At 33.2% G+C, this 133,279-nt stretch overlaps 6 protein-coding genes and 1 pseudogene across 7 annotated transcripts; 5 read left to right on the forward strand and 2 right to left on the reverse strand.

The window, feature by feature from the left end:
• Positions 1-2,821: 2,821 nt before the first annotated feature.
• LOC129949249 (phospholipid-transporting ATPase VD) lies at positions 2,822-33,604 on the reverse strand. 2 transcript variants are annotated; one of them, XM_056060584.1, is made up of 17 exons: positions 32,937-33,604; positions 19,026-20,233; positions 18,755-18,935; positions 13,814-13,993; positions 13,623-13,747; positions 12,534-13,559; positions 12,092-12,420; positions 11,754-12,029; positions 11,598-11,694; positions 11,378-11,536; positions 8,478-8,646; positions 8,190-8,360; positions 7,947-8,132; positions 7,682-7,882; positions 7,415-7,602; positions 7,279-7,364; positions 2,822-6,259 (listed from the first exon to the last, which is right to left on the reverse strand). In XM_056060584.1, the coding sequence occupies exons 2-17, from the start codon at positions 20,057-20,059 to the stop codon at positions 6,225-6,227; spliced, it is 4,443 nt and encodes a 1,480-aa protein (XP_055916559.1). In that variant the 5' UTR covers positions 20,060-20,233; positions 32,937-33,604; the 3' UTR covers positions 2,822-6,224. The 2 variants fall into 2 exon arrangements, with proteins under 2 accessions (XP_055916559.1, XP_055916558.1); XM_056060583.1 differs by having other exon boundaries at positions 7,224-7,364.
• Positions 33,605-38,475: 4,871 nt separating this feature from the next.
• On the forward strand, positions 38,476-62,154 carry LOC129949021 (rab GDP dissociation inhibitor beta). The gene is made up of 3 exons (XM_056060210.1): positions 38,476-39,101; positions 60,419-60,894; positions 60,959-62,154. Exons 1-3 carry the CDS (start codon positions 38,705-38,707, stop codon positions 61,418-61,420), a joined length of 1,335 nt encoding a protein of 444 aa, XP_055916185.1. The 5' UTR covers positions 38,476-38,704; the 3' UTR covers positions 61,421-62,154.
• Positions 62,155-69,745: 7,591 nt separating this feature from the next.
• Positions 69,746-71,068, reverse strand: LOC129950213 (STING ER exit protein). Its single transcript, XM_056062066.1, has 4 exons — positions 70,671-71,068; positions 70,451-70,602; positions 70,047-70,304; positions 69,746-69,966 (listed from the first exon to the last, which is right to left on the reverse strand). The coding sequence occupies exons 1-4, from the start codon at positions 70,789-70,791 to the stop codon at positions 69,814-69,816; spliced, it is 684 nt and encodes a 227-aa protein (XP_055918041.1). The 5' UTR covers positions 70,792-71,068; the 3' UTR covers positions 69,746-69,813.
• A 4,269-nt stretch (positions 71,069-75,337) lies between these two features.
• LOC129951865 (DNA excision repair protein ERCC-5 homolog) lies at positions 75,338-85,588 on the forward strand. The gene is made up of 6 exons (XM_056064214.1): positions 75,338-75,547; positions 75,607-75,782; positions 75,844-76,862; positions 81,976-83,483; positions 84,630-84,865; positions 84,934-85,588. The coding sequence occupies exons 1-6, from the start codon at positions 75,460-75,462 to the stop codon at positions 85,483-85,485; spliced, it is 3,579 nt and encodes a 1,192-aa protein (XP_055920189.1). The 5' UTR covers positions 75,338-75,459; the 3' UTR covers positions 85,486-85,588.
• Positions 85,589-91,717: 6,129 nt separating this feature from the next.
• LOC129951362 (protein neuralized) lies at positions 91,718-94,564 on the forward strand. Its single transcript, XM_056063471.1, has one exon. It carries the CDS (start codon positions 92,305-92,307, stop codon positions 94,162-94,164), a length of 1,860 nt encoding a protein of 619 aa, XP_055919446.1. The 5' UTR covers positions 91,718-92,304; the 3' UTR covers positions 94,165-94,564.
• An 8,720-nt stretch (positions 94,565-103,284) lies between these two features.
• On the forward strand, positions 103,285-111,812 carry LOC129949923 (protein RCC2-like; annotated as a pseudogene).
• Positions 111,813-115,172: 3,360 nt separating this feature from the next.
• On the forward strand, positions 115,173-127,538 carry LOC129949922 (protein RCC2-like). Its single transcript, XM_056061652.1, has 6 exons — positions 115,173-115,438; positions 115,785-116,124; positions 125,566-126,144; positions 126,216-126,310; positions 126,463-126,626; positions 126,696-127,538. Exons 2-6 carry the CDS (start codon positions 115,792-115,794, stop codon positions 126,971-126,973), a joined length of 1,449 nt encoding a protein of 482 aa, XP_055917627.1. The 5' UTR covers positions 115,173-115,438; positions 115,785-115,791; the 3' UTR covers positions 126,974-127,538.
• Positions 127,539-133,279: the final 5,741 nt, after the last annotated feature.

Here is a 133,279-nt window from a genome sequence, read left to right on the forward strand (position 1 = left end):
CCCAAACAGGGACTTTACATACCTAGCTGTAAGTAAGCCGTGCTTTCAATTAAAAAAAAAACTTGTTTTAGGCTTACAAAATTAAATACAAAAAAAGTAGGGTTAAGTCCCAAAAAGAAAATATTTTTTTATGACTTAAAGGTGTTTCTTCACCTTAATATTTAAAACATGTTCTTTTCAGACCCCTACTTAACTTTAAAAAAATCAGAAGTAAATTCGTGCTGCGGTAAAGGAAAGTCACCCCAAAAGATTTTATATCCTCTTGTATCAAATGCAAAAGAAAATTTGCATATACTCGACATTGAACTTACCCAAATCCTAGTATGTCCTTCCCAAGCAGGGCAGCATGTCCCCATTACATAACTCTCTTCTAGTGTGCTCTTCTAGTGTGCTATGCTATCAGTGTACAGTGACTCAAAAAAATAGGGTTTGATCTGAGAATGAATTAACCGTGTTTCCTCGACTTAGTACTTTAAACCTGACATTTTCTATCGAGATCTCATCTAGCTTAAAAAAAAGTCACCAGAATACCTGTGCTACGGCAATAGAAAGCCGCCCAAAAAATATTTAATGTCTTCTTTTAAAAATTACAACTGGTTCTCTCGGGGTAATTTCCCATCACCCCAGAACGGGTATATTCTGGAGTTTTATAGCTCTCCAAATGTTTTTTAAATAATATTTATAAACTAAATTATAATGTCTAAAATAGCACAGTTCCTAATGCATCAATTTCGCTTTGTAAACAAATATTTCGAAGTGCAAAATCAGGCTGCAGATAATGTTCCCTGTTGTATGTATGTTAGTTATAAATTATAATCTGTAAATAAACCTAACAATGTAACCGATCGTTGAGGAATGTTCTCCTATTTGCCCGAAATTGGTATCACCGTAACCTTTCGCATACACAAATTGAAGAAACTTCCGAAAAAAATTTGAATGCACGTTGAAAATGACAAATCCAAGTTTTGTTAGTTTTCTTTTTAAATCACTTGTTATTTTATGCCTTTAATTGAGATTTCTTTTTAAGAAAAAACAAATCCAAGACAAGTCCAAGGATATTTTTTTTTTAATTGTTTTCAAATTATGAAATGTCAAACTGAAGCGTTTGTATATAGAATAAGTCAATCTTTATCCTCCGAATCGAATAGCAGTAAAAAAAATAAAGTTCCGATCGGTATTCTTTGCCCTAAAGCGTCCTTAGCTATGTAGGTCTCCGAGATCTCTTGCTCGCTTTGAATTTTATACTGTCTTCCCTTGTCCGCCATTCCTAAAGAATTTTTAATTTAATTTATTTTACAAAATCTTTACCTCACGTATGTACCTACAGTAAGTGTCATTTAATTTTGCAATCTCTTAACTGCATTAAGATATACGATAAACAATACAAAAAGGATACATGTAAGCGCTTCATTAATATTCGCTTTTTTGTTTTCTTTGCTGAGTTTGACATTTGCTCCGATTAACAGTTTGTCTATTCAAGAGTACCGTTAGAATAAAATATTGACTAGACGTTTGCATACAATTTCAAAACGATTTAGGGTAAGATCGTTTGGTTTTATTTAAAAAGTTAATCATAGGGCGCAAAGGAAAAAATGCAAGCCTTAAAAAAAGAAACCTTTCTATTTTTCACCATAATAAAGGTGAAACATACAAAAAAAAATTGCTGATATTACAGACATGAAGCCAAACACTGTCGGTGATATTGTGTGGAGGTATAAAAGAGAAGGAGGGATCGAGCAAAGAAGCAGATGGGTCGACCAAAAAAGTTAACAATGAAAGAAGAACGGCTAAGAATTGTTAATTGAATGCAAAAAGAAAATATCTGCATCAACGGTACAACGAACTATAAAGACAATGGTCGTGTTGCCCGAAAAAAGCCATTTATCAATATTCGCAATAGGCAAATTCGGATCAAATTTGCGAGGTAACAAAAATAAGGATGCTACTTGGTGGGATGATGTAATATTTGCTGACGAGAGTAAGCGCAACCTCTTGGATCGGATGGAAGTTATGGTGTGGCGCAAGCCAAATGAAGAGCTTAAAAGCAGGAACAAGCAAAAGCAAATAGTGAAGCATGGAGGGGGCACAACATGGTTTTGGGGTTTCATTTCGGCAAGAGGCATGGCAAATTTAGTATTCAACGACAGTATATTGAATAAAGAATACTATTTGAGGATCCTAAAAGAAAATTTAAGGCAAAGTGCTGAGAAAATGGGCATTTTAAGGAATTTGAAATTTTACCTGAAGCACAAGCGCATGTTGTAAGGGAATGGCTTCTGTATAACTGTCCAAAAGTTATCCAAACACCTCCACAGTTTCTAGACCTTGACCCAATAGAGAAATTGCGGGATGAATTAGACCATCGAGTTCGCGAAACCTCTGTTTCTTCAATAGTTGCACTAATGCAATGGCTTCAAAAAGAATGGAGCAAAATAGGCATTGAATACCTTTAAACAATTATAAAAAATATGCCCAAGCGACTGGACGGTGTTTTATCCAATCAAGGGTATCAAACAAAATCTTAAAATCAATGGTAGGAAAGATTAATTAAAAAGTTAATTGAAATTCTATTATATACAAAATATTTTAAAGAAAAACTGGTTTTTAACTTTTTTAAAGTTTAAAGTGAAAAGTAAAGTGTTTTTATGGAAAGAAACAAAAAAATGTATATACATAAATGGCACTCACTGTATGTACTTAAGAACCAATAGTTCAAATAATGTTCGTTAAAATAAATTAAACTTTCGAAATATACTAGTTTTTCAATGTCCTCTTACTAAAGGTTAAGAATAAACTCATTCCATGCAATTGAAACAAACGATCTTGCTATATTAGGAAAATAAATTTATTTTCATTAGTTTAACAATATAATATTTTGATTTACAGCTTAATTACTCAATGCAGTTAATCATCAAATGACAATTAGTTCATAGCTCTTCTTAAAGTACTTAAAAAGCATTCTTATCAAATATGTATTTGAAATATTCTAAGTTTTAGAACAAACATAAATAATGTAAATTCAAGAACTACCATAAATAAATTGTTTTGACAACCATCACAGCCATATTTTCTTAATGTTATATTGGATTTTTATAGATATATTATAATAGATATAATTATAAATTTAAATAGTAAGTTTTCTCTTAAATTGTGTCCAGAATGCATACAAACGTACATAAGTAGTGCTTCATTTTTTATTATTTTAAGGTTTTGATTCTTAAATACTTGTGAAAATATACAATACCAATTTAATACCGAATTTCTTTCTTAATTTGTTTTTGTTTTTTATATTTTAATATTTTAATAGCACTATGCATTTTTGAGTTACTAGTTTAATTTGTTATTAATGAAAGCGAAAGTTAACAATTAATTTGAAACAAATACGTTTTAACAACAAAGTTTATACTTAATATATTCAATATTTCGCTCATTCATTTTTATCTAAAAGTATTCAACATAGGAAGAAGCACTTCATCTTTTTTTTGTAATGGCCTTAAATTTGTTTTTTAAATATTACAACCCAAAGTTTTGATCAGTAGGAAACTAAAACCACAAAAATAAAAGATTCATGTGTACATATCTAAACTAAGAAATGGTTTTCAAGGCGGTACTATATTTGTTATATAAAATAAATTATTTTATTGTTAATTAGATTTTGTAGCAAATTGTACTTTATTGTTCTTCAAAAATAAAATTTGGAGAAGGGCGAAGGATAGAACGCCTCAAACTTTATTATTCTACTTCATAATATGAAACAAAGACTTCTTCTTGTTATAATGTAATGTGAAATTTCGCAGTGATATATTTATTAACATATTTATTTTTTTATGGAACATAGTAAAAACAATAATAAGGCCGCCGTGGGTATAATAAAACAAAACAAGTTAAAAATCTTTTGTTTGAAAAGAAACACATGCATTATTTTAACCTCATACTTTTTAATTGCGTTTTTATTCCAGTATTGACATTACCCCAAGTCCCTTGATTTTCTTACACACATATATGTATATCCCTTCCATTTTTAGTTTTGTATTTTTTATCTTTTCCTATTGGTCGAAGGCAGTTGAATTATTTCTTGATTAAGGAATGATTAGCCAAATAAAAAAGGGATGAGTTTGAATTTCTTATCAAAGTCGTGTTTATTTCAATTATATTCAAATATTTTAAAAATACAATAAAAATAAAACTTCTCCTTAAAAAAATATAGTCAATTATTAACAACCATGTAAACCATACTTTATTGTATACCTGATTATATTGAACAGTACTTTACGCGAAAATGTACTCTTGTATACCTTGTGAGCCCAATTACCAAAACGATATTTTAATGCTTAAGTTCAATAGAAGAAGTCATGAGACGTTTTATGCTGAAGAAAAAGTAAATATTGCGCATTTATGTCGAACTTAATGATTATGTTTTTTAATTAGCAATTGGTTACCATTTTACAAGAAGAAAGGGAACTGATCCGAGATTCTTTCGCTTTTTTTTCTCAAAGGACTGTTTACATTGGTAAACGGGGATGCAAAGAATTCAACGTTAGTTAAATAATCAACAAGGCTGATATTTTAAACTCAGCTCTATCTCCCTTGGACATTAATAGTTTCTCGATATTCACAAAAAAAAAGGTGGAAAAGGTAAAATCGTTCATATTTCATAGGAATAGAATATTTACAAAATCCAACCGTAAAAGACTTTGGAAGGTAAAATTCTCAATTAATATGACTTCAAGACACTGAAAATTACAGGTTCCTGGAGATTCATTTTATATTTTTTTAAAAATATTTTTCAAATTTTATAATGAAGGAATGTAAAAACTCTTTTTTATGAAAATTTTGCTTAGTATCCTTTTATAGTGACTGAAAGTTCAAGTTTTTTGAGAGATTCTTATCAAAGAGTAGAAAAAAGTAGCAGTAGAGGAAATTGAGAAGTTAGTAGTAGAGATCTAAAGCATTTTATTCAGCGGCAAATCGAAATGCTCTCGTCAGCTAATTGAGTTACATTAAAACGTGTTTGGTCCTACAAAAAGATTGTGTTTTTGAACTGTCCCACAGTCATAACTTTATTACGCATTCAAAATATGTGCTAAGACCAATTCAAGTACTGAGTTAAGGATTTGAATTTAAGGAGATTTTAAAAAATTCGGAATTTTAAATTAAAAAATAATCATTCTAACGTATTTTAAAGAGAAACACAACAATAAGGAAATAATTTTAATAGAAAATATTTTTTAAAAGTTGGAGGCTGTCTAAAACTACTCATTTGAAATTTAACAAATATTATTTGAAACAAGTTGTTATTTCTGCAACATTATTTGATTAAAAAATTGTCTATTTATTAATTGGTCTATTTAAGAATTTGCTCTAGTATTTTTTTCTATTAAGGCCACTGATATAACAATCTAATTTACTTACATTTAAAATAAACTTAGACTTAAAAAAAATAAATTATTATACATTATAAATTAGATAAATAATTTACAATTTCTTAGAAGTTACGAATAAGGTATGTAAACTATTATTATTGGTCTTGGTAAAAAGAATGTTGTTTCATGTAGTAGCATTATAACAAATCAAATTTACATACTTAGTAATACCTTCACATCTTTTTCGCGGTCAGTTATTGAAAAAGACTTTTTCCTATAAAGACAGTGCTGTAGTTAGTTTCCGATATGTTGGTGGAGTCAACTTGTCCCTATTTAAACCGTCCCCATTCTATTCCTTACATTCGAAAGTACTTGATTTCCAGATCAATGTGTACGTTCTGAATTAATGTCAAGACCTTTTCATACTACACCGCCTTTCGTAGGCAAAGTCTCCTCCGAACTGCACCATTCAACCTGAGTTTTTTTTTGTTTTTTTTTTTTTCGTTTTGATTTTTAAGCAATGTGTTGTTATCTTTTCGTGAATTCTATTTACATATTTAAATACATTTTTAATTTTCAACTGCATTATCTTACTTGTAACTCAATCAAAATTTTGCTTGCTAGAAGTGGGTATAATTTTTTCCTAGGACGCAGTTAAATCCAACATTTATGTGGTGAGATTACGAAACGTCTTACGTCTTAATTGTGCAGTTGTGCAGTGTCCATACTTTTTGTCCATAAAACTTTTTGCTCATTCGCCAAGTGTGAGTGTTAAAGTCGTCTCATTATGGGATTTAATAGAAGTGAAAATACGTTGCTATGATTAGCTTTTCTTTGCTTTTGATGTTCACGTAATTGATGTTATAATCTGATTCTTAGTCCCAATATTGGGGATTCTGTATGAGAAGAAAAAAATATAAATTCAATTTTTGTTGTTACAATTTAAAGGTATAAAATAAATAACACGAAGCACCACTGCAAGATCATCAAAGAACTTCTAAATTTCAGAAGAATTTATCACTTTAGGGGAAAACACATTACAAATAAATTCAAACTGAAACTTCAAAGCTAACTGCAGTGTAACTTCGTGTTTTTTCAACTTTTATTTCATTTTTATTTAATTTGCATTCAAGAATAAAATAGGTACTACAAAAAAACTTAATTTTCTATAGAAAAAGTTAAATAATAGAAATAATACAAAGAAAATCTATTTGTAAGCTTCGAGTGGATGCGTTTTAATATTTTGTACAAAAAACAATATAACCTCAGAATTAAGAATGTAATAAAATCAATGGATATTTTATGAATTAATATGACCGTCGTGCACAAACTCTAAATGTTATGCAGTCACTTGATCAACCTCTAAAAAATGACACAGTTTTAGAATATTTTGATCCAGAGAGTAGATTCTGTATTTAATAAAAAAGGAGCACTGGAATTAAAACAAATTCAAACATCACTTTTTTCAAAAGTTCTCCAAATTATTATCCGCTTGTTAGCAAATGATTCAAAGTTAAGCATCTTAGTTAGAAAATGATTCAGATTTGTGAATCTAAAGTAGCAAGGGGGTTATCACTTGAGAACTTCATAAATTTAATTGATCAAAATATATGTTTTTATCTATTTCTAGAAAGAAATTGACAGTAACAGCTACAGAAAGCAATCTTATCTTTTGTTTTGGAAATAAATTGTCATTTATTATAGACATTTGTCATAAAGCATTTTTATGTTGCAACTAAAAATTGTGCAAAAAATTAACTTCTACAATGCTTTAAAACTTCAAAAGACTACGTTTTGGTGTTTCCAAAAAATCAAACAAAAGAATACGTGCATTAACTTGTAAACTGGTTGTGTCTTTACCTATATATCGATGAAGCAGATGTCGATCTTGACCAAGTAACTAACAATTCCTCACCTCTTCTTTGAGCTTTTTTACTTTGCATTAATACATTTGTTCCAACGTCCGGGCATAGTGATGTCTTCATTGTAATAAAAAACAATCTAAAAAGAAGGCCATTAGTATTTTTTATCAAACATAAACTATAGCTTACCTTGGCAGTATGCTTACTACAGATGATAACAATATAACCAGCCAGTGAATCGAAGTACTCATACAACGGAATATTACCCAATAACTCGATGGCAAGCCAAAACAGTTGACACATAATGAATTGTACACAAAAGAGAAAATATAAAATGATCCTAAACTCATTACCATGGATAACACATGAAGAATTGTCTGCAAATAAAAGTTTCACAAAAACATTTTTATTATTTGTATAACTCTTTACATAAAATAAAACAAGCTTTAAACTTACCCACGATCGTATTTCAATAGCTCCATGTATTAAGTTTGTGAAAAGGCAAGATGCTGTAATGGTTGTGCCAAATTCCCAAATGCCTACATCACTGTCCCAATAAGCGCTTTGAGCCGTAAAAAATATAACTAAGCTTTGATATAAAGCATCTAGAAGCACAATCCAAAAATCATGTGGCCTATATGCATTTCCCAAACGTCCCTAAAATAGTTTTCATAAAACAATTATCATGAATCAGTTTTTAAAGAAGAAAAAAGAATCATACATGTTTGTAAAGATATGGATGACTGATAAGCAATTCCTCAGGAACTCTTTTATCGTACACTCCAATGGCCAAGGGAGGTAAGGACGTAAATATCAAATTATATAACATCAAATACATTTGATCGATCATCACGGAGCCAGAAAACCCGCAGAAAAGTTGAAACCAGAACAGGAGAAATACGAACGCCTAGTTATAATTATATTTATATGTTTTCCCAATGTTTTACAAATGTGTAGAACTTACTGCATTTTTGTAAAAGAAATATAAAATCATCCTTGCTAAACGATCGTAACACCAATATCCATGGGTAAGCAACAGACTTTCTAAGTATTTAAATCTTGCCAAAGTAAAATCTGCAGCCATAACAGCTTGCATGCCTTCTTGGCCGGATATACCGATGCCAACATCTGCCATCTAAAAAATGTAAAATTGATTTAATTGTGCTAAAAGAACATATTATTGAAATTGATGCTGAAAACTATGATAGCTAATTTATGGATCGAAAGATGAAGATTGAAATATATTTCTTACCTGAATCATTGATACATCATTTGCTCCATCTCCAATTGCCAAAGTAGAGATATGTAATTCATCTTTAACAACTTTAACCAAAAACGCTTTTTGCAGCGGCGTTGATCTGCAGCACAGCACCGAAGTACAGTTTTTGGCAAGCTTCAAAAACGATCTTGTCAAATTCGCCCTATTAATAAAAACATAATAAATAATTAGTTATATCTTTAACATAACGTATTAATGTTTAAGTATCAAATGCCGACTTTTTTAAGAAATAAAAATGAAGAATAAGAAGAATACAATAAAGCGAGGAATTGAAAATGTTTTGGAATTATGTTTAAATATTAATTCATAAATAGTGAATTTAGTCACGCAATAGCTCATAAAAAATAAGGGCCAAGTGACTAAGCTTAGGTGAGGTACATCCATTGCGACACCCTGAAGTATTGAACTTAGCTAAAAGAGTGATTAAACATATATCATTGCGGGTTGTCTTGTTCTAGCCAATAAGAAGCTTTGGTGAAGCCCAAAACGCTGCTTCTAGGAATATTTTCAAGCTCGAAGAAGTGCCTAACAATTGGTTTCTGATGTAGCATAGTGCTAGGCAGTGGCATAAGAAGTTCAAGTATCTTCTTTTTCTTCCCCATCACTGCTTCCTCTGCACATGTCATCGGAAGCCAGGTGCATTTTCTTTGTATGCTTTGTATGGTAAGCCAGCCGGTTCTGACCTGGTGTTGTCCTCATTGGTATTTTTATATCTATACATATAATTCTCTGTACCCTTGTAAGGGCTTTTAGGTTTTAGGCTTTCTCTAATGCAATTCACTATACCATGCGGAGACTTACAACTTTTAATTAAAAATAAATAAATTAGGTAGCGCAACAGTCCGTTGCGAACTAGGGCTAAGTGACATACAACTCTCAACCATTCACGTGTACGAGTAATGTTGTCAGGAATGGAGGGGACCTACAGTTTTAACGGTTAATTTGAAAAAGCACTTTTCATGACAAGAAATACCCGTGAAAAAAACTTTAGATGGCACAGGTACACATTTGAGCAACACTTTTGCATGATAAGTTCCTCATGGAGAATTGGTCAATTTCTCGTAAGAGGCGTACTCTCCTGCAAAATATATTCAGCTAGCTTTAGGTGATTCAAGAAATTTTCCTTAGGCTCAATGATATCTTATAGTAAAGCAAAATACCATAGAGAAAGCGAGCAGTATATGGACCAATTACTGGTCTGAGTAAGTTAGTACGTAAATGTTTCAAACAGACACCTATCGCCTATTTAGAGCTCTCTTTTGAATCCTTTTCTGACTCAAGAGGGCTATTCATGCACATTGGTCTTAAAGTTTTGAATGTCAAAATGATAGGGAAAAACAGAGCTGGGTAAAGCACTCCACATTTTCGATGTGCAGTTAAAATCTCTACACTTGACAGTACGCCCGAAATTGAGCTCAAGGTTAAACTGATGAGCATTCCTAGAAGTACGAGTATTACGGCTGAATTGTTTGAAGGGGTGAATGCAACTGGTTTATTCGACAGATCTCTGTTTATAAAAATATCGGTAAAACAACGAAAGGCATGAAACATAAAATTTAAATTTTTCGGTTATAGTTCTTTCGCCTATCATTTTCAAAGTTTTTTTTGGATCCTGTCCAAAATACTTAAACTTCTTTTAGGGGCACCTGACCAAATATGCGAGGTATATTCAAGTTTTGGACGAATGAGATTGTAAATTACAGCCAGATCAGAAGGGGTGAAACATTTCTTGCACCATCAGAGAAATCCTAAGCACCTAGCAGCATTTTTGGCAATATCGAATATGTGATCATTCCATAAGAGGTGATCTGTGATATACATACCGAGTACTGAAAGTTGATTAGTTTCCTGGATGGGGGGTGTACTGTCATCCGCGAAACAATTTAGTGGGTTAAAAGTTTCAGACAAAAGATTATTTATAAAAATAAGGAAGAGCGTTGGAGACAAAACGGAGCCCTGGGGCACACCAGCGTTCATTTTATGATTATCAGATTTGAACCAATACTACTTGTATTGAACATTCCGAAAGGTAATTTTCAACCCATCGAAGAAGGGATTCATCAATACCAAATGCACGCATTTTCGATAAGAGAGCTTGATGACAAACTCTATCAAATGCCTTTGAAATATCAAGTGCAATAATCTTACTTTCTCCAAAACGATGTACAGATTTGTTCCACTGCTCGGTGAGATAAACCATCAGATCACCAGCGGACCTATTGCTACGAAAGCCATACTGCCGGTCATTAAGAAGCTTCCGTTCTTCAAGATAGTTCTTAAGCTGATAATTAATCAGCGTTTCCATGACCTTGGAAAGAAGGGACATGAGTGCTATTGGATGATAGTTAGAGGGGAGGATGATTCTCCTTTTTTAGGGACAGGCTGTACAAATGCTGTTTTCCATCCTCTCGGAAAGAGACCTATAGAGTAGGAAAGATGGAAAAGCTTACGCAGTGGTTTTGCCAGCGATGAAGAACTTCTCTTCAGAACAATATGGGGAACAATAATCCAAAGGATTAAATTTGTAACCATATCATCGCTGGAATCTACTACTATCGAGGAAGCATAGTGACCAGTTAAAATTCCTGAAGAACTCGTTGAGACCGTCCCAGTTGGCTTTCTTATATTGCCAAACGGTTCTCATGGGAGTTGGTTCTTTAACTGGGGTTTTTACACATGAGAAATTTGCATATACGATACAATGGTTTGATGTGCCTAGAGGCGGTAGTACACTGATTGTGTATTTATAGGTGACTACTTAATGAAAAAGATTGAAGATAGACAAAAAAAGTATTTGTTTGCGTTATTGTAAAAAGGATAACAAATTTGACAAAACATGTAATATAATGTTTTAACGATATTATTTATCATACCTTAAATCCAAAATAAACGTCAGTGTTTTGCCATCTACTACAAGAGCTCTTGGTTTAAGGCGTGTATTCATTTCATAGTTATTCGCTCTCGTTGTCTCTATCTCAGAAAGATAAAACATAATTGCAGATTCTGCGGCATCCCTCGATCGAGCATTCAGTCTAAAATATGAAATGGTTATTTTTACTTTCTAATAAATAAATAAAAGAAACCAGTTTCTACCTAATTATTTCCATTTGTGAACTAAAAAGCTTAGCTGAGTATGCGACATTTATGGCCGTTTCTGGTTTATCACCAGTAAGTACCCACACAGCAATTCCTGAAAAAAAAACGTTTTCATTAAAATGAAAATAATATTTTGTAAGTTTTAAAATTTACCTGCCGATAGAAGAGCCGATATAGTTTCAGGGACACCATCTTGCAAACGATCTTCTATTCCAGTTGCCCCTAGCAGAGTTAAATTAGTTTCTAACTTTGCAAACGATTCTCGAAGTCTGCGTTCGCGATTTTCAAGAGACATTTCTATTTCTTGGTGTCTCGCCCACCAATCGGTGTACTCGGCAGCATTTAGATTCCTCTTTGCCATTACAAGTATTCTCAGACCTTGGCGAGCATACGTATCAAGCTGTTGTTGTGTTTTCTCTTTGACGATAGCTAAAATAGAGTAATTTTAAAGATTACTATATATAACTTGTATACTCAATTTTTGTTTTTACATTCAACAGAGTGTGGAGCGCATGCCGATAAAACGGGAAAAATCGTACTGTCAGCACCCTTGCAGTAAAGGACGATCTCTTGTGCACCTGTTCGTCGTACAACGATTGACATACACTTTCTGCTTGAGTCGAATGGAAGAACTTTTAGGACTTCATATTCTATGACTCCTGATCCAGGTACACTAACTAATATGTGGTTAGGACTTCGGTTAATTAAACAACAATCGTAGCTGTATGCTGCGTTAACCAAGGCCAACTCATCGGGGCTTTCAGCCTCATACATGGGTCGCGTATTTTCCAAGCGCAATTCTGTTTGAGCCTTAGGTTGTCTATAAATGGCAAACAAAAATATTTAATACATATTTCATTTCATAATCTATAAGAGTACAAGGGAAGTAAAGCGGAATATAATTAGTTTAATTTAAATATTTTTAAAACTTACTTTAATTTATTTGCAAGGCGTTTAACTGGGGTTTTTGTATTTAGGAATGAAGTAAACGTTTTGAATTTGTTGTTGATAACTTCTTTGGCCCGACCAGTTGGTGAAAGACAGTTCGGGTTATATTTCATTTTCATTGGTGGGCTATCAGATGTTGGTGTTGATTCTGCAGAGCTACTTATAGGCGAAAGTGAAGGAATGTGATTTTGAGTTGGTAATGTAAATGATAAGCTTGGCGGTGGGGACGGTGTAATGGAACGTGACTCTTGGAGTCTAGTATAGCGATCTGCAGAAATTGCCATAGGTGGTCCTTTTGGCAGAATTGGGCTTTTTATAGAATTATTCGAACTTGATAAAATTTTTGGCGTTGATGTAGATTCCTCAGTTTGCTGGTGCACTTCGATAACTCCACTAGCATTCATCATATCCCGATGTGGTCTTGCGCTTACAACAACAGTATTACATATGGCCAACACCAGAAGAAACTCATGAATACGTTGAGCATTTGATGAGAAATACTGACCGGTGATTAAATGTTCCATGTCTTCTAAAAGATTAGTATTCGGCGTTAGCGGTGGAACCGGAGAATCGGGTTTTGTACAACGTTTCTCAGATTCGGATGCTGGATGATTATAATCATTACCGTTAATGGTGCATCGGCGAAATATCATTTTATTTTCTGTCAAAGTTCCGGTTTTATCCGAAAATATATGTTGAACCTGTCCGAGTTCTTCGGTTATGTTCATGGCGCGGCATTCAGTCTTTTTGTTAGTGTCATGATCAAAAAGATCAATATTATTATGGATATGATAAACCTGAAGTATTTTGCACACTTCAATAGTAACGTATAATGAAAGTGGGATCATAACTTGTAATATAATAATGTAAGTCCAAAATGTAAGTAGGCCTTCGTAGTCTGGATCAACTTCAAATGGCAAATAAGGCACTGGGAACTTTTTAAAACAGCTAAGCCACATTTTACATCCTACAGCACCAATAACACACAGAATTAATAAAATAATGACACACCTGTGAAAATATATAAAAATCATGTGATTAGAAAGAAAAACACACCCCACTTTCAATACCTACCATATAACATCTATGTTCATTTGCTGCTCTACTTGAGATCTCTTATACCTAGGGCCGCTATTGTTAAGCATAGATTTGGTTTCGTGACCAGCGTAAACAACGAAACCCTCAATGTAATCCGTATTCTGGTGAAAAAAATGTTAAGATCTTTCTTTCTGTTTGTGTATAACAATAAGAATATGATTTATTACCTTTAATCTACTCTCACGAAGCAAAAGATTCTCCGTAGATATTGGAATCCTTTCGCCAGACGGATGAATTAGCGCACCATGGAATCGATACAATTTTGTTGTTGGAGCATCTGCTTCCACACGACTTACAAATTTACTGGGTGAAAATAATAGTTGTTTATCTGTAAATCCTCGCACAACCTATACAAAATATAAATAATCATAGAAGTAGTTCAATTTTAGCTTTCAGTATTTTAGAGAAGCGCTTGTAGGAAAATATTCTATATAAGTAAATAATTCTTTTTTTGATTCGTTGTTTTGATACATGTTAACAATTTAAGGAACTATCTTTTTTTATAAAATAATAAAAAAATATAACTATACAAATTCTGAAGCATTAACTTATTATTCTTAGTTTTCTTAGCATGATGGTTAGTGCGTTGGACTGCCATGCCAGAGGTCTTGGGATCGATCCCTGCCTACCGGCATACAAACTATAAGTCCCCTCCATCTCTGACAACAGTACTCGCACGTAGGAATAGTTATCAACGGACTATTGCGCCACCTAATTTATTTTTATCTCGAGACTAAGTAGGGGAGGGAGCGTTTTATTCACTTCTGTTCGAAAGCTTTACTGTTTCCTCCATTTCAATAGTTTTTTTTTCTGAAATATGAAAATCGATGTGAAGCAAAATTGTGACATATGCTTATAAACATGTTCATGTACGATATTCCGTTAAGTCATTTAAGTTTACATCTTGGTTATAAAATTAATGATATTTCCATGTAACTAAGGGAGTATGGGAGTTATTTGATTCTTTTTAACAAATATTAAGCTTCGAGTACAGTATTTTACTTAAAAATTTTTTGCCGATGGTCTTAAATCAATCACATCACATACAGAGTTTTCATGTTTCGTAATTATTTGACAAAGCTGTTTCGCCATCCACTAATCCTTGTTCCTTATTTCGTAAAAAGTAATTTTTTAGACAACCTTTCATCTGGGTGACGAAAAGCTTTCAAAATATAATCCTCCTGTATCTCTCAATACCATACCATCAACTTCTACAGACAATTTGTTCAGTTTCGATTGTGTGAACGCCTTAGACATAGTTGAAAGTTGCATAAGTATAAAGTCCAATACCACTGTTGCGTATGATTTGAATCCAATTTAATTTTCATTAAAGATATTCTTGTATTGCTTCCACCTTACGTTACACACGTAGTAAATACAATCCTTACCACTGGCATTTTCGCGCATCAATGGAAAAAAATAATTCCTATCCCCAAAAACTCGCTTTGTAATGAATTAAGACCGATTTCAATACATCCTTTTCTATCTAAAGTCTATGAAAGGATAATTCAAAAACAATTAAGCATCATCATCAGTCGCAACAACGTTTTAGTCGATGTTTAATCGGGTATTCGTTCACACCATTGCTGTATAACGCCACTAACTAAAATAATAGAAGACATAAGGACTGAACTCGATATTGATAAAGTAACTTTTTTAGTCATGCTAGACTTTTCAAAAGCATCCGACATGGTGAATCGCACGATACTTCTGAATAAACTGCGTCACAGATTCAAGATATCTTTGAATGATAAAAAGCAAGCGGTTTTCTCAAATGAAAATCTCTCCGATTATCTTCCGATTCAACAAGGAGTTCTCCAAGGATCAATTCTAACCCCCTTCTATTTTCTTTATATTTGAATGAAATCGGTTTCATCATAAATGAAGTATAAAAACATTTTTATGCCGATGACATTCAAATTTAAAAAAGCTGTCCTTTGGGTTTAATTGAAGACTGCGTTTTCATTCTGAAGCAAGAACTAGAAAAAAATCCTACTGGGCGTCTTGCAATGGGTTGATTCTGCAAGCAAATGGAAATACCTGGTTATATCAAGACGAGAATTAGAATTAACATACTTTCCTTCCATAATTCTAAACGAGAATCCATTAGAATTCGTAAATTTCATTAAAAATCTTAGGCAAATATAACATTGACCTGTAATGATCACAATAACCAATTGATAGGTAAAACTTATGGAACGCTTAGAACCCTGTGGACCGCCCAAAACATCACTCAATTTAAAACCACACTTATGCTAGAAAGGACCCTAGTTATACCTGTTTTCATGAACAAATTTTTACAACTGCTTCTATCATTAAAAATAAACTAAACATAGCCTTTAATAGTATTATTCGATACATCTTTGGGTTTAGAAGGTACGATCATGTTTCACATTTGCAAGAAATTGTACTTAATATGCCTTTAAATGACTTTATCAAGCTTCGAACATTGATACTGGCTCGAAAACTCGCCAACCTGCTTATTTCTTTGAAAAAATCAGAATATCAACATGGAACAGATCAACATCGGAAATTTTGCCACGCTTTTCGTGTTTGACCTCGGAAAGGCAATTTTTCATCGCTGCATGTCGCCTGTGTAAGCTTTATAAATAAATAAACTAAAACTCCTAAGTCGCTAAGTTGCCAATGGAAATTCCTGTTTCGATGCATATTGCATACCTTGAGGTTTTTAAGGGCAAGTTAAACCCGCTTCATACATGTCTATATCACCATTCTTGAAAAGCATAGAAAAGTGTCGTCTTTAAAAAAGTGTCGTAAATCTTGTGTTTTGCAGATTTTGTAATCCATTTGTTTGAGATCACATCACTTTACGTCAAATTTACCATACTTCTAAGAAAGTGTATTCGCTAACGGTTTATAAAGCTATACACTTAAAGAGCCAATTATAGCGAATCTAGTTGCCGGCCGATCTTGAAAATATCATGTATCCGGATTTGTTGGTGTTATGCTCCGAAAGACGGCCAATCTTCGGTTGAAGAATTTCGGGTAATTCTGCAGGTACCACAAGGTTATGGTTTTACATTAATAAATTGACTCACACATCCGAATGTCTCCACGAAAAAAAGCTAACGGAGTTTTCAAAAAAAAGTACGGACCAATTACACCGTCGCACAGTGGTCCATTTAGTATAACGCTAGCTAGATTTTGTTTGTCTTTTAATGTCAACAAAAAGCCGTTAATCATTAAACCTATTGCTCATATAGCAAGGAACGGTATTTTTCAGTGAAAGGTTCTATGTGTTGAAACCTTTGAGAAAAAAAGGAAAGTGGAGTTAAATCTCAAAATGTTTGTCTTTTATAGATACCAATCCTCCCTTTTTAGGGCGACCTTTGCCTTGGTAACGTGAAGACATTTTTTTCATTTATATTGAATGAAAATTTGTTGAAGATATTAGTTATAGAGTGTGCAAGTGCTGTTTAACTATACGTAATGTCAAGAATGTCCATTTCTGACCTTGAAGAAGAGGATCGCATTATATGTCTTGCATACAGCAAGGCATTCGTAAGCCAACTCTTTAAAAAAATTTAAGTTAAAAAAAATTATCGAGAACAATTTTGAAATTTGAAGAATCATGCCTTAAGAAAGTGTTTGAGATTCCTTTCCATCGTATTTTAGTTGGAATCGTGGCGATTCCTTGGTGTGTTCCTGGAAATGGGGATCAGATGGAAGTGGAGGGCAACTGCGATATGAGAAAAAATTTGTATTAAATCCAGAAGTGAGCGCTACCGATATAGTGCAAACGTGCATAGTTCCCTTAGAATTAAAAAACAAAAAGAACTAGGAACGATCATATATGGACTAACTCGGGAGCATCGTCTCCCAGATGCTGCCGCCCAGTTTGTTTCGAGTGTTAAAAAGAAAATATTGAAACGATAAAAAGAGAGTTCAACCGAGTGGAAGATGAAATTAACAAAATTAACCTTGAAACTTCAAACATAATTTTAAAAAATGAAACGGTTTTTGTACACCATCCTTGATGGACAACAGGGCTAGCTCAGTGCGGATCGCTACTGTCACATGATTGAGACCTTCCTCCAACCAAACTTAAAACAGTTTACTAGGAACCACAAAAAGGTCTGGTTCCAATTTAAAAAAATTCAATAAAATTTACTTTTTGCCGGACCCTGTACATATGCAAAGCTTCGCCTAAAAATATGAATAATCTTGATCTTATTCGTTTGGATTGCAAACCCTTTACGTGGATATACGATTTATGGAAGCTCTTTTACATATATTGTACAAAATTGGAAACAACACCTGGCAGGCCAGAGAAAGTGAGGAAAAATTGTCGGTTAAACAAAAGAAAGAACTTTTTCAGGACGCATTAAGAACTGAGCTTGGAATTTTGTGATTTTCCAAAACAAGGTAGAAGAAACACCTATGACGGCAGCACAGGACGAACATCTAGTAAAAACTGCTCGAATAATAAACTTTGATACAAGATTGTGTTGAACGTTTTTCGATTGTTTCTAAATCAAAATATATCTGGAATTATAACCCAAAAGGATTAAAAAAATTTTGTTGCACGAAGCTGACATAATAGACGGTTTGTCAATGGCTATGGAACAGCTTTCGGAAGATGTCTTAAAATATCTAAATAATAAATTAATACCCCGGATAATAAATAAATGAATTTTGTCAACATCCAATCCGAATTCCTACGATACTACCACCTGAAGTAATGAAAATGACTTTTAATTAAATTGTAAATATTTCGTATATACAAAATAATATAAAAACACCAAATCAGAATTAAGTCCAGCTAATGAACATGAATGGACCACTGTGCGTCGGCCTAAATTCCACACCAAATGGTAACTTTTTGAGGATGTATTATCACCTGGAGAACCTCGCGTGGGTCGGTGAGTGTTGGGGGACTGTGTTGATTTAAAATCAACAAAAAATGCAAAATCCTTGTTATTTCTATATTGAAAAGCTTTGACAATTGATAATGTGGTAAATGATTGAATAGATTTTTCAAATTAATAAAATGGATGATTAACACAAATAAATTGATTCATCTATTAGATTATTGTGATCCACCTAACCTAGTTCATATTAAATACTTAAATAAAAGTTAAATTTACCTCACGCCTTTTTAAATTAGTTTCACCATCCAGATCACAGGTGTCAATGTAACAAACTCCATGTGGATTACTTGTTCTTAGAAGTAAAATGTCTGCAGGGACTGTTTCATTGTTGGATAAATGAACAATATCACCAACGGTAACGTCTTGCCACTTGATTTTTTTGTACCTTTCAGATTCTCTAGAAGATATAAAACAAAAGCATATATTGCAATGCATTCATACTCATATATTAAACTATCGATTTCGATAACCAATATTTGAAACTTACCCATCATAAACTCTGCAAGTAGTATTATTTATTCTCTTATCAGAGTGTCTTCTTCTTCTATCTTCAAATAAATCTTTAATCGCAGTCACTCCAAGTACAAAAAGTACTGGTATCATTGCAACTTCTTTGCCAAACGCATTTATTGACGGAAACCAATTAAGTAAAACAATGAAAATGAAATATAAATTCGCCACACGATGAAATTGCTCCAGTAAATTTTTCGGTATAAATGACAAAAATGTATATTTAGTGGTCCGTATTTTATTACCCACATAGAGACCATTTGGATGATCTCGTTTAGGAGTTTTTGCTGGCACTGTATGATTACAAACAACTATACGATAGTTACGCTCTTCAAACTTGTCATTAGAACACATTCCCAGTTTTTTCCACCATGAAGGTGCTTCCGTACGCCTCAATGTGTAAATAGATTCTGAGCGGGAAGCTTGTCTAGAATGTCCTCCATGTGCAGACGAAGGGGCAGAAGGTCCAAAGGGACGATTTCCTGTTTCATCCTTATGACCGGGCGGGAGAATAAAATCTGTTTTCGATCCAACACGGCTGTGACCTCGTGTTATAATCGTATTGGGTGAATCGGCAATCTGGCCTTGAGAAAACGCTCTCTGATGGCCTTTAATTGCTGATTTCAGCGGTCTACCACTCGGAGTTAGAATTGAACCACCTCCATGGCTCACAGACCGAGAGTGTCCACGATTGGATGCTCCACCAACTCCTAATAATGATTGTCTATTGCCGCCTTCGACGTGAACAACGCCGGTTATTCCATCAACTTTATTACCAGCTAAATTTCCCGTTCCTGTTGCTGGAAAAACATAAGTTCGTTCCGGTTCTAACGCGCTTATATGAGACTGTGGAACAGATGAAACCGATGCGTTTCGATTTGAGGCACCTACAATTGGAGGTAGTGATACGTTGGTGTTTACTATTGGATGACCAGGTGAACGAAATGTTGGTGGAGCTGACTTTTGTTGTACAGCAGTGAGCTTCTTGCATAACTCCTCCGGATTCGACATTATGACAAGAAACGATTGAATTGAACTATTATAATTATAAAATATTTGTGTGTGTGTTAATTATAATGAATTAACCTAGGAGTTTGTAAAAACATTTTCTATATAAAAACTTAAATAAGGCTTCACTTAAGTTTGGATGCGTAAAAGGCACTTTTAGTTATAGTTGTATTCAATCTGAAAAAAAAAATAATTAGAAGATTATTAAAAAATAGAGGGTTTTTGAAATGTTTTTATTTTATTTTGTTTATTTATCATTAAAATATTTAAGCTTTAGTTAAGCATATAAGTTAATATTTTAACAATTTCTTTTTTTGTTAAAAAATAGAGGGTTTTTGAAATGTTTTTATTTTATTTTGTTTATTTATCATTAAAATATTTAAGCTTTAGTTAAGCATATAAGTTAATATTTTAACAATTTCTTTTTTTGTTGAGGTTGAAATGATAGTTTTGTAAGGTGAAATGGTGTAGGAATGGTTTTCGAATTTAAAAAGGCTTTCTCGGGGTACACAACGGAAAACTAGACTGCATTTTTCTTTCTCCCTTCTCAAATAGAGGATCTCTCTAAAAAAATGATTTAAATTTTAGAAATCAATGAAATAATATACCAATCTCTTGATTGTAATTTTATGATGTTTTCAAAAACTATTTAAGTGCAACACTCCTTTTTTTAATCATTTTCGAATTCATTTAACAAATTTTACAGATTATGATTTAAATGTTGGTATTTGTTGAACCTTTATAAGAATCTATTTTTAATAATGCATTCCTGTAATAACTTTTAATTATAATATAAGTTCTTTTGTCTATTTAACGATATTTTATAATTGTATTTGAACGTACATATGTGATTTATTATACAGTCAATCAAATTTAAATTCGTACACTCTATTCCATTCCATCCACAAATTTAAAAAAATGGGGAGAAAACAGTGCCAAACATCGGTTGAACTGAGGAAAATGATAATAAATCGAATCGAAAATATGTCAAAAAACATTACACGCGAAATTTTCCACTCGCATGATAAACGACTTATCATGCGCGAAATCAAGAAAAATCCCCGAATCAGTGCACCAAAACCTGCTGAAAAGTTTTCTACCGAGACGTTGAGAAACTGCATTCGCGATCACGGTTTTAACAGTAGAGATGCCAGAAAAAAACTTTCATAAGTTCTGTGAACAGGTTGAAACGGCTAAATTTCGCAAAAGAGCACCAATCAAAGAATTTCGACTATTGGAAAAACGTAATTTTTACCGATGAGTCAAAGTTCAATATAGCTGACTCAGATGGACGACAAATGGTTTGGCAGAAACCCAATACGGAGCTAATTCCGGAAAATACTGTCGCAACTGTCAAGCATGTGGGCGGATCATGTTGAAATTATGAACTGCAAATCAACCTTAAGATTCAGTTCTGTATCTATTATCTGAACATACCTTGTATTTCTTTTATCTAAACACACCTTTTAGTATTCTTACATTTTGAATTGTTTCATTCTCTTTTTGGCGCTTCTCGCTTTTAGATTGTTCTAGACTTCTCTCTATTATTTTATATTCAATTAAAAGTATTTTGTAATTAAAAGTAAAAGCGTTTCCTTTCATCATTTATTCCTTGGATTTTTATCAAATCCCTTCAGATCAGTGATGGTTTGGGGTTATTTTTCTGCGGCTGGGTAGGAAAATTACATGTAATTGAATGAATTATGGACCACAAAAAATAAATAGAGATTTTAAAACTAAATTTGGGTGAAAGTGCTCGTAAATTGGGTCTGCAAAACCAGTTTTTTAACAGGACAATGATCCCAAACATAAGGCACATAATACCAAGTTGTGGCTGCTTTATAATTGTCCTAAGGTCATGGAAACTCCACCCCAATCACCAGATATTAACCCTATCGAAAATTTATGGGACCATTTGGACCAGGAACTGAAGAAATTGACCGTAAGGAATGCAAGAGAGCTTAAAAAGGCAGATTCTGCAAGTGTGGGACAAAATATCTAATACTCAAGCATGTTATTAAGAACAAGGGTTATACTACAAAATATTAAAATTTGCTTATATTTATGTTACTGTGCTTAATGAAATGCACGAATATGAAATTGTTATTTGATTTTTATAGTTTGTGTTATTAAATGTTCTCTGTTTGTTGAAATATGGCGTTTTTCTTGTGGTAGACAATAGATGGTATTCAGATCTTTAATATAAGAAATAAATTAAATTATGATCATGAGTGGTTCTTGACAAATCCGAAAAAAATAAGTTGTTAGCTGCTGTACGAATATGAGTTTGATTGACTATATATATATATGTATATCATTTCAATCACTGCCTTCATTCCAAAATGAAATCCGGAGTGAAGAATAATTTCCAGAACTTCAATCCTTTCTCAATTTTAGAAACCTATTAGTCTTATTTGTCGATACAAACCGAGAGTTTGTGGCCAATTTTTGGCGTGAAAGCAAACAAGTTGACAAGTTGTGAAGATGAAGGAAAAGGTTAGAAACAAATTTAAAACTTTTCCCAAAATTGAAATAAGGAGGGAAACCACTACATTTTTACTACTATGGCTTGCTGATTTTAAATATGGTTTCGATAGACGTGTATGTGGTCGCATTTTTTTTGTTTTGCAGAGGTTGCCGAAAACAATTTTTGTTGCGTTTTTGTTCTTTTGGGAAACCCCTTACAATTGGTCACATTCGAAAGCCCTCGACTTCCTGAGTTTGAATATGTACATGACAGACAGAAGTGGCCGAAAATAGTCTCTTTGGACTTTTGGGAAACCACTTCAGATTGGTCACATTATATAGTCCAATAAAATATATCGCAATCGAAAGTTTGTAACCCACTGAACAGCTGAGGAGCGTCATACAAATCACGAATATTTTTCAATTTATTTTTTATTAATGGGATTGTGGGGAAATTTGCTACTGGATATCATTATGAGGTATCCAGTAAGCTTGCTCTATCCAAATGGGCCAACATACTTCCCAACCAACAAAAAGTCTTCGCCATCAACATTGGACATGATCATTACGAACTCGGCTGAAATCGTTACTCAGCCTGTGGAAATTAACGCTCTGAGTTCAGATCATATTCCAATAAACTGTGATATTCTCCTTAATAGTAAAATAAAAGATGTGCAATACCTAGATTTTAAAAACGCAAATTGGAATAGATATAGAACACAAATCAAACAACACCTCAGAAATACACCCTGTGATATAGATAGTATAAGTAGTTCCCACCAAATTGATGAAAAAATAGATTTTTTTTTACAAATTCCTTACTGGAATGTGTTGAAGAGTCAATTCCTAAATAATCAAAAACTACGAGAACATCTGTTCTTCCACAGTACATTTTAAATTTAATCAAGCTAAGAAATAGATTTAGAAGTCAGTGGAAAATATATAGACAAGTCAGTGATTTTAATGAAATGAATATATACACAAAACAAATAGCCTTCGAAATTTCTAAGTTCAGAAACAAAACATGGAATGAAAAACTTTGCAATCTCGATCCAAATTCAAAACCATTTTGGAAAATTGCAAAAGTACTTAAAAATAAAAATAAATTTGTTCCTCACTTAGAACACAATAATACATTGCTAATTACTAGTGAAGAAAAGGCAGAAGTTTTTGCAGATTCTTTTGAAAACAATTTTAATAATCCGTTGATTAATGAAACCAGTTCAATTGATAACGAAGTATATGACACAATAAATGGCTTAAACCATACTAATGAATCGTTACCCACAGATGTCTTCGTTTCCAACGAAGACATAAAAGATATAATACGTAATATGCGTAATAATAAAGCACCAGGAATAGATTCTCTTAAAAATATTTACCTTAAAGAGCTACCAATCATTGGAATAACATTTGTATGCTTTATTATTAACGCTTGTATCAAGTTGCAATACTTTCCAAGTAAATGGAAAACCGCGAAGATCACACCGATTCTCAAACCAGGAAAACCACCAAATAACCCAAATAGTTATCGTCCAATAAGTCTGCTCAGTAACTTAAGCAAAATATATGAAAAAATCATACAAATTAAATTTCTGTATTTTCTTGACACCTCGAATGTCATACCAGACCAACTATTTGGTTTTAGACAGGGTCATAGCACCTCACACCAAGTCCTTAGAATTTGCAGACACATTAAAGAAAAAAATGAGTGCAAAACAGTCTACAGGTCTTGTCCTTTTGGATGTTGAAAAGGCTTTTGATAGCATATGGCATGACGGGATACTTCATAAATTAAAGTTATTTGGTTGTCCTTTATATCTCGTAAAAATAATACAAAGTTTTCTCAGAAACAGACAATTTAAAGTAAATATGAATAACATACATTCATCATTAAAAAATATATCGTCGGGTGTACCGCAAGGATCAGTATTGGCTCCATTATTGTACATTACCTACGATGCTGATTTTCCAGAAATTTGGAATTGTGAAATAGCAATGTTTGCCGATGACACCGCTATTTATAGCTCAAATAATTTTGGCCATGAAATTGAGAATGACTTGCAACATGGTTTAAACAAAATCTACGATTATTTTAAATCATGGAAAATTAAGCTTAATGCTGAAAAAACACAGGCCATATTTTTCACTAGAAAAAGAAAAGCCTGTGCCTTACCACTGGGTTAGCTTAAAATTAACAATTGTGATATCCCGTGGGTTAATTCTGTCAAGTATCTAGGTGTATACTTAGACAAGACATTAACTTTCCGTGACCATATCACAAAAACCCTAAGCAAGATAAGTATTACTACTAAAATGCTTTACCCCCTTATATGTAGGAAATCACCCCTGAGTAAATCAAATAAGATAATCCTCTGTAAAGTAGTTTTCCAAGCTATAATTTTGTATGGATGTCCAGTGTGGGGAACTTGTGCAAAATCGCACATTCAAAAACTACAAATTTTACAAAACAGTTGCAAGAAAAATTGAATTTCTCAACCAAAAATTTAATTTAAGATGTAGCGATTCTAAAAATGTATTAATACAAAATTTAATAAACCAATAAATGTATATAATTTATTTATTTATAAATATACATGTATATATGTTTTTGTTGTATTATTATTTTTTGTTGTTTAAATTATTCATTATTTATTTATTTATTTTCTTATATGTTAATTAATTTATTTATTTATATTGTCTATATATTTAATCATAGTTTTCCTTCAAATGTAATCTCCAATTCAAAATATCTTTAAAATATTATAAAATTTTTCAGTTGTAAGATATAAATTAAATATCAAATCTCTGAGCAAGCTGCGTATTATAAAAACAAAAACAATAATTTGTAAAAAGCATTTATCTATGAAAATAAAATATCTATCTATCTATCTTTTCAAATGTAAATAACTTCTGTTATATGTTAACAGAATGATATTAAATCCAGTAAAATTAAAAAAAAAAATAGAAACAGAAACAGAAGTTCAAAAACTCTTGACAACCGCTATTTAATTTACGAGAGTAATTAGTATTGTTTTAAAAGGTTTTTCATGACAACCTATTGTAATGTAAATTAAATTTGTTTAAACCCAACAAATTAAAACTTAACTAGCAGAAGCTTTAGTCAAACCAAACCATAAAAAATTGCGATGAAAATCGAATGCTTTATAGACTTTTATCAATTGTATTGTAAAGGTTATTCTTTTGAAATTAGGCACGAACTTGCTCCTTTATGCAAAGAGCCTGTTTAAAAAAGTACCTATATAAGATAAGTTAGTAAAATAAGTTTGTTTTCAAAGATATAAATGCCATTTGATTTGTCAAAAAAACTCCATTTTTCATTTTTTTTTTAAATCGTTAGACTGGTTTTATTTAAATTAAAATTATTGTTGTTTAGTATAGAATAGAAATTTAGTCTGGACGAATCATCATCCTTTACATTTATTATTTTGTTACAATATTTCCCTTTTTCGGTACCCATACGGAACTAATTTTAACAAATAATGTCTCAAAACAAAGAGAATTTTCCGTAGACTATGCGAAATGTATTTTATTGAATATTAATTTATAATTTGTTAAAAAAACTTATCTTTTTAGTACAATACAAATATGAAATACTTGGAAAATATTATTTTAAGGGAAATGGTTTGTGTATTTGAATGAACTTATCGAATACACACCATTTTTTGTCGGTAAGCTAGTTTCCATATATTTCCTTTGTATGGACAAAGCGCGATTCATCCCAAGACAATACTCATCTCGGAAATGAAAAATACTTGTAAGCATACAAGTATCGTTCAAAGCATTTTTTTATAGCTTTATTTTAATTTCATAATAGAAGAACCAGGATAGAAATTAATTAATTAATTAAACGAGAGAGGGGGGAGAGGTGTTTCCACTAAGGCACCTCTCCTTATCCAAACGGCAGCGCACGAATTCTCGAGATGGAATCAACGGTGGCGTCTACAAAAAGATCATAGTTGCAAAGCACCAACAAGCCTCGGATACGGACAGATTTACTGTTGACAACCTACGCAAACGAATATGCACGTGGAATGTTAGGTCCCACGTGCGGCCGAAGAATTAGCGAAGGCCGTAGATTGCTATAAATGGGCTGGGCCGGGCAAAAAGAGGATGAAAAACTGCGATATTTACTATGGTGACTGCTACCACGAAAACCAACAGCGCATATTTGGATGCGGCTTTGTTATTGGAGCCAGACTTAGGCTGTAGGTGCATCAACGAGCGCCTCATGACCATACGCATCAAGGCTAAATTCGGCAATATTAGCCTGATATGATGGCGAAAGATGAAAACACCAAAGATATGTTCTTCAAGCTCTTAGACAAAACATATGAGCAGTGTCCTAGCTACGATATTAAAACTGTCCAAAAATCCACAAAGGAACTTGGAGTTCTCCAGATCAATTTACCGTCAACCAGATTGATCGACGCCTAACATCGACTCGGACCACTACCTCGTTGTAGCCAAGGTAGCACTTCGGGTTTGCATACCCAAGGCAAAACAGGGAGGTGCTGGGAGAAGGTACAACGTCGAACGGCTACAATCGCCAGAGATCACTAAATCCTTTTCCGACCGAGCTACAACTAACCTCTCTCGAAGTTCTCTACTGCCAACACAATGTATCAAAAACCAGGGGCAACAATTCCAAAATGCAATCAGAGAAGCCGCTTCTGATGTGCTGGGTTTCGAGCAGCCACCAACAAGGAACCCCTGGTTTGATGAGGAATGTCCGCAGGCAAATGCAGCCAAACAACAGGCACGCAAAGCGGCGCTGCATAAAAGGACGAGAGCTGCTCATGAGGTCTATGAGCAGAAAAGGCGAGAGGACTTCTCAGAAGGAAAAAGAGAGGGCATGAGAAGCGTGCGGTCGAAGATGTTCAGAGGTTTAAAGGCAGGAATAAAGTTCGAAAGTTTTATGAACAGGTGAAACGAAATTCACATGTACATAAACCTAGAACCGAAGGCTGCAAAGACGAAAGTGGAAGCATCATAGTGGAACCGCAGTCAATGCTGAGGATATGGAAGGACCATTTCTGCAGACTGTATAACGGCGACGACGAACCGAATTCCGCTGTCAGCAGGATGATGATCCATTCAACATAGAAGCCGAAGGCCAACAATCCCGTCCTCCCGAAGTAAAGATTGCCATATCTAAGCTGAAGTCTTAGAAAGCCGCTGGAGCGGCTAATATATGTGTGAAACAACCTTATTCTTAAAAAATAATATTTTAAAATCATATATACAAAGGTACCAAGATAATACTTCTTGATAGGCACTTTAAAATAAATTGTTGATTAATATATAAATATTCGTTAATTCGATGCAGTGGCGCTACACGGCCATCGTTGATGTAAAGAATAGTTATAGTTATAAAAATACATAAATATGTACCAAATGCATTAATTTGGATAAAAGATAGTAATGTAATCAAAATGTTGTCAAAATAATGCGCTCTTTCGGGCTCATGCACAGTGAGATAGGGGGGGAGTAACATTTAATACAAGTAAAATAATTTAAAAATAACTAATTTAAGATTCAACATTTAAATGCAATTTTATAAATCCAAAAACCTTTGATTTTTCAATTTCTTTTTTTTTCGAAAATCTTTAGAGCGTTTATTTTTTAAATTAATTTTGTATATATGTATATAAAATGTATCAATTTTGTTATAAAAATATTTTTGGTATGCAGTTGTTTAGTGATTGTAAACATACGCTCTGCATTTGAATTTCGTAAAAAAAATTGAAACGTTTTTGAGATATTGAATTTTGAAAAAAAAATCAATATTTTTTAAAAATTCAAACAAAAAAAAATTGCACTTTTGATAATCAAATATTGTTAAGGTAATATAAGAGCTCGTTTAAAAAAATAATTGAAATCGGTTCATAAGTTGCTGAGCAAATTAAAAAACAAAATAACGGTTCTATGAGCTGTACCTTTCCGAAGCAATAAAAAAGTATGTTTTTTTACTAAAAGAAGCCAAGTTTAAAAATAAAATTTTAGAGAAAATTAAAAAAAAGTATACAGGTTTGTTTTTGAGAAAATTTAAATTTTCGTTTTTTGACAGTTAGTTTTGATCTTAAAAAAATAAAAAAAAACGTCTAACGCGAATCTGCTCAAAACCTTAACTTCCAAGTTTGAACTCAATCGACCCAATGGTTTAGGCGTTAGGAGCGTGGACAGACAGACAGGACAGGCGGACGGAATCGACTTTTCGACTTCTCTACCATCGTAATATCATGTTTGATTAAAATATTTTATATGATATTTCGCTGTATTGAGCAGTTGGTTTTATTTAAAAGTTTGTCAGTTACAATTTCATATTTAGAAGTGAAACCTTTTGCATGGCACTTATGGCAATCTTTTTGGTATTAAATTTGACGATTTGCAAAACGTTCAGGAATAAGTTTATTCATTATGATTTCATAATGAATAAAACCAACCAACAAAACTCAGGATAAGTCAAGTGACGGGAATCAGGTAAAGACGACCTTTACAAACTTCATCGCTAAACTGAAAGGCGTCAAGGATAGAATATGCCAGAATGCTATAGAATGAAACTTCAACACAAAACTGTAATTAAGGCTAGTCAATAAATGTTTACTTTTATAATTCACGTCTAAAGTCGTAAAAAATTATTTTACAAACAAATTACTGTATGAAAATTAAATATTTTATTATCTGTTAGCAAAATAAACTGCGCTACTGAATAAAGTAATTCTCAAAAAACTATTCAGAAGCAATGAAAGCACCTCATGTTATGAATGACGGAAATATAAACAGCAGCCTATGTATGTGGAGACTTCGCAAATGTACCCCAAAACATAAAATAGTAACTATCGCAATGTATACAATGGGATGCGATTTCTCACTCTTTTCTTAAAAGTAAAAGTTTGGGGCATTTTGAAAGTGAGTCATTTCCAAAATTGATTAAATATGAAACTTTTAAAACATTTCTTTTTGGATACTGAACGTTCTGTGAAAATGTCAAGAACGTATCTCTTATCTCTCCTTCATTATGACTCGGAGAGCAATTATAAGATAGTTTAGACGAACTGAGTACTTTTGAATATATTTACTCTACGGGAGTGTAAGATGTTTTTAATTGGATGAGAATACGACAATTTTCAATTGATTAAGAAGACTATCAGCACCATAGTTCGATCTGCTAAAAATAGTTCTAAGTGGTAATTTAATTCTTAAGCTAGCCTAACTCAGATTTAAATACAATCGGGAAAGAATATATGGACATGAAATCGTTCCATTCAATACGCCAGATATAAAACAGAACTGCAAATACTTCCTGTGACCAGCAAGAGATTTATCAAGGAAAGCCTTTCGAGTGTGTAGAGGTAACATGCAAGGTATTAAAGAATTTGTTTGACAAAAGAAATATACAGAATATGAATACCATATGGATCACGGAACTCTTGGGAAAATCTTTTGTATAAAACAAGTGATTTAGATTCTCTTTTTTAACGTGACGTATTCAACATATAGTCATTATTATTACGCGTGCAAAACACATTGTCTTACATTTGTCAATATTTAAAATCAAACGATCATTACTGTGCTATTCGCAAAAATTATTTAGAAGTTTTTGTAGCTTTTTAAAATCCTTTATTGAGTTAATAATTCGAAAAATTTTAACATCAACTGCATAGATTAGCGATTAGATTAGATTAGATAAGAATCATTTAGAACTGAAGGCAAATTATTGGTAGATAAAATAAACACCAATGGATCAAAGTGACAATCTTGAAGTACCTATACCAGAATTGACTTTAAATTGACATGAAGAGGATACTCTTGAATATGCATGCACCAACTCATCTGCAAAATATGGTCGGAAGAAAGCATGTCCGATGAGTGGAATCTCTGCATAGTTTGCCCTATACATAAAAAAGGAGACCCTCTAAATTGCGCTAACTACTAAGGCATCAGTCTCCTTAACATTGCATATAAGATCCTCCCTGCCTTATTATGTGAACGTCTGAAGCCGTTCGTCAACAATCTGATAGGTCCTTATCAGTGTTGCTTCAGACCAGGAAAGTCCACTATCGACCAAATATTCGCACTACGGCAGATCTTGGAAAAAACCCATGAACTTCAAATCGATACCCACCATCCCTTTATCGATTTTAAAGCCGCGTATGACAGACTTATTCAAACTTATCCGTTTGTGCAGAATGACGATGGAGAATGCACGCTGCTCTATCAAGGTCGGAAAAGATCTCACCGATGCATTTGATGTCAAAAAAGGTTTTAGACTAGGCGATGCACTGTCATGCGACTTCTTTAGTATCGTTCTGGAAAGAATTGTGGAAAACTCAACCTTCAACACTAGAGGCACAATCTTCCAAAGGTCAATACAATTTCTCTAATACGCTGAGTATATTGACATAGTTGAAAGATCATAGCGTTATGTCAGTGGCTCGTTTTTGAGTATTGCGACAGAAGTGGAGAAGATGGGTTTATTGTTCAATAGGTACAAGATCAAATATATGCTGTGATCAAGAAAGGGCAGTGAACGACGACGTCTTGGACAAAACGTCACCATGGGCAGCTATAACTTTGAGGGAGTTAATGGCTTTGTCTACCTAGGCACCGCTATAAACACAGACAACGACACCAGCGCTAAAATCAAACGAAAAATAACTCTTGCAAATCGCTGTTTCTTTGGACTTAGAAGGTAATTGAGTAGTAAAGTCCTCTCTGGAGCATCTAAAATCACAATCAATAAGACACTCATCATCCCGGTTCTCATTTATGGCGCTAATTGACTATGTCAAAGAAAGATGAGAGCGTCTTAGGATGCTTCTTGAGACAAATTCTTCGGGTGATTTTTGGTCCCGTATGCATAAATGGAGAATGGAGGAGAAGATATAACGACGAACTGTACGGGCTGTACAACGACACTGACGTAGTTAACAGAATTAAAGTCCAACGGCTTAGATGGAAGGTCTTCGAATCCAATCCCGACGGACGGCGCAGTAGAGAAAGACCGCGACTGAGGTGACACATGCAGGCGAGTGAAGACCTCAACCAACTTGGCGTGTGAAACTGGAGACAGCTACCTAGGGACCGAGCTGGCTGGAGACGCATATTAGTTGAGGCCCAGGTCCGCCCCGAACTGCAGCGCCACCATAAGTTAGTAAAGTAAGTAATATGTATAAGGTTGCAATGTATACTCTTCATTTATTTTAAATCAAAGTTAAATTTTCTTTCAGCTGCTTTTGACAATCATTTAATACATTTAATTAGAGCTTACGTACACAAATTTCGATTTTACGGTAAGTGTGTAACTGACTAGAAGGATGCATCCGCCCTTGAACTGGACAATGTTTAAATTCATATCTTTTGTTAAGCCTTAAATCAATGAGATCAAGTTTAGAGATGAACAGTATTGATGAAAAATAAGCGTAAGAACATTAATGTGTCAGTTTCTTTCAAGGTTTGGAAGAAAAAGGTTTAAGTTTAGTTTATTCTTGAAAAAGGGTTATTTATTTTCAGTACATTTTTCAAGGACGATCAAATCAAAATTTTAAACAAGAGGATCCAAAACCGATCCTTGTAGAAATTTGTTTTCATAGGTCAGTGATTCGACGTCTTTTTTACGCATTTTTCCCATATACAAATGTTCGTTTTTTAAATTAAATTCTTTTTTTTTAAATTAAATTAAAAGCATCACAATCGTGATGAATAACATGTGCGAAAGGGTGATAAGTTGGTAACGAACAAGATATGTACATAAGATGACGCGACTTAAATGTGTTGACGGCGATAAATATTGAATAGTATACAAGCATGAACTGTTTTTAGCGGGAGTTCTAGACTTATGTGAGTTTCACTAGTCATAGTATAATTCTTCAGGCAATATGTTAAACTTTAATCAACTTTTTGTTCTACTAAAATGTTGTGTATACAAAAAAAAGTTTAAATTACAAAAAAAGGTGTTTCTATTTGTTTAATCAATTTAACATTAAAACCTGTCGAAATTTGGTAGAAAAAAGTAACCAACTTTTCAAGTTTCTTCCTAATGAATTGTGAAATTATTTATTGGTTCCTCCTATAATGAATACAATGTTCTTTAAAAAGAAAAAAAAAACTGTTGAATAAACAGTGTTTTCTTCTTTATGTTATTAAGAACATGTTCAAACACAAAAATCAATGCTGTTGACGTGGTCTTTGGCAGCAAAACAATATTTGTCATTCTCAAATGCACAAACTAGATGTAAGTGATATTAATAATTAAAGAAGGTGGGTACTTGATATACTACTTCATTGATTGGTATAAGTATAAGAGTACCTGTGCTTGTGATTTTCTTTTTATTCGAATGGAAAAAAATGTTTTAAAAGATGTAAAAATAATAATAGTAATAAAATATACCTTATCAAGCAATCGATATTCAAAAAAGGCAACCTAGATTTTATAGTTTTACACGTAGCTGAGAATAAATCCAAGTTCTTTTTTGTCATGAGAAAGCTTCAGGTTCACAAATATGCAAAACTCGTATAAGTTTGTTCCTGGTTTGTCAATTCGGATGCCATTAGATGCAATAAATAGCAACGTGAGCTAATTAACACAAAATCAAAACATTTGTTAAGATTCGTCGAATTATGTATAAACGACACACTTTTGTTTTCACTACCTCATTTGTTTTTTGTATTTTTATGTACAAAATTTTAAACTAATTGGACTCTATAGTAACAAACCTAACTTAACGTCTGATTCATTGCTTAAATAAATTTAATTTGAGGCACCAGCAACCAGCCATAAATGGCAGCGAACTTCTTTCTATCTTGGCATTACACGTCAACCAAGTTTTTTTTCACTTCTTTTTTAAGAAAACTTGTCCAGGTTCAAGAACTTTTAAATGTTTAAAATTAGAGTTTGCTGCAGAAATTTATGTTGAAATCATTAATTGTCCAAAGGAAATTAAAACACAAAAAAATCAATTTTCATAATTAATTAAACATTTTTAACGCCAAGGTCGCCAAGCATAAATACAAGAATACAAGAACTATGAAACCAACAAACGATAAGCGAAACCACAAAAGTCATAAAATGTAGACAACTGTTTTTTAAATACAAAAAATATGACGTCAAACTCGTGAAACGGCCAAAGACTATGGACACAGGAGGGTTTATGTCTCACAAAAGTCCAATCGAAATATTCGCTTGAAAATCTGAGTTGGATTGAAAGAAAATTCACCAAAGACAGGTTGATCTGTATTGAGTTTTTGACAGATCGTATATATGCCTTGTGAATACTTTAAAATGACAGTTCTCCTTCAGAAAAGAAGGTAAAACGTTTTTCAGTCAGAACAGGTTAATGTTATCTATTGTTATAATTGGAATCAATTCAAAGAAATGTTTAAATGAATGAATATTTTAATCCTTATTATATAAACTATAAACTGATTGCTTTGAAATTACTCAGACATTTTTGAGAAAAAAGATACATATTTGCAAATTTACGTATTGATACAAACGCATTTTTTCTATTTTCCTGATTTTAAAAACATTAATGCAAATTTAAACATTAATGTTTAAATAATTAGGAAAATAGAAAAATACGTTTTTATTAATAGGTGAATTTCCGTAATTTTCAACACGATAATCGTCAAAACGATTATCATTAACGATATCGTCAATAGTTTGCTTCAAAGTTAAGGCCCAACTATAATAGGCATAAACTAGCATATGCGCTCATAAGTAAACGTGCGGATACAAAGAATCTCAATACGAGTTAACATAATGGAGTCTAGCTCCTTTTCGTTCAATTTTTCTCAGTTTCGTTAACTTAAGCACACTTAAGCAAGAGCGATCCCAGTCGCTCGCCGCATAAGTAAAATCTGACATTTAGATACGTGAGCAAAATTGCATTATGGCTATGCAGTAATTTTGCTAACTTAAGTGAATTATCGTTGGGTTTTTGACATAAGCTTATGTTTGCTTATGCCTATTACAGTTGGGCCTTTACGCTTTGTCACTATCGTCTCGTCTGTCGCTTTCAGTATTGAAATGTCCAAATGAACTCAACGAAAGATAATGCTTGTTCGATAACTTAAAAATGTTATTATACTTGGATTTTGTCTATGGGAAGTTGTAAAAATTTGCAACAAATTGCTTTTTAGCAAACTTTCCAACTATTCTGTGGTGTTTATTGTTATTGTTTTTATTTTTTGCCGCCGACGATGTTACTATAATTCCAACATCTAAGTTATTTATGTCTGATATTATTGAAATTATAAAGGCCCCTTTTGAAAAACTTTGAACAAAACTATAATGGTTTTGATTATTTTACAACAAGTGAAAAAGCAAAAACAAAAATTACATATAAGTTGGAAAAGATAGAGGTCTCTTAGTTGTCTCCATAACATGAGGTATTCATTTTATTTCTGTTTTCTGAGTTTTCATTTTTTACTTTGTAACAAAACACAATTTCTTTGTCGATTATCGTTCAAACGATATCGTTTGACGATAATCGTTTTACGGAATGACCCCTCTGTAAAAAAAATTTTAAAACGACCTATAAATGGTCTCTTACACTGCCAAACATTTTAAAATACATTTTGTGAGTCAAAACAGTTTTCAATATTTCACCAATCCAAATCTTCAAATACTTCAGACAATCTTATTTATTAGACTTTTCTTATTCAAGATAACTGACCAATTCTATTAATAAATCACATTGTATGGTGATGTTGTGAATAAGAATACTGGAATCGAATATACTTACCCTAACTATGGCGAATTTTACATAATAAAAATATTATTTATTTATAAAACATACATGTATTTCTATCATGGATTTTAATAGGATTGTAAAATATGTGGTAATGAAATATTTTAATTTTTTTTTATGAATTAATATAAGTATATTAAATAGATAGTAATATAGTGATTTTGATGTGCACTCTTAAAGTTAGTGCGCATCTCTAGCTAAAATTTAGATGAGTTATTTTTTCCTTACCAGAACAGATTTTTCATATTTGCGGCTTCGAAACGTTTTCTTCAGAAAGTAGAAATTTATTGATTTTGAATAGAAGGTCCATGCCAAATTGAATTCAAATGGAAAAAATGGATTTTTGACAGGACATGAATTTTAATGCCAATCCGTCAAATATTTCTCAAGCTATGTTTGGTAAACGGAAACAAAGCTGCGTTCAATCTAGAGTTGGATAAGGAATTTTGGATAGGTGGATTATAGGAAACCTCGTTGAACGAGTTGGATAGTCGTACAAAAATAAAAACAATTTTCAGCTGTTCACAAAAAGCAGAGAAACATTTATAGCTGAAACAAAAACACGTTTCAACTTCGGCTTCGCCTGACGTTTACGAGCTAAGCCATAGGAATTCAACGCATGCTGTCAAAACGGAGCTTTGACCTCACGTTTCGTTTGACAATCGTAAGGAAAAGAACGTAATGTGACTCCAAACGGAAGCTCTAGTTCATGGCTGAAACACATAAACGCTTCAGCTTCGGCTTCGTCTCCGTTACGTTAAACCCGCTTCGAGGTTGCTTTGAATGACAATTCTATTATTTCATCCCTCCAAAGAGCAAATATTTTGTTTGTTGACATTTTTTTCCTGCTGATGAGCTGTCAGACAAAGCAAATGTTCGGAAAATTGAACTAGAGCTTCCGTTTGGAGTCACATTACGTTACATTACATTCTTTTCCTTACGATTGTCAAACAAAACGTGAGGTCGAAGCTACATTGTGATAGCATGCATTAAATTCCTATGGCTGAACTCGTAAACGTCAGGCGAAGCCGAAGCTGAAGCGTGTATGTGATTCAGCCATCAATTATCTGAACATTTGCTTTGTCTGACAGTTCAACAGCTGTAAAAAAATGCCAACAAACAAAATATTTGCTCTTTGGAGGGATGAAATAATAGAAATGTCATTCAAAGCAACCTCGAAGCACGGTCACCGTAACGCAAACGAAGCCGAAGCTGAAGCGTATTTTTGATTCAGCCATTGAGCTTCAAATTCAAAATTGTTCTCAGATAAAACATTCAATGGATAATTCAACTGATATGACGGACGATGATGAATTAATAGGTGCGGAACAATTTAATAAGTAAGAGATAATCTTAAACTGTAATCTATGTTATATAGATTCAGATATGTTATATAGATATAGATAGATGTAAAACGATTAATAATTTACTTGCGAAATATCTGGTTTTAAACGATTTACGTTTAACAGAAAACTATCCTAACAGAAAAGACAACTGTTCTATTTCTTGTTATTGTCTATAATAATGTTGTAGCGCTTTTTTATAATTTTTAATTTTATTTCTAACCTCTTCATCAAAAACTGACCCGTGTTCTTCAAGAACTTTTGCAAATTCTTGAAAAATAATTATTCGCCGGGTTTTTGGGGTCTCTCAGCTGGTCCTTTATCTTTCTGTACTCCTCCAAAAAGAGCTGAATGGATTTATGTTCCCACCCTTTAAAAATGGAATAGAGTGGTTCTTCTTTGGGGTTTTGAATCATCTGAAAGAATAACCTTCCTTTCCTTTCAGCAACCTTATTTGCTTGTAGCTCTACAATTTGTCAGCCTTTGTAGATTTATTTATTTCCACATATATTTAATTTTTTGTGTTCTACCTATGGAACAGAACACAAGACTGGATGTAAAACCTAACCAAATTGTCATCTAGAAAACCAGGACAAAATAAGTAAATTTTGAAGTTTAAAAAATAGATCATAATTACCTTCTAAAACTCGTCGTCTATTATGTACAGAATATTCTTAAATACAACTTCAACTAACATTTTGTATCTTTTTGTTTACCAACAAACACAAAAGGCTGAAGTCAATTTTCAAGTTTCTTGAAATTCAACCATGTTTTGAACCAGCTGTTCTGTCAGATACCTACATACCCCAGAAATGTTTGGCTATTTTTGATCAGCTGATATTTTACTCGTAAAACTCGTCTGAGATTGAACGCAGCCATTGTCTCAATTACCTTGACTATGTCATTCTGATCTGATAGATTGGGAAAGCAAGATAGTTTTAAGATATGGAGATAAGACTGTGTAAATATACACTTTGATTTCCCATACAATAGCCGAATTTTGGCTCAGGCTTTTTGAGTTTTGACTTTCTGAACATCAAAATGCATCGACACAGCCAAACTTAGACATCCCAGTTTCCTTACACATTACGTTTTTTCACCAAATCCTGTTCATTTCGCTCTTTGGCTCCATGGTGCATGGCTAGCTTAATAAAAAGAACAAGTAGCCCAATTGTTATATTACATTTTTGTTAATAATTCTTTGATACTGATCTTTGATACTTTGCATTGATTTACGTCAGTTTCAAAATTTTCTTCATGTTCCACTTGGAAACCCAATTCTATCGAAAATCCTCCCACTGCATATTTTTGTGATTGAAACTGATTTGTTTTCTTGTAACCTGGTAGCTGGTATGACAATTGCAAATAGACTTGTCATTTTTAAATTTATTGCAAAGGATGCACACATTTTCAAATCTGTAATTATTAATTTTATTTCTAAATTTAATTTGCTTCACTTACAAACGCATATTTTTGTAATTTCGAAACAAATGTTTAATATTCTTATTCCATCTTTCAACAAACCATAGAGGAATTATATTATATAAATATATATTATTATAATATATTTCCTCTATGCAACAAAATCTGCTATAATTTACCAAACGTCATTCGATACAAAAAGCGCTACTACATCAACTACAATGACAGTTGACAATTGTATTTTATATTTCCATTTAATTCAAAGTTCATACAAAAATGAAAAGGCGATAATTTTAGTAGATACGAAAAGAAAGCTCCATTGGAAGTTTCGCATGACTGAAAATCATATGACGTCAAGTTTGTGTGACTTCCAGTTAATTCCTACTCTTTGGTTTTATCTATCTTTGCCTTTGTTAAAAAGTCCGACATCTTTGCTGAAAAGTTCGATATATATACCCATTCTGATTCTTCGCTGTGTACTTGTAAGCCTATCGAAAGGTTTTTGTCCGAGCCCGACTAAAAAGAAAAAAAAAAACCTAATTGGAAAATTTAAGCATTTATTCATAGCAATTAAAGCAAGATAATTTTTTAAAGCTAATTTTTTGCGTGCGCCAGAGGAAGAACCATTGTAAACCGCCGCCATGAATGATGAATACGATGCCATCGTCCTCGGTACTGGTCTAAAAGAATGCATTCTAAGTGGAATGTTATCGGTGTCTGGAAAAAAAGTACTCCACATCGACCGCAATAAGTATTACGGTGGCGAATCGGCATCCATTACTCCATTGGATGAACTTTACCAACGTTTCAACCAACCTGGCGAGCCAGGCTCTGAATTTGGACGAGGACGTGATTGGAATGTAGATCTTATTCCGAAATTCCTAATGGCCAATGGCCAGCTGGTAAAATTACTTATCCATACGGGTGTGACTCGATATTTGGAGTTCAAGTCAATTGAAGGAAGTTACGTTTACAAAGGAGGAAAAATCTCAAAAGTACCCGTAGATCAAAAGGAAGCCCTCGCTTCTGATTTAATGGGTATGTTTTATCATTTTATTCCATAATTATGTATCTTTGCAAACATTTTTGGAGAAGTACCAGGATTCACTTTTGTATTCCTTGAAAAGAAGAAAGAAAAAAAGAAAAAAAAAACCGTCATGACACGTAGTAGATAGACAATGATGATGCGCAATCATGGGGTAGGGGAAGAAGAAAAATGAAATTAAATTCTACCCAAACGGCAAATGTAGGTAATTGTGATGTCTAACAAATAAATTTAAGCTAGAGAGAAAAATATTTTTACATCTGATAAAAATGTTTCGAAAAAATCAATTTTATTCACAGCATTAGACCCAAGAAAAAAAATTCTTTTGACTTTAAAATTTTCATGTCAGGCGCAAATACCCAAAATGCAACCGAGCTTAAAGCATTTTTTAAAGAGAAATTTCCTTAGTAGAAAATTCAACTACAAAACGCATGAATGTTTTATTATTTTCAAAGAATATGGTTTGGTTTTATTTTAAAATAATTTAATCTTATTAATTTGATTGAAACTTTCCATAATTAAGAAACAACGAATTTTGACAAGTTGATGATATGAACAAAATACAGTCCAGAGGGGCGGAGCAGTTATGATTCACTACTTTTTTTCCTTGCTATTCTGCTCTTATTCGCAATTGTCTTGTGAATTGTGTGTAAGACGAGGAGTTGTACGAAAAAAACTAGATTTTTATTTGGAAGTTTTTTTTTTTTTTGCTAATAAATTAAACTTTCACTATTTTATTTCTTAACTTTAATTGCACAAATCGTAGCAATTAGGTAATTCTAAATTTGTTGAAATAACAATGATTAGGTTATTAAAGCAAATAATTTAGAATACAAAAGGTAGGTAACTTTTCGTTATAAAGAAACTTGAATTTCTTTATTTTAGCTCATTTATTCAGGTACAGTTTAATAAAACTACAATCGAATAACAGAAGTCATTTTTATGTATATTTGGTAATACATATTCTGTTTATTTTTAAGAATTGTTTAAAATTTGGATGATATTCATTCGACTGATCGGGGTTTCCAATTATCAGGAATTATAAATAGTTGAAATAATTAAAAACAAAAATGGTAATTCATATTTTCGGTTTTGGATTCCTGGAGTAAGATTACCTTAATTTTTATTAAACTTGATTGTTTTTTCTTGTCCAACAGAAAGAAAAAAAACATGATTTTTGTATTGTTATGGGAATTATATGTGTAATTTTAATATTCGTCATTAAAATTGAGGCATTGAGAAGTGGCGTAATCCCAAATTGTAATAATTGAGAAAATCACGGTTGAAGAAATTAAAGAACATTTGTTTATTATTGGTTTCCTTACACTTATACCACTTCTGCTTTCTGGATACAGAAATAATTTCAAAACAGTAAATTGGTTACACCAATAATTAAAAATTCAAGGGCTTAATTTTGTTTTGTATTATGACTTTTTAAGTACAAAATAGTAAGAAGTTATGAGTTAAGACTGCTATGAAACTATCACTCTTCATCCTCATGTACGTGTTCAACTAGGCTAACGTCTCTGTCTGTAGAAACAGTTGTCAAGTTCTTATAAAAGCCCTGGTAACTCGGGGGAATAAAATTTAGTAAGTCGAGTAAATCTTTATTTTTCGCTTCACTTACGGCATTTCCTTTTGGAAACAGTAATTCGAGATCTGTGATTAATGCAGATGTTCTATTTTTAATATCACAGTTTCAAAAAGCACGTCTTCGTTATTGCTGTACTTTTAAGAAATATTGAAGGGGGTATTTTCAAAAATTGAAGCCATTGAATCTTAAGCCATTCCACTGATCAATTTTATTTACAAGATAGTCACTATGCGAAACAATATATTGGCACAAAACATTCATCTTAATATTCTTATTTTGCCCACCACACCGGTCAGTGTAAATAATTAAATTTGAGGTACTCACAAAATGTTTAATATAATGCAATAAACAGCTGCCAATTTCTTGGGGACTTCTCTATCCAACCGACTCATCCAAAATAAACATGTAAGCTTTGTTCTTTATCATGTCATGGATACCTAGACAATTTGTCCAAAGCTATCTCTTATAATAGCACACAACCCTTGAATTACCGCATCATCTCTTATGCCATTTCTATCCGATCTAAGAAGCAGTTCATGTTTGATTTAGCATATTGTACAATTTTAGTGCAGAAATGGCGTATGTGCTTGGAATTGATTAATTTAAAAAAAAATGCATAATGCAGAAGTGGTGTAAGAGGGTTACGCCATTTCTGTCCTACGAAAAATTGTGCAAAAACAATGTTTCAACAATTTTGTGTAGGTTTATGAAAAAAATGAGCTTACCCACTTCTGCATAGAAAGAAAATTTAATTTTGGTCATGTTAACGTAATAAACTCAAAATTTAAAAAAAAATAGAGGGTTAGGCCACTACTGCTCTCAATGACTCAATTGTTCTTGTAACTTATTTCTAAAAATTCTTAAATAGAGACAAGGACATGTATTTGCATTAGATTAAACGCTTAAAAACTACTATTTTATTTTCATGCCATTAGAGCTTCCTAGAAATATTAAGCAACTTGAAAGCTAAAAAAAATTAGTTTTTGCAAAAAACGTATAAGATTCCATTTTAAATACATGAAAAATGACAGATAGTTCGCAAAAAAGAGGTGGAAAGAGGTTCTAAGTTTCTGACTGTACCATTTAACGGACTTAGTGTACCACAGTTCGTTTAAAGCAATTTTTTTTATAAAATATAGTGTATCAATTTCATATTCGTACTTCTTCAAAAATTTGAATTTTTTCCTCATCCAAAATGACTTCAGATACAAAAGTAATAACAAAGTGGTTGATATATTTTATAGAATTTCTATAGTTGGTACAGTTCATTTTTCTTGAAAAATTTGAAGAATAAAAAAAACTACAGTAATACTAATTTAATTTCGTATTGGTACTTTGTTTTAATCAGTCAAAAAATGTGGCTTTAATATTTTGTGACATAACTTTTGGAAGTAATTACAGCTTTCAATCGTCTTGGCATTGACCTTACCAATTTTTTAGTTGTTTTCAAGGTTATTTGTGTCCATTCATAGAGAATTTTCTCCTTAAAGTCGTTTTTGTTCTTAATGGTGTATTTGCGTATTTTGCGGTCCCGTTCGTCCCATTAATTCTTTATCGGATTAATGTCTGGTGATTGTGACTCTACTGCAATTAAAAAGTTGCATCCGCCATATGCTTTGGATCGATATCCTGATAAAAAGTAAAGTTGTTTTCTAGACCCATTTGTGCAGCACTACTTTTAAATTCGTCTTCAGGACATTGATCTAGATCTTGTGATCCATATTTCTTCAATTATGTGCAGTTTCCCAACTCCAGCTGCTGAAAAACAACTCCACACCATTACCTTACGTAAATTCGGTATTAGGCTTACGCCAAACCAAGCTATAATGTACAATATTTTGTAAATTAATTTTAAATTCAAATCTGTTTTTTGAGAGATCAAGTTCATTACATAAAGAATTGAAATGTTTAATACACCTAGAAAAGGATTCATTGCAACCATAATTGTATCTATGTTTTGGATTATTAAGAAAATGACGTAACCGCTTTTCTCTCTCTGGAATATAGATTTAAAAGTAAGTAAGAATCGGTGGACACTTAATACGATAGGAAAATACATCATGCACAAACAACAAACACTAAAAAGACCGTCTATTTTCTAATAAATCAAGTCTAATTAAGGCACACCTAGATACATATGATGGAGTGTCAATTCTCCATTTTAACTGCCTAACTGCAAAACTTGTAAAAGCCTTTTGCACTCTTTCAATACGTGTTATCCTAATAGGACTAGAAGGAGAACATACAATTGAACAATACTCAAGAATTGGACGAAATAAAGACATGCAAACTTATTTTAAATCAGAAGGGTTAGAGAACTCATTGCAGTTTCGCTTAATGAAACCAAGCATTGAATTAGCCCTGGCTATAATATAGTCGACATGTAACGAAAACAACCACTTTGAATCGAAAATGACTCCAAGATAACGAATCTCAGATTAGCAATCAAGAATCTGATTGAAAACTTGGTATTTCTTTATCATTGGAACCAAAGTCCGATGTGCAGTAAAAACATTACATTTTTGTATATTCAAAGGAAGAACGTTTCTTTAACACCGAACGGAAAAAATATTTAAATCATTTTGAAGATTTTGATGATCAATTCTATTATATATTTAAAGGTCATCAGAATACATTAAACATAAATCATTTTTTGAAAGAAATGGGATTTCCTTAACGAAATATTAAAAAGGAGTGGTCCAAGGTGACTTCCCTGAGGAACTCCAGATTAAACTTTAATGATACTTGAAACAAAATTTCCCAATTTCACACATTGTGTTCTGTCGTTAAGGTAGCTAGATATCCATTTCAAAGGCAACCCATGAATACCGAAAACTTTTAGTTTAGCTATACAATTTTATGACAAATTGAGTCAAAAGCTTTGACAAAATCAGCATAGATTGTGTACCTGATAGCCAGATTCGAAAGAATCGGTGACATATCTACAATAAAGCATGAGATTTGTTGAAGTTGATTTACCTGCCATCCGAGAAATGAATGTTGGACTTTGACTCATCTGTGAAAATAACCGTTTTCCAGAAGTCAAAGTCTTAGTATTCTTTGGCGAATACAAGCCGTTTAAGTCTGTTGACTAATAAATAGATTTTTGTACGATACTCATCCGTTGAAACCATGTTCCCGTATACAATTCCGCAACGTTTCAGTGCAAAATTGTTTTTCCACGGATTGGCGAAGATTATGTGCCAATTTTGGTTTACTTACTTTTGGATTTTTATTAATTTCACGCACAATCATCCTCTTGTCTTGTGTCCTGAAAATACTTCTAGTCGTATTGCAAGGCAAGTTTTCAATCCTTTTTTTCTTGACAAACCGGTTAACAATACTTTAAACCGCTGATTTAGCTCGATTAACTAAAGATGAAATCTGTTTATATGATTAACCTTTTTTGGTGGTATTTTACGATGAGTTCTCGAAGCTTTTTAGAGGTTTCACTTGCTTTTCTTCTCATTGTTGTTAAATTCTGATATAAATTGTCTAAAACGCTTTTAAAAATTCTAAACAACTTTACAATACTTTAAATAATAGCACATAAATTAACAAACCGAATTTGATTGAAAATGCTAGGGAAATTAAAGCTGCTTGCGTACCAATACGAAATTGATCTAGATTTGCTTTAGTTTTTATCATTTTAGCGTTTACATAGTAAATGCTTTTTACCAACTAAGAAAACTTGCTAAAATATATCAACCATGAATATACACAAAACATACACGTGGTCTTAATGTCCTACTTCAAGCCATTTAGAATCAGAATAACATTCAAAGTTTTAATAAAAAGGGTACGAATTTGAAATTGATACACTGTACATGGTTGCATACATTGATTAGAAACCCATTTTTAAAAATAAGTTGTATCGAAATATTCTATGAGATAATTAATACAAATATTTATTTTGTTCATTCTTTTGTTCTTTAACTTCATTTAAACATAAACAAAAATATCATTATAGGCAGATGGCATAGCCAAGCTTTAACGATAATACCTAATTATTTTTGTAAACAATGTACATATGTATATAAACGAATTTTAATATTAACAACTGGAAATGTGTTTTTAGCTAAAAAATTAATTAGAAACATACCATAGCAAAGCAAATTTAACGAATTTTCCAAATTGAAAAGTTCATACTTAAACAGATAACCTTCGTTTTTAATCAAATCTGCACAAGGCCTTGGACGGCTGGCTACCGGTCCTTGACATCTTTTAACATGAATTATTTTTCATGCTTCCTTAAAGTTTTTGAAAACCTCAGATGCATTTCTAGATTTTGTTAGATCTTAAGCTTTCTTTACAACCGCACATTTTCTATTGGGTTGAGCTGACCAATCTTAAACTTTATTTTTTCCAAGTTTAAATCTTTAGATTCATCACTGCATAAGATTTACTCCTGTAAGGACAGCGGGTTTTCCAAATTTTCTACCGCAAACTCCAAAAGACGTTTATGTTTTTTCTTTTTAAACGTATGTATGATTTCTGACAAGCTATACATTCCCACAAACTATTTTTGGAATAAAGGATTGACCCTTATCAGTCTGAATATAAGATGGTCTTCCATTTAATTTATTTTCCTTTTTCTCTGTTTCCTCTTGCGGTTTTCAAAGCTTCCGTCCTCAAAAGCCCATATAGCATTATTTAACATATTCTTTGAGCATTTTAACTGGCTTATAATATCTTTCGTGGAAGTTTATTCTGAGTACTACATTTGCACGCTTTTCAGGTGTGTAGCTTTTGTTATAACACATTTTCGGTATAGAAGATAAGAATTTGTCGAATCCAAGCACAGACCGCGTTTGCAGATAATTAACAAAATTGAAGTCGTTTCTAATTATTTTTCCAATGAAATCGACGATTTGTTTTGGAAAAACACAAAATTTAATATTTTTGTTTTTCTATTTTTTCTTTATATACAAAAATCAAGAAAAGAAGAGACTAATAATAGTTATGTTTAATTGAGTGCTTGCCATTTGTTTTGAATAGTTAATAAGGCCAACATTTAAAAAAACAAGAAACAAGAAGTATTTTGTTTTTCATCGTTTCTAATTATTTTATCTTATTATTGTATATAATATTTTATTATTGTATATAATGTTTAGCCCATATCCCAATAGGTTTTCAACACACGAATTTATAATTAAGTTGAGAGATAATTTCGTTTCACTTTGGCAAAGCCCGCCGTGGTGATGAAATGTTATTAGATTATCATCAATGTATTCTTTAATTATAACTACGTACATACATATTTATATATTTCAAATCCTTTACATTTAGTTACAAGTTTAATAAATTGAATACAATATTTAAGAGTTTTATAGTTTAAATAATCACCTGCACATTTTTTTCAACAAATTAAAGTTTACCATATTTAATGGGAAACAATTTGAGTCTGCGTAACACACAAACGTGATAACACAAACCTGCCAAACATCTTTAAATGTCCATAATCCTGCAGTACTGCAGTTAATTACAGCCTCTTTTCAGTACAACACATACTAAAGCGTAAAGTATAACGAGGAAGGAGCCATACAAAAGAAAGATGCAGATGTGCAGTTAAAAAATGTGATGCAGATGTGCAGTTAAAAAATGTATAAAAATAAAACCCAAAGGAATTGCATTCTCAGTTTGCATTTTTATTGATGAATAAACATTTGAAATAGTGGTTTAATGAAGAACTGAAGAAGAGCAACTTTTAATCATAGTTACTGTTAACTTATTACGAGGTCGTTGGGACAACTTAGCTATCACCAGACATTAAAGCTGCAAAACACTTTAAGTCTGTTCCAACAAAATATTAATACATTATTTATCCTGTTTAACTCAACTTTAACTTTGACTTTAAATTTGCAATCGATTTATAAATTTAAATCTAAAACGTAGTTACATTTTGTTTTTATTATTTTACAGTGTTTCAGGTAATAAAGGATATTTAAATAAATATGGTTGCAAACAACTTTCACAAGAATATTTTTGAGGCTCATTAATACTGTAAATTGAACTGTCAATTAAATTAATAACTGTCAATTAAATAAATTTAAATAAAATAGAAAAAAAATATTCCATATGTTATCAAGGAAACATATGAATGATTTGCGTAGGCCGGGCCGGTCCCAGGCAATCTTGCGCCCTGAGTAAGATTAGTAGAAAGCGCCCCATTTTTATATTTTCACACATAAATTGATAAACTAGCATAAGCCTTTCCTACATTACCCAGGAGGTAGACTTTTAGTGCGTTTTTTGTTCTTAAGGTATCCCAAGTAACCATAAACTAAAACGCAACGATGAAATGAGAAGAGGAGAAAAGTTTAAACTTGGAAACTTACTTTTCTGGCCTTACATTTTGCAAATTCAAAAATGAGATCTAGAAAGTCAAAAGAATTTAATAATTCCTTTTCAATGGACATTATAGATAAGCCTACCAATCTCTCTTGAGTCATGGTTGTCCTAAGATAACTTTTAGTAATTTTAAGTTCAGAAAAACTACGTTCTCCTGAAGCTACCGTGGCCGGGATTGTATTAGGGATTTGGAGAGCAATTACTAAATTTGGAGCAAAATCTTCAAGATTTGAACTTAAAATTAATTTTAACACATCTAAACTTGAGCTTTGTGATGTAACAAGCGAGGATATTGTAGTTAACTCTTGAAACAATTCTTCTAAATCTTTAAAACAACCTAATGTTATAACATTCTGCAAATTAAGGCATGAAGCACATACATTTTTATTACACTTATGTTACATAAAAATGAAAAATTGATGCTATATGTATCAAGCTGTCCAAACCTTTTTGTAATTGATTGAATGGCTTCATTAAGAATTTTGAAAAAAAAATCTACTTTAAATCATTTTTTTTAGCTGTTAATATAGTTTCAGGACATTCATCAGCATAGTCTTTTTCTCCGTTGAAATCGCGATGATGAAGCTTCAGGAAACATATTTAGTATTTCTAGAAAACTAGCAACACGCTCGGTTAATTGAACAAACCTACCCAATAAATTTTTCACACATTGAAATTAAACTATTTTTTTTCTAAAACTTTTCTCTCAGCTGACAGATTAACGGACGGACTTTGCAAATATTTATTAGTTTTATTTATATTTTCTAAAACATCAAACCAATTTACAGGCAGCAAATAAATGTAAAATCAAACATTTTATTTCCTAACGATTTGCCTCTTAATTTCCTATTTCTATAAGGTTATCATGTGTTTCTTCTAAATTTGCTTTTAAAGGCCTCAATGCTTCTAACCTGCGCTCCAATCTAGGCTCAGAAAGGGATCTCAAAGTAAGACTTAGACTTTTTTCTTAAATATCTCGTTACGGAACTTGAAAAAAAAGTTAAAACAAACATTGAATTGTATCAAAAATTTGACTGCATATAATGAGCATCGAGCAGCATCATTAACCACTATGGAACGAAAAATGCTCTTGGTTCCAGGGTTCGAATTCGATTCTGAACACCCGCTTCTTTTCCTTTCATATTCGAACCATTACCATAACTTTGGCTTCTACAGTTAATTATTAAAATTCCATGTGATTCAAGCTTGTCTAAAATCAACTGAGTCAGTCACATTCCGGTCTTGTCTTGTCACAAAATACGGCAGGAAATGAATCTTACACATAATAAGGAGGCATGGAACTTTTTTGTGTTGAGATTTTTTCTCTTGTACGCACAGAGTGAAATATTTTGAAATTAGGTAGGAGGATTCTTGAGTTAAATTTTAATTGAATGCAACAATGAAAGTGATGTTAGTTAGTGCGCAAGAGATAACTTAGGACAGTTGTTATGAATGTTTTCCTGAGATTATTTTAAGAATATTTGTAGTTAAAAAAATGGCAAATAGTAGTAGTACATATTTGTTTATGCAAGATCAGATTACATTTTCTTTCTCCTGGTAATGCGCCCCCAGAATTATGCGCCCTGTGCATTTCCACATCTTGCACATATGCTTTGTCCGGTCATGTGCGTAAGTATTACACGGCTGGGACGAAACCGCCCATTCTCTTTAAAATTACTTTCATTCTCATTAAATTTATTGACATTACGTCAGCTTAAAATTATGTTGTAAGGATCTAACACCCATGTTGACTTAATGTTTAATTCTCTGAGTTGTATGCGTCTTTTTGGTATAAATTGTTCTGTCTAAAAATGTGAATTAATTACAGGTTTTAAAATTCAATAAAATTAGGCTTGAAATTAGGTAAGGTGATAAAAGATTGACATTACGTCAATGTTCTTTTTAATGGAGTTATATGACGGTTAAAATTGGTGTTCGTCATTGTATATGTGCATGATTGTTACACCTTTATTTTTGGCAACAGCATGGCATTTTGCAATATAGAATTAACCATCTTGTGATTGTGTGGTGTGAAATTGTAACCGTCTAATTTGCCGTTTGGTTCAGCTTGCCGGAAATATGCCCCATTAGCTAGCTCTGCCATGGGTTCTTGAACCTAAGACGATTACAAAAAAAAATTTAACTTCCGGCCTGAGCGTTAAAGTTGTCGATTTACGCGCGAGTATGTCGCCTCTACCCACCCTACCACGGTTGCCTCCCTCGCCAGGACAACCCCTTGACTAGGCTTCTTCATGTCTTCATCTCTTTATCATTCTTGCTTCATCTTCTCATCCTCTTACAAAAAAATTAGTTCACCATTATCATTTCAACTTTATTTCAAACATGAATTAAATATACATTTAAGTTATATTTCTTCATTTACTCAGGTTATTAAAATCTCAGATTTATTATAATTGAATTTACATTTAGAAGTACAATAATAAAAAAATTTGAAATCTCTAATGGCCGGTTTTCAATTCGAAGTTTAATCAAAAAAAAATCTTAACCCGTCTTCGATTTATTCGCAAATTTGGGATATACGATCCTCTTTTGTCGCAATCAAGAATAAAACTTTGATCCCCACTTGTTACCGCCCTCGCGAAAGAAATTTTGTGCGTATATATATCTGTAGGTATATTTGTGCATACATATATAAAATTTAAAAATAAACTCACCCTTGTCCTTCTGTTCGTAGTGGCCACTGCTGCAGGAGAATAAGGAGGTATCACTTTTTTTCTCTTTTTTTTTTTTTGTGCACGCTTTTCTGTGCCTTTGTTATACACACGATCTATATATATATATAAGTACAAATAACTTAATCGCGAATTAAAAACTATCACACGGTTCGCGTAATTAAAATTTTTGTTTAGATTTTCGAATTTGAATTTTTTTGGCTATGACCACTTCGAGAAAAAATTTAAATTATTGAATTAATGAATTATAGATTGTAAAAAAAAAAACAAAAAAACGAAAAATGAAATAAAAAAAATGTTTGCATATCTAACTCGATTTGAACCGAACTCGATTTTTCAAACTGTTAAGTTTACCGGAGCCTTATCACTCGCGGCTACCGGTTCGCTCCAATTCCGCTTTCTGCAACACACTTGGATATGCGGCTAGTTTCTTTTTTTTGGTTTTTATCTTAACTGGATTTTTTTTCCAGACAGGGAACTTAAATCAATCCTCCTGTCTATGAACTCCTCAAACTCAAGCTCCTCTTTTGTCTCTACAGTGGAATTGCTTTTCTAAGTTATGTAGTTTCCTTTTTTTTTTTATTTCTTTTTTGTGTGGTAAAAAAATTTAAACTTGGTCGATAGACACCCGTATCAACAGCTTATTTCAAAGCAAAAGGCCTTGTTTTGTGGCTGGTCGATTTCAAAAAAAAAAGAGATTTGAAATTTTCTTTTTCTTTCGGCCGACACTTTAACCGTCAACATTTTGTGCTAAATTAGCAAATACCATTCAGCCAACCAGTTCTCTGGATACATTTGATGCCCTATCATCCCCCATTCTCCCAAAAGAATATTTATCGCTCAGATATCTCACTGAGATTTCTCATTGATTTCATTGTCCCCGTTCTCACTCTCTGAACCTATCCTTAGCTCTAAATCTGACCTGCATTACCGACTCCTAATATCGTAACCCTTGATGTCATTTATGTCAGTTTGACAAGTCAAGAATTACGATCATTTTTTTTTTGTTTATATCGTCGGTCGTCATCGTCGTTGTCGTTGTTGTCGTAGTCTTTTGAGAATTTAATAATTTAATAAATAAAGAAGGTAAATAAATGGTCAATATGTAACAGGGCTTTGCTTTTTTCTGGCGAGGATATTGCCAGAAATATGCAAACGAACCCACGTACGTACCTACAGTCGTGATTTGGCTAAGTCTTTCCGGCGGCGGCGGAGCTGCGCGGCGCGTCGTTGTGCTATATAGATGCGAATCACCGAGTAGATTGTCTATATTAAATCGGATTGTGTGTCGTTCATCATTTTATACGAGTTAAAGTTTGATATGTGTGAAACTATCTTCGAAATTATTTAATTATTTTGCAATTAATTGCAACAAAATGTGACAAAAAAAATTCAATTCCAAATGTAAACAAAGCAATTATAGTACATCAAAACGGGATAACGGAAGTGTGAGGGAGACAATCATATGGTTGCTCCGTTAATTTGACCTACATAATAGCAATACAACAGGAATATAATAATAAAAAATCCGTTCGATCTTCTGTTGACAAATCGTGAAATTTACAGAGTTCAATAACCTTAAAATCAAAAAAAATAAAAAAAATGCGTTTTGCCGTCGGGATATTGTCATTGCAAGTCGAGTGTTATAAAAAAATCGTTTTGTGTAATATTGCTTACTTCTCGGATTATTATTGCACGAAGAGGAATGAAAAATAAATAAATTAAAGTCATTAATGTATTACACGGGATATTAAATAAAAAAAATGTTAACAATCAAAACGGTCAATTAAAGTTGGTGCACGAATTAAGAGGATACATTTTCCGATGATTTAGTCATTAAATAAAAAAAATAAAAAAATTGATTCAATTGAGTCTATCGTCAATTATAGTAAATAAATAAATAATTAAATATGTAGTCATTTGTTAGCATAATGGTGTTGTGTCAGTATAAAATCGTTAAGTGTTGAAATAAATAAATAGCAAATAAGTCAATTTATGTGTTTGTGAATAAGATCTGCGTTTAGTGAAAAATGTATATTCTAAGAATGTAAACATAGTTGAAAATTTGATCTTTGTCTTCGTCAACATTAAACCAACGTGGGACGCGAACCCACTTAAGGATCATCTAGCCGGGCCCAAAAACATGCGAATTAGTCAGATAAGTACTTTTTAAACAATATATGACACGACAAGATACTTTGTGGTATGTTTTATTTTAATTCTAGGATTTTACTGGCGAATGTCTTTCGCATGGAAGATACCGATAGCTTTTCCCGTTCTACTTTCCAACTCGTACATGCAGTTGCCAACAACTTTCCGGACTCGGCATTTTACAAATTTGGGAAGAAGTTTGGCATTGATTCCTGATGAAAACTTGCTTTGAGCAAAATTCCTGTGAAAAACTTCTTGTCCTTCGCGGTAAGTTACATGCTTTGCTCTAGAGTTATAAGTATTTTTGGACTTAACGTGTGCCTTGAAAAGATTCTCTGACATCGTCTGTCTGGCAAGCGCGGTTTTCAGTGCATTCGGCAGGACTAACATCTCTGGGTCTCCTAAAGCTTTCAATTCGCGCAAAATTTGGTAGGATGAGCCGTGATTCACCATAGTCTGACCAAAAAGGGCGAAGTATGGCTGGCAACCTAAGGAATCATGGATATCGGATCTGAGAGCACAAGCTATACTGGATAGATGTGTGTCCCAGTCGTTTTGCTCTTTCGATATCAGGACTCTGAGCTTGCTTAGTACACTGCGGTTGACCCGCTCGGAAATGTTAGCCTGCGGAGAATACAAAGCCGTTCGCACATGTTGTATGCCGTAGTTCGCCAAGAATTTTTTGAATTCTTTGGATACGAACTGACGTCCGTTGTCAGAGTGAATCTTTTCAGGGGTGCCGAAAGTATGAAATATATCAACTTCTAAAAATTGGATGATTCTAGAAGATGTTGCTTTTGACATCGCCTTTAGAAAAGTAAATTTCGTGAAATGATCTACAACAATAAAGACATAAACATTACCTCGTTTCGTACGAGGATATGGACCTAAAAAATCTATATATAAGCGTTGCATGGGTCTTTCAGTAATTGTTTGTGTCGTGATAGGTGGGCGAAGAGTTCTGTTTGGGGCTTTCACCATTTTGCAAATATCGCACTCTTTCACAAAAGTTTTCACATCTTTGAGCATTTTAGGCCAATAGAATTTAGATTTGATGCGAGCATAGGTTTTTGCAAAACCGCTATGGCAACTCAACTTAGTATCGTGTGCCAGTTCCATGCATTGTTGCGTTAGTGATTCGGGTACCCAAAGTCGCCATAACGAGTCCTCCTCGTCTACTTCACCTGTCCTAAACCTAACCCTTTTATAAATAAATTTTCCTGATACTACTAGATCAGGAAGTTCAGACTGATTAGAGTTGATGTTCTCTCTCAGCAGGGAATATTGTGTCGAATCAAACTCAACCGAATTAAGGTCAATTTCACCACACATCAAGGTTTCATCTTCTGCGGTTACTTTTGCAGCAATCTCTTCCATATCCATCCTGGACAGCGAGTCAGGCACTATATTGAGGGATCCCTTTCGGTGTTCAATTTTAAAATTGTAACCTTGAAGTTCCAAGCTTCATCTGGCTAGTCTGCCGCTGAGTTCTTTCATTGACATTAGCCATTTTAGACTAGAATGGTCTGTTATTACGGTGAAAGGTAATCCGTCAACGTAGGGCCTAAATTTGCGTATGCTCAGGACGGCTGCAAGACATTCTTGCTCAGTAACCGTATAATTTTTCTGTGATTTGTTTAGCTTCTTTGACATGTAAGCTATCGGTTTTTCGTTGTCGTCCTCATCCAATTGAAAGAGAACACCACCCACGCCCTCTGAAGAAGCATCACACTGAATAGTAAATGGTTTTTTGAAATCGGGTTGCGCTAACACTGGTGCAGATGAAAGTGCTGTTTTCAACTTGTGAAATGCCTCTAAGGCTTCAGGTGTCAATTCAAATTTCGTTTTCTTTTTTAAGCAGTCTGTTAGTGGTGCTGCCAAGTCGGCATAATTTCTTATGAACCGCCTGTACCATCCGGTCATTCCCAAAAATCTTCTAACTTGTCGGACACTAGTAGGTACTGGAAAATTAATCATAGCTTCGATTTTGTCAGGATTCGTTTGCAATGTACCCTGACCAACTATGAATCCTAAAAATTTAATTTCTCGCATGCAGAACTTGCTTTTATCGAGGTTGATAGTGAGATTCGCTCGACGTAGACAAGCAGCTACTTCGCTTAGGATGCGCATGTGGGACTCAAAATCGGAAGTGCAAATCAGAAGATCGTCCAGATAGACGAAAACATTTTCGCGCAGAGAACCAGGTATTACTTGATCAATCACCCGACACATCGTTTGGCCCGCATTGCTCAACCCAAAAGGCATCACTTTGAAGTGATAAAGAGGCCTACCCGGAACTGTGAATGCGGTTTTCTCGCGAGATTTCTCATCGAGAGGAATTTGCCAGTAAGCATCTTTCAGATCTATACCAGTTATAAATCTTGTGTCTTTGATCCGGCTGAGTAACCCCTCCACATGTGGTAATGGATACGCATCCTTAACGGTAACTGCATTGACTTTACGAAAATCCAAGCATAAACGAACCTTGCCTGGCTTCCTCACTAATACCACCGGACTACTCCATGGGGAATTACTAACTTCGATAACATCAAGCTCCAGCATGCGGTCTAATTCTTTATAAACTTCCTCTTGACGAACTGGAGACAACGGGTAGTGTCGAGACTTTATAGGAGCGGCATTCTCGGTGTCAACAACATGACATCCAAGGTTCGTTTTTCCTAATCCTAGCACTACGAAGTTAGGAAATAAGTTTTTGACTCTTTCTAGTTCTAGATTTTGTTCTGGAGAGAGATCTATCAGCTCAGCCTCGTCTTTAATGTTCACCTCATCTTCATCAAATGTGAGATCAGTTTGAATTTCCGATATTTGAGGCATAAGTCGGAATTCTCTCCAAAAATTCATTCCCAAATAAAGCTTCTGGGTAAGATTGGGAATTAGGTAGAAAGAAAGTTGTTTGGTAAGACCATTATATGAAATTTCAATTTCGCAGTAGCCGACTATATTGTGCGATTTGCCATCAGCTGTTCGCACAACATTTTTATATGGCCTTACTTCCGAACCAATCTTCCTGACCAATTCCCAACAGTCGTTGCCTAGTACCGATATCGAAGCCCCACTATCTAGCAACCCAAAAACAGATTCACCATTTAATTGGACGCAAGCGTACATTCTTCCATCTGTATTTGAAGAAATGATGGATTCTAAAATTTGTTTTCGAAATTTTCTTCGTTTTCGAAAACGACTTCGACACTTCTGGATATGCAAGCTGGCTACATTGTTCGTATGGCTAGTTCCGAAAATTCGTTGACGAGTTTTGTAGTAACGAACTTTCCTTTCGTGAAGCGATTTCAGTGAATGGGTTTCAGCAGGATGAGCCTCAACATCTAGCGGACTCACATGGGTGGTTCGTTCCAAAATCTTGGTTGGAACATCCGCGTCAGTAGTTTTGGTGGAGATATTGGAATCGTCGCTTACTTTTGGGAGTGGTTCAGAGCATCCCTGGTGGAACGAATTTCGCCACTCTTCCGTTCGTTCCCTGGTTGGTTTCCCGAGTGCTTGCCACATTCAACTGTGTTGACCCCTTTTTCCCCGCAAAGGAAACAAAATAATGTCCGTATATTGGACGGACAAAAATGGTAAGCATGACCTTTTTGGCCACAATTCCAGCAGACATAATTGGCCGTAGAAGTCGGTTTTCGATTGTAGGCTAAAGCGGAAACTTCTTCTCCGTCCGGGAAAATCGCACTTTGATCTTCACCGGCTGCGATCTCATGGACAGTTTTTGGAGCAGAAGTGCGCTTAGCCAAAAATCGTTCGGCTTCTCGAGCCTTATTTCGAGCTTGTTCGAGGCTCTTTAAGTCAGCCGCTAACAAAATTTCACCTATTTTGTCCTTGGCGTTATTTCGGATGATATCAATCATCTTACGATCTTCGAAAGGCTCTTTCAGTCGATCGTTCATGCTCGCGATAGCATTATAATAGTCGTCGAACGACTCCTTGACACCTTGCTTTCTAGTGAGTACCCTCATGTAAATCTCTACATCGCTCTCTAACCTGCCAAATTCTTTCTTCATGGCAGTTTTAAGATCCGAAAACGAAACATTAGGATTCTTACGTAAAAAGGCCCAATACCATTTGCACGGCCTATCCTTTAACAAAACATGAAAATTGTCGACAATTTGTTCATCCGTATAAGGCGAGGATGCTCTCTTCCGATCGACCTTAAAGAGAAAATCGCTTACATTTTCGTTGCCATTGTATGAAATGTCCCAGCGATCTAATCGGCAGACGGTGGAACTGCTGGAAGCCAATGAAGGGGCTGTAGAAAGCCTAACATCTGGTGTTGACTGATGTACCTCACCCTGTCGTTGATGGGTACCGTTATTGAACGGATTTCTATTCGATCCACCAGGTTGGGATTGTTGTTGTATCCCTAGCGACTCAAGCTTCTGGATAACGTTCCCCATGAAGACGTCGAATGTTTCGAACAACTTTATTTGGTTCGTCATCATGGTTCTCTCTATCCGAGCTGCTAATTCAGCGGTTTGGTCAATTGGTGAAGCATTAGCTACACCAGTAGGTGGTGGAACATCTACATTTTCATTTTCGACCTCATTGGTCGACCTATCCAATTCATTTGGCATGCTGTCTGTCAGTTCGGAAACTACAGAGTTCAAGTTTTCAGAATAACTGAAAGAATTATTAAGATCGAATCGATCAATTCTGTTTCTGAACCTTTGAAAGAAGGCTTCAAATCGTGCCTCAGAACGAGCGTAAATAGTGCCTAAACTATCGTGTAGTGAAGTTCGTCTGTTAGTGCTCATGCCTCAGCAAACGCACTTACAAAAAAAAATCTATTAAGGTGAGTTATCCAAAAATAAGTTTTTTTTTTTTTTTTGGATAAGGGCAGAATAGTTAAAACACTTAAGAACTCGCCGAAAAATAAAAAGAAACTAAAGAATGGAATTCAAATTCAGCAGAGATCAATAAAAAATAAAAAAAATAAGTTTTTGAATATTCAATTCAATTTTTCAAAAACAAATAATTCAAAAATGTTTAAGTAGAAAAAGTGATAAAAAAAATTATAAATTCAAGTATTAAATGTTATTTTTAAAGTAATAAAAAAAATAAAATTGTTTAAATTGAAAAGAAAATATTAGAAAAAATAAAAATGTCAAACTCAAAAATTTTAAGCAACTTAAAAGTTTGTACTATAATTTTTGAAAAACCAATTTTCCAAACTAAACTGAGCTTCGCAGGTAATCCAAAAAAATTGCAGATGCAGGTATCGAAGAATCCAGTTGGAGCTTAATAAGGTTAGAAATTTTTAAATTGTATAACAAAAATAATAATAAAACTTTACGGAAACTAAAAGATTGTATTTTTGTGTTTATGTTCTTTTAATGATTTCTATAAAAGTTACTTTGAAAAGATAAAAAAAATGATTTTGTAAACAAAAAACCAAATGATTTATTTTCTCAAAAAAAAATATGTAAAATTTATTCATAAAATTTAAAAAAGAGGATGAGAATTCTGACACAAGAAGAATGATAACCAAAGATGACGAAGATGATGAAGAAGCCGAAGTTCTGCGAGCCGAAAAAAAAATTAAACAAACTAGAAACTGTAAAGGACTTTTTAAAAAAAATGTTATTCTCCTCAGGTTTCAGGACTTCAAAGGACGAATCCTTCATCCTTGAAGACATCTGGAACCCTTGGAGAATTTTTAGTGACTTGCTGAAAGGACCACCGGAGACGCCTTTACATCTACGGGTCTCTTTCAGCATTGTTTTACATTGTGCAAGACTGTCTGGACTCCTGGATACCTTTAGTGAAGATACCCAAAGACTCAGACAATCTTTCACAAAAAAATTATTTTGCGTCATGTGGTGGCTGCATCTTTCTTGCGGCAACGCGTTACCGAGGAATTAACTTCCCAGTCATCGGGACTCGCAAAAAAAATTCCACCACTACTGAAATTACTTTAAAATGAAATTGAAAAATGGAAAAAAGTTGTAAAATGTTGAAAATTAAAATAATAAAATTAAGTTGAAATAAATGTAAAAAAAGTCTATTAATTGAAAAAAAGGAAAAATGAATTGGCTCAAAAAATGATATCAATTAGCCACTCTATCTAAACAGATAGAGGGCTCCACGTTGGGCGCCATTTTGTAACCGTCTAATTTGCCGTTTGGTTCAGCTTGCCGGAAATATGCCCCATTAGCTAGCTCTGCCATGGGTTCTTGAACCTAAGACGATTACAAAAAAAAATTTAACTTCCGGCCTGAGCGTTAAAGTTGTCGATTTACGCGCGAGTATGTCGCCTCTACCCACCCTACCACGGTTGCCTCCCTCGCCAGGACAACCCCTTGACTAGGCTTCTTCATGTCTTCATCTCTTTATCATTCTTGCTTCATCTTCTCATCCTCTTACAAAAAAATTAGTTCACCATTATCATTTCAACTTTATTTCAAACATGAATTAAATATACATTTAAGTTATATTTCTTCATTTACTCAGGTTATTAAAATCTCAGATTTATTATAATTGAATTTACATTTAGAAGTACAATAATAAAAAAATTTGAAATCTCTAATGGCCGGTTTTCAATTCGAAGTTTAATCAAAAAAAAATCTTAACCCGTCTTCGATTTATTCGCAAATTTGGGATATACGATCCTCTTTTGTCGCAATCAAGAATAAAACTTTGATCCCCACTTGTTACCGCCCTCGCGAAAGAAATTTTGTGCGTATATATATCTGTAGGTATATTTGTGCATACATATATAAAATTTAAAAATAAACTCACCCTTGTCCTTCTGTTCGTAGTGGCCACTGCTGCAGGAGAATAAGGAGGTATCACTTTTTTTCTCTTTTTTTTTTTTTGTGCACGCTTTTCTGTGCCTTTGTTATACACACGATCTATATATATATATAAGTACAAATAACTTAATCGCGAATTAAAAACTATCACACGGTTCGCGTAATTAAAATTTTTGTTTAGATTTTCGAATTTGAATTTTTTTGGCTATGACCACTTCGAGAAAAAATTTAAATTATTGAATTAATGAATTATAGATTGTAAAAAAAAAAACAAAAAAACGAAAAATGAAATAAAAAAAATGTTTGCATATCTAACTCGATTTGAACCGAACTCGATTTTTCAAACTGTTAAGTTTACCGGAGCCTTATCACTCGCGGCTACCGGTTCGCTCCAATTCCGCTTTCTGCAACACACTTGGATATGCGGCTAGTTTCTTTTTTTTGGTTTTTATCTTAACTGGATTTTTTTTCCAGACAGGGAACTTAAATCAATCCTCCTGTCTATGAACTCCTCAAACTCAAGCTCCTCTTTTGTCTCTACAGTGGAATTGCTTTTCTAAGTTATGTAGTTTCCTTTTTTTTTTTATTTCTTTTTTGTGTGGTAAAAAAATTTAAACTTGGTCGATAGACACCCGTATCAACAGCTTATTTCAAAGCAAAAGGCCTTGTTTTGTGGCTGGTCGATTTCAAAAAAAAAAGAGATTTGAAATTTTCTTTTTCTTTCGGCCGACACTTTAACCGTCAACATTTTGTGCTAAATTAGCAAATACCATTCAGCCAACCAGTTCTCTGGATACATTTGATGCCCTATCATCCCCCATTCTCCCAAAAGAATATTTATCGCTCAGATATCTCACTGAGATTTCTCATTGATTTCATTGTCCCCGTTCTCACTCTCTGAACCTATCCTTAGCTCTAAATCTGACCTGCATTACCGACTCCTAATATCGTAACCCTTGATGTCATTTATGTCAGTTTGACAAGTCAAGAATTACGATCATTTTTTTTTTGTTTATATCGTCGGTCGTCATCGTCGTTGTCGTTGTTGTCGTAGTCTTTTGAGAATTTAATAATTTAATAAATAAAGAAGGTAAATAAATGGTCAATATGTAACAAAATGCCATTCATTGTTAGAAGCTGCAGCGAAGATGTGTCTATTATTGTTTGAACCCTATATTTTACTTTCGAACGAAATAAAATTGAAATCCATTCAAAATGAAAATTTAAGCTCTCAAATTCTTTTTCTTCCATATCGATTTTTTTTTTGTTAGTACGATTTTTAGTAGTTTCAAGCGACAACAATTCGACAACATTAAGCCGTTGTGATGTGTCTAAACAGTTTTAACTTCACTTGAAGTGATTCGATAAAAAAATAAAGCATTTAAAACAATTTCACAGGATTTTTTTATCTTGATTTCGGTAGAAAGAAAGAATGCCGCTTGCACTAAGACCTTAGCTGCCAAGAGTAGGAGTCTCACCCTTACCTTAGTTTTACAAGGTGAAAGTAAGACTCCTACAATTCGTAAGCAAACAAATTGACAAATGCAAGCAATTGAAAGAATTCGATTTGAAGATGAAATAAAACATATTTTAGGCATCCAAAGGAAAGTCACAGAATCAAAGGCCAAAAACTAAAACCCGCTCCAATAAAAAAGACTCCTTGTTCGTAATAAATAATTTTCATGTATAGACACATACATGCAGTTTTTTGATAAAATCCTTTTTTTTTCTTTTTCAAGGAATGTTTGAAAAGCGTCGTTTTAGGAATTTCCTGGTCTATGTTCAGGACTTCAAAGAGGATGACCCAAAAACATGGAAAGATTTTGATCCATCTAAATCAAATATGCAAGCCCTTTATGACAAATTTGGTTTGGACAAAAACACTCAGGACTTTACCGGACATGCTTTGGCGTTGTTCCGTGATGATGAATACCTAAACGAACCAGCAGTGAACACCATTCGTCGTATTAAATTGTATTCCGACTCCTTGGCACGGTACGGTAAATCTCCTTACTTGTACCCGATGTACGGATTAGGAGAATTACCGCAAGGTTTTGCTCGTCTGTCGGCCATTTATGGAGGCACTTACATGCTTGATAAGCCAATAGATGAAATCGTTCTTGGAGAAGGTGGTAAGGTGGTTGGCGTTCGCTCCGGCGAAGAAATAGCCAGGTGCAAACAAGTTTATTGTGATCCTAGCTATGTTCCAGATAAGGTAAAAAAAAATACAAAACAAGAACTAAAAAACAAGCAAATACTTACTTTATTTAATATTTTAGGTTCGCAGAACTGGACAAGTCATTAGATGCATCTGTATACTGGATCATCCAATTCCAAACACCAAAGATGCTCTATCTACTCAAATAATCATTCCGCAAAAACAAGTTGGTCGCAAGTCTGACATTTATGTTTCGTTAGTAAGTTACACACACCAGGTAGCTGCCAAAGGCTGGTTCCTGGGCATGGTCTCAACAACTGTTGAAACCGATAACCCAGAAGCCGAAATCAAACCTGGTCTAGATCTCTTTGAGCCAATAACAAAGAAATTCGTTACAATTTCCGATTATTTGGAACCTATTAATGATGGCACTGATTCACAAGTGTTTATTTCAACATCCTATGATGCTACAACACATTTTGAGACCACATGCTTAGACGTTTTGGATATTTTCAAGCGCGGTACTGGTGAAGAATTCGACTTCTCTAAAATTAAGCACGAATTGGGTGACGAGGAGCAGTAAACAACAGCTAATTTAATCAAAACGTACTCTTTAATAAAAAAAAGAAAAAATTAAAAAAAAATAAAACAACTCAGCAAAAATATAGATGATATAATTACATTTTAAAGAAAAGCAGCACAACCAGCAAAAACAAATCTAATTGAAGTAAAGCATTTTTAGCGTCGCTTATTATTGTTTCCCAGCTATACTCAATTTTGTATTTATCTTTATATTCACCTAAATAAATTGCAAACACAACTGAAGATTTTTTCCAAAAACAATATATTTTATTTATTTTCCCGGAAATGAGTGTTTTTATAGAAATACGCATTTATATGATAAATCTTTATACGAAAACAATTTGTTCTCGAATTAAATAAATAAATATATATGTATATGTATTATGTATGTATGATATTACAAAAATATTGTCAATTCGTCAAAAAGCTTAAATCCTATTTTTCTTTTTTTTTTACAAATCAAATTTTATAAACAATTTCCTCCCAAAATTTAGTTTTTTTTAAATACAGAATACACAATGTGCTCATTATATAATATATCTTATGTTTTGGGTATTTTATTGGTTGAAAAATAAATAAAATAATAAAAAGAATATATAATGTTTAAGTACACATCTACCTAATCGTACTGCAATTTTGTATTTGATTCGTTTAAAAATTGTGCGAAGCACTTTTCTTGTTTCAAACAGCTTAAAATATTCGTCAATAAAATTAATATTTCATTTGATAAAAGAATTGTTTCATTGCAAATGTGGGTTTGAGTGTTTTAATAATATTATAGAGTGACATCTGCACAGACATTTCCATAAAACAAGCTGACCTTCGTCTTACCTCCTCCACTCGACGTAATCGGAAACTCTTACGAATCCCAAAAAAAAAACGATTGGTATCTCATATAATATTACATTACGAACCGATTTCGTGATACGGTTTTTCAGAATTTGTAAAAGTTTTCGATCACAATGCAACTTGTGATAGGCCTGAATACAGAGTAGTACACTTAGCGTGGTGGTAAGTGCGTAGGACTCATGTCATGAATGGATGGGGAATTTTAATTCACTAAGCCCTGGCTCTCTACGGACTGATGCGCCACCTAATTTAGACATTCGGAAAACGAGAGAGAGTTTGAAAGGAGATGAGAGAGGAGAATGACTTGCATTCACATACCAAAAGCATAATTTTCAAATTAAAACGTTGAGGCTATGGTAGCCCTTCCTGTTGTAATACAAATTTGAATCTTCGCCGTGAGGTTTCACAATTTTCACGTGAGTCCCATCGACACTTCCTATGACTCCTGGGATTCCGTAGTTCTCAAGGAAAAATCTTTTAGAATCTTGCTGTTCTGTTTCAGTCATCTGTAGTTTGATCCACTTGTTGCACAATTTAGATTGCAAATCATTTAAAACTTCTTCAATGATTTTACAAACCGTTGGCCTTGCCAAAGCTGTGTCTAAATCATTACTAATTGATCTTTGATAGCTTCCTTCTGCTAGGAATCGGAGGGTTGCAGCAAGTTTTTGAATTGAAGGAATCGATGAAGGTATTATAAAAGCTTCTATTACCCTTAGAACATATAAAAAAGCGTCCTTGCTTAATCTAAAATTACCATGAAAGCTTAAAAGAGGAAATCAAGAATTTACTTTATTTATCAGAACAATTCTACATAATTTGCACACACTTACATTGTGTCAGGTAAATCCAATATATTTGATTTGTCTCGCAAAATTCGTCATCTTATTTTTTCTCTTGAATTCTGCTTCCTTTTTGCATTTAAAATTGCCAACAATATTGCATCCATATTGAAAACAGCAACAATTTTACTTCATAAACAAAATAAAAACGGATGATCCTTCAGTTCTGACAGTTTGAAACAATTTCGAAGTTTTCGAAATCGATCGAATTCAAGAACATGCAATTTCATTTCACGTGAAATTGAAAAGTGATTTCAATTCGCTTTCGATCGAAATTGGGAACATGGGCGATAGTGTACATTTTTTTTTTTTTGGTTTGAGTTCTTGAAAATTACAAATGATTGGAAAAGGAAGATAGTGGTAATGCATTCCGCATTCGCGTAGTACGGCTAAAAAACGAATCTCTGTACATGGCAGTACAACTGAAATTAGGTTTGAGAGCATTATGATGAGCATTCCTTTGAGCGCGAGTATTGCGTTTGAGATGTTTAAGGGGAGGAATGCAACTGTCTATTTCTCTAATACACAAACCGTTAAAATAACTATAAAAAAGTGTAGGGCAAGAAACTTTACGATGATGTTCAAGCAACGTAAATGATCCATAAATTAAATTATCACCAATCAATTCAAATGCTTCACTTTCAATACTGCCCAAGAGGCAGAATACCTACTCTTATGTTTTAATTTTATAATGATAAATATTTTATCAAAGATATTGCCAGGCCCTTAGATCCTGTATACTGCAAAACAAGAATTCAATTACCCTCATCTGTTATTTAAACAAGGGTAAGGACATACAATCTAGGATTATCTACTTATATCCTGGACTTGCTGCAAGGTTACCTGACTTGAAGAGGTGGTGTAAATATAACCTCATCTGTTATTTAATTGATTGTGTTGTTTAACGAAAGGTTATTTGGTACGGTGGATCGATTTTTTTTTATTTTCGAGTTCGGCCATTGATAGAAAGTTGCTACCATCAAAACCAAACAAAATGACATAATTAAAGTTTTGGAAACAAATTTTTTATACCGCCCCAAAGCCTCCTGAAAATTTGAAGAAAAAAAAATGTTTTTGAATTTTATGTGAGGGAATAAAGGAAAAGATTTATTTAATTTTATATTCATGTTTAAATACGCTTTAAAGGACAAAACAGGCATTATTCTGCGGGATTGAGTGAAGTTCTAATGAACCCATCTCTTTTGGTTGCACCGCATACTGCAGCTGAGGCCTCTTTAACAATTTTGACACACCTTTCCGCAGCTTGAGTGTGACAGGGAAATTCCTTCAGAATAGGCAACATCATTGAATAAATTTTGTCAGGTATTTTTATACATTCTTTTACGATGCCAGTTTCAATATATTTCAGTAGTGGTGGCTCGGTAACGTTCAACTCCTTCCGAGCAATGATGTAAATGTAGTCCTAAGAATTGAAGTTAAATTCCGGAACTTTAAATATTCTTGAACCAGAATATAAAGAATTTCTGCATTTCAAAATCCTTCGCAAGGCTAACACGTTTATTGATTTCCTTTCGTCTGCCAACATCGTAAGAAGAATGTTTTCAGGATCTCCAAAAAAGCCATTCCTTTGAATTACAGGATCTATCACAGCTTTCAAGTGTTCCGGCATATATCTCGACAGAAGTATAGTTTTATGCAAGTGTTTTGATCCATAGAGATGCAACTTGGCTTATTTTAATGGAACACCACATCGGGGCATACGCTTTCAAAATAAAAATAATAAGGTGTAACATATTTTCTGACGGAGAATCTGTCGATACATACAACCTCAGAATTCTATTTGCCGTGGTAAGCCTTCTGGAATGAACAATTTTTTCGGGATTGTTTTTGGAAAGACGGTCGTTGCAATTAACAGAATTAATACAGGAACAAATCTGAAAGAGGAACGACTGATCGGTGCTCAGATCTTTAGCATTTGATATGTCTGGTAAAGTACAGCTTATTGATTTAAAGACTACCAAAGACAAAATCTCGCAATATTTTAGATCTTTTTCCATTGGTACAATAAATCTTCGTGGATCAGTCGTAGCACCGTCAAGGTGCTCAAATAAGTGTCGCAATGGTAGTTCATTCGCGTGGAGTTGAGAGATGAACCATTGCAGTGGCCTCTGTAATTGTTGTTCCAGGCATCTTATTACACCTCCTTTTAATCCTCTATTGACAGCGGTTCCATCACATCCAACTACAACTAATTTGTTAAAGTCCACACCCTTATCATTTAAGAAGTCTTTTATTTCATGACTTACGGTAAATGCTTTTCCGTTTGATAAGGAAATGTGTCCCATATATTCTGAGTTTGGCTCTTTGACCAGACTTATATGCTCCTCAGAAATCATTTTTCGTCTGGAAGAATCAGACATGGAAAGTGTTCTTTTGTTAACAGAGGCTTTTTGGCTAGAATACCCCTTTCCTTCTGGACTCGCCTTATTTTGTTTTGGTCTACTACATTGTCGGTGTCTTCCTTCGTAATAAGACCAACGTCTTAAAGTGTTGCAGAAATTGCTGCTGCAGCCCTGTCTGAAATACCGTATCTATCAACAGCATGAGCGTAAGTAGGCATCGATGACTTCAAAAGTTTCGTTAGTTCTGCCCAAGGTGTTGACGGCTCCATTTCTGATGAAATCTCTTTGACAAATTTGAAAGGAATGAAGCATAATATGTTTGACTATTTTAAACGGGATAATGCATTGCTACTGTACTGCGTTTTATTTGAATTTTTTTTAACGGTTTAGTTCGAGTCTAGTGATAGTTTTTAACGCAAAATATTGACAGGTTGCTCGTTATAGGATTAAAATAAAAAAATATTAAGCGGAATAAGACACTCTCCAATTTTTTTTAAAATATTGTCTGTTTAAATTTCAAGTGACTTGGGGCAATACTAAAAATGGTTCAATTTGAAAAATATTTTGGATTTGGTAATTGTATACGTGGATACAACTTTTGGACCGCAGCCGATTTCTTTTTGACGATTTTTTTTTTCATATCGAATCGATCCACCTATTATTTAGTTCTATTTCCAACAATTTAGGATTGTCTAACCAAAAATTGTAACAGCCCAATATTCCTTTAATTGAGATGTTTATACTTTAGTAAGGGTCAATAACATAACTTAATTTGGTTTTAATTGGTTTCGGTGTCATATGAAAGTGTATTTAATTATCTTACCAACTGATATTTGCGAATAGGAATACTCTTAAGTCTTTAAAAAAGAAAACGTTAACGAATACGCGGCTTGTTGTATCTGGATGTAAATTATTTAATTTCAACCAAATTCTGTTGCCTTATTGCGAAGATCAACTATCAACCGATTGACTGTTGATAGACTATATCAATTTATGTGTATTGGAAAAATTAGGTTTTCCTTCAGCTTTTTTGGTCACTTTGATCGTTGCAATGAAACAAGGTTGTAACATTAGCTTTTCCCGTTTCCATTGTTTCATTGCAACGATCAAAGTGACCAAAAAAGCCGAAGGAAAACCTAATTTTTCCAATACACATAAGTATATATTCATTGGTGAATACATTATCTTTTATATCAATTCAAATCAAAATCGATATTGTGAAAATCAATTGACAAAATATTGTGCTATTATGAATGTCTTCAAAATTATTTTATTAGTCTTGCAACTGACAGAAGTTTTGAAAGCAAATAAAAAAATTAAAAACAAAATAAAAAATGATTCTGAACTCATTGAAATGGCGAGAATGCGAAGGAGTTTGAGATATGCATCCAATCCTTTGGAACTGGAAAGCCAAATTTGAGTATAAAGGTTTTGATTTTCAGACTCAAATAACTTAATCTGTACCAGCTCTATATTTCATGATCTTTTCCAAGAAATAGAGGACAAGTTAAAACCCTGTAAAAGTATTCGAGCCGTGCCGAATATTTTAAAACTAGAATCAGTGCTAAGATTTTGTGCACATGGGAACTACCAGTTGAGTTTGGGAAACGGCTTTAATCTTGGTATTGCCCAATCAACTTGTCTTAAAGGAAGTCCGTGGTGTAATTGAAAACTATGTGTGCCCAAAATGGATAAAGTTAAATCACACTGAGGAGGAAGAAAGGAGCGCAAAAGTTTATTATTTTGAGAAAAGTGCCATTCCTAACGTGGTAGGATGCTCGGAAGATCATAGGCCCAGACAAAACTATTCGACACTTGTATTACAACCGAAAAGGATTCCATAGCCTTAATGCTCTGATCGTAAGTATTTTGAAATAGATACATTGTTTAATAAAAGAAAAACTTAAATTACATTTTAAAGGTGTGTGATCATTTAATGTGTAGTAAATATGTTGATCCTACAACATATAGAATATGTCCGCACTGAAAGCAAAAATCGCAACAGATTACCGAAATGGACGCAACGACTTTCGGCATCTTGGTATGTACTCAGCTTATATTGTCGTCTGAGAATTACAAAGTCGAATGTGAAAAAAAACATGAATCTGAGGCACGGAAAAAAAACAAAAAATCAAACATACGACCATGAAATTCTCTGCTGACGGTAAATTAACTAGGTAACATAAATGTAGGTGTGCATTCACATTCGACATTTATATAGGTGTATTTACCTTCGTGCATTTGTTGATTGACTTTTTATGATTTGAATTTTTAAGGAGATAGTGGATATCCCTTACCACCGTATGAATAATATTCAATATTCTTCATACTTTTTTTAATATCACCCAGAATATTCAGCATACTTTCGTGATAGTTCATTTGGTCTGCAGTCTGGGTTTTTAATAAGAATATTTAGGTCGACCCATACTCCTTGCCACTTCTCTGAAATACGTTCTGGCGGCCCTAAGCTATTTAGATCTAAAGAAATGTTTTCCCATTTTGAATGTGCTCCAGCTTTTGTGCAGAATCCCTTAGCGAGTTCAATATTTTGTTCTATCAACTGGACTAATCTGCATAGGTGATGTCGTGTGAGGTCAGCCCTCTTTGGTAGTCGGCCCCTTCATCAAAAAATTGAGCGTAATAGTAACGGTTTTAGTTTTAGCTCCAGAAAATTATTTTTTTCTAAAAGCCTAACTGTTCTTCTGTCTGTGTGCAAAATTATATGCCAAAGCTAATGCACGTGCAGACTTACTCCTGAAAAATTCCAGTTTACTTACTTCAAGATTTCATAAGTGTCGGTTGCGTGGTTTTTAGTAAAACGAAAAATAGTGAACAAGTATTGGAAAATAAGCTGTAACTAATGAAATATTGAAGGTAAGTAGAACAGACCTCATGAATATGGTCCAAAAAATCCTTCGTAAGGACAAACTACGAAAAGAACTTAGGCTGTGATTCATGCATCAGATGGTTTCATCTTAAATGTACACAATTTTCCGGCAAGAGTTTTGAAGATGAATCATTTGTTTGTGAAATTTGTGCAAAGTTTTAATGTCAATTTTTGAACCTATTTATCTATAATAATATGTAAATCATAGTATTTTTATTTATTATTTATTTTTTGTTTTGTTTCGTTATACCTATCTTCTTAGGTATTAGTAGATAACTACTTTTTTACTTTTGTTATTTTAGTTTCTACGTAAGTGATATTGAATAATTGAATAAGATTTGACTGAAATATAAGTTCCTTTTTATGAATTATTTATTGTGTCTTCTGTCTTTTATTGATTTACTATAAACTAATACAAAATAGGTTTGTTAAAACATTTTGCAATAGATATAAATTATAAAAAAATGGATTTACTAAAGGGGCCGACTACTGACAACTCTAGTGGCCGACTACTGGAATTTAAGGGGCCGACTAAACAAGAATCCTACTTTTATCTGAATTATGGTTAATAATTTGTTTAAGGTACCGATTTAAACAAATACCTATCTTGTATCCCAATCTGCGAATATCAATTAATCAGGAAAACTTAGTTTCACGTTCAACAATTAAAAATGGATTTTTAAGGCCCAGTTAAACATAAAAATAAAGTTAAAGGGATGACTACTGATGCCATCATCTGTTTTTTGTTACTAATAACTTTTTGAGACCTTAAAAATACAAAATTAACGATTTTATAAATTTTTATAATTCGAAACTCACATTTGTTTGTTATTTTTTCAGCAAACACGAACTCATCAACTACAAATTTACGATTGAAAAAAAAAATTGCCAGTTGACAAGAAAGTCGATGAATTTTTTTTTCGCAATACCAATTTTTTCCATTCACAATATGTTATTGATACAAATCCACAATGTATTAACAATTCATTGACAGTTGAAACTCACAATACCATTTAATAAAATTGATTGAAAAATTTTAATTATTAATTGATAGTTGATCTTCACAATAAGGGTGAGTTACATATATCTAGTTATAACATTTCTTCGTCATTCTATGAAAACTCCCCAAGTCCATTTTCCGCAAAAATGAAATAAATACACTAAGTTCATGCAAATGACAAAATTTATATTTTTTCAAAACTCCCTAAGCTTAACTATGCACCATTTTTAAATTATAAAGAATTAAAACTCCCTAAATCTAATAATTTGCATATTTATTTTAAACTTTTAATGAAAATATCTCAAAACACAAAAAAACTTAGGGAGTTTTTATAGAAAGACGACGATTTATCAAATCATTTAGTTGTTGAGCAATGAACCCCAAGTTTCTTAAATATAGTAAATTTCTTTTATTTTTCTATTAAAAGTTTTGTCAATTTACTAGGTATAAAATTTATATATCCAAAAGAGTTCCTCGTGATTTTTTAGCTGGCACTTCATCATTTAATTTTGTTCTCGCGCCAGCTTCTGTCAGCTTACCACCTTTTCGAAGTAACTGTTTTTCAATAATTCTTGCATTATTTGCATAGCTGTCAGCAACTTCTCTCTGCAATAACATAAATGAATAGGTAAAAATATTAATATCAAAAGAAAACCAGTGATAGGTAAATAAAATGTTAATGTTACCGCTTCGATTTCATCCTCTTCTTCATCAATGGTTGATACAGTAACTGAACTGAATTTTCCCATATTTTTTGTATGGCGCGTAACCATAACCTTCTGTGAGGGACCTGCTTCGCTTGGATCCGCAATAATATCTTCCGATTGCTTTAATGATCTAAACTGGGTTTCATTTTTGGTCTTAACTAATGCTCCATCTAAAATAAATGTTACGTGTGACTCCGGTAAGTGCCGATAATAAACAGGAAGATCGCACGATTTGCACTAAAATTAAATTTAGATACAATTAATATAAGACCAGAAATTAGTTACTCCTGTTTAAGTAAAGAAAGGATTTTTATAGTATAGGCAGATCGTAAGATAGGAATGCGATTTGTAGGAATGTTCTTAAATAAAATTAAATCAATTACATGAAGTCTAAACTGTTTCTCGATCCCTTTCGGTGTCCGGTCTATATAAACAGTTTCACCAACATTGTAAGTTAATTTATGTGCCCTGAGTTTACCGTCAATGACTCTGGCGCCGTCGGTCGATCGGAGGGGCAATTTTTCAATATCACAATCTACAATAAACAAATAATATTAGTTTCGAATTTTCGATCCATTCTATGATATTGGAAAGTTCGCTAACCTAAGATTAAAGACAGCTTCCCACAAAGGCAGTAATAGATGTGCAAGGGTTTTTCGTCATTGTATTCTTCTTGATCTTTTGAATCAGAGCATACAATGCTACGAGATACTACTTTAGGCATTTTATTTTAAATTAGTTTATAACCGACTTAACACAAAATTAAACATGTACCACCGAATTTTAACGAGTTCTCATTATTTGTCAGTTCGAGGTAAACGTGGATAATTCTTTGTTTGAATGCGAGAAGTTGATATTTTATCTTAAAACCAATAGTATCTTAGGATTGTTATATATTTAGTTTTATTCAAAACTAGAAATATTAAATTTTTTAAGATTTATAAATAAAATATTCTCACAAATTTCAATTTGTATACAATGCGGAATGACAGTGACTGACAGAATGTAAACACAATTCTTGAATAAGTTTATATGATGGATTGAAACGAGCTTAAAAAACTTTTCGACCATTTGAAAAACCTCCTTTACAAGAGGTTCTAAAACTTATTTCAACTCTTCAGCTCAAATTTGCAGTGGTGAAATCGTCTAAGGTGAGATTGTCAAATTTTTATTAGTCATTTTTGAATACCATCAATTAGTTGCCATGGTGAAATTTGCAGGGTCTTCCAATAATAATATCGGAACAAATTTAATAAATAGCTTTTTTGGGATCATTTCCATTCCGGTAATCTTTTTATCCACCATATTTTTTGGAAAGACTTATTGAGCTATCACTATAAATGTCATTTATCAAAACTCACATCAACACAATCCGCAAACTAGATTCGTATGTCATTAACACAATATCCAACAAATCTCATAAAATTAATCAAACCTAGACGCTGTTCACAGATATTGCTCTTTTCGCGAGAATACTTTCGATGAAGAATCATTTCACTTCCCTATTTATCAAAAACCATCTTATTGATCAATAACAATTAGGGAAGAGGGAAAACAGTGAAATTGTTTTTTTTTTTGGAGAAAATAAAATATTGAGTAAATACTCTATCTGACATTTCAACTTGCCTTTGTCAATTTTGTTTTTAATTTAGCTGATCGTGTTTACCTTAAATACCTTAAAAAAGATATAATTTTGACGTTTTATTAAAAATTTAAAATTTTCACATCATACCCTCGTTTAACTATCAGGTGGTAATGAAGTTCATTCACTGTCGATATATTTAAGTCATGCAATAAATCTGTACTTTATTGCCAATTCACAACCTCCCATTTGGTCGGTTCATTTAAGACTATTTGTCAACACGAAATTTAGATTCACATCTGACTGACATCTTTGATGGGTAGGTACATACTTGATTGTAATTTTGCAATACTCGTGTTTTGATGAAAAATCTATCCTAAGTATAGTAGGATGTTACAATAATAACAAAAACAATATCCATAGTATGAATAAAGCTAGCATCACACTACCAGTGAATTCACTGACAACTGACAGGCTGTCGTCAGTATGGTTGCGCGTAGTGTGATAGCCAGTTTTGGGACGTCAGTGAAGTATGTCAGTGCACTGACGTGTTCACTGTCAAGCCGAAATTGCTTCAGTAACTGACAAGAAAAATGACAAGTGTGATAAGTAGTCACTGACACATGGGACAACTGGCAGACTATTTTGACAAGAGCGTCAGTACACTGACAGTGTCCCATCACTGACAACCCATGTAATTTCATGTGCTGTCAGTGTTGAAATCCTGTCATTGAACTGGCAGGGTTTTTTTGACATTTGCATGTTTTCTGCAGGATTTTATTTATATAAAATGAGTGGAGGTAATAACGTGGCTGATTCTGAAGCATCCATTAAAGCCAAGAAGCGGCGGGCTAAGCGTGAGAGGGCTATGAACCATAAGTGGATATTTGAGCAGGTGCTATAGACGGAACCGCTACAGCTAAATACCCCCATTATTCGGAATTGATGTTCTTAGAATCGGCCGATGTGCATAAATAAATAAATAATCGAACTGTTCGCTCGACAGGCGCATTATATTCCGATATAGTTCCGGCTCTTCTTCCCGTAATTCCATGAGTAGCTTGGCACAAAACCCTTCCTTTTCCCTGCGCTTCAACCATTTCTTCTGCCAAACACTACGCGGTCGACGCTTTCTCCTGTCGTCATTATCGTCGCTGATGCTTTCCAACACACACCCCGCCAAATAAACCATCGTTGCAGTTTCTGCCATCTCGAACAATTCTTCTTCCAACATTTTTAACGCAGCCACAGTGTTCCTCCGTTTAAAAAAGATATTATTTGTTTTTGATTTAATTTATTTATGCGTCCACACAAGACCACTGACAACATAATATAAACAAAAACAAGAAACTGACAGCCACTGGCTGTTGATATTCAGTGCTGCCAGTATAGTGTGATAGCAAAACTGCTCACTGACCCAATTTCATGTAAATTTCACTGACGCCACTTGCCAGTGTTATGTGCCAGTGAATCATGTGTCAGTGTAGTGTGATAGTCAGTTTTTAAGGCGTCAGTTCACTGATCGACTCGGAAAAAATTCACTTACTAGCATCAGGTGTCAGTGAGTTTTGGGGCACACTGGCACGGGCCTGTCAGTAAGTGTGATAACCTTTTTTACTCAAATGACCACTGACAAGCAATTGCTTCACTGGCGTTAAAACCACATCAGTTTTTGTGACGTCACTGCCTGTCAGTGGTCAGTGAATTCACTGGTAGTGTGATGCTAGCTTAACAGTGATAAAAGTTAAAGTAGAATCTTACTATGGAAGGGTTTTTGACATTTATACGAGCCTCGAATGAATCTTATGTAATTTCGTTTTCAAATGTAGGTACAATTGATATTGCATTTGTATCCCGATGGCTGTGTTCGTTGAGTAGAGGTGCATTTGGAATTAAGTATGTGTTTTCAATCTGTTAATGTTGATATTATTTAGTTTTGTAAATGAAAATGGACTAACTGGGCTCATTTGGCAAGAGAAAACAATAGAAAAGATAATTAAGTTTTGCTATATTTTCACCAAAGGTTTATCTCAGTTGAGATTAAATAAAACTTTTCGGTGTTTCAAATCAAGGTCATTTCAACTCGATTCAGGAATATAAAGAATTGATGCTATCTTCAAGCTCGCTTCAACGTCACATGTTAATGTAGTAGTCTACGAACAAACCCTCTTCTGGAAGCAATTGTTAATTTAACTTTTTTTATACAAACTCAAGCTCCAGATGAAATTGTCCATTGTATTAGTTTTGTTAGTTTGTTTTGCTAAGTTAATTTTAACATTTGATTTTCACAAAACTTTCTTCTATTTGTGTGTTTTTTTTTATTATTATTCTGACAGATCTTCTTTCAGTTGTACCAATTTATAAATACAAAAAGCTGGCTACTGCGGATCGTTTTCTTGGCAATTTATCACTGTACTATATATGGAATACCAAAAAACGCACTTATTGTTAATTTATGAAGCTATTTTTTGTTTTTAAGATTAGATGGATGTAGCTTTATGACGCCCTTGACTTTTCTTTCAATAAGTACGTAAGTGAATGGGATAAATACAGTCGTGATAAAATTTTTGAAACAATATGACTTAATAAAAACAAAATCACACTTTTTGATTTTGTAAAAAAGAATAACTTCAATAAGTTATTTTAATACTTAAATTTAAAACTATAAATACAAAATGACTGACAATGAATTGTCAAACCCCCAACCTAATAGAAAATAGATCTGCTTTTGCTTTGGTTTGACGTTGGTCTGAAGTTTACGATATTACTATATAAAGCGGTCGTAACCTCAGAAGTGACGTTTCAGATTGAAGAGTCTATTGTATATTCGAAATGTCAAAGCCTGACCGACCAAACAAAAGATTGTGGTTTGGCTTGCAAGTGTCTAATGGCCTCTTGCAATCTTATTTGACTTTTGCACTTCATTCATATAAGTCAAAACATGCTCCACGTTATACCAAATATCTTATCCAATTATCAATACAATTTTCTTTCTTAGTTAGTGCGAATGAAGACGTTTCTACTTTTAAAATTCAGAGCACTGAGACAGAGCCTAAGCACTTCCACAACGCTATGAGCAGAGTTTGATCCGAATTCTCCGGTTTATTTTTGAAACACACTAGAGCACTAAACTGTCAATATTTTTGAATTTGCCATCTATTTATTTCATACCGCACGAAACAAAAATGAAGTCAGACACTCTCCATTAGCTCGGTCATATTATTCACAGCACGCAATGAGCTAGCTCTGATTGAAAAAAGAAACACAAACCGAGCACTCTGATATGTCTTTGAGCTTAATGGCCAAACCATTTTGTTTTATTTATTAATTTGTTTCTTTTATTTTTTATAAATTGAACACGGCAGCTATACACAGATTCTGAAATAAAACAAACAAATTGCAAGGACAATATAGTAGTCAGCTGTGAAAGCGCAACAAAATAGAAAATATATTTTTTCGGACGTTGAGATCCAGCTTACGATATTTACGATGTAAAGCGACCATACAACTTGAGGTAAACTTTATGTCAAAGTCGGCATGACCGAAAAAATAAAAACGACTTGAGTTGAAGCTAATTTCTATACAACCCAATAGAAGTTTACAAGAGGTCGAATAGAGTTTCAAGCCAAAATCAATATCCCAAATAAAAACCGGCTGTTTTTGACATAATAAATAAACATCACATCGCAAACATTCAATTTTAACAGTACCTATACACTTTATTGCAACTTAAAACAAAATTAAATAAAGGTTATAAATAGTAATATTTCACAAATTTGCACAAGTAATTTGTATGTTAAAATTTAAAAGATGGGAGTAACTGGTTTGTGGAAATTAATTGAACCATGCGGCCAACCAGTGCCTGTTGAAATTTTGGAAAATAAGGTGTTAGCCATAGGCAAGTGATGTCCAATAATGATTAAATGGACAATGTAGAATCTATGTTTCTTTTTGCAGATATCTCTATATGGCTTCATCAAGTCGTAAAAGGCTTCCAGGACAACAAAGGTTCAGCCCTGGCTAATTCACACCTCCTAGGTTTGTTTCATCGGTTATGCAAACTGATGTTCTATCGAATAAAGCCGGTCTTCGTATTCGATGGAAAAGTTCCTCTTTTAAAAAGGGAAACTATTGTAAGTCTTTTTTCTTGCTTTGTCAATATAATAAACACTATATTAGTTCCACTTAATTTAGGCAAAGCGTAATCAAAAAAGGAACAAGTTGGTTAACGAAGCAGAGAGAATTCAAAATTTGCTGTTACAATCTCTGGCAAAGGAAAAGGTTGTACAACAGGCTCTTGGCACAAAAGCCACAGAAGAACTTTTGAAAGCATCTCCTTCAAAAAGTAAAACCAATGAGAAATGCAAAGATGAAGATATTTTCAAACTGCCAGATCTGCCAAAACTAGAACAAAGCACCACCGAAAATGAAGATGAACCTTCTTGTAGTTCAGAATCCGATAGTTCATTTTGTGAATCCAAACCCCGAATAAACTACAACCAAAACCTGCAAGCTATTGACGTGAAAAGTGAACATTTCCGCAACCTTCCTCCCGACATAAGACACGAAATCCTAATAGACATCAAAGAAACAAGAAAGCAATCATCCTGGGGAAAACTGCATGAGCTTCCAGCCAAGAGCAATGACTTCAGTACATTTCAAATGAAGAGATTATTGAAAAGGCGCCAAGTACAAGAGAGCATAGAAGAAGTCCAAAAAGAAATGGATGGGGTGCGGACATTTACGTTAAGCGAATTGGAAGATATATTTACGGAAGAGGGGATAATTGAGACATCTAGCTTAAGTGGCACAAAACATATTTCATCAGATTCAAACACTCGTTACCTTTTAGTACGTGATTTGAAAGAGACTTTAGCTAATGCCGCTTTAGAGGAAAATAAAGTTAAACTTGAAAATAATTCAAAGAAACCAAAAATAGAAGAAGCAGAGAAAAATCATTTTGATTTAGAAGAGGCTGATTTAGAAAGAGCTATTCAAATGTCATTGGACGATGCGGCTCCCTATAGTGAAAGTGACTATTGTTATAGAAAAGAGGGGAGGAAGCTTAACAGCGAACAACGAGCAGTGTTAAGAAATGCCGGTGTTGGACTTGCTAGAGATTTTATGATTGAGCATGCGTGCATGAATGATGAGGACGTTCAAAGTCTCTTGGAGAACACTCAAATCAATGATGAACTTAACTACAATTCTTGGTATGTTCAATCAATAGCAAATTTTTGTTATGTTTTTTTTTTTTTTTTTTTAAAGTGTTTCAATACACAAATTGGGCTTTTAGTTTAGCTATATGCTAGAGCCTCTGAAACAAATCGAATGACATTTTTCCAAGCACTTTCTCCATTCAAAATACAAAACATTCTTCAGTTGTAAAAAAAAACATTTATTAAAATATAATCTTCGGATTTCCTGTATGGTTGGACAAAACGCTAAGAAATGAGAAATATTATCAGCCTGATTGAGGTTACATAGTGAACAATTTGGATTCAAATCATTTCTATGAGGTCTATAATTAAGCTCAAGCATTTCAACTCGCATTTTAAAGATTAGACTTATCTCATTGGCAGTAAACTCGATTCGAAAATAGTTGTCATACCCGAGACATAAGTTGAGTTTAGAGTAATCTGTTGTTGTATCAGACTCTCTTGCCCGGGTTATTGATTTTAGATAAATTGTTTCATCTATAATAGAAATTAAGTCATACAGTTCATTTCTAAATGCTCCTAAATTATCAATACTTAGTGACAACGGATAGTTATATTCTGATGCCAAATCAAACCAGTCTAATTCCTTGTATCCATAAACTTCGTTAGCGCATAAGAGAGAACTTTTGATAGTTGTCTCAAATACTTTAAATTTAGTCGCCGCATCTATAGAGTTACTTTTGAAGATCTATTCCTGTTAACGAGATTTTTAGTTGAAAACCAATTTTTAGTAAATGTTCGTAGCATTTGCGTACTATTTATTGTAGATTTTAATTTTTTATGAAAAAACAGACTGTTGGATTTTTATGGTTTTTAATTTTTGTAAGAAAATGTTAATTCGACTTTCTCAAAATTTTACCAGATGCCAAAAACGTTATTCTTCCCAAACGTATGTACGTACACACGCGCGCACAGACAACTCTCTAAAAATCTTTTACTTGGACTCTGGAAACCTTGCAACGTCGAGAAATGTCAAAATTTTCAATTCAACAAATCGGACTGACTACAATAACTTCCTATGGGAAGCTAAAAGCCATTGCAAACACAAATTATTTTGGTCCTTTTTTGGTGCGATTGCTCATTTTTATTTTGAGCTTTGGCTATGCAATTTTTTTCAAGTGGCTACCGTGCTAGTGATATGTAGTAATCTAAATAAAGATATGCGTCGACACATCCCCGGTTAGTTTAAAAAGCAACTTGGTTGGTAGATGAAAGTTTTCTTGTTTCTGCGAACCACATCAGTCGTTTTGCTATGATTTTTTCCATAATTTTGGAAGAGCAAGAAATAAGGGATATGGGACGGTATCCATCAATTAATTTCCTATCCTTATTAGGTTTCGGTATGGTAAGAAGTGTTGCAGTTTGCCAAGCTTGCTGTATGACAGCTGTGTTAAGTATATTATTGTATAGTTTAATAAGTCTCAATTTTACATCAAATGGTAGGTTTTTCAGCATTGAATAATTAATTTTATATATACCAAGAGTTTTGCCTTTAGTTTTGTTTAAGGAAGTTTCAAACTCAATTAGTGATATAGGTTCTTCAATACGTTGTGCAAAAAATTAGTTATCAGTCTTATTTGAATATGTATATAAAGTTTCGATAAAAAACTTGACTTTTTTGATACTTAATAGTTTTGAAAAATACGTTTTGGTCTTAATTTTTAGTGTTAATTTCGAATCCAAACACTAATTTTAACAATTTTCTCAAGTTTATAAAATACCGGTTTCCAACATTATTTTTATATTTTTTAATATATTTCAAAAACTTGATGTAATGGAATTGTTTGGACAACTGTTTAGACAATATTTACAAGAGCAATAATTACTTTCAAACCGTTTCGTCTTTTCCTGTTGAAAACCATCTTACCAAAAATGGTTTAGCGTTTCTTTTACATTTTTGTGAGACAGGTTTTTTGCATTATTATATGAAATAATATTAATATTTTAACTGAATATTGAAGAAAAAGATTATACATAGATTTGAAAATCATTACGGATTTTATTGGTAATCAAAAAGCCTTATATACGTGTTTTTTTCGCAATTCAAAAAGTGGTATTTCAAATCCTGACGTGATACATTGTAAAAAGTACAATGCCAGTAAGAAAATCAATAATGTCTGCCTAGAAGTACAATTGACTTATATTTTAATCCTTGGTTATTCCCAACCAAAAGTTGATGAAATGCAGTAAATAAATACAACTACCGAACCAATCACCGCTAATAATTAAGTACAGCACTGTATTTCTAGACATAATGTTGATGTCACTTATTTGTACAGATTTATAGTCCATAGTGCCATTGGGCAGGTTCAGGCGACATAAACTGACTACTTTCTGAAATTCTGAAGTGTAAAAAAAAAAATAAAGGACTTTAAGGCAAGGCAAGTTTCTAGAATCTGATTAGCTGCCAAAAAATTGCCTTCCAATTAAGGCAACTTTATTGGAAACTTGACTGGAAAGTTAGTCAAGAAAAATATCCCTAACTATCAAGTCAAGTCAGCTTATGTCAGAATGACAATCGATAATGTTTTTTTAATTAACTGAAAGTTGAACTTTATTCCTCTACGATTTATTTATTTTTCGCACAATTTCATTTATTATTTGGTGTAAAAGGGTTTCTCGTCAAATTGGAAAAGAAATAAGTAATTTTTCTTTACAATGCCAAATGCAAATTAGGATGGACTTTAAGTATGCCTGAGGAGTATTTTTAAGACAGTAATGTTTTTGGTAGTTTTTGTACGGTAAGCTGAAGGTAAAAGTTAGTGAAGTAAAGTTCTGAGTTTGAAGTTTATGACACTTGAAAAACTAACTAGTTGACTTGGTCAAAATGTACGTTCAAGGAATACAGGTGACTGCAAATGAACTCCCTTATGTTGTCTGAACCTGCCCAATTAAAACATTTGGATTGCATGTATGTTGCACACTTAATATTAATATCTAGCAACATATATTTAAAACAAAAAAATCTGTTGGTAGCTAGACTTATCCACGAAAACAACAGTTTACAGTTCATTTTTTTCGACAGATCATCCATAATAATGGGTAGTACCCGTGGTTAGTGCGTTTGACTGTCATGCCAGAGGTCTTCGGTTCGATCCCTGCCTGTGCCACCTAGAGTTTTTTTCACGGGTACTGCCTCTTGCGAGGAATTGACAAATTCTCCAAGAGTAATTCTTGTCATGAAAAAGTGCTTTCTCAATTTAGCCGTTCGGATTCGGCATATAAACTGTACCCCCTCCATTCCTGACTACATTACTCGCACACAGGAATGGTTGAAAGTTGTAAGTCACTAGGCCCTAGTTCTCAACGAACTGTTGTGCCACCCAATTTATTTATTTTATCTATCCATAATATAGGAATGTATGTTATCATTCTCTAATTTTGTCAAAAAGATTTATAAAAAAGAAGTTATAACAGCATAATTATACAAAATTCTCAAATGTAATCAAATTGTAATCTCAAATAAAAATCAGGGTTTAGAGAAACAACCTATTCCACAAAAAATGCGAATCTTCCTCACTCTATAACTACCGACCTATTGCATTAACTTCACTTCTTTCATGGAAACGCTGATTAATTATCAGCTTAAGAAATATCTTGAGGAACAGAAGCTTCTTAATGACCGGCAATACGGCTTTCGTAGCAATAGGTCCACTGGTGATCTCATGGTTCATCTCACCGAAGAAAGTAAGATTATTGCACTTGATATTTCAAAGGCATTTGATAAAGTCTGGCATCTTGCTCTCTTATCGAAAATGCGTGCTTTCGGTGTCGACAAAACTATTCTTCGTTGGATTAGAAATATTCTTTCGAACCGTTCAATACAAGTTGTTTTGGACGGATTCAAGTCTGAAAACTAAAATAAATGCTCGTGTGCCCTAGGGCTCTGTTCTATCTCCAACACTCTTTCTCATTTTTATTAATGATCTCCTGCCTGCAACATCTAATCCAATAATTTGTTTCGCTGACGATAATACACTAAACTTTTAATATTAGTTTTCTGACTAACATCCCAACGACAATATATGATAAGCTCATTAAATTCCGACCCAAACACCATTGTACAATGGGGAATAAAAAACCGTGTGGAATTTAATGCTTCGAAAACCCAATGCTGTCTTGTATCGGTAAAGCGAGATAAACCCTCTTTGCCACTATCTTTGAGTGGCACTTGTATCAACGAAAATTAAAAACCTTGACTTCCTCGGAATGTGCATCAGCAACCATCTTTTAAGGAGCGACTACATACGCAATGTCGCCAAAAATGCCTCATGATGTCTTGGTTTTTTGAGACGATCTAAGAGATTTTTCTCTCCGTCTGATCTTGCTACAATCTACAAAACCTATATGCGTCCGAAACTTGAATATAACTCTCATCTCTGGGCTAGTGCTCCAGTAACTTATTTAAGCCTCTTGGATAATATTCAAAGAAGAGCTTTTAAAATGATAGGTAACATTAATATCGATAACTCGTTTACATCACTCGAACATCGACGCAAGGTTTCTTGTCTCACCCTTTTTTGCCGTTATTTTAACGGACTATGCTCTATTGAAATAGCCAGTTGCAGTCCTCCCCTTAAACAATTTAACCGTAATACCCGCGCTTCTAGAAATGCCCATCAGTTTAGCCCAACTTCGGCCGTACTATGATGTACAGAGATTAATTGGAATGCGAATGTGGAATGCCTTGCCAAGCTCTATCCTTCCCTATCATTGCAATGTTCAGAAATTCAATTCAATGTACACCGACACCCCTTATCCAACCCTTCCCTCTTTTATTAATGCTCACACTGTGTCTTTGGCATATTACAGGTATATAAAATCCTTTTATTGTTCGCTAATTATAAAAAAAAACATTGGTATATCGAGTCATAATTTTATAGACACCTCAGTTTGATTAGTTCTGACTCAAACTGAGATCTTAATCCTTGTTTTAATGCTTTTGAACTAGACAAGGAAATAATTTATAACTGAATGCAGTTATAATTTAAAACAGTTTCAGAGACCAGAACTTTGTCGTGAAATTATCCGAAAAAGTAATATATTTTAAACACCTTTCTCACATAATTTTATGTTCAATAAATATTCAATGACATTCTCTTTAAAGTTTGCAGGACAAAAACCAGACCATAATAACCTCTAATGAGTCTTTAAAAATTGTTCAGAATCAGGATTTGGCAGAAGCAAGTTCCTCTTCCAAAAATGAGCTCCTTAAATCCTCCATATTGATAAAGAATGAAGAGATTTCACAACTAGACAAACAATCTCCAAAAAGTCCCAAGATTTCAGAGGAAGATGAAGAAATAGGTATAATTTCAGATTCAAACAGCGATTCAGATTTAGAAGAAGTCAAGGATATAAGCCAACAACCATCAAATAGTGTAATTTCAAAAACTGTTAGCAAAGAAATGGAAATATTTGTAGATCCATCCAAAGCAATAGATCAAGAGGAAGATATTTTTGCAGATGTATTCAAACCAACAGAAGACAAAAAGATTGAAGTAAAGAAAACATCATTGAATGTATCAGATATTCTTCAGGATTTAAAAAAGCAAGCTGCTGAAGTAACGAAAATTAATCTTTCTGATATAAAACTTAATACACAAACTATAGACGTTTCAGACGACGAAAGTGTGCTAAGTCAAAAACTTGTATATGACACCGATAGTGATTCTTCTGAAAATATTCCGACAGAAGTAATACCAAAATCCATGTCGGATGCAACATCTCTGCCAGAAGCTCCTTCGGTTTTAGAAAGGGATGATATTGAAAAAGCATCTAAGTCTTTGGATGGCGAAAATTTACTTTTGCCAATAAAATCAGAATGCAACGAAGTTATCGAAATTATTGATAACGATTTATCAGAAAAATCTGCGACTAATTTAACACCATCAAAAACAAGAGATATATCTAATTTTTTCGAAACCAAATTTATTATAAAGAGAACACCAGAAAAAAAAGATGAGATTGAGGATGTTCCGAAGGTGACTCCACCATTTTTTGTACGAAAATCACCGAAATCTAGCAGTGAAAAAAAGAGAAGCTCAACTAATCACGATGATTCGCCACTTAATAAATCGCGCAAAGTCAATAAAATGTTGTTTAATAAGAGCGTCGACGAGGACGACGATGAAGGTTTTACAGAAATAAAAGAAATCGTAGATAAAGAAGAGGATATGCTAGAAGTTGCAGCAATGGCTTTGAAAGAGAAAAAATCCACAGAAGAATTAGAAGATATGGCATCGACGTTAGCAAAAGAAAAACGAGATTTGGAAAAGGAAAGAAATCGTCAGGGTAGAATGGGAATGACTATAACTGAGAAAATGAATTCGGAATGCATGGAGTTGTTGCGGTTATTTGGAGTTCCATTTATTGTTGCTCCTATGGAGGCTGAAGCGCAGTGTGCATTCCTTGATACAGTTCAACTTACAAACGGAACAATTACTGACGATAGTGATATATGGCTGTTTGGGGGTAGAACGGTGTATAAGAACTTTTTTGCCCAAAACAAACATGTTATGGAGTTCAAGTGTGACACAATTCAGAGCTCCTTCAATGTTGATCGGAATAAACTTATTCAGTTAGCGTTGCTAGTTGGAAGTGATTATACTACAGGTAAAATAAATACTCATATTTTTTTAACTTGTTTTATGGTCTAGTTAAATTAAATTAAATTATTCAAGAAGTTATATGATTTGTAAAACAAGACAAAACATACAAAGTAAAAAATGTTTGTAGTGCATTTGCGTTAGAAAATGGGCAGTTTCAGGCGACATAAGGGACTTAAAAGTAAGGCAAGTTTCTATCATTTGATTGGCCAGCTGCCAAAAAATTGCCTTCCAATTAAGGCAACTTTGTTGGAAAGTTGTCTGGAAAGTTAGTCAAGAAAAATCTACCTAACTTATCAAGTCAAGTCTACTCATGTCAAAATGACAGGTGAACGTGTTTTTTCATTCAACTGAAAGCTGAACTTTATTACTCCATGATTTATTTATATTCTGCACAACTTCATTTATTGATTTCTGTAAAATGGTTCTCTGTCAATTTGGAAAAGAAATAACTTATATTTCTTTACAATACAATATATAAATCGTGATGGAGTTTTAGCTTGCCTGAGGAATGTTTTGTACACAGTAATTTTGTTGGTACTTTTTGTACTATGAACTTAAAGTAAAAGTTCGCGAAGTAAAGTTCTGAATTTGGAATTCATGACACTTGAAAAACTAAGTAGATTTTTTGGTCGAAATGAACGTTCAAAGAATGAAGTTGACTGCAAATGAAGTCCCTTGTGTTGCCTGAACCTGCCAAATTTCTGAGGACAAATGCCTAACTTCAGTCCATTTGATTTGCTTGAAAAAGACCAGTCCTTTTCTGTCCTAATGAATGTCAATTGTCATTGAAAAAAAAAATAGGACGTCTTCATTGGGCCTAGAGTTGATACAAAAAAGTGTGCTATTTTAATTTAGCCCCAAATGTGTATTTTAATTATTTCTTCTTATTTTGTTTGCATCAAAGATGCTTTAAAATATTTAAAACCTAAAGGAAGACATCATTCGACAATTTTAAATGACTGACCTAAGTGGAAGCTTACAAATTGTTCTATTTAACTTTAAAGTAATTTTTTCTTTTACTGTTAAGTAAAACTACCAACTTATCAATTTATATAGAATTGAACCATACACTCTTACTAAATATATGTTACTAGCAACTCTTGTTTTCATTTAACTTTTAAAACAAACTATTTTATAATTTTATTGATAGGTATTAATGGAATAGGTGCAGTGACTGCACTAGAAATACTAGCAACTTTTACTCCAAAAGACCTCGCACAAGTAGATCCCAGTCAACAAACATCTACAGTTCTGACAAGTTTGATAAATTTTCGTGAATGGTGGAAGAACACTAAAACCAATACAGTAATTGGGAGTTCAGTTCGACATCGACTTCGAAATAAACTGGCAAACATTGAAGTTTATGAAGAATTTCCAAGTACTGCGGTAAGACGTAGTAATAATTTTCAATCCAAAACATATTCAAACATACACAATTTTATTTAATACATTAGGTGGCTGAGGCATATCTTAAGCCTACAGTGGATAATAACCAAAACTCATTTAGTTGGGGAACACCGGATGTAGAATCCATAAGGGAATTTACGAGAGCAAATTTTGGCTGGACAAGAAACAAAACTGATGAAATCTTAGGACCAGTCTTAAAGAAACTTAACGAAAAAACTTCACAATCAGCAATAACAAATTATTTTTCGATAAAAAGCGTTTCTTCAAGTTCAAAGCAATTGGCAGTTAGTAAACGTGTTCAGCAAGCAATAAACAGTATGTCAGCAGATTTTAAACCTGATGAGGAAGTCGATAAAGAAAAACCAAAAAAACAAAGAAAAAAGCGATTAGTAAGCACAACTGCGGATAGTACAAATAACGATGAAATTTCACCAAAAAAGAACAAACGTGTAAGCAAGAAGAAAGTTAACTTGCCACCGGCAAGAAAATCTGAAGTAATACCCCAGCGACAAAAAGATCAAGAAGAAATGGAACAAAAGAAGAAATTAGCCGCTGAAATGTTGAAGCAATCCAAACAAAAACGAGGAAAAAATAATTGAAATTGGTGGCATTCAAAGTTATGTAAATACATAAAATTACTTTTTAAATGCATGTAAATTTGTGAAACAGTTTTATAAATAATAAATTATTATTAGAAATATAGCGAAATAAGTATAAGAACACTTTTAATGTCAATGATCGGTTGGATTTAAGTTAAATATAACAGAACCATCCAAATTGAAAATGTTCATCATTACAAATAATTCCCATTTACTTAAAGTTTAATTTTCCAATAAACAAGCGTATGATAAACTTTCAACCCTTGCTACACTTTTCACCATGAGAAGGTTTATTTTGCTAGCATTGAGCTTATTATTTGTGTAGCGCCAAGGGTCTTAGTGTTACACATGAAATTTGAATGCTATAAAATTGGAATAAGTTTTGATAATCGTATTGACTTTATGCATACTTATTTCAAAACTTTTACACAATAGAAAAGAAAATAAATCAGTCTCTTAAAAACATGATATGAATGATATCGTTAAACAAAATAATTCTTTAATTTAAATTAGAGCTAAGCTAACAAGTCAAATTAATCATCTTGAGAATTGGCATGTTAAAAAATTGTATTTATTTTTTGTATTGATTTGTGTAGAAAATTTGTATTTATAAACCAATTTTTATAAATAGTTATTAGTCATTCTTTTCATGCCAAAATAAAAAAGAGGCTGGGATGCGACCCACACTGATAACTTCCCATCCCGTCTGTCGATTTGTCTTGCTTAAAAGTTTGTCTATATATACTCGTATCAATTTTTACAAAAATTTGCGTTATATTTTTTTGTAGACCTTATTTTTTATGAAAAAACGGACAATTGGATTTTTATATAAAAATGACTGAATATCAAGATCAATATTTTCTGTAAAATAAAATAAGTTTGAAGCCAATATTTTTAATTTTTGAAAAGCTATTTGATTCGAAAGTAAATCTTTCCAAGTTTTACTATTGTTTTTTTTTTAAGAGTTTTATTTTTTGTAAAAAAAACTGTCAATTCGATTTTTTCAAAATTTTTCAGAATGTTGAAAATAACATAAGATAAAATAAGTTTGAAGCCTAAATTTCAAGTTTTTGAAAAGATATTTGAATCGATATTCAATTTTTACCAATTTTGAGTAATGTTTTTTTAGATTTTTATTTTTTATAAAAAAAAACTGTCAATTAGATTTTTCTCAAAATTGAACAGATGTCAAAAACATTATTTTTCGTTGCACAAAATTGTTTTGGAGATGAAATCATATTTAAGACGTAAAATTTTGGAGGTGACACATTTTTTTTCAGTTTTTTTGATTTATAGAAAAAAACGTTAAATGGATTTTTTTCAAAAAAATAAACTTCTTTGATATCACATTACAATATATTATATAAAATTTAATTCAAGTCTCTAGCGTTTTTGGTTCGTAAGCTATTTAACGTTTACCAAAATGTTCACCTTTTTTCAAACTGCTATGGTAAAAAAAACCACCCACGCAATTTTCTTGGGAGCCCTTTCTGCATCTTTCTGCCTCATTATCTGTATAACAAAATTTATTTAAAGTCGATATTTCTTCCTGTTCTTGAGCTATGGACAACGAAAATAACGTCGCGAAAGTACTAACGTACGTACACACGCACGCACATAAGTCTTTCTAAAAATCTTTTATTTCGACTCTAGGGACCTTGGAACGTCGAGAAATGTCAAAATTTTCAATTTGTAAAATCGGACCCATTACAATAACTTCCTATGGGAAGTTAATAACCTGTGAGCAAAGTTAAATGTATAGTTTATTGTAATGCTGCTTTCTGTTGTTTAAAAACAAATTTGAGAACAATTTATTGAGTTAAGTTCCAATTATTTGCAGTTTAAAGTTTATATCTTTATATTTAATTGAATACATAAATTTAAAGTTATACATCCTAATTCTTTACCGTTATGTAATACATACTTAAAAACTACTGGTAGCCTGTAAAAATCAAATTTAGATGGACTGATATTTACTCTATCGTGGAGACGAGCAATTGAATAAAACCATAGCAAATTAAGCATTAATAAAGGCATTTGGTTTTAGCTTAATTGAAGCTTTTTTATTAAATCAAGATACTTGATACTAAAGTTGGTAAACATTTTTTTTTTCGAATAAAAATCTATTAAATTAAACTATTTCTTGATATGAAAAATATTGTTGGTAACTTTAAATTTTTTTAAGAAATAAAAACTTTTAAGCAAGACAAATCGACAGACGGGATGGGAAGTTATCAGTGTGGGTCGCATCCCAGCCTTTTTTTTAAAGTATGGTTAAGTGAAGGAAGTTTTGTTTTCTGCGTCGAGTAAACCATATACACATAGTCCAAAAAGTCAGCATACAGCAGCTTTCTTTTTTTCAATATTACCACTTTGGTTTTCACATTTATTCCTAGCACCTTTTTTTTCAAAAACACACTAAAATTAGGCTGCTGTACGGAGACTTTTTGGACTAAGTGTAACTTGATATTTATTTATTATTATTAGAATTGACTTCCACATGGTACAAAAAACTAGAAGAGTGTCAAAAGAACACTGTTACCTGTTCAGCGCTTCCTGAAGAAGAACACTACAATTTTCAATTTAATTTATTTTATTCATGGAGTGCTCATACTCGTATATATTTGCATACATTAAGACATATATTCTTATAAAACAGATGTAAGCTTTACAATTCACAAGGTTTGAAAGCTAACATTTTTATTATGATATTCGAATGCTTAAAAGAATACAAATTTCAAAAGTTATGTAACAAAAATAAAAAAAAATATGCGTCAAGACAAGGTGTAGTGGTCATCTTCTGATGAGCCCAACCATTACATCGGGGCGAAAAGCATATATGAACAGTGAACACTTATGCTGGTTATACATATTTTAAATCATATTTATTAGATTTTATACCAAACGGTGAATAATTTATTATTTACTTATTCTTTCTTATCGATAAAATAATAAAAATATACTATTAATAAGTAATTAAGAGCACCATCAGAGGACTACCATCGGCTCTGAAGCGAGTAATACTAGTTCTGTTTTTTCCATTTCTACTAAATAAATTTTAGTTGCTTTAATACAAATTATTTTTTTTATTTTCGTTAGGACTTATAACATCTCTGTATGTAAAAAATCTACGGTATTATCACGGAGTTTTTTTTTTGTGTGCCGCAGCCGCTAGATGAAGTTGGAAGTTTTATATAAAAGTTAAGTTTAAAGAAAAACTGCAGTAGCTAATGTCAGTAGATTTTAGGTGCCGCCCGTCAAAATCTTCGGTGATAACTCTTGGTTATTTATACAAAGTTGACATACAGTGATGCAAAAAATAAAAAAAACAGGCTCCGTGTTCATTTTTTTTAACATATAAAAGGTATTTGTGAAGAGTTGGAAAACAGAAACTACACACATAGATTTTTAATTAATTATTGCTTAAATTCAACAATTTTGCTGAACTACGAGGGGCGTTCAATTTTCAATATATTCTCGGTATCGGGGTGAAGCTGTGGTTATATATATAAATTGACTTATTTATCAAGTAATACTATTATTTTAGTGCATTCATGTAAAATTTCATATAAATGTGATTATTATTTACCGTTAAATCTCTATTTAAACAGAATCATAATGGCAACTGAGACGATGATGGTGAAAATTGAGCATCGCGCTGTAATTAAATTTCTCACTAAGCAAGGAAAAAGTCAAAAAACTATTCATGAAGAAATGGTGGCAGTTTACCAGGGTTCCGCACCTTCATTATCAACTGTGCAAAAGTGGTCAAGTGAGTTCAAGAGAGGCAGAGAGATCATTGAAGACGACCCCCGCTCCGGCGCCCCGGCTAGTGCTTGTACGGGAGAAAGCATCAAAGAAGTCGAAAAACTTGTTCTCGAGGACGCCCGAATAAAGGTGAAAATGATGGCAGAGATCACCAAGCTTTCGACTGGTACCATTCACAACATCCTTCTTGACGCTGCTGTGCGAGATTGTGGTTTTGAAGAAATTCAACATCCACCCTATAGTCCAGACCTTGTCCCTAGTAATTACATCCTGTTTCCGGATTTGAAAAAATGTCTTCATGGAAAAAGATTTTCGGATGATGAAGAACTCAAGTCGGCAATAAATGGGTATTTTGCAGGGAAAGAGGAAACTTATTTTTTTGAGGGTTTAAAAAAGCTTATCTCAAGATGTAACAAATGCATTGATGTTAGGGGAGATTATATTGAAAAATAAAAACAATTTAAATTGAATTCGCATTTTCCTTCATATCGATACCGAGAATATATTGAACGCCCCTCGTAAAACAATGAGAAATAATGATAAAAATAGATTTAACAGTAAAAGTTTTTGAACATTTTGTAGTGTCACACTTATTTTTAATAACTTCTTCCACTTTTCGCCCATCGAATTCTTAATTGCTCTATTGGGTTTAGGTCGGGGGATTGTGATTGTCATTCCAAAGCGTTGATTTTGTTTTGTTTTAAGTATTTTTTACCTAATTTGGAGGGGTGCTTCGAGTCATTATCCTGAATTAACTGCCACCTCCTCTTCAGTTAATAATTGCATGACTGGATTTAAGATTTGAGGAATTTTTCCTCAGCGTAAAACTTATGTTTGATCCAAAATATTCGAATTACACCAAATGCAGAAAAGTACCCTCAAATTATTATATTCCCACCACCGTGTTTCACTGTCTTTGTGTATTATTTTGAGTTAAAATCCTTGTTCTTGGCCTTCTCACATACATTTATCCATCGGAAGCAAACAATATGATCTTCGTTTCATCTAACCCCAAAACATTATTCCAAGTATTTGTTTGCAAATGCAAGGCTTTGTATAATGCTTTTGTTGCTTCTTTTAGTTGTTTTTTTATTGTTCTAGCCCGTTTAATTAATTTTTGAGTTCCCTCAGAGAAAGTTATAGTTTCTTCTTACATATTATTACCAATAGTGTATCAAAACGTGAAGAAGTTTTATCTTTTTGTTCATCTTGCTTCTTCTTTTGGGCTTGAATGAAAAACTTCAAATACTTTTTTTCTTCGAAAAGTTTACTGTAAGATTTTTGCAATTTCAACCATCGTTTTTCCAGCTGTCTTAGTTTTTTTATCACTTCGCATTCAAAGTGAGTATAATGTAATCCACGACCCATATTTAATAAAATTATAGATGACTTTTAAAATTTTTGCTTAGCATCGAATATAAAACAACAGGCAAACTTATAAACACACTCAAAACTCCTGTTTGCATACGAAAAACTTGATCCTTTTGTTAGAATAACAGTTAAAGTAGTTTTTTTCTATTATTTTTTAAGTCATTGGTCTCAAACTGTTTACCGTTTTGTAAAAACAAAAGGTTGTTTTCACAAAACTACTTTACAATATGAGAGCATTATTAGGTACGATTGAAGTAAATAAAGAATAACGACAAAATACTTAATTGTTAAACAAAAATATTGAAAATTATGAATACACTTGTTTTTATTATTTTTCCCAACGTTGCACTAGACAGGGACAGCAGGTCAATTTATTTACTTTTAAAACAATGTGGCGAATATTGTACCGTGATCCCTGCAGCAGATTCAGTGTGTGTGGGCCTTTAATTTGGTAAATTTTGACCTCATTTTTTCAATATTTTAAATTAACTTTGCGCTAATGTCAGAATTTTACAAAACACTGGTAAATCATTATGTTCCAAGGTCGTACTCATATAAAGCTTAAGGCAGATGTTTCTTTATAATAGCTTAGATTAATCTATTGTTTTGATTTTCCCTTTAGTTCTGTTTACAAAATGTTTTAAATGCAGTTAGTTATTTATAAAAAGAACCTATAACTGCTAAATAAAATCAAGGATCAAAATGCTTGTTAAGACACACATTACAGATGATGAAACAAGCAATTAACTTCAGAATATAAGCAATTTATCATCTACTTCAAAGTGTAAACCCTTTTTTTTGTTAAATGCTAAGAACGAGGCATTCAAACGCGTCTGAAAAATGACAGTTCATAAAAATAAACACACACTTAAACAGACCTATCATTTTACTAGAAATGTCAGACACCCACAGTGAGGAGAAGTCGCTATTAAAACCAAAAACTCTATATGTGTTTGTAATTCGATGAAAAGATGTGCATCTGAACAAAAAAATATGTCTTCTTTTCACGCATACATAAAATTGACCAATGAGTTTTGAGGGGAAATGTCAGCTGTTGGCTTTTTAGTTTGTAGGCAAACTAAGATGGCTTCCGAGGATTTATATCATTATTAGAGTAGAGTGTTTTTGATTAAAACCCACTATTCAATTTTGTTTATTGTATTGTTGAAGGTGTTTTTTAAATTATTTTAACTTCATTCAATTATTCAACAAATAACAAAAAGTTTATTTCTTCTAGAGACAGATAAAAAAGAATGAAACATAAGAAGAATACAAGATTAATTTCAAGATACAAAGTTTAATTTTATTGCTTATGCCATTTTTCGTTAAGTGTGTTTAGTAGTGTTGATTTTGATCGCGTATCTAATTTTGATGGGTTGCATCTGCATCAAAAGGAAAAGTTCAATTCCAAACTTGTCCCATCTGTCATAAATGCACAAACTAATATATATGTATCTTTATGTACATGTATTCCTTTCTCTCTGCTCTAGCTAGCCTCTCAGTCTCAGGTCATTTATGTCTTTGTTTGTCGGGTCGTGAAAAGAAAATTGTTAAGAGTATGAAGATGGCGCACGAAGCATAAACAAAATTATATTATTTTTAATAATAAAGATATACCTACAAATATTTTAACATAAAATAAGGACAGACGCGTTGTGTGTGTGTCCCTTAACAATTACCATGGATATAACAGAAGAAACAACAGATAAACTAATAAAAAAGAAACGGAGTCATATTCTGAAGAAGATTAAAAAACACCTGGGAATTGTGCGTCGCGAACCCCAAACCTGCTTACCACAAAATAATTTACCACACTTGCATTTTCATAATGTGCATGGCGATAATATCAGAATTTCGCGTGATGGAACACAAGCAAGACGATTCGAAAGTTTTTGTCGTGCTATAACATTTAGTGCCCGACCGGTTAGGATCAATGAAAGAATATATATGCGTTTTTCGGAAATCTCCAATAACTGGAATGGAGGCATCCGTTTTGGATTCACAAGTAATGACCCAGCCTCATTGGAGAATTCCTTGCCTAAATATGCGTGTCCAGATTTAACGAACCGTCCTGGCTTTTGGGCTAAAGCTCTGCATGAACAACATTGTGAATTGAATAATGTGTTGCACTATTACGTGAATTCTACTGGTGATGTTATGTATGGAATAAACGGTGAGGAAAAAGGAATTATTCTTTCAGGAATCGACATACGTGGGTTGCTTTGGACAGTAATTGATATATATGGCAACTGCACTGCTATTGAACTTTTGGATGCACGGCTATTTAATCAACAATCATCGACAGTTGCTTTCTCGAGTCAAGTGTCCCATTCCAACAATTTGGCGAACAGCATAGTAACTCCCATGCAATCACTTAGTATTTTGGACGGTGATAGTCCTTTACCACATCTAAAATACAATATAAACAGGAGGTTGGTGCCCCTGCCGTTCCATACAGCGAAAGGTCGAAATGTAAGACTTTCTCCCGACCACGTTATTGCTGCTCGTACTGAAAATGATTTTTGCCAAGGATACGTTTTTACCTCTAGACCAATTCAAACGGAGGAAAGTATAGTAGTTCAAATACTAAAAACCGATCACACGTACGTTGGAGCCCTTGCATTAGGCTTGACTTCATGTAACCCAGCATCATTGAATCACAACGATTTGCCAGTTGATTCAAACTTCTTACTCGACAGACCTGAATATTGGGTAGTCAATAAGGACATCGCATTGCCTTGCAACAAAGGCGATGAAATATCAGTTTCCGTGTCTGCAATCGGAGAAGTCACAATAAGTAAAAATTGCGGAACACCTGCTGTTATAATGCATGTTGACCATCGCTTACAACTTTGGGCATTTTTCGATGTTTACGGTTCCACTCGCAGTATTCGTGTATTCCAACAATATTTTCAAAGTGATCAAAAATTGAAACACTCGTCCAGTTCGGTTATTCACCCAATTTCTTCGTCTAATTCAACTGCGTCAATTAATGTCGGTGGATTACTACACCAATCAAATATGCTTTGCAGCATGGAAGCTTCTTTAAATTCAGCCAGCAACATTTCAATGCCAAAAGTTAGTCAGATATTTTTGCCTTCTTCAAGTGATATGATTCAACTTCAGCCAGGTGGAACCGTACTTGTGGTGAATCTGCCACAAGTCACAAACCGTACACAAGAATTTGATTATAGCAACGAAGATGTAAAAATACTAAGTCAAGCAACATCTACCTATTCGAACAATCCAAATGTGTCCACGAACAAAAATCAGTCCTTCGAGCCAAATCTAAATTTAGGAAGTAAGAACAACGACACTATTTCAAAGAAAATTTTGGAAGATAAGAAAAACGATAGTGAGTTAACTGCCTCAGAATGTACGATATGCTATGAGAAGAAAATTGATTCTGTACTCTACATGTGCGGACATATGTGCATGTGCTACGAGTGTGCTATCGAACAGTGGCGAGGAGCAGGCTGTGGCCAATGCCCACTATGTCGGGCAGTTATACGGGATGTTATTCGTACATATACCACATGATTAAAATATAAGAATTTATTATTATGTTATGTAGTTTGTTACTATAAAGTTCACATTTTGCAAACCTATTAAGAAAAATTTAATAACATAATTTAAAATACTGTCCCCACTTAATGACTAAAATGTCCTAATTATGTTTTATCAAAAGACCATTATTTCAAACCCTATTAAGATAAATCTGAAAAACTATTATTAAGTTAAAATAATATGGTTTATCTGTGCCAACACAGATATTTATGTTCAAGTTAACAGATTTTTTTTTACTTATTTATGAACACTCGAGACTCAGATATGTATGTTCAAAGGAACTGATTTTTTAAATATTATTTTATAAAATTGTTTAAGCTAAGCAAACAAATAAACTTAAATTGTTTAAATATAGAAAAAAGATAATAATCAACTTGAAAAAGGATTTTTATAAAATAAATTGACCATTTACAGCTACAAATTTGTTGCAGAAAAACATGGCCAAAAATCGTAATAAGAGTTGGTAACTGGCCCAGGCTTGGGTTTGGTTAAGTTAAGGTGGCTATTAATGGGAAAACCAACACACAGACCTGGATCTTAATATCACGTTTTACTAGTTAGAGCTAGCTATAAAGCATTTGAGGCGTTAGATGTGGAAATTTCTTAAATCACTAGGATGATTGTAGGTAGGAAAAGTGTTCAAGGTTGAGTCTTCGTCTTTGAAGCAAGCAGGACACAACCATAAAAAACGACTCCTATTCTTTTTCATCCATGCAACTTCTGCAAAAATCGTGTGCAGGAGATCCAAGTGCAAAAGCAAGCATACCTATTAATCAGTGTCGTGTAAGGACTCCTATAACGGAGCTAATGTGCAACCTCCCAACCGAAATGAGTTGCTTGGAACGTTTAGCATCATGCAGTGGCCAAATTAGTTTAGTTGACGACAAGAGGTTGTGTTAGATCATCTGTGGTTTGCTTTCTCTATACTAAGTTGTCTAATACAAGTAGCAAGAGGTACCTTACCGACGTTAGTTTTATCCCATCAAAGAAAAATTTGTTCAATTTTTTGCAAGTTCGTCAACTTTACAATGGGCAGGTTCAGGTAACATAAGGGACTTTATTCTTTGAATGTAAGTTTTGACCAAGGCAACTATTAAGTTTTCCAAGTGTCATGAATTTCAAATTCAGAACTAAACTTCACATATTTTTACTTTAAATTCATAGAACAAGAACTACCAAACACATTATTGTCCAAAAAACACTCCTCAGACAACCTACAAGTCGATTACGATTTGTCTTGTATTGTAAAGAAATATTACTTGTTTCTTTTTTAAATTGAGAAGTAACTCTTTTACAGAAAACATTAAATGGAATTGTGGAAAAAATAAATAAATTATAGTGTAGTAAAGCTCAGCTTTCTCTTGGATGAAAGAACCTGATCAGTTGTCATTTTGAAATAAGTTGACTTGGCTTGATAGGTAGATTTTTCTTAACTTACTTTCCAGACAACTTTCCATTAAAGTTGCCTTAATTGGAAGGCATTTTTTTGGCAGCTGGCCAATCAGATACTAGAAACTTTCCTTACTTTCAAGTCCCTTATGTCGCCTGAACCTGCCCAATGACCTGGAATGTAGCTGTGACCCGGCACCTAAATAAGCTGAATTTTCGACTGCTCCGGCATCTTCACAAGAGATGATCACCTGTTTCCGGCTGTGAGTTTATTGCAACAGAGTTTAATGCTTTTATGGCAGCTTGACTTCCTGACAAGATGTGTATATCGGTAGTCGATATCATTTTTTTATCTAAAGTAAGAAAGGGCTTCTTTCATGGCCAGAAGTTCTGCTTCGAACACGCTACAATAATTGGGAAGGCGAAATTAAAGACATAGATTTAGTCTGTTGCAAGTAAGCGTCTTAACCAACCCCGTCATAGGTTTTTGATCCATCTACATAAAAGTTAATTGTTTCGTCTGTTGAAAATGACTTATTCTCATAAGTATACCTAGAAGGGATGGACACTTGGAAGTTTTTGATTGATTGAATTTCTGGATAAGGGGTTATGTGTCGACGTTACCAGGTAAAGATCTGAATAAAGGAGTGGGCAATATTATTATTGATCCACTGTGAGGAGGCTTTAAGTGGAATGGCTGTGCTAGCGTACGATTGTGTGCTGAAAGTATCTAGCAGTATAAGATGGAACAGAATATCAAGTGCAGTATAGCCAGTGGTGTAGACCCCATTTAATTACAATGGATTTTTTACAATAGAATAAGGCCACAGTGTGCTTCTCTTGAATATTAACTTATTATGCAAGATAAGAGCCAAATATTTTGCTTTGTCTGAGGGGTATACCGCTTGTATAAGGGGGTCTATGTGGGGGATTTTATTTTGTATTTACTGGTAAAGAAAACAAGTTCGGTTTTGTGGAAATTCACGCCAAGTCCAAGAAAAAAAGCAATAGAGATGTTAAGGATTGCTAGATGAATGTATGAGATTGCTAGATAGTTGTTAGATGGCGAACTATTCGGCTCGTTGATTCCCCACACACAACAGACCCGAGCCTTGTCTTGTTGGCTCGGGATCGTTGATTTTTGACTTGCTGAAATCCAAATGGATCGACGGATCCGAACTGAACCACCCTAGTTTCCCCACACACGATCGATTTTGGACGACTCCGGTCTATTAGGACTGAGCAAGAACTTAAAATGTGACGCACATAGATGTTGCTAAGCAGATGAAACATGGAATTGGTTGTTTGATTTTGTGGAAAATTTACTTAAGTGTGTAGGGTAGGGTGGGACACTTTCGACGGTGGGGCACATTATACTTTTACAATTGTGAGAAGAGAGTTGATTTTTAAATCAAAATTTTAATGGTATTGTTGGTCACATTGTTCTCTCCTATCAGATACGTATTTTTACAGTTCTCTTTCGACTGCTGTGGTGTATTTTTTCATATTGAAGTGATTTTGTGTAACTTGTGATAACGGAATTTAAAAGGTGTCCAATTCAAGTTGTAGTGTATTATCAAAAGTAAATGTGGGTTTATTTTCTTTCATTTATTTTTAGAAGGTTTCAAAAAAATGTAAATAATTTAAAAATAAAAAAACTAAGTGTGCGGAACTTTAGACTATAGCACGTGGGGCACTTACGACAATAGTCGGCAATTTTTTAAGCCCCTCTTTGAAGATATAACTCTTGTCTTCAGAAGTGATATTGAGTTGAAGCTGCCGTTGCCAGAACACCCAGCTGGATCATCAAGATATTCTAATCTAATTTTTTTCAAAAACGTTGACATGAACCTGTACAATATTCAATAAATTACTTTTTACCGGAGTTTACTATAAAAAAAATGATTCAAAACTCTCATCGAAAAGTTATTGATACTTTGTGATCTTATTTGATACATACTGCGTAGGTACATAGCAAATAAATAATTTAGAGAATTTTAATTTGATTACCTATTTTTTTAATCGAAAAAAAAAACAATTTGTAAAAAAATTTGTCCAGAATAATGAATGACGTCATAAAGATTTAGAACTTGAAAGTAGGGACTTGAAAGTAAGGAAAGTTTCTAGTATCTGATTGGCCAGCTGCCAAAAAAATGCTTCCAAAATTAATTGAAAAGTTGTCTGGAAAGTAAGCCAAGAAAAATCTCCCTAACTATCAAGTCAACTCAACTTATTTCAAAATGACAACTGATCAGGTTCTTGCATTCAAGTGAAAGCTGAGCTTTACTACTCTATAATTTATTTATTTTTTGCACAATTCCAATAAATGTTTTCTGTAAAAGAGTTACTTCTCAATTTAAAAAAGAAATAAGTAATATTTCTTTACAATAAAAAAGACAAATCGTAATCGACTTGTAGATTGTCTGAGGAGTGTTATTTAGACAATAATATGTTTTTGTACTATGAGCTTAAAGTAAAAATTTGTGAAGTAAAGTTTTGAGTTTGAAATTCGTGACACTTTGAAAACTAACTAAGTTCAAATAATGAAGTTGACTGCAAATGAAGTGCCTTATGTTGCCTGAACCTGCCCAATTACTAAAAGTTTAAGTTACTCCGTATAAATCATTCAAAATTAGTTAAACCATGGGGCAAGTTCAGACGACATAAGGGGCTTGACAGTTAGAAAAGTTTCCGGCATCTGATTGGCCAGCTGCTAAAAAAATTACCATCCAATTGAGGCAACTTTAATGGAAAGTTAGTCAAGGCAAACCTCCCATACTATCAAGTTAAGTATACTTACATATGTCAAAATGACGTTTGATCATGTTTTTTCATTCGACTAAAAGCTGAATTTTAGATATTACTAATGCTTTCTGTAAAAAGGTTCCTTGTTCATTTGAAAATGAAATAAGTAACATTTCTTTACAATATACAATTTGTGGTGGACTTTTTTTGTTGAAGTAAAGATCTGAATTTGAAATTCATGATACTTAAAAAATTAACTAGTTGCTTTGGTCAAAATTTACGTTCAAAGAATGAAGTTGACTACAAATGAAGTCCCTTATGTTGTTCGGCTGAGAGCTGAATTTTATTACTCTATAATTTATTTATTATGTGCACAATATTTCTTTACAATACAAAATGCAAGCCGTGAGGGACTTGTTGCTTGCCTGAGTAGTATTTTCTACACAATAACGTTTTTGTTGTTTATGTACGATGAGCTAAAGGTACAGGTTAGTGAAGTACGGCTCCAAGTTTAAAATGTATGTCACTTGAAAAACTAGCTTGGTCAAAATTTACGTTCAAATAATGTAGTTGACTACAAATGCTGTCCCTTATGTTATCTGAACCTGCCCAATGGGTATGTCAAATATGTTTAAATCTGACAAAACAGGTGATTTAATACATGTTTATGTTTCAAGGATTTACAAAATTGATTTAAAATTTGTATGTTTTTCGGTAAAATCCGGTGAATTATGAAAGTTATTTACTACAAAAAAATTGTTTATAATAGATTTGTAAATTTGTTTATTTTCTTTTGTGAACAACTGAAAGTTGATTTTATTTTTTGGCAGCTATCTTAATTTAACTATCCAACACTTTCAAAAATGTATCTACAAATGCACCTATCCAACACGAGATTGAACGCAGACAATAGCACATACCTGTAACTGACAGTTAACAATGTAATAAGTGCTATCATTATCAAAATTATGAATTTTTTCCAAACATTATGACGTTACAAATCGCATATTTCAAATGTAAGAAATTGGATAAATTTGATTTTATTATAATTATTTACAGTAGGAAATTCACAGTGCCACACAAGAGCTCATTAAAAAAACATTTGAATAAATAAAAATCGCACTCTTACTCAATTATTACAGACATAATAGGCGTGTACCATCAACTGATTGACGGAGTCAGAATCGTTTTATGGGACAAGAATCTCCGTACAAACATAAGCTGTCAAAAACATATGTTGTCAATTGTAGTTTTTGATGTGAATTTATTATCTTTTTCTATTCATAATTCTTTGTTACTTTTGGAAAAAAAACGATTAAAATGGATAACAAACAAAAACAAGTTTTGCGTCAAATTTTAAGTAGTTCATCAGATAAAATAAGAAATAAAAAAGGAATGAGGAACATGAAAAGATTTTGATGGAACTCCTAATAAGCGAGGATAGTGAGGATGCTGATAGTAGTAAGTACATACCTAGCTAACAAAATACAAAAGTTTTCTTAAAAATTATTTAAATAAAGCGTTACACCAGACAAATGACAACTGAACAGCTGTTTTGGATGAGCAAGCAAATTGAGAAATGAATCCATGAATTTTTTGTCTCAGAAATCTCCGCAAAAAATCTCAGTGCTCAGCTGAGATTTTTTGTCTCACTTAAAAAATAGCTCGGAGCGCTCAGTTGAAGGTACACACCTAATGCAATAAGCCCGACAAAACTGCGGACAAAATTTACGATTTTGCATTTTTTTCTCAATTCCCATTTGTTAAAACCCTTTAACACAAGAAAATTAGGATAACAAATAACTTGCCATATCTGACAACATTACCCGCACACAGGAATGGTTGTGAGTTGTAAGTCACTAGGACTTAGTTCTCAACAGACTGTTGTGCAACCCATTTTTTTGTTTTGATAACTTGCTACTCAACAGATAGATAAATTTATAAGAAGGATAGATGTGAAACCAATTATTCGCTAACGGGAGGATCAACCTGGGGGGTCATTCCGTAAAACGATTATTGTCAAACGATAGCGTTTTGACGATACTCTCACTTCACGTAAGACGATAATCGTCAAAGTGATATCGCCAAAACTATAGCGTTTGCACGATAGCTAAGTAGGTATCGTCTGCTATTAATTTCGATTCACAACTAAGCAAATTGAAGTAAAAAAGTTTCGGTGTAGGAAAGTTTTGTTACAAAATGAAACTAAAAATTAAGAGATGAATGGGACATTCTATCTATTTAAGTATCGCTCTTGCACAAAGCACTAATCCAAATTAGTCTTGGAAACAAAAAATATTTTTGAAGCTATGTCATGTTCCCTGTGGATAAAATGAAGTCTTCACTTCCTTCCCTTGGACTAAAAACAAAATTGGGCTTATTACTGCAGCTGATTTACAAAAATATCAGACATTGGACAAACATTTTGATATTATAGTTTTATCTTCGGCGGCAACAAATGAAAACACAAAAAGTGACAATAACAAACCCAAGTTTAATAACATTTTCAAGCTATTGAACAAGCATTATCTTTCGTTGAGTTCATTTTGGCATTTCAGTCATAGTATAATATACTCAACGAACTTATACTGAAAACGATTGAACGAGACGATAGTGATAAAGTTGTGTGAAGCAAATTATTGAAATTACGGAATGACTCCCCAGGAAAAAAAAAATATAATGAATAAAAAATAAAAATGAGATAAATCGGACCCTCTATCTCTTTCAACCAACATATTTATAAAACAATTCTGCTATATATTTTAGTTATACAATGCTTATCAATAAAACTTCTTACATTTCTTTTAGATACTCCTCCGCCAGCTTATAGAAGAAAAAATTCAAATTATTGAAAATAAAAATGTTGACACCAACCCGCATGAAAAGAGACGTAGAAATAGCATTTTTGCATTTAGAGGCATTATAGAGATTACATAACTTCATGTAGGCTCTATACAGCGTTTTTAAATAAGACTGTTAAAGTATGAGAGTCTGCGCACATGCAGAAACCATTCTGTCACCCATTCGAGCAATTTTTTAGTTTGTGATTTGATATAAACAAACCAATTCCTTAGTTTGTGTCACAAGGAATTATAGGTTAATGCGCGGACATTCAAATAAAATCGTTGAATAATTTTCTGTAAGTGCAAGAGAGAATAATTTAGTCAAGGTAGATAAATGTTTACTGTGTATTGTTTTATTTCGTTGATTATTTTGGAGTTGCTTATGTGCGCAATGTTTGGGAAACTAACGATCGAAAAAGTTGCATGTGCGCGTCTAGCCTAACAATAAAACAACAACAATAAACACCACAAAATAGTTGATAAGTTTGGTAAGAAGCAACAACTTCCCATAGACAAAAAACAAGTTTAGTAACATTTTCAAGTTATCGAACAAGCGTTATCTTTCGTTGAGTTCATTTTGACATTTCAGTTATCTTATACTGAAAACGATAGACGAGACGATAGTGACAAAGTTACGTGAAGCAAGTTATTGACGATATCGTTAATGATTTTCGTTTTGAAAATTACGAAATGACTACCCTGGAAAGAAATTTAAGCGGTGGATAACTGCTCAGAACTTAACATTTACAATGGGAGTTACCAATAACAAAAATTAAAGCTCACTTAAATATTTAACTGGGTTTTAAATATTTTGCCATGCTAATAAACATTTTAAAATTAGGTTAAGGGCTAAAGTCTAAGATAAGAGATAAATCCTATATCTTTCAACCTACTCGTATATATTGTATTTAAGCATTTTTGTTTTTTGTTTCTCACTTGTAAAATAATAACTTTGTTCAAAGTTTTTCAAAAGAGGACTTTATAATTTCAATAATATCAGACATAAGTTATAGTTACATCGTCGGCGGCAAAAAATAAAAACGGTAACAGTAACAATAAACACCACAAAATAGTTGGTACGTTTGGTAAGAAGCAATTTGTCGCAAATTTTCACAACTTCCCAAAGACAAAAAACAAGTTTAATAACATTTTCAAGTTATCGAACAAGCGTTATCTTTCGTTGAGTTAATTATGTCACTTCAGTTATCTTATAGTGAAAACGATAGACGAGACGATAGTGACAAAGTTATGTGAAGAAAATTATTGACAATATCGTTAATGGTAATTGTTTTGAAAATTACGTAATGTCTCCCCTGGAAAGAAATTTAAGCGGTGGATAACTGCTCTGAATTTTACATTTGAACCAGACTGTAAATGGTTTGAAATTGTGTGCCCTTGATATTTTATTTATCGTTGATCAGATCAGTTTTTTTTTTCTTGGAAATATATTGACCTTTCGCAAAAAGTGGTTTAAATTTTGAACTTAAACAATCTCATCAACGTCAAGTCCAATTCAACTCAACTTTTCAACTCCGCATATGGACGTAAACGATACATTTTTAACTGTTATACATGAAATGCCGGTTTCTTGTGCAAAATTCCTTGGTTTTACGCGGCAAGAGGCAGAGGGATGAAAGAGTTCTTCTTCTATCTCCGTACAATATTTTTGTATGCAGTGACGCTCAATCGAAGAAGCGTTCACTTCACTTGACTTTACTGAAACGTTTGGTATTTGCTTGGTTGATTTAATTGGTTTGGTCATCATTCTGTTATTAAAATTTCCTCAATAACCTTACAAAATTAGTTTGTTATTTGCAAACAAAACGAAGTAAATGGAGCGTTACACGATAGAACAACGTGTCTTCATTATTAACGAATATTTCAAAAATAGTGAAGGCTTGGCGGCTGCAGTTCGAAAATTTCGTACAAAATATGGTCCGAATAGTGTTTTAACTTCGTCAACTGTGAAGAGATTAATTGAAAAATTCATGGAGACTGGATCTGTTGGAGACGCCAAATACACTGGTCGTCCAAAAACAAGCCGTTCAAATGTGAATGTCGAAGCAGTGCGTGAGAGTGTTGCTGACAATCCAGGAACCTCAATTCGAAATTCGACGTCGTGGACAAGAATTGCAAATTTCAAGAACCTCTGCAGCGTATACTCACCAAAGATCTGTGTCTTCATGCTAACAAAATTCCGAATCCGGAATCCGATTACGAAGATGAAGTAAGTGATGATTCGGGTGACGAGGCAAAAAATGCTTCGGTAGCTGTGGATGTCCTTATACCGCACGATGAATTGGATCCACCAACAAAGTTGCCAGAGGATTTACTTTAAACATTCGAAAAAGATGCTGGTCAATTGATGATTGCTGGTATGGTGACATGGGATGCAACTGGTAAAAGGGACCGCAAGAATGTTGAAAAGAACCGTCCCAATCTTTTCTCTTTTCATCGATTTACAAGTGCAAAGGTAATTTTTAAGATTTCTATATATTTATTCTTATGTAGAATCTTTACGTTTAAACTTAATTGGTCCATCTTTTAACTAGAAGACAATTTAATTTTCTAAATGTATGTTTATAATAAAAACAATTGTTAATTCTTCAATTTGTTTACCTAAGCTTCATGAAACAAACAATTGTTTATTGACAAAAATCGAATAAACAACAATTGCGTTTGTATACATATATACTAACCTACCAATGTTTTTTTTATATATTGCCGCTTAACTTTTGGTTCCTACCTCTGCTGTACTAGTTTTGTATAAATTGCTGGCATGCAAAAAAGTAACTTTAATTCCCTTTTGTAATGATTCGGTTTTTTTATCATCTACTTTAAGGGTTGCACGAATCGAGAAAAATATTGTTGGCTTTAAATATGGGGCATTCTATCGTTTAGGGTGTTACATTCATATATTTAAACCTTTAGATACCTATTTTGACTAATTAGGGATGGTAATAGTTAGGTACTCTTCTTTCCTTTAAAATTTTACATTCTTATTACGGAAACTCGAGCAAATTGAAGTTCTCTTTCTCCTTAAGAAATTTGCATGAAACATAAAAAGACAATTAAATGTCTTGTAATATTGTTAAGTGGCCATTCAATAGAATGTTGAAAGAATCTCATTTTTGTTGCATGTTCACACAAATACATTTGAGTAATAATTCGTCTTAATTCAAAATTAGGCGGCTCTTTTGGTAGAAAATTTATTATCAGAGGTTTTCTATCCCCGCTCCTCTGAAACCTGGTAGTCAATAAAATTCTAACTGGTCTGGAAGATTAGGGATTCAATTGCTAAATCAGTTTCAGGGAAGCATTTTACCTTAAAAAAAACTTACAAATCGTTTTCAATAAACTAATATGGTTTCGGTGTCAACCCACAAATAACCTATTTAGTTCTATTTTCCAAGAAACATAAAATCCTTTACTTACCTTTAAATGGTATTAAATTAAAGTTTTCAGACAAATAGAAATATCTGGGTACTAAATAAATAAATTAGGTAGCTCAACAGCCCGTTGAGAACTAAAGCCTAGTGACTTTTCTGTGTGCGCGTAATGTTGTCACAAATGGAGGGGACCTACAAATTAAGCCGAATCCGAACGGCTAATTTTAGAAAGCACTTTTTATGACATGCATTACTCTTGGAGGATTTGTCAATTTCTTGCAAGACGCGCAACCTATGATAAAAAGTTTGGTGGCACGGGTAAGAACTGAACCCAAGGCTTCTGACATTACAGCCCTACCATCATTTAACTGGTGCCTATTTGGGTACTAATTTAAATTAAATTGGGAACGTAACATACAAGAAAATGTCAAAAAGCTATTGTATTTCTCTTCTTCAAAAAATCCGTAATAAATGTGGCTTGTAACCATGGCCGATTGTACAGAACGGTTTGGTGGTTGGGGGGACTGCTTTAGGCAAAGCCCTACGTTCAGGTTTGTATAAGCGGATTACTTCGAATGACCCCATCTGTGGCACTGGACAACTTACTCTATTTGAAATCTCAAGATACACTATATCAAAAAATTGTTCGTACAGGTGATTCTTCAAAATAATAGCTAAGGTATTTAAAGAAAAACAGGGGTGGAATCGGCTAAGGTGATTTTTGATTGTCACCTTTATTTCATAAAAAGTTATCAAACTAATTTTTGCGTCTGTGTAAGGTGATCACCAAATTTTGTTTAGAATTTGGTATCACTTTAAAAGAAATTCACTGACGTTTGTTACAATTTCAGTGGTTGTATTCAAAATCCGATCTGAAGCTATCATGTTGATGTTCTGCCTGCACAATAGTCAGCATTTAACTTTTCTCGTTGAGCACTCTGTCTCCATACAAAGCTGTCGTGAGCACCCCCGCCATATTTTGCATTTACTGCCAGAATTTTTCTGTTCTCGTTGCAGATCTAGATTGTAATAAACATTCGATAAGGCAACAAAAATAATTAATGAATCAAAAATGTCTTCCTTTTCTATTGAAATACATATGCTCATTTTCCGAAGGGCTAAGAATTAAAATATGACTCCCATCAATGCAACAAAATCCTACCTCCAGGAATTTGATATTTTTCGTAGAACATTTTTGTTGCTTCTGAAGCCGATTGATTAAATTTGATTGTTAGTAGGCACAATTTTCTCTCCTAGCACATATGCGTACTTACTTATTTTATTGCGGAGGTTAATCCTCAAGAGCCGGACATTTCTATTATGATTAATATTTTTATTTTCAGCATTTTCAGAAGGTAGAATCAAAGGCACAAACACATTTATATTGTCTTGAAATTTCAGCAACTAAAAATAAAAATCAATTTCCAATGAAAGTGACAACTAAAGAGCTGTCACCAGAAAAAGTCACCAAATCGTGATTGTCACCGGTGACTATCACCTTACACAGACACAGACCGAATTTGTTGATTGTGACTGTCACCTATCATAAATCACCTTACCCAATTCCATCCCAGATTTTAAAACGTTTTTTTTTCAATTTTATTATTGTTTGTTATATGTATGAGGATTAAAAACAAAATAAATAAATAAAGGAAGAAAAAAAATGCAACAACTTAGGAAAAGTAGGAAATCAAGGGTCAACAAATTGCAAGTACAGTGATAAAAAACTTAATTATTAATACTCGTATATATGTAAGTTTTAGTAGCGAGTGTGATAACCTTTCGCTTTTATAAGCGATAATAGTTTTGAAGTGACTTCCGGCGAAATTTTGTTCCATTCTTCCAATATACCGGTTTTAGTTGGTTTTTATTATTTATTTTTGATTCTCGGACCTTTCTCTCGAAATAACCCCAAAGATAATCAATGGGGTTAAGGTCTGGGGATTGGGGAGGATAAGGCAATTGCGATTTAATATTATAGAGAATCCACTCCATTACTATCCTTGATGAATTTTTAGGTTCCTTGTCTTGCACAAGTAAAAAGTTGTCTTTAAGGCCAATTTTTAAAGCTCTGGCTTTCAAATTTTCTTTTAGAATGTTTTAATATTTCTTTTTACTCCATGTTTCACCGTTGATTGCAAATTCTTCCATCTAATGCTGTGTTTGGTTTCAAACAAATCACAAATTTGCGATCGATATTAAACTTTCTCTCGTCAAAGTATAACACATTCTTCCAAAAATCATCTGGTTTCGAAACGTAGCTATGCATTCGCATAGTTCAAGAGTTTTGAAACGTTTGCTTTTGAAATATAGGTTTTTTTCGTACCGTGCGACCATTATATCCCTTTGAATGCAGAAAGTTCCGAACATTTGAGTGTTAGCGATATTCCATCATTTGCTTGAATGTCAGCAGCTATTTTAGGAGCACTTAACTTGGGATCAGCCTTTACCATTCATTCAATTTTTTGTTCCATATGAACGTCTAGAATTTTTTTCTACCTCTTCCTGAGGCCACTTCAAAGCATTTATTTTTCAAATTATTTTTTAATACATATTGAATTGTAGACCGTGCTCTACCAATAGTTGACGATATCTCAGCATATTTTTTTCCGTCGTTTCTTAGTTTAAAAATCAGTTTTCTTACTTCAAGAGGTACTATTTTATGAGAAGCCTTCATTTTCAAAATAAACCTCTCAAAATTTAAAAAAAAAAAAACAATTGAAAAGATTAATACACCACGGCATACTGAGCCTAGGTCTCTCAATATCATTACAGTACACAATTTTCATTTCAAAAAGAACCGCTACTTCCATTTTGCTAGAGAATAGAACAGTGTATGAACATTTGATTGATGTACGAGCAATTTTTTTACATTCCTGGCAAAATTCTATAACGGTAAAAAAAACCATGAGGCAAAGCTCGAACATTTTGTTGCAGTTTTGTTGCATTTCCTATTATACATTATAATTTTATCAAATAAAGTCAATAAGCTCAGATTTGTGCTAGGATGTTCATAGTGTAAGGGAAACGTGCAATTTTTTGATGTAGTGTATATTCTGCAAACAATTAGCTGCAAGCTCTGCTATTCCCCTCAAAGCTTTTTTGCACACATACCATTTAGATCTTTCTATCAGAGTAAGGCATTCCTTGACGACGAGTTAATCGAATTTTATACAGATGGATCAACAACTAATGAAGAAGGTGGGGCCTCTACCCTGAACGGCTAAAACTAAGCTTCGTTTTACTAGGCTGTTCTTTTGGTGATAAAAGAAGTCTTGCCTTGGCTGAAGAAAAAGTGATATTCTGACTTTCACAGATAGTCAAGCTACTATTAAATTTCTGAGCTCTGTCTCCAAACACTATAAAGCATCTTGCATATGAGCTACGAACTGCGAACTGTGAATGTTCGCATATTTTGACTTTTCTTTCACATGAGTTTTATTTTTATTCGTATGCAGCGACGAATTGTCAATTTATAATAACCTCTTTCAACAAACAAAACAAGAGGGATAGAATTTTGAGGTTAAGTTGAACGCGAACAATTTATTCGTTGCACGGTGGATGGTATGTGGAAAGCGAATAGAGTTTCACAGTTCGTAGCAACCACACTGTCTTGTTTTAGAGAACAAAATGCAAATTTTATTATCATAAAATAAGTATCAATGGTTTCTTATAATTTAAATGTGTTTTTGTTTGAAATTGGCTTTTTGAAATGTGTAAAATCACGTTTGCTCGTCCATTCGTTCATTCGTTGTTGGCTCTCATGTGCAAGGCCCTTAACAGTCCAAAACCATCGATCGTCTCTAATGGACACGACACAATATTGACCATTGCTGGGTGCGGGTCATAGACACATCCCGGAAAATTATATAGCAGATGAACTAACAACAAATAGTGCAACATTCTACTCCCGCTACCAAGTTTGCTAAATCTGGTATATCAATCGTTAGATGTAAGCCCTTGCTAAAGTAAGAAGAGATAAAGCAAACAAACATAAGGAGTAATTATAAAAGCACCTGTTAGGCTATGAAGGATACCGTACACTGCAGAATAGAAAAGTACGTCACGCGATTTATTCTGAAATAACTTGGAAAAGCTGTATGTTAGAACAAAAGGAGGAAACAATTTGTCACCTCCTCTCTGTCTGTACCTGCCCTGCTTTAACTCAAAAACTTAAGACCTATCTTGGAGAATTCTTTTATAATAATATAATAATCTCAAACACATTAACATCATCATTGTTTTACGTTTCGTAAGGAACTCTCGTTGGTTTTATTGAGCTTAGGAGGAAGCCTTAAGATTCATGTGGCATCCACCCAATAATTCATCTGCGCACAACATTTCTTACTCTACTTTGAGTTAAATTAAAAAATTTCGGTTTTATATACATATACATATACAGAAATTGGAAACAAGGCAAAAATTATTTATAATGGTGTCCCGTTGAAGTCACAGTAATGGTCACTATATATGAAATAAATAGGCCCCAAAATAAAGGAACTTTTAAACCAGTCAGTAATAGGAAATATTATCGTGGTTGGTAAAAATAAACTTAAGAGTAAAATAAACTTTTTAATTCGATTTCGCAAATTAGAAGGTAAAAGAACGTTTAAAATCTTAGTCAAAACCAACAATTTTGATTATGGTCACAGAATTGTAAACAATAGTCTTAAGATACAGGCCTATTCTGCTATTCAAATTTTACTTGAATTTTCACTAATCATTATTCTGTTATTCATTCGAAGTGAATCTGTGTATGTCGGTAACGTCGGTAATACTACGCGGTATTCTTCTATTCACGTGAGAGCATTCATTATTATACAATTCAGATCCGCATATAAAATGCAGCGGATTTTTCATTTGATGTCTGATTTGTTAATTTTTAAAAGCAAAATGTAAGTGAAAACTAATTTATTGCAAAATTTAGAATATTTTTTTTATAAATAAAAGAATATAAACATTTTTAGGGGAAGGAAGACACTTTTTAACATTTCTCCGAAGGTCTCTGTTTGAGGATTCTCTTATTCCTCGGCTTACAATTCGAAGAAAAAATCCAATACTTAATGTTTGTATGAATCAAAACAATTTATCCAACATTCCCAAGATTTTTACATGAACAGCTGTTTATTTGAATGTCAAATTGGTTTGGGATAATGTAGTTCACCCGGTGGATAGCAGAATGCAAAGGCAGTGTGAAAGAGAATCGAATATACGATCCAATGAATAGCAGAAAAGGGCTGATAATATGTCAAAGAAAAAGATTATTCGTTTACAATATAAAAGTTTACTATAACTTCGTTTATTTAATCAATCGAAATTTTAAAAATCTTGAAATCAATTACAGCAATTTGTACTTTTTTGGTCAACAATAAGATCAACTCGAATCATGTGGTATTTATGTAGGGCCCTAAGTCAAGACATGCTCATACTAATATTTTCTTAGATCCCGTTTCTGGGCACTAGGCAAAAAAGGTTCCATAATATAGTATTGCCCAGCCCATTCTCCGTTCAATGTGACTTCGTTCAAATTTGCAATTTCCACCAAATTATCGGTAGCGATAATATTGAGCCTTGTTTGAAGTACTAGAATCCAGAAAATGTGTCATTTTGCTAAGGTATTGCTTTTAACATCCAATGTTGAAAGTAAAAGTAGACTTTTCTTTTTACCCTCTAAGACCATTGAATTTATAAGAAAAGAATACAATTGAAATGAAATGATATTAAATTAGAGGTGTTTATATTATTCGCAATCAATCTTTCTGTAAGAAGCAAAATTATAAATACGTACAAAATAATTTGATGTTATGTTTTCAGTATCGCTTTTGTGTTAGTGGCTGTTCATCAGCTCACAGTATTTTGATAAATATGGATAAAAAAGCATTGACCTTTGGCCGCAACCCTAATGGACAGTTAGGTTTACCAGATGATAAGCTTTGTGAGAAGCCAAAAATTGTCCCAGCACTGCAACACTTAAATGTCATTCAAGCAGCATGTGGAAGACATCATTCTTTGTTTCTTACAGACACTGGAACTGTCTATGCTTGTGGTGAAAATAAAATGGGACAATGTGGTGTCGGTAACAATCAGCCAACCATAAATACTCCAACAAGAATAAACTATCAATTATTCGTGTTGCTTGTTGTGCCGAATTTTCCGTTATCCTCGATATCAAGGGAAATTTACATACTTTGCCAGAGTTCGGTCAGCTTGGTCACAATACTGACGCTAAATACTTTGTTAATGCAAACAAATTATCATTCCATTATAAAACGTCGCCCAAAAAAGTCGTTCTCTACATTGAAAAATCCAAGGAAGGTCATGTAACTCCTGTCGATAATGTTCAGATTGTTGATTTTGCCTGTGGAAACAATCATACTGTAAATATGATCAAATAATTTTTTGTTCAGAAAAAATACTTATTTTGTATATTTTAATATATTTAAGGTTGCTGTTGATTCAAAAAGACGTGTTTACAGTTGGGGCTTCGGAGGCTTTGGAAGACTGGGACATGCTGAACAGAAAGATGAGATGGTGCCCAGGTAATTAAAAACAATATTTTATGCTGCTGTTCTTGAGTCAACTTTGCGTCAGTTAATTGTTTAAGTTTCGATTGTACCTTCTCAGAAATGTATTATTGACATTTTATGAACCTACATTTCATTACATTTTTATTTATTCAAATACAGACTTATCAAATATTTCGACACACAAGGGCGTGGTGTACGAAGTGTTCACTGTGGGTCCACTTTTAGTTTAGCCGTTAATGATATCGGTGTCCTATTCTTATTTGGACAAAACAAAAAGACTGGCGAGGCAAATATGTACCCAAAACCAGTACAGGATCTTTCAGGTAAGTTGACTATGACATACATTTTAACTTGATTGTTTTTTAAATTCTGTATTTCTTCATTAAAAATAGGATGGCATATAACAAGCATCGGCTGCGCAAATACATCAATTATAATTTCAGCAGATGACACACTCATTGCTTGGGGTGCCTCTCCCACATACGGCGAGCTCGGAATTGGCGAGTTCCAGAAATCTTCCACTGTTCCTAAGGAAGTTCCTAAGATGGACGGCATGAAAATTCCCCAATGCACAATGGGCTTCTCTCATTCCTTAATATTGGTGAACACAGATGATGAGAACACTAAAAATAAGTACGAAAAAATGCCCGAATACACTATCGAAGAATAATCCATTAGATGTAGGAAAAACATTTGTCTTATAACAACTTCTCGAAAAAAAAGAAAAACAAACTATTCTTACTCAATTATTACAGAAATAATAGGCGTGTACCATCAACTGAGCGCTCAGTGAGTGCTCAATAGTCAATGTCAGATTGACGGAGTCAGAATCGTTTTATGGGACAAGAATCTCCGTAAAAACATAAGCTGTCAAAAACATATGTTGTCAATTGCAGTTTTTGATGTGAATTTATTATTTTTTTTCTATTCATAATTCTTTGTTACTTTTGGAAAAAACGATTAATATGGATAACAAACAAGAACAATTTTTGCGTCAAATTTTAAGTAGTTCATCAGATAAAATAAGAAATAAAAAAAGGAATGAGAAACATGAAAAGATTTTGATGGAACTCCTAATAAGCGAGGATAGTGAGGATGCTGATAGTAGTAAGTACATACCTAGCTAACAAAATATAAAAGTTTTCTTAAAAATTATTTAAATTAAGCGCTACACCAGACAAATGACAAATGAACAGCTGTTTTTTCTCAAGCAAATTGAGAAATGAATCCATGAATTTTTTGTTTTAGAAATCTCCGCAAAAAATCTCAGTGCTCAGCTGAGATTTTTTGTCTCAGTTAAAAAATAGTTGAGCGCTCGGAGCGCTCAGTTGATGGTACACGCCTAAAGCAATGAGCCCGACAAAACGGCGGACACAATTTACGATTTTGCCTTTTTTCTCAATTTTCATTTATTAAAACCCTTTAAAACTGAAAAATTGGAATAACAAATTACTTGCCATCTCTAACAACATTACCTGCACACAGGAATGGCTGTGAGTTGTAAGTCATTAGGACTTAGTTCTCAACAGACTGTTGTGCTACCTTTTTTTTTTGATAACTTGCTAAAAATTTATAAGAAGGATAGATGCGAAACCAATTATTCGCTAACGGGAGGATTAACCTGGGGAGTCATTCCGTAAAACGATTATCGTCAAACGATAGCGCTTTGACGATAGCCTCACTTCACGTAAGACGAAAATCTTCAAAGGGATATCGCCAAAACGATGTCATTTATTTCCATATACTAATTAAGAAAATTTAAATCAAAATGTTTCGGTTTAATTGAGTTTTGTTACAAAGTGAAAATTAAAACTCAGACAAAAAAAAAATACTACATTACATTACATTTCACACTACTCTGCACATAAATGTACAGAGTAGAGAACACAGCACCTTGAGCAACTATACTATGTAAGGCGATAACAACACAAGACATTAATACAAGACAGAAGGACAGAAGAGAAAGAACAACAGAAAGAAAGAACACATGACAACAGCACGCGGTAGGTTTCGAGACGGTCCCCCATCTTTCTACTAACCACGCTCACTGATGCTTGATTTCGGTGATCGATGGGAACCGAAGCTTTATCAGTGACTAGGCCGTTGCCGGTAAAAAAAAAAAAAAAAAAAAAAAAAAAATGAATAGGTACGGTTGTGGAAACAAATAATTTCAAACATATCAGACATAAGTTATAGTTACATCGTCGGCGGCAAAAAATAAAAACGGTAACAGTAACAATAAACACTACAACATAGTTGGTACGTTTGGTAAGAAGCAATTTGTCGATAATTTTCACAACTTCCCATAGACAAAAAACAAGTTTAATAACATTTTCAAGTTATCGGACAAGCGTTATCTTTCGTTGAGTCCATTTTGACATTTCAGTTATCTTATACTGAAAACGATAGACGAGACGATAGTGACAAAGTTACATGAAGCAAATTATTGACGATATCGTTAATGATAATCGTTTTGAAAATAATGGAATGACTCCCCTGCAAAGAAATTTATGGCTGAAACACAAACACACTTCAGCTTCGTCTGCGTTACATCAGGCCTGTTTCGAGGTTGCTTTGTATGACACTTCCAAACACGATTGCCACATTGGTCATCTGTGACCAAATTTGGTCATTATTTTTTCAATTGGTCAAATGGTCATTTTCTATACCACTTGGTCATATTTTTCGGAAACGAAAAAAGATGTTCGAAAACGCTCTTGGTTAAACAGAAACTACGGTTAAACTCATTTAAGCAACTTTGTGTAGATATAAACTTTATTAAAAATATGAACTCTTGCTCTTAATTGGATTTAGGAAACAGAGAAAACAATTTACTCATTACATAAGCCGTAAAAAGTTTCAAAATACCTTGCTACTTTTAATACAATTATTGTAAAAACAAACTCTTAATATTTGTTTTAATGTATATAGAATTTTTAAACTAACTGCTACTAGTTATTTTAATTAAACCTTAGCAATAATAATTTAATAAATGTATCTAAAATAACTCCAAAAAGTTTTTGGTCGGTTTTGGAAATTTCAATATCATCTTTAATTGATTGAAATACAATCAACGATAAAATTGATATAATGCGAATTTTTGGGGAAAATTATGTTTTTGCATTTACATTTTTTAAGCTTATAAACTTTGATCTCATCTTAAAACACTTTATTTTTATGTTTCGTTATCTTTATTTGTGTTAATCTAATTTGATTAAGTTTGTTAGGGATTTTGTAAGTTTATTTGTATGTTATTAAAAAGAAATCATCTGCATAATGTGGAAAATATGTTAAGGAAAATGTTAAGAATTCATCAATCTGTGTCTACAATTTTTTTTTTCAAATTTGGACACAAACTTTTTTTCAGGTTGGCAACCGTGCTTCCAATATGACATTTCTAAAATGGCACTTCTGTCATTAGCAGCTGTTATTTTTTCTCATAATGAAAAATTTGAGTTTTGAAATCGAAAAAATTAAATTTATATCGGAAGAAGCTTACACAGCCTATAATTACCAATGGGAATCCCTCGAAAAGCAAATGTATTTTGTTTATTGACTTTTTAACAGCAGTTGAGCTGTCAGACAAAGAAAATGTGAGGTCGAAGCTTCATTGTGATAGCATGCATTGAATTCCTATGGCTGAACTCGATAACGTCATGCAAAAAACATGAAACGTGTTTGTGTTTCAGCCATTAAGCTGTGGATAACTGCTCAGAACATTACATTTACAACGTGAACCAGACTCTAATTTTTTTTTGAAATTTTGTGCCTTTATTATTTTTACCGTTGATCACATCAGTTTTTATTTTCTTGCAAATATAGTTGCCTTTCGCAAAAAGTAGTTTAAATTTTCAACTAAAACAATCTCATCAACGTCAAGTCCAATTCAACTCAACTTTTCAACTCAGCATATGAACGTAAACGATACATTTTTAACTGTTATACATGAAAAGCCGGTTTCTTGTGCAAAATTCCTATCCAAATGACAGTGCGATTTAATTCCATACAAAAACATTTGATTTTACGCGGGAAGAGGCAGAGGGATGAAAGAGTTCTTCTTCTATCTCCCTATAATATTTTTGTATGCAGTGACGCTCAATCGAAGAAGCGTTCACTTCACTTGACTTTACCTCACATTACCATACTCAAGCGGCATACTGAATTACAAAGGAAAAAGAAACGTTTGGTATTTGCTTGGTTGATTTAATTGGTTTGGTCATCATTCTGTTATTAAAATTTCCTCAATAATCTTACAAAATTAGTTTGTTATTTGCAAACAAAACGAATTACAATAACATTTTCCATGTTTTAAAGTTTTTGTTATAAAATTTGTGTTTTTGAAAGTTTTAAAAAGGTTTGTTCTCATATTTGTATGAAAAAAATGTAAAAGTTCGGTATTTTCGCCATTGCTTTCTGAAATGTGTATCAGCGGCTTTTATCCATGGAAGTTAAACAAGAAGTAGAAATATCTACCTACTTTATATTTGTATAACTTTTAACTGTTTATTAGTCCGATGATAGTACACAAAGAAAATTAAAAATTTAAACTTTAGTATAATTTTTGCGGATGGTCTAATGAAATTTTCTTAGAACGCGCGGGTTGCGGGTAGATTTGCTTCAAATAACAAAAAAAAAAAAAAAAAAAACAAAAAAAGAAGAATATGTATGTATGGGGAATTAACGATTGTATTCTTTTTCAGTATTATTATGTCTGCTAAACGTAAGTCAGGAGTAAACAACGCTGGGCCCAACAAACGCCGACCAAAGAAGAAGGAATCCGATTACGAAGATGAAGTAAGTGATGGTTCGGGTGACGAGGCAAAAAATGCTTCGGTAGCTGTGGAAGTCCTTATACCGCACGATGAATTGGATCCACCCACAAAGTTGCCAGAGGATTTACTTCAAACATTCGAAAAAGATGCTGGTCAATTGATGATTGCTGGTATGGTGACATGGGATGCAACTGGTAAAAGGGACCGCAAGAATGTTGAAAAGAACCGTCCCAATCTTTTCTCTTTTCATCGATTTACAAGTGCAAAGGTAATTTTTAAGATTTCTATATATTTATTCTTATGTAGCATCTTTTGGTTTACACTTAACTGGTCCATCTTTTAACTAGGAGACAATTTATTTAATTTTCTAAATGTATGTTTATAATAAAAACAATTGTTAATTCTTTAATTTGTTTACCTAAGCTTCATGAAACAAACAATTGTTTATTGACAAAAATCGAATATACAACAATTGCGTTTGTATAATATACTTACCTACCAATGCTTTTTTTATATCTTGCCGCTTAACTTTTGGTTCCTTCCTCTGCTATACTAGTTTGTATGTATAAATAGCTGGCATGCAAAAAAGTAACTTTAATTTCCTTTTGTAATGATTCGGTTTTTTTATAATCTACTTTAAGGGTTGCACGAATCGAGAAAAATATTTTTGGCTGCAAATATGGGGCATTCTATCGTTTAGGGTGTTACATTCATATATTTATACCTTTAGATACCTATTTTGACTAATTAGGGATGGTAATAGTTAGGTACTCTTCTTTCCTTTAAAATTTTACATTCTTATCACGTAAACTCGAGCAAATGGAAGTTCTCTTTCTCCTTAAGAAATTTGCATGAAACATAAAAAGACAATTAAATGTCTTGCATAGCTGCGCTTGAAGTAATATTGTTAAGTGGCCATTCAATAGAATGTTGAAAGAATCTTATTTTTGTTGCATGTTCACACAAATACATTTGAGTAATAATTCGTCTTAATTCAAAATTAGGCGGCTCTTCTGGTAGAAAATTTATTATCAGAGGTTTTCTATACCCGCTCCTCTAAAACCTGGTAGTCAATAAAATTCTAACTGGTCTGGAAGATTAGGGATTCAATTGCTAAATCAGTTTCAGGGAAGCATTTTAATACCTTAAAAAAAAACTTACAAATCGTTTTCAATAAACTAATATGGTTTCGGTGTCAACCCACAAATAACCTATTTAGTTCTATTTTCCAAGAAACATAAAATCCTTTACTTACCTTTAAATGGTATTAAATTAAAGTTTTCAGACAAATCTAAATATCTGGGTACTAAATAAATAAATTAGGTGGCTCAACAGTCCGTTGAGAACCAGAGCCTAGTTACTTTTCTGTGTGCGAGTAATGTTGTCAGAAATGGTGGGTACCTAAAATTTTAAGTCGAATCCGAACGGCTAATTTTAGAAAGCACTTTTTATGACATGAAGTACACTTGGAAGATTTGTCAATTCCTCGCAAGAGGCATTACCTGTGATAAAAAGCTTGGTGGCACGGGTAAGAATTGAAACCAAGGCTTCTATCTTCAATATTTGTATTTCTCTTCAAAAAATCCGTAATAAATGTGGCTTGTTACCATGGCCGATTGTACAGAACGGTGTGGTAGTTTGGGGCACTGCTTGACAAACTAAGCAAAGTCCTACTTTCAGCTTTGTATAAGCGGATCACTTCGAATGACTCCATCTGGGGCACTGGACAACTTAAAATTAAATTAAATTAGGTGGCGCTACTGTAGCGTAGTGAACAGGGCCTAGTGACTTGCAACTCTCAACAATTCCTGTGTGGAAATAATTGCAGGGATGGAGGGGACCTACAGCTTATATGCCGAATCCCAAAGGCTAATTTAAGAAATTACTTTTCATGACGAAAATACTCTTGGACAATTTGTTAAATCCTCGAAAGAGGCAGTACCCGTGAAAAAAAACTTTAGGTGGAACAGGCAGATGTCGAACACAGAACTCCTCGCATGACAGTTCAACCCACTAACCACGGGTACTACACACTGGACAACTTACTCTATTTGAAATCTCAAGATATATTTAAGCAAACAAAAAGCTGCAAGCTCTGCTATTGCACTCAAAGCTATTTTGCACACATACCATTTAGATCTTTCTAGTAGGCTAAGGCATTCCTCGAAAACGAGTTAATAGAATTTTATACATATGAATTAACAACTAATGAAACAGGTGCAACAGCTAAAACTAAACGTAACGTTCTCCTAACTAGCGTATTCCAGGCTGTTCTTTCGGGGATACAAGAAGTCTTGTTTTGGCTTGGAAGAAAACGTGATATCCTGACTTTCACAGATAATCAGGCTGCTATTAAATCTCTGGACTCTGTCTTCAAACTCAATAACAGTCCATAACTATCGATTGTCTCTAATGGAAACGACAGAATATTCACCATTGCATGCATGGCGCGGGTCATAGACACATTCCAGAAAATTGTATAGCAGATGAACTTACAACGAATTGTGCAACATTCTACTCACTTTACCAAGTTTCCTAATGCTGGTATATCAATAGTTAAATGTAAGCCCTTGCTAAAGCAAGAAACGATAAAGCAAACAAAAATAATGCGTAACGGGTAGCGTGCACTTAAACCGAATTATCGGTCGATATCGACTCGGAACAATTTGAACGACCGTCTCGGATGTTCCACTACATATATTGCTTCCGTCCGCGGACGATATCGTTCTGGAGTCTGAATTTGTGAAGCTTGGATGTAAATATAAATATTTTTTTTAATGGAAGATATCAAAGAAATGTATATTTTCGAAATTCATACCGTCATGTCATTTAATGCGTCAACGTACAAGACGTCGTCGATGTGTATGGGTTAATGAAATATTTATGCAAAGAAAAGAACTGAAGATTTGAAATTACAACCCATCAAATGCTTCAATCTAAAGATATTGATCAACGTTACAATTGTTTCTTTTCATAAACCTTCCAAATCTTTGATAAATAAAACGTTGATTTTGAGTTTTTTATGTTTTTGTGAGTTGAGTATTTCAGGTCGGGATTCTGTTGAGGTTTCCGGCTGCGATAACGGCGGGGATAGAGGATGTAATATGTTGGTTCGATGGGGAGAGTTCGGCCGACAACGCCCGAGCAAAATTCGGCTGATGAAGGATTAGATTAGGTGTACGCGATTCATAATAATAAAACCACCTGTCAGGCTACGAAGGATACGTACACTGCCGAATAGGAAAGCATATCACGCGACTTATTCTTAAATAACTTGCAAAAGCGGTATGTTAGAACAAGAGAACCTGCCATGCTCTAACTCAAAAACTGAAGACCCATCTTGGAGAATTTTACAATAATATAATCTCAAACACTAATACCATCATTATGTTACGTTTCTTGTTGGTTTTATTGAGCTTCGGAGAAAGCCTCATGTGGCATCACAATGGGCCAACAACTTGAAGAAGTCATCCACTTCAACCTAACCTAACCTTACAAAATAATTTACTCTACTTTGAGTTAAATTAAAAAGTTTCGGTTGTACAGTGGTGGCCACACAATTAGAAACGACAAGACACTGTTTTTTGTTATCAGCAAACCACTGTTTTACAATACGTGCAGTGTGTTTCGGATCGTTGTCCTGCTGGAAAACGTAACTAATGGGCATGTGTGCGAATGAATAAGGTTCCATGGCATTCTCCAGTATGCCTTTAAAAACGTGTTGATCCATTCGACCGTTTATCCTTACTAATGGACCAACACCACTCCAAGAAAATGCAAACCAAACCATTATGTTTCCTCCTCCATGTTTCACGGTCTTCAGCGTGTATTTTGGGTCTACTTATTTTTTTCTGAGGACGTCTAACGTACACTTTACCGTCTGACCCAAACAAATTGATTCATTCATTGATTCATCACTCCAGAGTATTTTTTTTTTTTTCAAATTTGTAAGGTTTTATTTGATTGAGTGCAGTCTACCAAAAGTCAATCCTGCCTTAAGGTTTTTTTTTTGACACGTGGTTTTCTCCGTGCAGGACCTCCGCGTAGACCATGTTCTAAGAGGCGACGCCTTATGGTTTGGGGCGTAACAATATCTCTTATCTTACCAGAAGTCAAGAAATAATCGGCCTTGCTGATTCTACATATAGAGTCGTTTTCCGCTCAATTGGCTCTCATTTAGGGGTTTCAAAGCGTTCAGTTCCTTCAAATACTTGTATGGCTCTAAATACCATCTTCTTTGAACAGCTAAATCTTTTAGCTATGGAGTTCATTGACTCATTGTCATTTTGGTAACACTGCATAATCAGCTTCCGGAGTTCTGGACTGCACGACTTATTTTTACCCATTTTTTTCACTGTATTATAATTAATATTGTAAAAATAATAAAAATATAATGAAATCAATCAACTCACATCGATAAAAAAGCCGAATTTAAAACAAATTCACTGCTTCTAGCTGTCGTTTCTAATCTTCTATCCAACAAAAATGTAGACTTTAAATGTATTCGCTAAAATAACTACGTTTTGACAACTTCCCTCGTTCAGGAAAACACATGATTGGAACACACATGTCAGCCATTATCGACTTACGGTACTAGCCAAACACTGGTGCTTAAAAAAAAATCTTATTGATGAACGAACATATTAACAATATCTCTTGTATGGCCACAACTATATATGGCAACAGAGATTGCAAACAGAGCAAACATTATTTATAATTGTGTCGCGTTGAAGTCACAGTAATGGTCACTATATTTGAAATAAATAGGCCCCAAAATAAAGGAACTTTTAAACCAGTAGTCAGTAATAGGGAATATCATCGTAGTTGGTAAATAATTCGCTTAAGAGTAAAATAAACTTTTTAATTCGACTTCGCGAGTTAGAAGGTAAAATAACGTTTGAAAACTTATTCAAGACCATCAATTTTGATTATGGTCACAGAATTATAAACCATAGGGTTAAGATAATATGTATATATAGGTATAAAGAAAAAGATTCTTCTTTTACAATATAAAATTCTTTGTTTGAATATGAAAATTTAACTACTACTTTGTTTATTCAATTAAGCGAAATGTTAAGACAGCCGGTCTTAAAATTGATTTGAGTTTTAATTTCCGAATGAAAATCTTGGAATCAGTTACAGTAGTTTGTCCATTTTTTTGGTTAACAATAAGAACAACTCGAACCATGTGACATTTATGCAAGGCTAAGTCAAGACATGCTCATACTGTTATAGGCAAAAAATATTACTCTGAATATTTAGCAAAAATTACATTTTTGTTAATAATTGGCCTTCGAAATACAATTTATAAAGAAACGGTCGCAAATAAAATATCAAAAAAGAAATCGGACACTCTATCGTATGTTTTTAACGGAACAAAGATATCACTTTTAGGTTAATAATATGTTAGATGATTATTCGATTTATTGTATTCGTTATTATATGAACGGTTAAAATGGAAACAGAACGTGGTTATTCCTAGTAATATTGCAGATATTGTTAAAAGAAGTAAGTCTACGGTAAAAGATATCATACAAAAGTTAAAAACAACAAAATCCGTTGAAAATCTACAAAAATCTGGAAGACCTATGAAGCTTACTGCAGGCGATGAACGTTGGATAGTAAAACAGGTTCAAAAAAATCCCCAAATATTATTATTTATTATCTTTATTTTTTCAACATATAAAGTACCAAAGTTTTCATATAAGAGATTTACGAGCATGGCTTGAAAGCCGTCTGCCGATTATATCTAAAATTATTACATTAAAATTTACATTTATAAATTTAAACACAGCAAGAAAATTGAAAATGAAAAAGTGTAGAGTAGTTCAACATTAAATATAATTTTGCCAGTTAACATAGGCATATTTTAACAATATATCATTTGAGTTTAAGACTTAATTTTCATCAGATCTAATTAAAACTAATAGAAATTAATATAAATAAACGGTGATTTTTTAAGAGCTTGAGAACTTTTTTTAAAAAAAAAAACGCATAAAATTTGCAAAATCTCATCGATTCTTTATTTGAAACGTTAGATTGGTCCATGACATTTACTTTTTGAAGATAATTTCATTTAAATGTTGACCGCGGCTGCGTATTAGGTGGTCCATTCGGAAAGTCCAATTTTGGGTAACTTTTTCGAGCATTTCGGCCGGAATAGCCCGAATTTCTTCGGAAATGTTGTCTTCCAAAGCTGGAATAGTTGCTGGTTTATTTGTGTAGACTTTAGACTTGACGTAGCCCCACAAAAAATAGTCTAAAGGCGTCAAATCGTAGATCTTGGTGGCCAACTTACCGGTTCATTCCTTGAGATGAATTGTTCTCCGAAGTTTTCCCTCAAAATGGCCATAGAATCGCGAGCTGTGTGGCATGTAGCGCCATCTTGTTGAAACCATATGTCAACCAAGTTCAGTTCTTCCATTTTTGGCAACAAAAAGTTTGTTAGCATTGAACGATAGCGATCGCCATTCACCGTAACGTTGCGTCCAACAGCATCTTTGAAAAAATACGGTCCAGTGATTCCACCAGCGTACAAACCACACCAAACAGTGCATTTTTCGGGATGCATGGGCAGTTCTTGAACGGCTTCTGGTTGCTCTTCACTCCAAATGCGGCAATTTTGCTTATTTACGTAGCCATTCAACCAGAAATGAGCCTCATCGCTGAACAAAATTTGTCGATAAAAAAGCGGATTTTCTGCCAACTTTTCTAGGGCCCATTCACTGAAAATTCGACGTTGTGGCAGATCGTTCGGCTATTCATGATGAAATGTCAAAGCATACTGAGCATCTTTCTATTTGACACCATGTCTGAAATACCGCGTGATCTGTCAAATACTAATGCATGAAAATCCTAACCTCAAAAAAATCACCCTTTACATTACAAAACTTACATTTTTTTAAATTGAAAAGATTGATGAATTTATTAATTAAAGAGTAATGGAAGGATTAAGGGATTCAACATTAAACTAAAGATGGTTTAACTAAAACTAAATAATAGATTGGTTTTAAAAGAGATTAACATAATTATTTCTGTAAGCGATAGTTCCAGTAACAAACCGGATAAAAACTTTCCCACCACACTCACCATTTAGAATTGAATTCTCTTCTGCAGAAAGAAAGCTTTTCCTAAAGTATAAACGTCGAATTTCTTGGAGTATTGGGCATCTTGCTAGGAAGAGATAAACATTTTCGATTTGATTAAGGTTGCAAAGATTACAATTGTGATTTTAATAAACCCTATGAAGTCTGTAATTTAGCTCTATCATTTCAGTTCGGATCATCTCTTTAACTGTGAATTCATTTCGAAAATAATTAGCTTCCGCCAAACAATGATTCAGTTTACTGTATATCGTTCTTGACATGGATTCTTTAGCACGGTTGAGAGAATTTTGAAATATTTGTTCGGCAATTGCTGAGTAGCGGTCATAGAATTCATCCTTCCATGAACCAAAGTTATTCAAGGCTAAATTCAATGTCGTATTATATTTAGCCAATTCTTGTCAATCTTTGAACAGCGTGTAACAACGCTGTGTGCAATCATGAGTACTTTTCTTTGAAGATTATTATCACATCTCTTTAAAACTTTTGACAATATAGTCTGCATTTGCCATAAGGTTTTTTTAAGAAAATTGGAGGTAGTCCAGATTCGACATACATTGCATAGTTAGGTGTTAAAGGGACCTTAAATACACGTTTGAAAGAATATCTCTGGATAACTTGAAGTCTTCACATACTTCGTAACCATACACTTCATTAGCATAACAGAGTGAACTTTTAATTGTAGCCTCAAATACTTTTACCATCGCTTCGATACATTTGTTATTAAAAAAACTTGACCAAATGCAGTTAATGGCTGATTTGGCAACTGATGTTTTTTTCTTTTATAAGAGGTCGTATGTTTAAATTGTATGTTATTGTAAAACCTATATTTAATTTTTTTAATTTAAATTTAAATTTTTTAACTACTTCTTTATTCATTCACCATTAAGGTTATAAGAACGGTAATTTATGACATTATGATTATGAGATCTTAAAACCATAATCTTTCACTTTGAAGTATTAGTTTGAAGATCCCAAGAGTTACAATACTGCTTAAGTTTGTAGATTTGCAATTGTAGAGTTACCAGATTCTTAGTAAGAATGACAAGGTGATTAGCATATAAAAGCACCTTAATAAGCAATTCACCATAATATACACCCACCCTGTGGAACACTGTCTAAAATGTCGTTAATAAAAAGTGAGAAGAACAAAGGACTCAAGATGCAACCTTACGGGACAACCACTACAGTCTTAAATTGCTGCGAAGAGGTTCTACCATTAGAAACTACCGCTGTTGTATTTGAAAGAAGTTTCTCATACATTCTTAAAAATTTTGTTGATAATCCAACACCTGCTAGTGTATATAGATTAGTTTTCTTATCGAAAAAACGTTTAGCGAATTTAGTTAGAGTAAAAATTTGATCAACTGCAGAGAGGTTAGCTCGAAACCCAGCCTGAAAACAACTTATTTTGTTGTTTTTTTCAACCCAAAGTACAAGTCTAAGATATAGCATCTAAGTAAACAGTTTTCGTTATAATTTAAGAACAGAGATACCTCTGTAGTTTTCGGGGAGATTAGGATCTTCTTTTTTATAGCTCGCTAAAATGGATGACTTTGAAATTCTTTGGTATTTTTTCGTTGTTGAACAATATTCTTCGGTTAGGTAAGAACAATATTATGTTCTAAAAATTGTGAGCTGGCATTTTTCAAAAACTCGGCAGGGATGCCATCTAGACCAGAAGCCTTATTGTTTTTCATTTTTTCTAAGGCAAAAAGTAGTTCTAGCATTGAGAACGGAGAGCCTAGTTCTTCAATGTAAATAAAAGGTAACGCAAAAAATATGTAAGATTGGTTAGGATCTACTTTTGCAAGTTCTTCGAAATATGAGCCCATCATGTCAATATTAGTTGGAAAAACATTCGATCTGTTTCGGTTATCTAAAATTCGTACATTTTTCCAGAATTGTTTAGCATCCCTGCATTGAATCATATTAAGAGCTTTTTTGTTTGCACAAATTGTTGTTTTTTATATAGGCATATTAGCTTAAAAATTACAATTGTATCATGGAAAATGTATTAAGAATCGAATGGGAGACAATTTTTACTTTTTTCTATAAAAAACTAGTTCAATCAATGCCAAAAAGATTGAATGCCGTAAAAGATAGTAAAGGATTACCAACGAAATACTAGCTTCCCACTTTTTTGCTTTTAATAATATTCCCGTTGTTTTTATTTTGTCCAACATTTATTGTCCGATTTCTTTTTTGACTATAAAATTGTTATTATTTTCTTAAAAAAATAATTCAAGAGAAAATTTTAAAATTAATCATTTAAATTTTGTTATATATTTATGAAGAGTTATTAAAAAATATAATCTTAAACTACGAATTCATGTTTTCAAAACATTCGTTTGTCCTTTTTGAATGCTTATGTCCAATTTCTTTTTTTATTCACTGTATGCATGTACATATTTGAGCTTTGTTTGAAGTACTTAACATCCAATGCTGAAAGTAAAAGTAGACTTTTGTTTTGCCCCTTTAAGACCATTTAATTTATAAGAAAAGAATACCATTGAAATGAAATGATGTGTTTATATTACTTGCAATCAATTTGTAAGAAACAAAATTATAAATATGTAAAAAATAATCTGACGTTATGTTTTCAGTATCGCTTTTGTGTTAGTGGCTGTTCATCAGCTCACAGTATTTTGATAAATATGGATAAAAAAGCATTGACCTTTGGCCGCAACCCTAATGGACAGTTAGGTTTACCAGATGTTAAGCTTTGTGAAAAACCAACAATTGTCCCAGCACTGCAACACTTAAATGTCATTCAAGCAGCATGTGGAAGACATCATTCTTTGTTTCTTACAGACACTGGAACTGTCTATGCTTGTGGTGAAAATAAGATGGGACAATGTGGTGTCGGTAACAATCAGCCGACCATAAATACTCCAACAAGAATAAACTATCGAGGACCACCAATTATTCGTGTTGCTTGTGGTGCAGAATTTTCCGTTATCCTCGATATCAAGGGAAATTTACATACTTTTGGTTTGCCAGAGTTCGGTCAGCTTGGTCACAATACTGACGCTAAATACTTTGTGAATGCAAACAAATTATCATTCCATTATGAAACGTCGCCTAAAAAAGTCGTTCTCTACATTGAAAAATCCAAGGAAGGTCATGTAACTCCTGTCGATAATGTTCAGATTGTTGATTTTGCCTGTGGAAACAATCATACTGTAAATATGATCAAATAATTTTTGTTCACACTTTTAAAAATACTTATTTTGAATATTTTAATATATTTAAGGTTGCTGTTGATTCAAAAAGACGTGTTTACAGTTGGGGCTTCGGAGGCTTTGGAAGACTGGGGCATGCTGAACAGAAAGATGAGATGGTGCCCAGGTAATTAAAAAAATTTTATATTTATATACTGCTGTTCTTGAGTCAACTTTGCGTCAGTTAATTGTTTAAGTTTCGATTGTACCTTCTTAGAAATGTATTATTGACATTTTATGAACCTACATTTCATAACATTTTTATTTATTCAAATACAGACTTATCAAATATTTCGACACACAAGGGCGTGGTGTACGAAGTGTTCACTGTGGGTCCACTTTTAGTTTAGCCGTTAATGATATCGGTGTCCTATTCTTATTTGGACAAAACAAAAAGACTGGCGAGGCAAATATGTATCCAAAACCAGTACAGGATCTTTCAGGTAAGTTGACTATGACATACATTTTAACTTGATTGTTTGTTAAATTCTGTATTTCTTCATTAAAAATAGGATGGCATATAACAAGCATCGGCTGCGCAAATACATCAATTATAATTTCAGCAGATGACACACTCATTGCTTGGGGTGCCTCTCCAACATACGGCGAGCTCGGAATTGGCGAGTTCCAGAAATCTTCCACTGTTCCTAAGGAAGTTCCTAAGATGGACGGCATGAAAATTCCCCAATGCACAATGGGCTTCTCTCATTCCTTAATATTGGTGAATACAGATGATGAGAACACTAAAAATAAGTACGAAAAAATGCCCGAATACACTATCGAAGAATAATCCATTAGATGTAGGAAAAACATTTGTCTTATAACAACTTCTCGAAAAAAAAAGAAAAACAAACTAGCCTCCAACAACTTTTATTTTATATATATATATAATAGTAATAAGACTCGTTCAAAATCATTATCGTACGTCGAATTCAACATCATTAAACCACTCAAAAGAATCAATTATACAAAAAGTAATAAGCCAAGCAAATCAGTTCACAAAAACCATTTAATTTTTTAATATATAACTATGTAAGCGAATTTATTTTGTACTTGAAATTAAATATAAAAATATCGATTTCACCCTCAATAATAATGATAATATTTATAAAATATTTTTTTTTTTTTGTAATTTGTAATCAATAAGTGTTTGGTAATTTGTTTATGGTTGAATTTATAGTTCTTAATTGTTCAGTCCGGGTAATTGGAGTTATCAAGAAAGTATTAAAAATCAAATTTCTCCTAAGTAGTTGTAGAACGCTTATACGAAAGAACAAATAAATCAACCAAAAAGTATTTTTGTCAAGAACAAAAAAAAACAATAAATCTGATTACACCGAAAAAACGTTTTTTTTTTTATTAAATTTGTCTTATATTTTTTGAATAAGGAAGAAGAAGCACTTCAATTTTTTTCTGGGCTTCCTTATTCAAGGGTGGATAATTTTGAAAAGAAGGTATTTGCCGACGGCTTTTACTCAAAAACCCTAGCTCTACCTATCTCACTAACACTACCTAACCTAGATTATTTATTATTACATTAATGTTATAACGCAATTAATCTTTTTATGTGGGTGTGAACATTGGTGGGTGTGATTTACGCACTTGTTGCAACGTCTTTGGATGCGAACCGGATTCATAAATGGCATGACACCGATCGCATCCTATTTGTTTCACGCAACAGAGGTGAGTCTCTCCACCTTCGCAACATTCCCTCTAACCATTCTCAAATTATGGCAACTTGCTGACCAATCACTCAATTTGTGATTCGTAGGTCAGCCATAACTCTTTCTGACCAGAAGGAGAATCGGTTATCACTCAGCTTACCCATGTAGAGGGGGAGCGAGGTAGCATTGCTGTACTATTTCGTAATATAAACAACTGCAGTAGCAACAAATAACTGATCTCTTTTCACAAACCTGGTCCAATTATTCAAATGATAACAATTTTCATACTACTTTCAAAACAAAAAAAGATGAATTTCTCAACATTTCCCCTTATGTAACAACCGACAATATTTTTGCATAACGTATTGAAGAACCTATATCACTAATTGAGTTTGAAGCTTCCTTAAACAAAACTAAAGGCAAAACCCCTGGTAGAGATAAAATTAATTATCCAATGCTCAAAAACTTAAGGGCCTATTATGGATCACAACTCAACTTAGTTGAGTTGTAATCAAGACAACTCAATTTGAAGACAACTGCAAAAAAAAATCGTATTATGGGAGACAACTTTTTTCAGTTGAGTAGAACAAATACGTTGCCTACTTTTATGTGCTTGTTTTGTGTCAAAATCAGCTGTGTAAAGTAAAATACGTAGGAATTTCAAAATTTTGAATTCAGTGCAAAATTTTATAAAAAAGACAAAATAATAGGAAATGGAGAGTTCTATTGATTTGTTTCTTGGAAATTCGGAAGAAGATAATCCCCTGAATGTTGCGAAGATGAGAAAAAATATTCGAGATCACTCCAATCCATTGGAACTTCCAAACAAAAAGTATTATTTATAAACAAATTCTTTGATGAGTGTTGATTTTAATGTCTTCGTTTTGTTTCAGATTTATAAGTTATTTTAGACTCAACAAAGACGCATTTGTTTATGTACAAAGACGCATTTGGTTATGTGCTAAATGAAATCAAAGATCATTTGAAACAACCACAGCGTTCCTCCGCAATCCCACCAATTCTCAAACTATGCACTGCCCTACGTTTCATGGCAGAAGGAAGTTACCAAAAGTGCCGTGGCAATGATTTTAATTTAGGCCTTGCTCAGCCAACAGTTTCGGTAGTGTTAAAAGAAGTGCTAGACGTAGTAGAAGAACTTATCTGTCCACATAATAAATTTATCAAAAATTCATTTTTACCAGAAAACCAGATTTCCTGGAGTAATAGGAAGCATCGATGGAACTCATGTTCGAATCATAGCACCAAAAAAAAAAATCTTCAACATCTCTATTTAAATAGAAAAGGTTACTACAGTCTGAATGTCATGATTGTAAGTGTATTGTATATGCCATCTTTAGTATTTTGAATTGGGCAGGTTTAGTTATTTTTAATCTAAAAAAATAATTTTCTCACAGATGTTTATATTACTATTTGTAAAACTTACATTTTTTTCTCCATTTTCTTAAAAAAAATTGATTTTCAATGAACTGTTGATGCCTACCGTTATTTTTTTGTACACACAAATGCACTACACAACTAGTAAATATCAGTTGCCTAATTTTGACAACAATCACAACTGAGAGACAACTCAACTGGCTTACATAATACCCCGAACACATTTAAAAAGTCAACCATTTTTTAGTTGACTACTGGTTGACTTGTGACAGTCAACTAGTTGTGATCGGTAATACCGATTGCCGGATTACAACTCAACTTTGTTCTTAGTTGTCTTACATAATAGGCCCCTTAACATTTAATGTAAAATTGAGACTTGTTAAACTATACAATAGCATACTTAACACCGCTGTTATCCCTCAAGCTTGGAAAATTGCAACACTTCTCCCCATACCGAAACCTAATAAAGATAGAAAATTAATTGATGGATACCGTCCCATATCCCTTATTTTTTGCTCTTCCAAAATTATGGAAAAAATCATAGCAAAACGACTGATGTGGTTCGCAGAAACCAGAAAACTTTTATCTAGCAACCAAGTTGCTTTTAAAACTAACCGGGGGTGTGTCGACGCACATCTTCACTTAGATTACTATATATCACGAGCATTATCAGCAAAAAATCATGTTTCTGTGCTTTCGCTCGATCTCGAAAAAGCTTTCGACAGAATCGGTTTGCATATTAATTAAAAATATGGGGTGTTGACGAGAAGATGTTTAGCTACGTGAAGGCTTTTCTAACTAATAGAAAATTCTTTACCAGAGCTAATAATATTTACTCATCTACTCACTCCCTGCAAAATGGTATCCCCCAGGGTCCCCATTATCAGTTTTTCTATTTATTATCGCCTTCGACGATATTTCGACTATAATAAATAATTATAAACTTTTAGATAGTAGTATTTATGCAGATGATATTTATATTTTAAGTAAAAGTAACGATTTAGAAAAATGTAAGAACCTTTTTGACAATGTTGTTAATGATATTCTTAATTGGTCGTTTGCTTCAGGTGCTAGACTTTCATTACAAAAATGTAAAATGCTACACATCTGTAGAAAAATCCATTGTCAAAAAATTATCTTAAGTATAAATAATGTACAAATTGAAAATGTAAATAGTCTTAATATCCTAGGATTAGTATTTAATAATAAATATAGATGTAATGAACATTGTTTAAATTTAAAAAAAAGCCTAGTTGCGAGACTCAACATAATTAATTATTTATCGAGGAATAAAAGCTACGTACACATAAATACTGCCTCATATATTACCAAAATATTATTATTAATATAACCAAGCTACCACCAAGCAGCTAGAAGGAGCATCAACGCCTTTCCTACAACAGCACTCAAGAATATTCTGGCGGAAGCAGGTCTTCCCTCTGTTGAACAACGTTTCGAGCAAACCATCTCGAACTTAGTTGTAAAATTGGTCTTCTCCAAAAATTCAGTTATCGATAAAGACATTCATCAAGCTATGAACCTTAAGTGCAAAAAACGTATTCCATCTGCTTTAAAAAACAATCCTCAACAAAGCTCGGGAAATGGATATACCAACAAAAACTACAAAATACTCAACTTTATCATATCCTCCATGGAGTATAAAAGCCGATTCATTTGTATTGAGCCTCACTCACTACAGTAAAACAAATACAAGCAATGCAGTATACCAATCACTGTTCTCAAGTATTTCATCAGAACTTAAAACTAAAGGCTGGAAATTTATATTCACTGATGGATCCAAATCAAAAGATACTACATCATTTGCAGTCACATTTGAAGATGGTCAAATCCTCAATATTGGCATCCTCCCGGAATATGCCTCTATTTTCACCGCAGAAGCGTTTGCTATTCTGCAAGCAACCAAATCAATAAGGAATTCCAATGATAAGTTCGTAATATGCTTTGATAGCATATCAGTCCTGAAAGCAGTTAAAAATCCAAACAACGATTCAGATCTTATTTCCGCGATAAGGAACAAGATAATAATGAAGCCGAATAAAAAACTGATGTTGACTCCAGCACATTCTAAAATACGTGGAAACGAAGATGCTGATAAAGCAGCAACCTCTACCAAAAAATTGTATAAATTCAATATATACACCAAAAAAGAACTGAAAACATAAATACTGGACACCTTGAGAAGAAAACAAGAAATCGAATGGGGCCTATACCACCACCATTATAAAAAAATTAATGAACATAAAACCTATCCTCAATACCCTACAAACGTATCAAAACAAAAAATCTCTAACTACATCCGCTTAAGACTTGGTCACACTTCAACAACTCACAAACACCTTCTAAATAAAAACAATCCACCGATATGCTCCACCTGCAATACAACCATGAGTTTAACTCACCTCCTCGAAAACTGTCAATCATCGAAACCTGCTCTTTCATCAATCTTCAAAAATATATCGATCTATGACGTATTGAAAAACCCCACCAGCTCAAATATCAAAAATGTTAATAAATTTCTTACAACCCTCAACTTAAATGTATAAACATTTTAATAACAAGCAGAGCCAATAGTCTTCGCAGCTAGGCTCTCTCCTTTTTTTATGTAATTTTTATTGTAATTTTAATTACTAGTTAATAAAATATAATAATAATAAAATACTAATTTTTAATTGTTAAAACACAGCCCATTCTGTTACAACTTGTGTGTCTCGTATGATGTGATGTTATATTGAATGGCCCGAAAAAAAGCATTTCCACATGGTTGAGTCAAATGATGGGAACTTTCCTCTAAAAAACGAAGACCACTATTGGAAATCAGCATATTTTGTTTTGAAAAGAAAAGTACAAGCCTAAGCAAAGTATAGAGCTCTAGATGATTAGCTTTAGTGAGGTACTAGTCTATAACTTAACTTCTTTAACTCCTTAACTAAAGGCGGAAGGGAGATATTTCCCCTACGTTTTATAATATGGTATGACCAGGACATTTTGTTTTCAGTACCTAAAACTTCTTTAGGTACGCTTGACTTCGGAGGAAGCTGGCGAATGCGTTACTAAAAATGTGTAATCGGAATAACCGAAAGTACATTGGGATTCTAGGGGCTATGGTACCTATGGTTGCGAGATTTTTTTTTTTTTTTGTAGGAATTCCCTGAGTTCAAAATTAATCGTATTGTGTTAATAGATAGAAATAAACAAAATTAGTATTAGTGTTTTCCACTTTGTTGCTAAGAGTGCTACTTTCAAGTAGGGATCATGTGAGGGTGAACCACAAATCTCATACAGTTTAGTTGTAAAAACAAAGATTTGATAGCAATTTAACAATATTCACCAAAAATGCGGATTGTTTGTCAAAATCAACTTAAAATTTTGTAATGGGCGCATTCATAAATCTAGTACGTAGTCAAAATTTAACTGAATACAAAATTGCACTACAAACAAATGCAAATATGTAAAATAAGAAACATTTCTGATTTGATAACTTTAACTTATCTTTTGTGTTTTTAAATTCAATAAGATCAAATTTAAGACACAATTTGTGTGATTTATATTTGTATTTAAATATTAAAAGATTTATTTTATTTTGAATTCTTGTGTCTTTACCTAGCAGCTGATTGTGAAACGTCAGAATCAGTCTCCACTAACTTTGTAGTCGAAATTTGTACACTATAAAGCCTAGTACATACTTCCTCGTGAAGTGAACGTTCGCCAGTGGAGAAAGTGAACTTTTGACATTGCTCACTGGTACACACTTGTGAGTACACGTTGTGAAGCTTCACCAACAGTTCCCGTACATTTTGCACGTGAATTGCCCGTGAACGAAAACTCTCCACTTTGTTCTCCACTCAGCTTCACAAAAACTGAAATTTGTATGGGTTCACGAGATGGTTCACAAGTATGTACTATGCTTAAGCCTAGTACATACTTCCTCGTGAAGTGAACGTTCGCCAGTGGAGAAAGTGAACTTTTGACATCGCTCACTGGTACACACTTGTGAGTACACGTTGTGAACATTTGAC

Source organism: Eupeodes corollae, chromosome 3 (assembly GCF_945859685.1).
Source record: "Eupeodes corollae chromosome 3, idEupCoro1.1, whole genome shotgun sequence".
Lineage (NCBI taxonomy): Eukaryota > Metazoa > Arthropoda > Insecta > Diptera > Syrphidae > Eupeodes > Eupeodes corollae.

Coding starts and splice junctions, on each gene's coding strand:
- LOC129949249 (XM_056060583.1), bottom strand. CDS start 20,059: ATGTCGAATCCGGAGGAGTTATGCAAGAAGCTCACTGCTGTACAACAA. Junction 11,695..11,753: donor ATCGGCTCTTCTATCGGCAG/GTAAATTTTAAA, acceptor TTTTTTTTTCAG/GAATTGCTGTGTGGGTACTT. Junction 7,365..7,414: donor GTAGTAAGCATACTGCCAAG/GTAAGCTATAGT, acceptor CCTTCTTTTTAG/ATTGTTTTTTATTACAATGA.
- LOC129951362 (XM_056063471.1), top strand. CDS start 92,305: ATGGATATAACAGAAGAAACAACAGATAAACTAATAAAAAAGAAACGG.
- LOC129949922 (XM_056061652.1), top strand. CDS start 115,792: ATGTCTGCTAAACGTAAGTCAGGAGTAAACAACGCTGGGCCCAACAAA. Junction 126,145..126,215: donor CCTGTGGAAACAATCATACT/GTAAATATGATC, acceptor AATATATTTAAG/GTTGCTGTTGATTCAAAAAG. Junction 126,311..126,462: donor AAAGATGAGATGGTGCCCAG/GTAATTAAAAAA, acceptor ATTCAAATACAG/ACTTATCAAATATTTCGACA.
- LOC129951865 (XM_056064214.1), top strand. CDS start 75,460: ATGGGAGTAACTGGTTTGTGGAAATTAATTGAACCATGCGGCCAACCA. Junction 75,548..75,606: donor AAATAAGGTGTTAGCCATAG/GCAAGTGATGTC, acceptor TTCTTTTTGCAG/ATATCTCTATATGGCTTCAT. Junction 84,866..84,933: donor AAGAATTTCCAAGTACTGCG/GTAAGACGTAGT, acceptor TTAATACATTAG/GTGGCTGAGGCATATCTTAA.
- LOC129949021 (XM_056060210.1), top strand. CDS start 38,705: ATGAATGATGAATACGATGCCATCGTCCTCGGTACTGGTCTAAAAGAA. Junction 39,102..60,418: donor CCTCGCTTCTGATTTAATGG/GTATGTTTTATC, acceptor TTCTTTTTCAAG/GAATGTTTGAAAAGCGTCGT. Junction 60,895..60,958: donor CTAGCTATGTTCCAGATAAG/GTAAAAAAAAAT, acceptor TTAATATTTTAG/GTTCGCAGAACTGGACAAGT.
- LOC129950213 (XM_056062066.1), bottom strand. CDS start 70,791: ATGCCTAAAGTAGTATCTCGTAGCATTGTATGCTCTGATTCAAAAGAT. Junction 70,305..70,450: donor AGAAACAGTTTAGACTTCAT/GTAATTGATTTA, acceptor ATTTAATTTTAG/TGCAAATCGTGCGATCTTCC. Junction 69,967..70,046: donor AAGAGGATGAAATCGAAGCG/GTAACATTAACA, acceptor ATGTTATTGCAG/AGAGAAGTTGCTGACAGCTA.